Source organism: Mustelus asterias, chromosome 1, assembly GCF_964213995.1.
Source record: "Mustelus asterias chromosome 1, sMusAst1.hap1.1, whole genome shotgun sequence".
Taxonomy (NCBI): domain Eukaryota; kingdom Metazoa; phylum Chordata; class Chondrichthyes; order Carcharhiniformes; family Triakidae; genus Mustelus; species Mustelus asterias.
Window position 1 is genome coordinate 108,647,528 of NC_135801.1, and position 144,179 is coordinate 108,791,706.

General features: G+C 44.5%; 1 protein-coding gene across 1 annotated transcript; it reads left to right on the plus strand.

Annotated features, from left to right (window-relative positions):
- The first annotated feature begins 8,793 nt into the window (after positions 1 to 8,793).
- Positions 8,794 to 97,952, plus strand: grxcr1a (glutaredoxin and cysteine rich domain containing 1 a). Its single transcript, XM_078237769.1, has 4 exons — positions 8,794 to 9,177; positions 32,805 to 33,044; positions 66,618 to 66,683; positions 97,755 to 97,952. Exons 1-4 carry the CDS (start codon positions 8,794 to 8,796, stop codon positions 97,950 to 97,952), a joined length of 888 nt encoding a protein of 295 aa, XP_078093895.1.
- The last annotated feature ends 46,227 nt before the right edge of the window (positions 97,953 to 144,179 follow it).

Genomic DNA, 144,179 nt, shown 5'->3' on the forward strand with positions numbered 1-144,179 from the left:
GACACTGTGAAGCGGTGTGGACTCCGGATTCAACCTGTCAAACAGACAATTTCTATGGCATCGAGGTCCCGGTCTGCCACCGTGCTAGGGAGTTGCGTGGTAACTTTAATGGTGCAAGGCACAGTTTACGAGCGTTTCAAGCTCCTAGTGTTGCCGTACCTTTGCGCGCCAATACTTCTCGGACTTAACTTCATGGTCCACTTGAGGAGTGTAACCCTACAGTACGGTGGGCCACTCCCTTCACTTTCAGTGGGAGAACAGCAGCCTCCAAATTGCCCAATGCGCCCCGCCTGTAGCCTCGCGACGCTGAAGATCACCACACCCTCCCTGTTCCAGAATCTTGTGCCAGGCTGCAAGCCCATTGCGACTAAGAGTAGGCGTTACAGCGCTGAGGATCGGATCTTCATTCGATCTGAGGTTCAGCGGCTCCTCAAAGAAAGGATCATACAACCCAGCGCTAGTCCATGGAGGGCGCAGGTCGTGGTGGTCAAGAGCGGGAACAAACCCCGGATGGTCATTGACTATAGTCAGACCATTAATCAATACACGCAGCTGGATGCGTATCCCCTCCCGCGCATATCTGATATGGTCAATCAGATTGCGCAGTACCGGGTGTTCTCCACCATAGACCTCAAGTCTGCCTACCACCAACTTCCCATTCACCCAGAGGACCGACAATACACGGCTTTTGAGGCGGATGGTCGCTTGTATCACTTTCTCAGGGTTCCCTTTGGTGTCACCAATGGGGTCTCGGTCTTCCAGCGTGCTATGGACCGAATGGTGGACCAGAACGGGCTGCGGGCTACCTTCCCGTACCTGGATAATGTCACCATCTGCGGCCATGACCAGCAGGACCACGACACGAGTCTCCTGAATTTCCTACGCACTGCATCTCGCCTGAACCTGACCTACAACAGGGAGAAGTGTGTGTTCCGTACGCGCCGTTTAGCCACCCTAGGATACGTGGTGGAAAACGGGGTCATTGGCCCTGATCCAGACCGTATGCGCCCCCTTTCTGAACTTCCCTTGCCTGCTAGTGCAAAAGCACTGAGAAGATGCTTAGACTCCTTCTCTTATTATGCGCAGTGGGTTCCCAATTACGCGGACAAAGCCCGTCTGCTCATTAAGTCCACGGCTTTTCCCCTAACGCCAGAGGCCCGATTGGCCTTCGATAAATTAAAAGCCGACATCGCGAAAGCTACGATGCACGCTGTTGATGAGTCCATCCCCTTTCAGGTGGAGAGCGATGCTTCTGATTTCGCCCTGGCCGCCACACTTAACCAGGCGGGCAGGCCCGTTGCATTTTTTTCCCGCACCCTCCAAGGCCCGGAAATCCGGCATTCAGCGGGGGAAAAGGAGGCCCAGGCCATTGTGGAGGCCGTCAGGCACTGGTACCATTACTTGGCGGGAAAACGGTTCACCCTGATCACGGACCAGCGGTCCGTGGCGTTCATGTTTAATAACACGCAGAGGGGCAAGATCAAGAATGACAAGATCTTGCGGTGGAGAATTGAACTCTCCACCTATAACTATGTCATCATGTATCGTCCAGGGAAACGCAATGAGCCCTCGGATGCCCTGTCGCGTGGAACATGCGCCAGTATACAGGAGGACCGTTTGCAGGCTCTCCATAATGACCTATGCCATCCTGGGGTCACTCGGCTCTACCACTTTATAAAAGCCCGCAATCTGCCCTACTCGGTGGAGGACGTCAGGTCCATAACAAGAAGCTGTCGGGTATGCGCGGAATGCAAACCGCACTTTTACCGACCTGACCGGGCACATTTAGTCAAGGCCACTCGTCCCTTCGAGAGACTGAGTGTCGATTTTAAGGGCCCCCTTCCCTCAACAGATCGGAATGTGTACTTCCTCAACATCATTGACGAGTACTCTAGGTTCCCTTTTGTTGTTCCCTGCTCTGATACATCCGCTGCCACGGTTATCAAGGCATTCCGTGATCTCTTTACCCTGTTCGGGTACCCCGGCTACATTCACAGCGACAGGGGATCGTCATTCATGAGCGATGACTTGAGGCAATACCTGCTCTCATACGGGATTGCCTCTGGTAGGACCATGAGCTACAACCCTAGAGGTAACGGACAGGTGGAACGTGAGAATGCTACAGAAGGCTGTCTTACTGGCGTTGAAGTCAAAAAGCCTTCCAGTCTCCCGTTGGCAAGAGGTGCTCCCTGATGCGCTCCATTCTATTCGCTCACTCCTGTGTACGGCAACCAATGCTACTCCCCATGAGAGGATGTCTTCATTCCCTCGGAAGTCTTCCTCGGGGACCTCATTACCGTCTTGGTTGACGTACTCAGGACCCATCCTCCTGCGGCGACATGTAAGGGCCCGCAAGTCCGACCCGTTGGTCGAACAGGTCCATCTCCTCCACGCCAACCCTCAGTATGCCTATGTGGCATACCCTGACGGGCGAGAGGACACGGTCTCGATCCGAGACCTGGCGCCATCAGGGGACGTAGCAACCCCTGTCGCTCCCATACCCCCTGTTACAAACCCCTTAACTCTTGTTTCTCCCCCGGACACGGCGTGGGCAGCATCGGGACCATTGCTTAACCCTTTTACTCCCGTGTACAGCTTGCCTGAGTCCAGAGGATGGTCACCACTTCAGGGCGTGTCGGGACTCCATGGATTACCGTCACCTCAGGGTCAACCGGCCTGTGAGTCTGTGGAGGAACAGCTGGACATCGCCTTGGGGAGAACGCCACTGCAAGTGCCTACTCCGGTGTCATCGCCGGTATTGAGGAGGTCACAACGATGGTGCGGTCCCCCTGACCGTCTGAACTTATAGACTGATGACAAATTATTCTGTTTTTGTACCCCGCCGGCCTTTGTTCTCAAAGGAGGGGTGAATGTGGTGAACCATCGTTGGTTCCCACTGGATAGTACTGAGTCAGGGTCTGGCCAGTACTATAAGTATGTACATATGTTGCTGTTGGGTTAGGGATGGGTTGTGCTACTTGTTGCTGTTGGGGTTAGGGTGGGGTTGTTACACCTTTGTATTGTAGTGTTGTGGTACATCCCAGTCGGGCTCCGCCTCCTGGGAGAGGTATAAAGGTCCCTGCTCTGGCTGGGACCCCTCAGTCTGGGATCGTGTATATAATTGTTAGCTGCTTTATTACAGCAAATAAAAGCCTTTATTTCCTAAGCATCAAGCCTCGTGTATGATAACGCGCATCAGTTGCAGCTTCTCATCTTGCACTCACCAGGACAATTCACAAGAATACTAAATGTAACAGGAACAACAATTTATTCTTCATGAGAAGACAGTGCTGATTGGTTGATGAGAGGACTCTGATTTAGAGTTAGAAGGATGAGGGGGGATCTCATTGAAACAGAACACTGAAAAACCTGGATAGAGTGGATATGGGGAAGATGTTTCCATTAGTAGAAGAGTCTAGGATCCGAGGGCACAGCCTCAGAAAAAAGGGACGACTGTTTAAAACTGAGATGAGGAGGAATTTCTTCAGCCAGAGGGTGGTGAATATATGGAATTCATTACCACAGAAGGCTATGGAGGCCAGTTCATTGAGTGTATTTAAGACAGAGATAGATAGGTTCTTGATTGGTAAGGGGATCAGCCATGATTGAATGGCAGAGCAAACTCGATGGGCCGAATGGTCTAATTCTGCTCCTATATTTTATGGTCTTATGGTCTTATTTGTAGAGGGGTTGCCATGAAGAATGCACCAGTTATCTGATGACTGACAGTGAGCTGCCAAGCTTTGTTTAAATTCAAACCAGGCAGGTTGACTCTGTTTGATCCAAGCATTGCCCTAAAAAATGCACCATAGAATGACTGTCACCTATTTTGTTTGGTTGAAATAGGTACAATGTGTGTACATGTTCTTTTCATCTGCAAAGAACAGGGCTCTGTGTATTAGTACATGTACGTATGCCACACTGCAAGCCCGACTGATTAACTGAAATTGATTGTCAGCATAATTCTCAGCACACTCAGGATTATTCAACAAATGTTGTCCAATTGCAGAATCACATCTAATGTTGGACACTGTGGGTGTGATTTTCCTGAAAACCAGAGAATCAATGGACCTTTACATGGTTCCCCCCCAACCCCCCCACTCGCTAGAATTAAAGTGGCAGTGAGATGAGAGAATTCCGGCCTATGTTTTGGGATTTACAAGCACAGGCTGGTTGGGTATTGTTGGTACCTTACCTCTTGTGAATAGTCAACCAATCAACACTTGCTTCTGTGAAGTATAAATTGTTCTCTTTGCATGTGGTACTCTTGTAAATTGTCTTGATGAGTACAAGATGAAAATCTTTGACAACGTGTATCTTTAGCAATATCTTCTCTCTACAAAAGAAGATGCAGTAAACAAATACATTTCAGATGATGGAGTCTTCATGTGGCACACCTTTGCTGATGGTTAAAGAGGCAATCCTTGAGAGGCAGATTCTGCCACAAGTGCCACACATAAAGCTACCAGATATTGTTGTGGTTTGTTGTTTTCAGCATATGTCTCCGTTGCCAAGAACCTGGAGCCACTGGCCATCATGGTGGTGAATGCCAACCCACAGGAAGTGTTGCCATTTTCCTCTGTAATCAGCGAGTGACTCCCAGGTGTGATAATTGATGTCTCGAGCTTGCAAGTAGAGCTTTGGGCATCACATCGGTGGCCTGGCTCTGTTTACCTCACTATACAGTAAGTTCTTGTGTATGTGACCATCTTACATCCTGAGGACAAGCTCAAGTCAACAAACCCATCTCTGTTTGATCGGTGCTAACAAACCTGGAGCTTTGAGTTCGATGGGACTGCCACATTCACCATTTGTCCAGCTGGAAAATATGCATAATGCATCACAGATAGCAAAGACTGAGATTTTTAACCTTCTTTTCCCGATAGCTGAAAACCATCCAGATTTACAACAGCCATACAACAAGGCGCTGCGAACACAGGCATCATAAACCATCAGCTTGGCCCTGAAGATCAATGTGATGATGAAGGGAAGTAAATATTGCAGGATAGGACAAGATTTCGGATGAATTTGCAGATGAGGAGGCAATTAACAAAATCATGCTGAGCATCATATAGAAGCGTAAGACAAATGTATAAAAAAGATGGTAATTTTTATGGAAGATTTGGATTGGCAGGATTTGGTCAACCTGAAAAATGACCTCAGAGTTGTATTGCATTCCAGTCTCCAAGTGTGGACCTAAATATTGTTGTATGTACAATATGCTAATTAAAACTAATTTGAATGATAGAACTTGTTATCAAAAGTAAAAAATACTCTTCCAGCAGGGTGGATGCAAACAAGCAAGTTTGAATTATTTTTCTAATTTTGTGAAGCCAATATGAGTCGCATTGCTTCTCCCAATGCCACAGCGCTCCTGTACCAACTCTGGTCAGCCTGTGTTCCTGCTGCTCCCCCACCTGGAAATTACCTGAGGCCCGATGCCTTGAAGGCAGACAGTCTGAGCTTTTAATCATCAGTCAGTGAGCTGCCTGTAGGAGCAACACAGGTTCCAGCAGAATCAGCCATATTATTTAGATGATTATTTAGACTGATTTTGGGTCTCAGACTTAGTAGTTCAAATGCGGCATAGACCCAATCATTGTCCTCATGTCCAAAGATGTTGAGGGCTACTGAGTGGCAAATTGCAGTCATCTGATCCAATGCAACACCTGCTCGGCTCATTCCTGGGATGAAGGGCTTTTCTTAAGAAGAAAAGTTGATTGAGCACGTTGGGCCTATACCAATTGGAGTTTAGAAGAATGAGAGGTGATCTTATTGAAACATATAGGATCCTGAGGGGACTTGATAGGTTGGACACAGGGAGAAGGTTTCCTCTTGTGGGGAAACTCGAACACAGTTTAGGAATGAGAGGTCTCCCTGTCAAAACTGAGATGAGGAGAAACATTTTTCTCTCTTGCATCATCGGTGTGTGGAATTCTCTTTCCCAGAAAGCAATGGCGGCCGGGTCACTGAATTTATTCAAGGCTGAGTTCGACAGATTTTTGATAGACAAAGGAGTCAAAGAGTATGGGTGATAGACAGGAAAGTTGGGTTGAGACCACAGCCAGGTTAGCCATGATTTTATCAAATGACAGAGCAAGCTCGAAGGGCCAAATGGCCTCTTCCTGCTCCTTAGTCCTACATTCCTAAAACTGTACATCTTCGATGTGGAGCCAACCTCCAACATTGACAGCCCCCACCTCCTGTTCTCCTTCTCCTCATGATGTGGAGATGCCGGCTGATGCACCATTAATACACGCAAAGACTAGAGGTTGCGGAACAACAGGCTTTTATTAACAAGAACAGAAGCACTCCCAAACTGATGGCTAACTCGAACCGAGGCAAAGGGGCGGACAGCAGCCATCTTTATACCCCGAGGGGGCGGAGCCCTGGATTAAGGCAGCAGGGGCGTGCCCAGGCATATCCCATATACAGACAGTGTTACAGTGGTTCACCACACCGGCATTGGACTGGGGTAAACACAGTAAGAGTTTTAACAACACCAGGTTAAAGTCCAACAGGTTTGTTTGGTAGCAAATGCCATTAGCTTTCGGACCGCTGCTCCTTCGTCAGATGGAGTGGAAATCTGCTCTCAAACAGGGCACAGAGACACAAAATCAAGTTACAGAATACTGATTAGAATGCGAATCTCTACAGCCAACCAGGTCTTAAAGATACAGACAATGTGAGTGGAGGGAGCATTAAGCACAGGTTAAAGAGATGTGTATTGTCTCCAGACAGGACAGCCAGTGAAATTCTGCAAGTCCAGGAGGCAAGCTGTGGGGGTTACTGATAGTGTGACATAAACCCAACATCCCGGTTTAGGCCGTCCTCATGTGTGTGGAACTTGGCTATCAGTTTCTGCTCAGCGACTCTGCACTGTCGTGTGTCGTGAAGGCCGCCTTGGAGAACACTTACCCGAAGATCAGAGGCTGATTTGAGAGCAGATTTCCACTCCATCTGACGAAGGAGCAGCACTCCGAAAGCTAATGGCATTTGCTACCAAATAAACCTGTTGGACTTTAATCTGGTGTTGTTAAAACTCTTACTCCTTCTCCTCACCAGGGCTTACCTGTGGACAGAGCCACAGGAGGAATGTGGAGTGAGATCGATCATTAGGCAATGAGTGAGCTGCCTCTGGAAACAGATTATTTCAATTATTGGTTCAAGGGCCAATTTCAGGTTTCCAATTTATGTGTTTTGTTTTTACTTTTTTTGCAGAGACACTCAAATGTATTTCACTGCTTTACCTTTTCCTCTCGAAAATAGAAAGCTGAGGGTGACTGAATTGAGGTCTTTAAAATCATGAAAGATTTTAGTAAAGTGAATGCAGAGAGAATGGCTGGAACTTTCCAGCTGTTCATGCTGGCGGGATTTCCGGTCCGGCCGATAGCGCACCCTTGTCATAAGTTTCTCGGTGAGAGGTGCATTCAATGGGAAATCCCATTGACAACGGTGGATCCAGAAGGTCCAGTTGCCAGCCAATGGTGGGTCGCCTCCCGCTGCGGTGACGCATGCAGCGAGTGGATTGCGCAATAATTTCCTCTTTTGGGGAAGAGCATAGCTAGAGGCCATTGATATAGGGAAGCCAGCGATAAACCCAATAGGGAAGTCAGATGAAACTTCTTTACCCAAAGAGTAGTAAGAATGTGGAACGTGCTACCACAGAGAATGACTGAAGTGAATATTATAGATGCATTTAAGAGGAATCTACACAAGAAAAGATAGTTATGAGACTTTTAGATGAGAAACGATGGGAGGGGAGGTTTGCTCAAATGGAGTAAAAAACACCAGCATGAGCTGGCTAAGCCAAATGGTCTTTTCTGCACCATTTACTCCAGATAATCATAGAATTATAGAAACCCTACAGTGCAGAAGAAGGCCATTCAGCCCATCGAGCCTGCACTGACAACAATCCCACCCAGGCCCTATCCCCGTAACCCCACGTATTTATCCTATTAATCCCCCTGACACCAAGGGGCAATTTATCATGTCCAATCCACTTAGCCCGCACATCTTTGGACTGTGGGAAGAAACTGGAGCACCCAGAGGAAACCCATGCAGACATGGGGAGAATGTGCAAACTCCACACAGACAATGACCCGAGGCCAGAATTGAACCCAGGTCTCTGGCAGCAGTGCTAGCTATTGTGCCAACCCAAATCCTGCATGGGAGTCCTATATAATCCATTTCATTTGTACCAAAATGTTTCAAGATTCTTTTTCAAAAAATGTTCATATTTTTCTTACAAAAGCTGATGGGTTTTCCTTTGTTGCAATAAGTTGGATTTTTGGCATGTTCTATAAGGATTGTACATTCTTCTTCAGCAGTCATTCCTTTCTCCACTCCACTCAAGTGATGTTTAACACCAGTTGCTAAAATCTACCATATGGTTGTTCTATTTGATACTAAAGAGAGATTTAATATGAATTGGCCGAACATGTTCTATTGGAACTAAATATTTTTAATAGCTTCCTACATCTGGATGTTACACAGAGAGTACACAATAGTGATTAAATATTTAGTCATTTGTATCACCTTACCTACTGCTGGTATAAAAGGTGAATATGATGTAACCTTATGCATTATTGAAGTGAGACAATATGAGGATCAGTGCCGACTTACTGTCCTTCACACTCTTACGGTTTGATGGCACTGCTATATATATGAAACATCTCCCCGTATTATAGGGAAGTCTATATATACATTTTGGACTGACTGCAAGAGGATATTTTGCTGAAAAGACAATGTGAAGTCCACTCTTCAATGGAAAAAGCTAGACTCATCGGCATAATGAAGACAGACGGAGAGCGGCCGCAGAAAAAAGTGAGGTTTCGAGTATCTTCTGCAACCAGTGGGAGAGTGCTGAAAGAAGTGTACACCGATGGAGACCTGGTGGACTCCCAAGTGTCAGAATGTGCAAGCAATTCTGAGACTGAGCAGTGCAGTAGTTACAGTGAAGTGAATGGCCACAATGAACAGCATTTCGCCTTGGAAACTGATGGCAGTGAAAGTGAATGCGATGACATGTTTCTGTTAGCAAGCGCCACCAAAGACAGAGGGATCTTTAGAAAGAGAATTAATATCTTGAGTAAAAATGGTACAGTGAGAGGGGTCAAACACAAAGTCAGTGCTGGGCAAGCACTTTTCAGTAGCTTGTCAAACGGTGCTGTTCAGGTATGTCGTTAAAAATATAAAGAGTGTCCGAATACACTTTCCATCTCGTGTAATTGTAATTAACACTAGCTTCTGATTTTTCTTCAAATGCAATTAATCTGAGACCTTTTTGTAATTAAGTTAATTGGCTTCTTGTTTGTGGTGTGCTTTTCCTTGGAATGCTGTGTCTGGCATTGTCAGAAATCTGACTTTATTCGCAGTAGAGTGCAACAGTACTTTCACCACAGCTTCCATCCCTTTGTGTTTTTTGTTGCAGCAAACACATGATGCAACAATGTCAAAGGTCATCTGCTGCCAGAACAGGGTATTGACAATTTAGGAATTAAGGAAATGAATGTTGGCAACTGACGCACTTGTGGATTTCCACTTAATAAATTATGGAACGGTTGACATTTATATCCCTTCCTTTATAGGAAGAGTGTACCTTTTCAGTTGTAATAGGTTCTTTAGGTATGCTCTGAAAGAATACATAAAACTGAAATGGCAACTGGCCAGTTCTGTATCTGGTTATGAGTGATCACATTTGTAATATCTGATTCATGCGGATAGGTTTTAGTGAACTGTTGGATTAATATAAGTCATGTCAGTCTCAGATAAAATTTATTTTCCAATATTAAATTGAATTCTTCTTTCCCTTTTAAGGCTTCTTTCAATTGTAATTTTGTCCTCTGATTCTCCTGTCCCAAATTTGCAAGAGTAACTCACCAAAAACCACCTTATAAACATACATCAGATGACCTGTAATCATTTTCCAGTTTGTTTAGCTTCTGGAATCCTCTGTCAAAATTCAATCATCTATAACATGTTGTCTTTTTTAAATCCTTTCCATCTTCAATAACCTTGTTATATTAGCTTGGCATATTCCTTTCATTTCATTGTTTGGCATTTCAGTATAAGTATTGAATTCTTTTGTTTAAATAGCGTTAACATTGTTGTTGAAATAGCAGTAAGAAGTTTAACAACACCAGGTTAAAGTCCAACAGGTTTATTTGGTAACAAAAGCCACGAGCTTTCGGAGCCTTAAGCTCCTTCTTCAGGTGAGTGGGAATTCTGACCAGGGATGCCATAGCCATATGAAAGTTTTCAGTGTTTGTATCATTGCTGAATAAGTTACAGGCTTTGTAACTTGTAAGTATAACGTGGTGGTACTTGGGCATTGTAAAATGTTACACAGAATTAGATAGATTTCACAGCACAGAAACAGGCCACTTGATCAACTGATCCAGGCATGTGTTTATGCTCCCCACAAGCCTCATCCTCCCCTTCTTCACCTCATCCTCCCCTTCTTCACCTCATCCTCCCCTTCTTCACCTCATCCCATCAGCATATCCTTCTATTCTTTTCTCCTTCATGTATTTATCTAGTTTCTTCTTAAAAACATCTTTGCTATTCAGCTCAACCATTCTGTGTGGTAGGGAATTCCACATGCTCACCAATCATTTGCTTTTTAATTCTCTTCCACTAGAAATACATGTAAGTTTGTTTGCGCTTTTTATGGCTTTAGTAAGCTGCGTTGCTACTTTTTAATGATTTTGCAGCAGCCTTTTGATTGGAACCCATCCACCACCTTTAATATTCACTCCCTCACTAATGGTGTACAGTGGCAGCTGTGTGCATCTTCACTGCAGAAGCTCAGCATAAGAACCAGGGCTCCTAAAACAGTACCTTCCAAACTCACGATCTCTACCATCTAAAAAACGAGGGCAGCATATACCTGGGAACACCACCACCTGCAAGTTCCTCTCCAAATCACTCACCATCCTGATTTGAAAATATTTCACTGTTCCTTCACTGTCGCTAGGTCAAAATCTTGAAACTCCCTCCCGAACAGTATCTACACCATGCAGCCTGTAGCAGTTCAAGAAGTTGGCTCACCACCACCTTCTCAAGGGCAATTAGGGGTGGACAATAAATGTTGGACTAGCCAGTGATGTCCACATCCTATGAAAGAATAAATTTACAAAATTTTCTCCAAGTTTTCCTTCCAATCCCTCGCTGTCTTGAGCTGGAGGTATATGAACAAAGAATATTACAGCATAGGAACAGGCCTTTCGGCCCATCAAGTCTGTGCCAACACAAATGCCTCCCTAATCTAATATTTTCTTGCCTCTACGGAGTCCATATCGCTCTATTCCCAGCCTATTCGTGTATCTATCCAGATGCCTCTTGAACGTTGTTATAGAATCTGCTTCCACCACCTCCTCCAGCAGCACGTTCCAGGCATTCACCAGTCTCTGTGTGAAAATCTTGCCCCTTGCACCTCTTTTAAACTTTCCCCTTCTCACTTTCAACCTATGCCTCCGAGTAGTTGACCCTTCAACCCTGGGAAAAAGACTCTGACTAGCCACTCTATCCAAGCCTGTCATAATCTTGTAAACCTCTATCAGGTCCTCCCCTCATCCTCCAATGCGCCAATGAAAACAATCCAAGTTTGTTCAACCTTTCTTTATAGTCCATATCCTCCAAACCAGGTAACATCCTGGTAAATCTCTTCTGCACCCTTTCCAATGCATCAACATCCTTCCGGTAGTGTGGTGACCAGAAGTGTCCACAATACTCCAAATGCAGCCTAACCAAAGTCTCATACAGCTGCAACATGATTTTCCAATTCCTATACTCAATGCTCCGACAAATGAAGGCCAGCATGCTGTATACCTTCTTGACCACCTTGTCCACCTGAGTTGTCACCTTCATGGAACTGTGGATCTGCACACCCAGATCCCTCTGTATGCTAATATTTCTATAGGGCTCTACCATTTACTTTATACTTTCCTTTTGTAAATAGGCCTTCCAAATCGCATCACCTCACATTTGTCCAGGTTAAATTCTACCTGCCATCTTTCGGCCCAGGTCTCCAGCCTGTTTATATTCTGCTGTACCCTCAGGATTGTCAGAGGGTACAGCATCATATAAATCGGTCAGGGACCCAGGTTCAATTCCTGGCTTGGGTCACTGTCTATGTGGAGTTTGCACGCTCTCCCCGTGTCTGCGTGGGTTTCCTCTGGGTGCTCTGGTTTCCTCCCACAGTCCGAAAGATGTGCTGGTTCGGTGCATTGGCCATGCAAATTTCTCCCTCAGAGTACCCAAACAGATGCCGGAGTGTGGCGACTGTGGAATTTTCACAGTAACTTCATTGCAGTGTTAATGTAAGCCTACTTGTGACACTAATAAATAAACTTAAAAATGTTATCCTGGGACATTAGAGTGGCCAATCAACCTAACTTGCACCTCTTCGGACTGTGGGAGGAAACCGGAGCACCCAAAGGAAACCCATGCCAACATGGGGAGAATGTGCAAACTCCACACAGTCACCCGAAGCTGGAATTGAACCCAGGTCTCTGGTGCTGTGAGGCAGCTGTGCTAACCACTGTGCTACACCAGATATAATATATATTATGGACATATATTATGTATCCTCTACAGGGACAGGCACAAGTGACGCTGGATGAACTACAACTCATTCATGTTATGTCTTTTCATTCAGTATCATTGATGTTGGAGACATGGGTAATTAATTTTCACAACTGTATCTCATTTGCATAATTCACTAACTGGTGTTGAGCATGATTCATTTCCTCATCTACTTCGTCCCCACAACAGCCTTACGTCATGATCTGAAAATAAGACATACTGTAATAATTTGCCGCCTAAATTTCTAACTTCATGATTCATTGGCTGTGTAAAGCCAAAACCATTTTAAAAGTGACAGATAGAAAGAAATATTCAGAAATCTTGTTAATGATAAAGCTATGTGCCAGAAACATAATACTAATTTATATTCTTGTAGGTACTGAGACTGCTAAAAAATTGGGGAACTGAACATCTCTACATGTTCTATTTTATCATATTAGAATATAAGTCTACCCATTGAGATGCAAATTTTTAATGCAAGTGCTCAGTAATGGGGTTTTCAAGATGGAGAACGCACAACCTTAAAAGTCTCATAAGTGATTTCACAGAAAGACCACAGATGGGCTCTGGAAACTCACTAAGCGAAGGGTTTCTTTTTAATTCTTTCACAGAACATGGGCTTTGCTGTCTAGGCCAGTGTTTTTATTGCCCATCTCTAAATCCCCTTGAAAAGATGGTGGTGACTTCCTTCTTGATCCACTGCAGTCCATGCGTTGTAGATGTACTCACAGTGCTGTAAGTCCCAGGGATCCAAATGTCCTGGGCCTCCATTGTTGATTCTACCAACATTCGTGGAATTGGGGAGGACGTTTCTGTAGCAGTGATGGCTGCTACACCACTGAAGTACATCAAGTTTACTTGTCACAGTATGGAAGCTGGAAAGTACAGCCAAGAAATGCCACTTGCAGCAGCGCAGGGAGCAGGGCAATGGGGCATTGTATGGGGATCGAGGTCCCCCAGAAAAATAATCTTCTTGTGAAGGGTCACTGGAAGATATTATTTTTGCCAGCCTAAATGCAATTTCCTGTATCCCAATCCTGACCTGAATTCTAGCCCTTTTGGTTCACCCCTTTATTCCATAAAAGGCCTGACTTTTCAATTCCAGACAAAATTCAAGAATTCCCTAAAATTAGGTTACTTTAGAAACAGCAGCGTAGATGTACCTACATCACAGGGACTGCAGCAATTCAAGGCAGCAACTCATCACAATCTTCTTGAGGGCAATTAGGGATAGTAGGTAACAGTGCCGGCCTAGTAATCTAACACATACCATGCCGAAGCTCACAAGGTTGTCATGCAGTTTGCAAAACCTCCCATGCATTCGATATGGGAGGGGTTTCTTTTTGGGTGGGAAGAGTTAATGCCTTGTATTTTGAGCCGTGGGATGAGCCATCCCATTAGTGACTGGTCCACTCCATGGAGAACCAGGCTCAGGTGAGCTCTGCTCTCAAAGTTCCAATGCCCAGTAAAACAGCCTTGCTCCATGACTAATAAGCTGCATTCCAGCGAGAACACACCAAGGTCTGGAGCTCCCATACACTGGTTGCAGATTGCTACCTGCGCTATCAGAGGCAGGGATGAAGGGAGGGATGGAGGTGGTAGATGCCTCTCAGGGGTACAGGTGGTACCGATTCTCCATCTTCCTGGGTGAATGGTCATGCTTGTCAAGAGCTTATATGGTAAGTCTTCCAGTAATGCCAAGGCAATGGCTCTCTATAGAGTCTCAGGGGTAACGTAGACAAGCTGAATAGTGTCTGAGAGAGGATTCTTGAACATGTTTGGTCATTACTTCAGTCAATACATAAAGTCAGCATGTAGAGTCATGTATGAATGGAAGGGATATTCATCCGTGATCCTCCAGATGTCCCTCACCTAGAATGTGGGGAAGGGAGCAGGTGTTGGGATGCAATAATTTGATGGAAACCAGACACGGTGATTAACATTGGCTTTGACCCTCAGTGACAGTGGCTAATCTACAAACATTATGCTTACGAGATGGATCACCACAATTTGTTCACAGACCCATTGAGGCCTAGATGATGCAGCTCCAGGCAACCCCACCATTCTACTGGCTCTGGTCCGTATGAGGAGAAACCAGCACCGGTTGGTCCAGGGTCAAGAGGAGCAAAGGCCTAAGCAGTAAGAGGCCTCAAGGAGGTCAAGATACTGGCAACCAGGGGCCAATATGATGGTGAACATTGGCCCAAACTCACGTTTCTTTCAAACAGTACAGCTATCCAAGATGAGCGAAATACAATACTGGAGTTGCCTAAGGATGTTCCACAAGGACTTGGAGGCAATTCCATGCCGGAGGCAATGAAGGTCATTGCTGCCTTAGCCTTCTTTAACAGGGTTCCTTCCAGGGCTCCACTGGAGACTGTGCAACATCTCCCAGTCAGCGACATGCAACTAATTTGTCCAATTCTGCCTGGAGCCCAAAAGCCCAAAGCAGAGTCTTTGATTTTGCTGCAATTGCAAATTTCACACAAGCGCAGAGGGCTATTGCCTGCAAATATGTGGTATTAAGGGCTCCTTGGCATCAGCTAGTTACGCTTATCAATAGGAAAGATTTCCACTATATGAACATGCAAATGATATGCAATTACACCAGACAATCCTGTATGTTTGTGCTTGTTTCTCAGGGAGCTCTCATGATGCTTAGAAAATAGAACATAGAACATTACAGTGCAGTACAGGCCCTTCGGCCCCCGATGTTGCGCCGACCTGTGAAACCAATGTAAAGCCCATCTAACCTACACTATTCCAATATCATCCATATGTTTATCCAATGACCATTTAAATGCCCTTAATGTTGGCGAGTCCACTACTGTTGCAGGCAGGGCATTCCACGCCCTTACTACTCTCTGAGTAAAGAACCTACCTCTGACATCTGTCCTATATGTATCAGCCCTCAATTTAAAGCTATGTCCCCTCGTGCTAGCCATCACCATCCGAGGAAAAAGGCTCTCACTGTCCACCCTATCTTATCCTCTGATCATCTTGTATGCCTCTATTAAGTCACCTCTTAACCTCCTTCTCTCTAACGAAAACAGCCTCAAGTCCCTCAGCGTTTCCTCATAAGACCTTCCCACCATACCAGGCAACATCCTGGTAAATCTCCTCTGCACCCTTTCCAGTGCTTCCACATCCTTCCTATAATGCGGCGACCAGAACTGTACACAATACTCCAAATGCGGCCGCACCAGAGTTTTGTACAGTTGCAGCATGACCTCCTGGCTCCGAAACTCAATCCCTCTACTAATAAAAGCTAACACACCGTACGCCTTCTTAACAACCCTATCAACCTGGGTGCCAACTTTCAGGGATCTATGCACATGAACACCGAGATCTCTCTGCTCATCCACACTACCAAGTATCTTACCATTAGCCCACTACCCTGTATTCCTGTTACACCTTCCAAAGCGAATCACCTCACACTTTTCCTCATTAAACTCCATTTGCCACCTCTCAGCCCAGCTCTGCAGCTTATCTATGTCCCTCTGTAACCTGCAACATCCTTCCGCACTGTCCACAACTCCACCGACTTTAGTGTCATCGCAAATTTACTACCTCATCCTTCTACGCCCTCATCCGGGTCATTTATAAAAATGACAAACAGCAGTGGCCCCAAAACAGATCCTTGCGGTACACCATAGTAACTGAACTCCAGGATGAACATTTCCCATCAACCACCACCCTCTGTCTTCTTACAGCTAGCCAATTCCTGATCCAAACCGCTAAATCACCCTCAATCCCATGCCTCTGTACTTTCTGCAATAGCCTACCGTGGGGAACCTTATCAAACGCTTTACTGAAATCCATATACACCACATCAACTGCTTTACCCTCATCCACCTCTTTGGTCACCTTCTCAAAGAACTCAATAAGGTTTGTGAGGCACGACCTACCCTTCACAAAACCGTGTTGATTATCCCTAATCAAATTATTCCTTTCCAGTTGATTATAAATCCTATCTCTTATAATCCTTTCCAAAACTTTGCCCACAACAGAAGTAAGGCTCACTGGTCTATAATTACCAGGGTTGTCTCTACTCCCCTTCTTGAACAAGGGGACAACATTTGCTATCCTCTAGTCCTCTGGCATTATTCTTGTAGACAATGACGACATAAAGATCAGAGCCAAAGGCTCTGCAATCTCCTCCCTAGCCTCCCAGAGAATCCTAGGATAAATCCCATCCGGCCCAGGGGACTTATCTATTTTCACACTTTCCAGAATTGCTAACACCTCCTCCTTATGAACCTCAATCCCGTCTAGTCCAATAGCCTGTATCTCAGTATTCTCCTCAATAACATTGTCTCTTTCCTGTGTGAATACTGACGAAAAATATTCATTTTGCGCCTCTCCTATCTCTTCGGACTCCACGCACAACTTCCCACTACTGTCCTTGACTGGCCCTAATCTTACCCTAGTCATTCTTTTATTCCTGACATACCGATAGAAAGCTTTAGGGTTTTCCTTGATCCTACCTGCCAAAGACTCCTCATGTCCCCTCCTGGCTCTTCTTAGCTCTCTCTTTAGGTCCTTCCTGGCTAACTTGTAATTCACAAGCACCCTAACTGAGCCTTCATGTCTCATCTTTACATAAGTCTCCTTCTTCCTCTTCACAAGAGATTCAACTTCTTTAGTAAACCACGTAAACTTACATTCTGGAACACACTGAAATCCCACAAGTTTTGAAGGACCTCAGGGATTTCAGGCTGGGCTAGTTCCTTCGAGACAAGGAACACCCCCAGAGCACCTGGCTAGACACAAGTTCGCCATCAGTAGAGTGCAGCTAAGGAAAAATACAGTACCGCTAATGTCTCTACTAGGACCACCATTGAGCAGGCAATAGGCCTTAGAAAGATGAGGTTCAGATGTTTGGTGTGGATCTCCAATACTCACCACAGAGAAGATCCAAGGTCACTGCTGTCTGCTCTACCATGCACAACCTTGTGCAACAAATGGGGGATATCTTTCTGAGGGAGACATGGAGGACTGAGGTGTCTCCTCCAATGATGAGGATGGGGAAGAGTCTGATGATGAAGAGGGCTAGGATGTCACAGGGGCATATGCAGCAGCCCTTGTAAAGGTCTGACATAGCAGACACGTCCGGGGCAATCTGACACCTAAACAAATCCAGGCAGTGTAAGTTTGTGATTTGGTATACTGTACTCTGTTGACTGACAGACCACAGCTTCTTTTTTGTAACACACATTATACTTATCTCATGTACATTGATTTATGATGGCAGAATTCAACTGCACTAATTAACCTCTGCCCTGCTGGTGTCATGATCCTTTGCATGTGCCAAACTGTGCTGATATACAGACCCCTGTGCCAAATATATAAATATCAGAATCTGCAAAGCACTCCGTTCTGCCTTGACCTTGGGCACGTCGATGAAATGAGATTTTTCCCATGCCCTCACAAAGTCTGCTTGCAGGGCACATTGAAAGTAACGTGAAATCTTATCTGGGTGGGGATGTCCTCGTGTCACCCTTGCACTTTCTCCCAGTAGAGCAGATCTTGCAGAGAACTCCTTCAGGTGGAACCAGAAACATGGGTGCACGGGGAGAACAGCATGAGTGAACCATTTGGCTCCTCAAGATCGTTTCTCCGTGCAGTTTGATCAGGGAATTTCTTGATATTGGGTGTCAATCACTCACAATAACCCCATTTCCCATGACATGTTTATCATTCTGAAAAGTTTTGGGGTCACTTTGAAATCAACTCACTGAGAATGCCTCACGTGCATTATGGTTGTTGAGTAGCAACCACTCTGTACCTTCCAATTGCAGAGACTTATACAAATCTCAGTCTTTGATACCCTTACTATTAATGTAAGACTGTTCTCTGTCATTCTGGACACCCCAGCCAAGTTAGACATCTATCCTGCATGAACCTGCAGAGCCTTCTAAGAGCTTCACATGGATAGCCTCACAGTCCTCCACATGGTCCAGCACATAGGTCTTTCTACTCGCTCTTACCTGATGGGATAATACCCCGGTCCTTCAATAATGTCCAGGGCACTTTGGTTGCAATCCATTAATGCAAAGCTTATTCATGCCATTGATAAGGAGATGAGCAGGCCAAACAATTCTCCATATGCAGCCCCACAAAGGCTGCAGTCAACTGCACACACACCTCTTTAATCCTACACACAATCCCTATTGCAGTCAAGGCCAACTTGCTTGTTGCCTCCTTACAGTCTTCACCTGCATGTTAGCTCAAAATAACAAATTGAACAAAGACAGCCAGGAATGATAGGATGTGCATATTCCATCGTTTCCTAATGTCTGGGGAAGCCTCCCGTGTTCTAGAGCTTCACTCTTAACCCTTAAACTAGTCACATTATTCCTTGCCACTCATGTAGCCTGTTCAACTCCTCTTGAGGACTCTTTGCATCCTCCCTCATCTCACATCAGGGCACAGCAGCGCAAGATGCAATAACCTTGCTGAACATTCTGCATAAACGTCATTCTCAGAGCTCAGAACCTTGTGAGCTGCAATTAATAGATTATACGATGCATGCCCAGGCCACAGACTCACAAATGATGGCCAGTGCTTAAGCATTCCCCTGTTGGAATATTCAGTAATCACAATGTTGATAATGTAAGAGAAGTGACTCAATAAGTGGACGTTATTGGGGATTATTTTTCATGCCCTTAAATGCCGTTATAATTGTAGCAGCTAGCAGCAAGATGAGAATCTATGACACTTCCAAACAATGCATCTGAACATAGATTTACAAATGTCAAAAATATATACAATCGGTGTAATGAATAAAAGAAACGAATAGAACACCTGTGCCACCTGCTTTCAAAACGTATTTATTTTTATTTTCCTATGACTATGTTTAGGTGCAGCCCTGGCATCCGTGGCTGAGGTGGAGGAAACTGCTGACAGCTATGCCCTGTTGACTGGGATGACCTTGGTGGGTATGCTCAAGGGCTCCAGTCTGCTAAGGAGCTCCTGTACAGGTGCACCCTCCTCAGACTAACCTGCTGGAGTTGACTATCACCTGCAGAGAGGAGATTTGGGAGACAGGGCACCCTTGGAGTGTCCTGGGATGAAGTCTTCCAGGTGCCTTGCTGGTGCTCCTCCTCCCTGTGGCTGCTGATGGCAACTGCTTGACTCCTGGAGAAGGTGCCCCATCCCCCTCTTGCCTAGCTACTGCTGTACTTCACCTATAGCCAGAATGCTGGAGTACAGGTCCGAGCGTATATTCCCCTGCCTGTTGCTGTACTCCAACATGTCTCTTTGGGTCGAGCATGGGGCTCAGCAGGAGCCTGGTTTCCAGCAATCCTCTGAGAGTCAGAGACCTTGGCTGTCACTTTCTCCACCAGTTGTGGATCCCCTGTGTGTGATGTGCCCACCAGATTGTGATTCCAAGCCTTTTCTAGAATGTAGACCAACCGAGGTGAATGTTTCTGCACTGGGGGAGGCTTCTGAGGCATCATCCTCAGGCCTGGGTTTTGAAGCTGGCACTTTGTATGGTCTCCCTGCTTTGCCTCCTGCTGGTACCTAGAATGGAGAAGAGAAAGATTTAGTGGATGCCTAAGCTGGTTCTCTTATCTGTGTCTCACTATGTTGGCGCATCCAACAACCGCAGATGGAAGGTATCCTCACTGGCTTGCTGGGGGAGTCCTGCCACATTCAGCGCAAGCACGGTCCCTTTCCTCTCTGGCTATTTCTGTGCTCTCCTCTTTGAAGGTGCTTCGGCTTCGAATATCAGGAAGACTGATACTGGTATTGGCCCACTTGCTCTCATGGTGGGCAGTCTTGTCCCACAGGTAGACGGAAGGATTAATTGTCAATCCAGGAGCAGTTTTGGAACATGCAATGCCTATTCCAGCTCCTGAGCTATCTCCAGGAAGTGATTAACAGAATGCCCTCATGGAACATTGAGAGCACAGAGTGGCTGTCACACATTCAGTGCAATGACCCAGCTACTGTTGAGTCCAAGACAGGAGTCTGACATTCCTGTGCACTCACACAACAGGCCGGGATTTTTCTCCCCCTCCGTGGCGTGTTTCGTGGTGGCGGGAGGTGGTGCGTCGCTCGCTGGTGGTGAGATCTTATGGTCCCACTGTTGTCAATGGGGTTTCCCATTAAATGCATCCCACACTGCCAGGAGTGCTTCGTCGCCAGAACTGTAAGATCCCGTTGGTGTTAATGGCAGCAAGATTTTGGTGTCTTATGCTGCCTGATGCCCTCACGAGTACTACTTTGCAGTGCGTAAATGGTGTCACTTACTCTGGTGGTGTGCAGCAGATCATTGATTCTTTTTTCAATAGTGCTCAGATTTTTTCTTGTGGGCCTCACAGATGCCAATCATCACTGCAACCTTGGTCCAGGTCACCTTCCTCAGGTAAGAGGGCCTCCTGCTGCCATTCCTGGGAAACAGCACCTCCTGCCTTTCCTGGAGAGCTTGGAGGAGAACTTCAAGGAGGTTTTCCATATGGTTGCACCACATGTTGTCTGCTCTATGACATTCTTTTATCTGCAGTAGCTTTCTCTTTTTGGAACAACAGACAGACCGGTACTCCTGGCTTGCAGGGTGTGAATGGCTTTCCAGGTGTCCTTTAAATATGGTACTGGGACTTCCGACGCATAACAGGTGATTTCCAGCCACCCCCTCCTCCTCCACTGGAAATTCACCAAGCTTCGTGCGCATGCATATGCAATGAGCTGAATAGCGCAAAGTTACACGAGGCCAGCTGTCCTGCCCTCAAGCAGAAGTCACTCTCATTTCCACTCCCACTACTAAGACTCCAGAATGGAAGCTACCACCCCTTCTGCTTTTGCTGGGCCTCTGGCGGAAATCTTTGTCGCTTCTTTGGATACGGGTGAGGTCCCTGAGGATTGGAGGATAGCGAATGTGGTTCCGTTGTTTAAGAAGGGTAGCTGGGATAATCCAGGAAATTATAGGCCGGTGAGCTTGACGTCTGTGGTAGGGAAGTTGTTGGAGAGGATTCTTAGAGACAGGATGTATGTGCATTTAGAACGGAACAATCTCATTTGTGACAGACAGCATGGTTTTGTAAGAGGGAGGTCGTGCCTTACAAATTTGGTGGAGTTTTTTGAGGAAGTGACAAAAACGGTTGACGAAGGAAGGGCCGTGGATGTCGTCTATATGGATTTCAGTAAGGCATTTGACAAAGTCCCACATGGCAGGTTGGTTAAGAAGGTTAAGGCTCATGGGATACAAGGAGAAGTGGCTAGATGGGTGGAGAACTGGCTTGGCCATAGGAGACAGAGGGTAGTGGTCGAAGGGTCTTTTTCCGGCTGGAGGTCTGTGACCAGTGGTGTTCCGCAGGGCTCTGTACTGGGACCTCTGCTATTTGTGATATATATAAATGATTTGGAAGAAGGTGTAACTGGTGTAATCAGCAAGTTTGCGGATGACACGAAGATGGCTGGACTTGCAGATAGCGAAGAGCATTGTCGGGCAATACAGCAGGATATAGATAGGCTGGAAAATTGGGCGGAGAGGTGGCAGATGGAGTTTAATCCGGATAAATGCGAAGTGATGCATTTTGGAAGAAATAATGTAGGGAGGAGTTATACAATAAATGGCAGAGTCATCAGGAGTATAGAAACACAGAGGGACCTAGGTGTGCAAGTCCACAAATCCTTGAAGGTGGCAACACAGGTGGAGAAGGTAGTGAAGAAGGCATATGGTATGCTTGCCTTTATAGGACGGGGTATAGAGTATAAAAGCTGGAGTCTGATGATGCAGCTGTATAGAACGCTGGTTAGGCCACATTTGGAGTTCTGGTCGCCGCACTACCAGAAGGACGTGGAGGCGTTAGAGAGAGTGCAGAGAAGGTTTATCAGGATGTTGCCTGGTATGGAGGGTCTTAGCTATGAGGAGAGATTGGGTAAACTGGCCTTGTTCTCCCTGGAAAGACGGAGAATGAGGGGAGATCTAATAGAGGTATACAAGATTATGAAGGGTATAGATAGGGTGAACAGTGGGAAGCTTTTTCCCAGGTCGGAGGTGACGATCACGAGGGGTCACGGGCTCAAGGTGAGAGGGGCAAAGTATAACTCAGATATCAGAGGGACGTTTTTTACACAGAGGGTGGTGGGGGCCTGGAATGCGCTGCCAAGTAGGGTGGTGGAGGCAGGCACGCTGACATCGTTTAAGACTTACCTGGATAGTCACATGAGCAGCCTGGGAATGGAGGGATACAAAGGATTGGTCTAGTTGGACCATGGAGCGGCACAGGTTTGGAGGGCCGAAGGGCCTGTTTCCTGTGCTGTACTGTTCTTTGTTCTCTTCTTTGTTCTTTGGTTGCCTGGGCTTTTATCTTATTGCTCTTTGTGGGATTTTGTACACAAGATAGCTGCTGCATTTCCACACACAAACAATAGTTTCCAAAGCAATATAATATTAATTTATTTCCTTAAATGTACTTAAACTGCTAAGAACTTGTGGAATTATAATATCTACAATCTCCATCTTAAATTATTCAAACATTTGATTAAAAATCTTCTATCCATCAATTATGAAGCCTTGAGACATCCTAAGATGTGAAAGTGCTGCAGTTCTTTGTTTTAAATTTTCCTTTTGCAATCTGAAAGCTCTGCCCTGTTGTACTATTACCATATTGTATCTGAGGTTAGTAGTTTGGGTTTGCTTTCACTGTTTTTAAGAAACATCTCAGAGAAGCCTCCATATTGAGATTAAGCCCCAACATGTCAAACCATTCCTTGTTGCTCATTGCATCATCTTTTCTTTCTGGACTACCTCGCGGTGACTTCTTGCATTGTGAGGATGAACAGTTTGCTTTATGGGCAGATTATCAATGGAATGGAGATGACTTAAGAGACCACAGTGTGAGGGTGTCTGAATGACACAGGATTATCTCTTGTGGGTGGTTGGTAACTGATTAGTTCCAATTAAGTGGCTACTTAGGGGCAGATTGTTGATGCTGCCTCACCTGATGATGGCCGAGGCCAGGTGGATGGCTGGAGGTGGCTTCCTTGAGGCTGAATGAATGCCACCAAGGGAATCCCCCTCTATAATGATGGCCTGGAAGCTGTGGCCACATTTTATTTTTAAACAATCAAAAGCCTTCAGAGGATGCCTCTATCTTGAGGCGACCTCATCTTCTCCCACTTCCAGCAGCAACACCCATCTCTCCTAGTGGGGACTGATGACCACTCACAGTCTCAGAATTTTCCATTGGTCCTCCTGTCCTCCATCCTGAACTGAATTGAGCTCCTGAAGGCAGCCTGTAAGTTGAACAAAGAACAAAGAACAGCACAGGAACAGGCCCTTCGGCCCACCAACTCTGTGTTAACACAGATGCCTCTCTAATCTAATATTTTCTTGCCTCTACGTGGTCCATGTCCTTCTATTGCCTGCCTAAATTGGCTGACTCCGGGAAGTTTGTGCAAGTGGGCAGGCCTTGGATGCCTTTAAATTTGGGACCAGGAAATGACCCAGGCCCCTATTTAAAGTTTAAGGCGGTAAGATTGTGTGCTATCTGTGGGATGTTTAGAGGACAGTACAGCTTTAGCAAAGTCTGTAGATCTTGAATTTAACTGATTTGGCAATTTAACACATCATCTTATTTGCTTTGTTTATTGTTGTCTCACATGGTTCAGACCAAATGAATGATAAGTCAATTAACACCCCAAGCCTCTCTCAGCTTCTGTTCTCGCCATAAAAGAAACACATCTCCTTTTAACACTTCCAATATATAGTATCTCACATTTGTTCAAATTATCCATCATTCCCCACTGATCAGCTCAGATGCAAACCCTATGAGCTCTTCCAGTAAGACCACACTTGTTTTTTTTCCAGTTTACCATTCATTCTAACTTGTAGTCTTCTCTGAATCTGGTTATGCCATTTTATATAATGACTATGGAGCCCTGGAGTACCTCACTTAGCATCTCCCTTATTGACAGGGAACGCAATGTTAAACCTTTGGCAACATAATTCACTCCCACTTATGATTACACTGAATTATTTATTCCCATTATTAGTGGAATTAACCAGGCGACATGCTGTAAAATGAGCTAGTTATATATTTATGTCAGCTATCCAGCTAACAGTCTGAAGAACAGATGGAGGGTACAATGGTGGTTTTGTTTCTCTGATGGCTTCACCAGTTGATGGTAGAATAAGATGTGATTTGGTTGGTTAATCTAACCACTGAACTGAACTGTGTCTAAAGGCTCAAATCGGTGGAGTAACTGCGACATTTTCCATCTCACAAGAAACAGCAGTTCCAGCAGTATTTAACAGATTGAATTACTGTAACTTAAATCGTTTTAAATTGCTGAAAGTACTTGACAGATATTTGGTTGAATATCACAACAGTTTTGGGTGAAGATCGCTATTCTTGTTGTTTGTCATATCTCTTCAACCTTTAGGAATCTTTCTGGCAGTATTCTTTTTCTGAAAATGAGAATTCCATTCTGCTTGGGAGAAAAACAGAGTAACACAGGAAATAGAAGCAGGAAATGGCCATTTGGCCCCTTGAGCCTGCCTTGCCGTTCAATATCATGGCAAATCCTTTATTTCAATGCCATATTCCCGCTCTCTCATCATACCGCATGATACCTTTAGTGTCTAGAAATCTATTTATTTCATTCTTAAATATATTCAGTGATTTGGTCTCCACAACCTCCTGTGATAGATAATTCCACAGGTTCACCATCCTCTGAGTGAAGAAACTTCACCTTATCTCAGTCCTGAATGGCCCAACTTATATCCTGAAACTCCCAACCAGGGGAAACATCATCCCTGCATCTAGTCTGTCCAGCCCTGTCAGAATTTTTATCTTTCAATGAGATCCCTTCTTATTCTTCTAAACTTCAGTGAATACAGGATTAGTCAACCCAATCTCTCCTCATACAACAATCCTGTCATCCCAGGAATCAATCTGATGAACCATCACCCCACATTCCCATTGTAGCAAGTGTATCCTTTCTCAGGCAAGGAAACCAAAACTACACATATTACTCCAGGAGTGGTCTCACCAAGGCCCTGTACAGCTGCAGTAAGACATCCTTGCTTTTGCAATGAAGACCAGCATACCATCTATCTTCCTAATTGCTTGCTGTACCTGCCTACTTGCTTTCAGTGACTGGTGGTTCCTTTGTACATAAACATTTCCCAATCTAACACATTTAAATAATACTCTGCCATTCTATTTTTCCTACTGAAGTGAATAATTTCACATTTACCCATGTTAAATTGCACCTGGCATGTAGTTTCCCACTCAACTAGCCTAAATCACCTGGAAGCCTATCTACATCCTCCTCACCACTTACATTCCCATCTAGTTTTGTATCATCAACAAACTTGAAAATATTACATTTGGTTCCCTCATCCAAATCATTGAAGTATATTGTGAATAGCTGCGGCCCAAGCACTAACCCCTGTGGGACTCCACTAGTCACTGATTTTGATTTGATTTATTATTGTTTCATGTATTGGTATACAGTGAAAAGTATTGTTTCTTGCATGCTATATATACAGACAAGGCATATTGTTCATTAGGAAGGAAAGAAAAGGGTGCAGAATGTAGTGTCACAGTCATGGCTAGGGTGTAGAGAAAGAACAAATTAATATAAGGTAGATCCATTCAAAGGTCTGATGGCAGCAGGGAAGAAGCTGCTTTTGAGTCGGTTGGTACATGACCTCAGAATTTTGTATCTTTTTCCCGATGGAAGAAGGTGGAAGAGAATATGTCTGGGGTGTGTGGGGTTCTTGATGATGCTGGCAGCTTTTCCAAGACAGCGGGAAGTGTAGATAGAGTCAATGGATGTGAGGCTGGTTTACGTGATGGACTGGACTTCATTCACGATCCTTTGTAGTTTATTGCGATCTTGGACAGAGCAGGAGCCATACCAAGCTGTGATACAGCCAGAAAGAATGCTTTCTATGGTGCACCTGTAAAGGTTGGTGAGAGTCATAGCAGAGTTGCCAAATTTTCTTAGCCTCCTGAGATAGTAGAGGCATTGGTGGACTTTCTTAACTACGGTGCCGGCATAGAGGGACCAGGACAGGTTGTTGGTGATCTGGAAACCTTGAAACTTGAAGCTCTCGACCATTTCCACTTCATCCCCGTTGATGTAGACAGGGGAATGTCCTCTACTACGCTTCCTGAAGTCAATGACTATCTCCTTCATTTTATTGACATTGAGGGACAGATTATTGTCGTCACACTGCTTGCCATTCCAAAAAGACCCATTTATTCCTCCTCTCTGTTTCCTGTCAGTTAAGCAATTTGCAATCCATTCCAATGCATTTTCCCTAATCCCATGTGCATTAATTTTGCACATTAAGCTCTTATATGGGACTTTATCAGAGCAGCAGAAACAGGTGGAGGACTACAGGGACCGGCAGTTACATGGAAACGCATAAAGGGAGAATTCTCAGATAGCCTAATCTGAAAATGGAAGCATAGGAATTGCAAGCCTGTTTTTCTCTATTTGTAAAGAGGCTGTGTTGCTCCAGGTAGGCTGTTTGCAATCTATTATTGCCTCTTGGTGCTGTAGCTCCCTCATCTTTCCACCATCCCTTCAGTTGTATACAGGCTTGTCCTGAAAGAGACATGGGTTAATGTGTGCCTTCGAAGTTCTTGTGAAGGTATTTTAGGCAGATCAGCATCGAGAGCAGATGAAGCAAGTGTGCAGAAGAGAGAGAGAGGTTGTTGGGTAAACATGTTTCTGGTGTAGAGTGCGAAAGAAATGTACAAGTTAATACAAGTTCATACAAGATAAAAGCAGAATGCTGTTTGAACTGATTTTGAGGTCAATGGTAGATGTGTGAGTGTAAGCACAGGGAGGTGTAGTGACGTGTCTTATCATGGTTGGGGGACTGAGTTATGCAGTGTAGAGGAAAGGTTAGTGTTGTGGGGCTGGTTGGGGAGGTGGTGTTACAATATTGTTCAATACCAGGGAATTATAAAGAGGAGTTTTAATTGCCAATACTGGCAACATTGTTAAACCATTTGAGGCACTGTAACCAAATCCTGAGAATGTTGCTCTACCATTCATAGAACCGCCAATGCAGAAGGAGGCCATTCAGCCCATCAAATCTGCACCAACTCTCCGACAGAGCATCTTACCCAGGCCTTATTCCAGTAACCCCAAGTATTTCCCCTATTGATTCCCCTAACCTACACATCTTGGGACACTAAGGGACAATTTAGCATGGCCAATCCACCTAACCTGCACATCTTTGGACTATGGGAGGAAACCGGAACACGTGGAGGAAACCCACGCATACTCAGGGAGAACGTGCAAACTCCACAAAGTCACCCTAAGCTGGAATCAAACCCGGGTCCCTGGCACTGGGAGGCAGCAGTGCTAACCACTGCGCCACCGTGCCACCCTGCCATCTCCACTTTCTTGTCTGAGGAAACAGGACTTGCTCCTGACCTTGATCTCTTTAATAGGCACTTGCACTGCAGTATCAGAATATCAGGACAGTTTAGCCCGTGATATTATTTCTGCTGCACCACTATAATAAAAGCTCTCCTTTAAGAGGCAGTAGCTAGAATTGGGAGATTTTTTTAACAGTTAACATGTAAAGAACCAAGATACTATTCAGGACAAACTGCTAAATTGAATACATTTAAAATCTCAGGTCCAGATGAATTGCTCCCACCAATACACAAGTAAACTTAAGGAAACAGCATAGGCTACGTATATAAAAATTCTTTCAGGAAAGGAGTAATGCCAGAGGAGTAGTGAACAGCAAATATAATTCCTGCCTCTTCAAAGGAAGCTAAAACTAATCCAGGGAACCTGAGATCAATTAATTAAATATCAATGGCAGGAAATATATTTGAGTCTGCTAAAACATAAGATAACAAAACATTTATGGCAAAATGGTTTGAATATTTCCAAACTGTAGGTGACTTCATTGTCTTCTGACAGTAGAGCCAGATGCAAGATTGGCATGGGATGTTCATAGAACTTGCAGTTCATGTTGTTATTGTAGGTGCTTGGGGTAATTTCTGCAGCTGTGCCACCTCTGGCCTTCTTCTTGGTATGTGTGGCAAGTTTGGTGTAGATGGTCCCCGAAACATGATGAATCAAATATCAATGCTTATTTCCAAATGAGCTGGTGGGGTACAGTATTTTTTCAAGAAAGGTGGTTTGTAATGCAAGAGTTGGTAAGGCTCTTAGGGTTTCCTTGTATTGTTTTCACCGACCACCCTGATGTTGTTAGCCCTGAGGCAGTTCCCCAAAAAAGATCTGCTTGGGGATTCTGTTGTCATTCATGTAGTCAACATGGCCTACCCATCTTGGTTGAATTTTTTTGGAGGGTAGTCTTCAAGCTGTTGAGCCCAAATGTAAGATTTTGTTGTTTGTGATTTTGTCCAGCCATTGAATTCTCATGATGAATTTCAGGTGTCTTTGTTGGAAGTGTTTCTGAGCTTTGATATGATGGCATAGCAGACCCAGGATACAGCGCCCTACAACAGGTTGGTAACAACAATGGTCTGATAGAGTTTGATTTTAGTCTTCTGCTTAATACCATGCTGCCAGTCATGGAGTCAATCATAGGCAGAACTTACTTTTTGGATGCGTGCTCTGATATCCTCATTAATAATGCCTTCCCTAGAGAGCACATTATCAGGCAATGAGAATTTTTCACATCATTGCCACCAACAGTTATTCTGGAGCTTCATATTATGTACCTGGTGCTAGCTGAAACATAACCTCAGAGACCAAATATTTTGCCAGTACTTGTTCGTCATAGTCTGCATGTCTCTCTTTGGGCAGCTAGGGCACAGTCATCTACATACAAGAGCTCTCTGATTACTGCCTCTATTATTATGATGGAGGCATGCAATCTGGAGAGATTGAAGAGCTTCCCTGATTGGAACTTACTGTTGCTGCCTGCAGGGATGTCTCTGGGGGATTCCTTAAGCATTGCAGTTGGAGGAGACTGAAGAATTTAGGATCCATGACGCATCTTTGCTTTACAACTGATGGTTACTGCCAAAGGCATCAGACACTTCACCACAGGCCCAACAATTCCAACTTTGCCATTTTGCAAGTAGGCACAGGGTTTAGATAACTTGATTGGATATCCCAGTTTGAAGAGCAAGTGCCATAGACAATGGGTCAACTCTCACAGCCACTTCGGTAAGGTCTATGAACAGCTTAGATAGACCAACTTTATTGAATTTTTGAAGAAGCAGCAGAAAGTAGTCAATGGCAACGAGGTGGATGTGGTGCGTATGAAGTTTGACGAGACTCGAAACAAAGGCAGGAGTCAGGGTTAGCAGAATCAACTGTAGGATGGCCGCTAGCCATTACCTGCATGGGTCCCCTCATTTATATAATTGAAGAAACCTGTAGGAAATGAGCAAGAACGCAGTCTGCTCCTGGAGAATAGGCATGGTCTGCACAGCCTCAACCCAGTACTTTGTAAGTAGCATTTACAGCACAAAAGTGACCAAATGGGTGACCTCATTCCATAAATATGGAAAATGTGGGAAATGAGTAAATTCTGACAGAATAGAATCTGGAGTTAAAAATAGAGTAGTGTAGAGCTATACACCTCAAAATTAATTTCAACCCATTTTCAGGCTGCTAGCATCTCACTAATGTACCAGCCTCAATTAAGTCCTGTTTGACAATGGTGTGGGAGAATGAGAAGGGGCTGGGGAGGCTGAGTGACAATGACTCACAGAAATGCTACAGATCCAGAAGGAGCACTCCATGTGGAGGTAGGCTTTTTAAAAAAAGAAAATACATCGCTTAGTTGGAGATAATGGAAAGAAGTATAGCTGAAATTGTAAGACTCTGTAGAGGAAAGGAGAGATACGAAGTGAAGATATTGGATAGATTGTAAATGGTGAGAGTAAAATTAGGTAGAAAATTTGATCCTTGATTTCATACTTAGGAGAATTGAAGCAAGATGGAATGACTGGATCAGTACAAGACTTTGATTAGGCCGAACAATTCTGGACACCTCTTGTAGGAAGCATATTAGCCATGGAAAGGATACAGTGAAGATACACTAAAATTACACCGGAAATGTGATGACAAAAATGCTTAAAGAATTGAGTAACTTTTCACTGCAATATAGGATGTTAAGGGAATTCAGAATTGTGAAAGGTTTTTGATAGCTTGTTTCTATCTGTTGTTAAATCAGTAACAAACGTTTGGAATTATCACCAGAGAATTAAGGGAAAGGTTACCCAAATTTGTTCACGCATAGCATTATGAAGAAAAAGAGATGCTTCACTGTAAGCAGCTTTTGAAATGAAACAATAATGTAATGCAAGGAGGATATGGATGAGTATTTGAAAAATGAATTTGAAAAATGCACAGGGGAAGTTTAGGGAATGGGTTTACAGTGGACAGTTTCAGTGGAAAAGCTAACATTGACAAAATAATGGACCAAATGTTTACCTACTGTGTTGTAATTTCTGTAATAGTTCATTTTCTACATATCCATCAGTACCTATTTCAAGATACCACTGTAGTCAACCTGACATGGCTTCACTGAACATTTTCAGCTATAGCTCGTTTGATGGTACTCTCATCTCTGAGCCCCAAGGTTCAAGGTTCAAGTCTTACTCCAGTACTTGTGTGCAAAAATCAAGGTGACCCTCCATTGCAGTACAGAGGGAGTGCTGCATTGCTGGGGTGCTGTCTTTCAGATGAGATATTAAACTGAGGCCCTGTCTGCCCTCTCAGGTAGACAGAATAGATCCTGTGGCACTATTTTGACGAAGAGCAAAGGAGTTTTCCCTCATGTCCCGACCAATATTTATCCTTTGTCAACATCAGAATTTATCACAGGGTGGCACACTGGTTAGCATTGCTGCCTCACAGTGCCAGGCACTCAGGTTCAATTCCAGCCTCGGGTCACTGTCTGTGTGGAGTTTGCACATTCTCCTCGTGTCTGCGTGTGTTTCTTCCGGGTGCTCCGGTTTCCTCCCAAAGTCCGAAAGATGTGCTGGTTAGGTGGATTGGCCATGGTAAATTGCCCCTTAGTGTTACGCAGACTAGCAGAGCAAATATATGGGGTTACGGGGATAGGGGATGGATGGGACTGTGGTTGGTGCAGACTCGATGGGCCGAATGGCCTCCTTCTGCACTGTAGAGATTCTATGAGATTATTTGCTAATTATCACATTGCGCTTTGTGGGAGTTTGATATGTGCAAATTGGCTGTTGTGTTTCCCACATTACAGCAGTGAGTTCATTTCAGAAGTACTCCATTGTCAGCATGATCATGGAAAGTATTTTATAAATGCAAGTCTTTCTTTTCTATTTTAATATATCTATGAAGTGTGATATAGAATTAAAACCTAAAGTTAATCATAATGTACCCCTGTTAATATAAAGATATCAAAAAATATCTAAAGCATGCTTCTCGAAATATACATGAAAAGGAGATGGACGGCATTTGGAATAACTTTGCTGCATTTATCTTCCACTTAAATTCCAATTGAAGTGAAGAAGATAATTAAAGGAAAATTTGGATTGAGAAGCAACTAGGGAAGGATTAATCTCATGACAGATTGATCCATAGACCTTTAAATGTTGAGGAAAAGGTCACCTAATAAAAGCAAATAGAAATATCCCCATGGCTTAGGCACATTTCATGTGAACCTCAATATTTACTCAGAGCCAGTCAAGAAAATAAGTGCGAAGGATAGGATTTCCAGATAGGAAACTTTTGGAAGCCAGGATTTCCTGAACAGCCCGCTGATAGTAACCTGCTGAAGTCTTTGAAAATGTTTTCAGCAACTCACCCATCTAGAAGTCAGGCTGTTGGGTGGAAAAACAGCTGGCAAAGATGGGAGTCGGTGTGTGTTCACAGGCGAGGGAGTGGGTCCATCAGAGATCCAGGGTGAGTTATAGATGGGAGAGTTGGATTGGTGGTGTGTGTCAGAGATTGTGAGGCATATAAGGAGACTTGCTTTTTGGGCCTGGAAGTGACACTTGTGTTCCTTCTGATCCGTGTGCAATGCAGTTTATGGTGCTTATCTCCTGGGCCCAGCACCGCTCGCAGGCTTTTACCTATTGGGATTCCTGAGTGTTGGGAAACACAATGTTCAGGAGTTAAAAATAAAAATCATGTTAAATTAGAGCCTCCTTAAAAACTGTCCATTTTGCCTCCTAAACATGAAGTGGGCACAGTTAATTAGAGAGTTAACATAATAAGGAAAGGATAACACTGTGTTTGAGACCTCTCTTTATTTGTTGCAGCCACCACTAACACTAGAATTTGGAAGAATAGTAATCTACACAACTAGCCTTCGTGTTGTGAGGACAACTTTTGACCGCTGTGAGATAGTGAGGAAAATTTTCCAAAATCACAGAGTAAAATTGGAAGAGAAAAATATTGCTTTGAACAGTGATTATGGAAAGGAGCTAGAAGAGCGTTGCAAGAGAGCTAATGAATCTTCTTCCTTACCTGTGGTGTTCATCGATGGTCATTACCTGGGGGTAAGTTGAGAAGTTCTGGACAATTACCAAACTGTGTTTATCATTTTATTTCAGTTGATGTACGGGGAAACAGAAAATAAAACAAAACATTCTTCAACATTATAATGAATTCTGTTTTATCCTTAGTCCCTAATTTGTTTATTTGCCTACCCAAGTTACCAAGGTGAAGTTACACAATCAAAATTAAATGATGAGAGATCAGTAAATGGCCAAATGGATGTTTCAGAGGGAGTGATTCTGGAAAAAGTACTGATTTTTAATATTGTGTATTAACTTTACATTCTCAATATGGGCAGCTGTTCAGAGTGAGGCTTAACGTAAGGCCAAGTTTCTCCCCACGCCCAGTGTTACATTTGCAGTTCCAATAACCTGAAATTTTGGGACTTTGGAGTTTTGTAGAAGATTGATAAAATCATTCAGATGTGTGCCATTAAAGAGAATGGTTAGCATGAACAGAGGGTTAGTTATTGGGCAAGAAATGGTTGATGTATTTTGGTTGGATTGGACAAGGGATAGGATTGGTGTATTTTGGAATCAGTGCTAGGCTCATTTCATAAATATAAGTTTATGGGATGTATTTATGTGTGATTTGTTAATGTGTGTATTGAACCAATTTAAAATTAGCACCCAAAGGGAGGTTTGGTTGAACAAAGAATCCATGTCAGTATTCTTTACATTGAACTCCTGAAATTTATAACATGCTACCATGTAAGCAGAAAAAGATAAATATGATCAGACTGTGGCTCCAGCTAAGCCATTCAACAAACTTACTGATCATTAAATAGTTAAATAGAATCAGAACAAACAGGAAATAGCAAATTTTACTGATCTTCTTAGGGTCAAAAATAACAAAATGTGCTTTTTGTGAACTGAGGCTTTATATAAAATTGCTATTAGAAGGGTCTCTTCACCTATGTGGTTACACACTGGCATGGAGGTTCTGACTTGCCTGCATCTCCATTGCTTCGGGCTGACTGGTATCTTTGTGCAATACTGCGCAATCTACAGCTGAGGCCCTTGAGAGATATTTCAGAATGAAAAACATGAAAAACTGTATTTCTCATTGATCAGCAAGTCACAGGATCCTTGTATTTGAAATAAGTGATTTTACCCCTTGCTGGGAGCCGCATTGATTTCTTCTAATCATTCTGAATAGCCTGTGATTGCAGGGAATTAACATTTATCAAGAAGCTGTCAGGAGGCTGCTGAGCAGAATTGTGCTAAAACTCTGCAGTTAGAAGTCTTCAATCTGTGAAAACACCTTTTGTTCTGCAGGCTGATTTACAAATATTAATTCCTAAAACAAGGTGTACATTGCCCATCAGTAGACATATGTATTCTTTTCAGCCTGCAGAAACACCATGTATTACTGAATTTTAACCCTCTACAGGGTTAACTTTGACTTTGTGCATTACTTTAAAATGTGATAAGGAATCATCAATCCATTTCTATGTCTCTTGATTTTTCGTTTGACTTTCAAAAGGAAATTGGAAAACTCCCAAAGAGAAAACCATTTACGGATTTGGGGAATGGGCAGGGGAGTTAGCCAAATGGCCTCCTTTTGTACTGTAAACATTCAATGATTTTATGATTCTTTGAACTCAACCTAGCATCCAAATTAATAGGAGAGCAAGTCAGCCAGGGTGTGCTGAAATACACCATATGTATAGATATTGTGTGAAGTATTATGCAGAGAGAACTACTTTGTAAAACCTATGGTGAGGTTTGAATGCACAGGCACTGCAGCAGGTCCTGATCTATAGAATGACAGAGTGTCCAATACAAAAGCAGGCATTCAGCTCATGATACATGTGCTGGTGCAGATGCATCAACTAGAGCTCGTTCCTCAATCGCTTTTCTCTTCTTCCTTTCCAAATTGTCTTTGAATTTCCTTTTAAATTGTGTGAAGTTTGCTTGGAAATTGCAGCAATCACTCCACAATTTAAGGAATGGCAGAAGGGCAAAATCTACAAACGCACCAGTTAAATGAAAGCAAAATACCATGGATGCTGGAAATCTGAAATAAAACTGAAAATGCTGAAACGACGAAGCAGGTTTGGCAGCATCTGTAAAGAGCGGAACTGAGTTGATGGCCAGAATTTTCCAGCCCCTCACACCAGCGGGATCTTCCAGGCCCGTCGACATGAATGAATCTTTCGATGTCTTGCTGCTGCTTTGGGGGAACATGGGTCAGAGAGGGGCTAGAAAATTACAACCAACATTTTGAGTCTGGGCTCTGAAGAAGCATCATACAAACATTAACTCTGGTTCTCACTCCACAAATGCTACCAGACCTGTTAGTTTAATGTCAGGTGTGGGGCATTAATGGAATCTATCATCAGGGACAATGCGAATGAGAATTTGAACCATTAGCTGAACGCTGAAAGTTAGCATGGATTTATGGAGCAGAGGTGATGTCTAACCAATCTGGTTGAATTATTTGAGGTGATTACAAACATGTTGAACTGTTTATGGATGTAGTCTACATGGTTTTCCAAAAGGCATTTGAGAAGGTTCCATTTATGAGATTTTGAGTGAAAATGAAAGTTTGGAATTGGACATAACCTTCTGATATGGGTTGGTATTTGGTTAGGATAGAGGAGACAGAAAGTAAGGATAAAGGTTTTGTTCTCCAGCTGGTGGCATAGGACAAGTAACATTTTCCACAGGAACCTCGACTTTTTACATATATATATCTGAATCTTGGACGAAGGGGTACCAGATATGTTGCCAATTTTGTGATGATATTGACTCAGAGGGCATAGTACGTTTTGTAGATGGGAGCAGGAAGTTACAAAATAACATAAGCTGATTGAACCAATAAGTAAAAATATGATAGATGACGTGGGGAAATTTGAGGTCTTCCATTTTGGACCACATTTGGACCATTTGGATTAATACAGGACTGGATTTTATGACAATGGATTGGACAGCTGTTCCTCGTACTGCTGTAAAATAGCACATTCTGCCAGCCATCATCATGACACCTGTCTGCCACAATATGGAAGATGAGTGGGACCTGAGGTCACAAGGCCACCCACCTTCCAAACCGATCAATTAAATTGTCCTTAGGACTACCAATCAGCCAATACACCAGTATTGAATTTTGTGGCCTATGCAATTTTATGGGCTATGCACAGGCCAAGCAGGTGGGAGTGAATCGCGGCAAGTAAGTATGGCTGGCCTACAGGTGCTATTTTACAATTATGAGGTGTTTTGGGACTGGGCCTTGAAATTTAAATGAATGGGAGTCATATGACCTTTGTTGAAGTCAGCCTGACAACAGGTCTGGATGATGAGGCTGCTAAAGCTTAAAGGAAGGCTGGATTTAAAAAAAAATTATTTTGGGGAAAAAAAAGGTCCTTGGTATTCACACATGCAAACAACGGCAAAGAGATCTGTGATGCCAGTGGACAGATTGTGAGACTTCAAATCCCAGGGAAGGATTAAGAATTTCAAGTTGTAAAGGAGATGTGTAGATTAGAGGAATTAACAGGTAAAATATGTAGGGATATAGGGGTAGGGCCTGGGTGGGATTGTGGTCGGTGCAGACTCGATGGGCCGAATGGCCTCTTTCTGTACTGTAGGGTTTCTATGAAAAGGGTATACTCTGAACTGTCCTTTAGATTTTTGAATAGGATGGAGTTGGGGGTCCAGAAGACAGATATTCAGTGTTTCTACCTGAGTACAAGACTCATGTGACTTACCTGGTCATGGGGGAAGGGTACAGGATCAGACTACAGACTTTCCTAAAATATTACTGAATATCACAGACAAGTGTGTTAGACCACCAAGGCCTAGGAGAGACAGAACAACTAGAAAATGGAAGTCCATGTTTTGCCATGCAGGACTAGGATGGAAGCTGGAGTTCAGATTGAGAAATACAATTTGGGAGGAGTTCAAACAAAGCTGTAAAATTTGGCCTGCTTGCAGTGGAGGGAGTATCTCTAGTAAAACTCTCACTGTGAAAGACAATTCTGGATTCTCAGTTCCCAGGCTGCGAAAAGAAAGAACAGAAGTAAACCCTCGGGAGCTAAGACTCAATGGGAATTGTCACAATTCCTATATCCTCAGGCATTCCCAATGCATGGCTATTCTCCCCAGCACCAATGTTGGAGGGATGGATTCTTGGTGATAAGGGGAATTTGCTGAATAGATGGTCCTGATGGAAGGAATCTGTGAACAGAGGTTGAGGACTGATTCAATGAGAGCCATGTGTCCATCTGGGATGGTCTGAGCAAATTGAGATTTGGCTGCCGGGACTGAGCTGGTGGTTCACTGCAATATCGTGGGCGGCACGATAGCACAGTGGTTAGCACTGCTGCTTCACAGCTCCAGGGTCCCGGGTTCGATTCCCGGCTCGGGTCACTGTCTGTGTGGAGTTTGCACATTCTCCTCGAGTCTGCGTGGGTTTCCTCCGGGTGCTCCGGTTTCCTCCCACAGTCCAAAGATGTGCGGGTTAGGTTGATTGGCCAGGTTAAAAATTGCCCCTTAGAGTCCTGAGATGTGTAGGTTAGAGGGATTAGCGGGTACAATATGTGGGGGTAGGGCCTGGGTGGGATTGTGGTCGGTGCAGACTCGATGGGCCGAATGGCCTCCTTCTGCACTGTAGGGTTTCTATGATTTCTATGATTTAATAGGCACTGGCTTGGGTCTCACTGCTTGTTGTAGCTTGCTGTGCCCTTCACAACCTCCGGGGAGGACCTGACAGAGGAAGATCTTGGTGACTACCCACACCCTTTGAGGGCAAATCTGAAGAGGATCTGAAAGACGATCCAGAGGATCCAAACTGGCCAGCTGATGTACCCAGGGACAATAGGGACTTAGTGCCAGTGAGATTGTGGAAACACTTCACTGAAGGATTTGAAAGACTTTGATCAACAACATCTGAGCTCCATAATCTCCTGATCTCCGACCCCGTGAAAACATTGTAAGCTAACAGAGCCAAGGCCAATGTTGCATACTTAATTGCTGAGGAAACTTGTGCAGAAGTTAACTGACAAACATCACCAGGAATCCATGGGCTAGATGCCTATATACCACCAGCTAGACATGAAGACCCTCACAACAACGACATGTCTATTCTTGGTCAAAAGCACATAAAGATCACGAGCACAATCTCTCAAAGAGCAATATGAAGTAAAGGAACACCCTGATAATCCATGTGTGTTTATGGCGATATTTAAATTTTTGTTACAGTTGCTGTGCCATGTGGTGCTCCACCTTAGATGCCATCTGCACAGGAAGCAGGCTAGTCATTCTGATGCCCCTTCATCTGGGATGGCCTGAGTGCACGTTCTTTAGTCACCTGAGATCATGAGGACGCAGCATTGGAAGCGATTCCTACACATTGATAGGTGTCTCCTCTGTTACCATGGCAATTGAAGGGGTCGCTGGCAGAAAGCTGGAGGAATCTCACAGAGGCCTGGTCTGTAGTGACTGGAGGAGTGGCTGCTTCACTGAGTGTACTCATCGCACATTGTATTAAATAGTGGTCTGCTCTTCTGGATTTTTATCTGACTACAATAAGTATTTATCATAGTCTGGGTGTTCAAAGATTTCAGATTGCTGAACACAGGTTTGTTGCTACTTTTAATTCCATAGTGGTCAGTGTTGAGCATTAAATCTATTTTAGTGGGTTTTCAGTAAGGTTAAGGATCCATTTAATGTTGAAAATTGCTTTTGGTTTGTTCAATTTGCTTTCCATTAACTCAAATATTAAGGGGCAGTGTGAGATTGCAGCGACTGCTGAGTCCAGTTTGGAGTTTCAAGTCTCTGTAGCAGGGAAGGTTGTTATTTTCAGACTAACCCTAACACTATTCTTTACACATTTACACGCTCTTTTCTCAGTTTTATGCTCTCTTATTTGTCGAACATAGAACATAGAACAGTACAGCACAGAACAGGCCCTTCAGCCCACGATGTTGCGCCGAGCTTGATCTGAAACCAAGATCAAGCTATCCCACTCCCTATCATCCTGGTGTGCTCCATGTGCCTATCCAATAACCGCTTAAATGTTCCTAAAGTGTCTGACTCCACTATCACTGCAGGCAGTCCATTCCACACCCCAACCACTCTCTGAGTAAAGAACCTACTTCGGACATCCTTCCTATATCTCCCACCATGAACCGTATAGTTACGCCCCCTTGTAATAGCTCCATCCACCCGAGGAAATGGTCTTTGAACATTCACTCTATCTATCCCCTTCATCATTTTATAAACCTCTATTAAGTCTCCCCTTAGCCTCCTCCGCTCCAGAGAGAACAGCCCTAGCTCCCTCAACCTTTCCTCATAAGACCTACCCTCCAAACCAAGCAGCATCCTGGTAAATCTCCTTTGCACTCTTTCCAGCGCTTCCACATCCTTCTTATAGTGAGGTGAGCAGAACTGCACACAATATTCCAAATGTGGTCTCACCAAGGTCCTGTACAGTTGCAGCATAACCCCACGGCTCTTAAACTCCAACCCCCTGTTAATAAAAGCTAACACACTATAGGCCTTCTTCACAGCTCTATCTACTTGAGTGGCAACCTTCAGAGATCTGTGGATATGGACCCCAAGATCTCTCTGTTCCTCCACAGTCTTCAGAACCCTACCTTTGACCCTGTAATCCACATTTAAATTTGTCCTACCAAAATGAATCACCTCACATTTATCAGTGTTAAACTCCATCTGCCATTTTTCAGCCCAGCTTTGCATCCTATCTATGTCTCTTTGCAGCCTATAACAGCCCTCCACCTCATCCACTACTCCACCAATCTTGGTGTCATCAGCAAATTTACTGATCCACCCTTCAGCCCCCTCCTCTAAGTCAATAATAAAAATCACAAATAGCAGAGGACCAAGCACTGATCCCTGTGGCACTCCGCTAGCAACCTGCCTCCAGTCCAAAAATTTTCCATCCACCATCACCCTCTGTCTTCGATCAGATACAGTAAGAAGTCTCACAACACCAGGTTAAAGTCCAACAGGTTTATTTGTATTTGCTACCAAATAAACCTGTTGGACCTTAACCTGGTGTTGTGAGACTTCTTACTGTGTTCACCCCAGTCCAACGCCGGCATCTCCACATCATTTCGATCAGATAGCCAGTAATCCTATCCAATCGGCCAACTTTCCCTCTATCCCACACCTCCTTACTTTCATCATAAGCCGACCTTGGGGGACCTTATCAAACGCCTTACTAAAATCCATGTGTATGACATCAACTGCCCTACCTTCATCAACACACTTAGTTACCTCCTCAAAAAATTCTATCAAATTTGTGAGGCACGACTTGCCCTTCACAAATCCGTGCTGACTATCCCGGATTAATCTGCATCTTTCTAAATGGTTGTAAATCCCATCCCTAAGGACCTTTTCCATCCACTTACCAACAACCAAAGTAAGACTAACCGGCCTATAATTACCAGGGTCATTTCTATTCCCTTTCTTAAACAGAGGAACACCATTCGCCACTCTCCAGTCCTCTGGCACCATCCCCGTGGACAGTGAGGACCCAAAGATCAAAGCCAAAGGCTCTGCAATCTCATCCCTTGCCTCCCAAAGAATCCTAGGATATATTTCATCAGGCCCAGGGGACTTATCGACCTTCAGTTTATTCAAAGCTGCTAGTACATTCTGTAGTACATCCCTCCGAACATCTACTTCCTTCAGCCTATTAGCCTGTAACACCTTCTCTTCCTCAAAAACATGGCCCCTCTCCTTGGTGAACACTGAAGAAAAGTATTCATTCATCACCTCTCCTATCTCTACTGACTCCATACACAAGTTCCCACTACTGTCCTTGACTGGCCCTAACTTCACCCTGGTCATTCTTTTATTCCTCACATAAGACTAAAAGGCCTTGGGGTTTTCCTTGATCTGACCCGCCAAGGACTTCTCATGCTCCCTCCTAGCTCTCCTCAGCCCCTTTTTCAGCTCATTCCTTGCTAACTTGTAACCCTCAATCGAGCCATCTGAACCTTGTTTCCTCATCCCTACATAAGCTTCCCTCTTCCTTTTTACAAGCCATTCCACCTCCTTTGTGAACCATGGTTCCCTCACTCGGCCATTTCCTCCCTGCCTGACAGAGACACACCTATCAAGCACACACAGTATTTGTTCCTTGAAAAAGTTCCACTTTTCATTAGTGCCTTTCCCTGACAGTTTCTGTTCCCAACTTATGCCCCCTAATTCTTGCCTAATCGCATCATAATTACCTCTCCCCCAATTGTAAACCTTGCCCTGCCGTACGGCCCTATCCCTCTCCATTGCAATAACAAAAGACACCGAATTGTGGTCACTATCTCCAAAGTGCTCTCCCACAACCAAATCTAACACTTGGCCCGGTTCATTTCCCAGTACCAAATCCAATGTGGCCTCACCTCTTGTCGGCCTATCCACATATTGTGTCAGGAAACCCTCCTGCACACACTGCACAGAAACTGCCCCATCCGGACTATTCGACCTACAAAGGTTCCAATCAATATTTGGTAAGTTAAAGTCCCCCATGACAACTACTCTGTGACCCCCACCTATCCATAATCTGCTTAGCAATTTCTTCCTCCACATCTCTATTACTATTTGGGGGCCTATAGTAAACTCCTAATAACGTGACCGCTCCTTTCCTATTTCTAACTTCAGCCCATATTACCTCAGTATGCAGATCCCCCTCGAAGTGCCTTTCCGCAGCCGTTCAACTATTGTTGATTTACAATGCTACTCCTCCACCTCTTTTACTAGCTTCCCTACACTTACTGAAACATCTATACCCCGGAACGTACAACAACCATTCCTGTCCTTGTTCTACCCATGTCTCCGTAATGGCCACAACATCGTAGTCCCAATCCATGCCCCAAGTTCATCTACCTTGTTCCGGATGCTTCTTGCATTGAAGTAGACACACTTCAACCCACCTTCCTGTGTAGTGGTACCCACCCTTGACCTTGATACCTTCTCCAATACTTCACTACCTTCAACACTGACTTCCGGACTACAACTCCTTTTCCCACCCCCCTGACAAATTAGTTTAAACCCCCCTGAAGAGCCGTAGCAAATTTCCCTCCCAGGATATTGATGCCCCTCTGGTTCAGGTGCACCCCATCCTGTTTGTACAGGTGCCACCTTCCCCAGAATGTGTTCCAATTATCCACGTAGCTGAAACCCTCCCTCCTACACCATCCCTGCAATGACACATGTTTAACTGCACTCTCTCCCTGTTCCTCAACTCGCTATCACGTGGCACCGACAACGTACCAGAGATGACCACATGTTTTGTCTGCGTGATTTGGTAATCAGGGATCTTCTTCTTCAGGGCATATATTGGTTCTTTGTTGGAAACCTCCCAATGTTCATTTATAGTTTTACCTGATAACAGTTTGGAACAAGATCAAAACAATGTTGGTGGTGGAAATCTGAAGTGAAAACAGAAAAGGCTGGAAATACTGGAAGTTGTCTGTGGCGAGAGGGAAACAGAGGCTGAAAATTTCTGGCCTTTCCCACTAGTGGGATTTTCTGGTCCTTCCGTGGGTTCCCTGGGTGTGGAGTGTATGAACAATGGGAACACTGGACGACAGCAGCAGGATCGAAGGATCACGCTACCGGCAAGTGGCTGGCCACCTCTGCAAAAGTGCCATGGAACGCGTGTGGAAAATCCTGCCCAATGTTAATATTTTCAGCTAAAGACTTTTTGTCAAATGTCAGTCCTGACAACAGGTCATCGACCTGAAATGTTAATTTTTTAACATTTGCTGTTTGGAGTGTCTGTCTCATCCCATTAAACTACCAAAATCTAGAATCATAGTCAGTGTTAGATTTCTCCTTTTTAAACCTAATGTTGAAGTTGATTATATCAATATAAATTGGATAAGTATTCACCTACTGTTAGATTAACAAAGTCTTGCTCCTTACTCATTACTAAATCCAGAATTGCTGGTCTTACTGGGGCGCATGATGGCGCAGTGGTTAGCACTGCTGCCTCACAGCATCAGAGACCCGGGTTCAATTCTGGCCTCGGATCACTGCCTGTGTGGAATTTGCACATTCTCCCATGTTTGTGTGGGTTTCCTGTGGGTGCTCCGGTTTCCTCCCACAGTCCAAAGATGTGCGGGTTAGGTTGATTGGCAAAGAGGTAAATTGACCCTAGTGTCAGGGGATTAACAGGGTAAATATGTGGGGTTACGGGATTAGAGCCTGGGTGGATTGTGGTCGGTGCAGACTCGATGGGATGAATGGCCTCCTTCTGCACTGTAGGAATTCTATGATTAATGATTCTAGAATATAATGCTCTGGAAAATTATTGAGAAATTCAATGCATTTCTGACTTGAACCACTCTGCTCTTCCCCACCTATTGAACTTAGTCTCTTATTAAAACAACAGTGCATTTGCTACAAGCCACTCTAATCTTTGAATTAATGCATTTTATCTCTTCATTTTTGCTAACAGGAGCGAACAGGAGATGTATAGTCAACTCTACCTTAATACTCTTATTTCTTAATTCTAATCATTGCCTCTGCTGATAGATTTCCCTTACCTATTATCTCTTTTATTAACATTGCAAAATATTTTTGATCAATATGGCTACCTTTCCTCCTCTTGGAGTTCCCCTATCCTTTCCAATATTTTCCCCATCGTCAGCATCCTTCCATCTAAGTGAGGTGATGGATGCACAACAAATCTATAGCTGAGCTTCTGGGTGGGTAACTAGAACTGCATCATCAGCATAGAGAAGTTCTCTGATCAAGATTTGCTGTATCTTTGTCTTCGCTTACCATCTGAACAGATTGTAAACCGACTGGCCTAGTATGTAGATAAACTCCTTCCATATCTGCAGGAAAGGCACAGGTCAGGAGAATAGAAAAGAAAATGCTAAAAGTGAGGGCTCACTCACAGCCCTGTTTCACTCCATTCTTTATCCTGAAACTGTCAGCAGTGGAGCCAAAGTGTACTGCACTGTGCATGTTTTCATGGAAGGAACAGACAAGGCTGAGGACCCGCAATTTTATCCAACATCTTGTAGAGTCTTACGATAAAAGCAAAATACTGAGGATGCTGGAATCTGAAACAAAAACAGAAAATGCTGGAAAACCTCAGCAGGTCTGACAGCATCTGTGGAGAGAGAATAGAGCCAACAGCCCTGACTTGAAACATTGGCTGTATTCTCTCTCCACAGATGCTGCTGCCGAGATTTTCCAAAATTTTCTGTTCTTGTAGACTCCTGTTCTGCAGATGGTGTTGGGAGCTGTTGTGAGATCCATGAAGGAAAGACAGAGAGGTAAATTGTCAACATTTCTCTTGGTAGCTGGCATGTGGAGAAAGTCATATCCACTGTCAATCTACTAACACAGAGGCTGCACTGTGCTTCTGGATACATGTGTGCCGGCATTTTACGAACTCACTCGGGCAAGGCTTGTAAAATCCTGCCCGAGGCCAAAGGAGAATTCCGTTCTGTGAGCCTCGCTCGTCCCAATTCCAGGGCGGGGGAGGCAGTAAAATTCCGGCCCTGATCTTCAAGTTGTTTGAGTCTTATATGTGCATAAGTGGCAGGACAGGTAATGAAAGCATAGAGCACCCTAGACTTTATTAATAGGGACACTGAGTACAAGAGTGAGGAGGTTATGTTAATCTTGTATAAAATACTGGTTCAGGCCTCACTGAAGTGTTACATTCAGTTCTAGTTGCTGCACTGTAGGAAAGATGTGAAAGCATTGGAGGCAGTGCAGAAAAGATTCACCAGAATGGTTCCAGGGATGAGGAATTTCAGTTCAGATAGACTGGAGAAGTTAGGGAATGGTGTTCCTTGGAGAAGAGAAGGCTGAGAGGAGATTTAATAGAGATACTCACAATTATAAGGAGTCAGGACAGAAGGAGGAACTATTTTGATTTGATTTTGATTTGTTTATTATTATCACATGTATAGGGATACAGCGAAAAGTATTGTTTCTTGCGCGCTATACAGGCCAAAACATACCGTTCATAGAGTACATAGGGGAGAAGGAAAGGAGAGGGTACAGAATATGGTGTTGCAGTCACAGATAGGGTGTAGAGAAAGATCAGCTTAATATCATAGAGTCATAGAATCCCTACAGTACAGAAGGAGGCCATTCGGCCCATCAAGTCTGTGCCGACCACAATCCCACCCAGACCCTATTCCCATAACCCCACACATTTACCCTGCTAATCCCCCTGACATTAGGGTCAATTTATCATGGCCAATCAATCTAACCTGCAAATCTTTGGACTGTGGGAGGAAACTGGATCATCTGGAGGAAACCCATGCAGACACGGGGAGGAAGTGCAAACTCCACACAGACAGTGAACCAAGGCCGGAATTGAACCTGTGTCCCTGGCGCTGTGAGGAAGCAATGCTAACCACTGTGCCACCGTGCTGCCCTAAGGTAGAACATAGAACATAGAACATAGAACATTACAGCGCAGAACAGGCCCTTCGGCCCACGATGTTGCACCGACCAGTTAAAAAAAAACTGTGACCCTCCAACCTAAACCAATTTCTTTTCGTCCATGAACCTATCTACGGATCTCTTAAACGCCCCCAAACTAGGCGCATTTACTACTGATGCTGGCAGGGCATTCCAATCCCTCACCACCCTCTGGGTAAAGAACCTACCCCTGACATCGGTTCTATAACTACCCCCCCTCAATTTAAAGCCATGCCCCCTCGTGCTGGATTTCTCCATCAGAGGAAAAAGGCTATCACTATCCACCCTATCTAAACCTCTAATCATCTTATATGTTTCAATAAGATCCCCTCTTAGCCGCCGCCTTTCCAGCGAAAACAATCCCAAATCCCTCAGCCTCTCCTCATAGGATCTCCCCTCCATACCAGGCAACATCCTGGTAAACCTCCTCTGCACCCTCTCCAAAGCCTCCACATCCTTCCTGTAATGTGGGGACCAGAACTGCACACAGTACTCCAAGTGCGGCCGCACCAGAGTTGTGTACAGTTGCAACATAACGCTACGACTCCTAAATTCAATCCCCCTACCAATAAACGCCAAGACACCATATGCCTTCTTAACAACCTTATCTACTTGATTCCCAACTTTCAGGGATCTATGCACACATACACCTAGATCCCTCTGCTCCTCCACACTATTCAAAGTCCTCCCGTTAGCCCTATACTCAACACATCTGTTATTCCTACCAAAGTGAATTACCTCACACTTCTCCGCATTAAACTCCATCCGCCACCTCTCGGCCCAACTTTGCAACCTGTCTAAGTCTTCCTGCAAACTACGACACCCTTCCTCACTGTCTACCACACCACCGACTTTGGTGTCATCAGCAAATTTGCTAATCCACCCAACTATACCCTCATCCAGATCATTAATAAATATTACAAACAGCAGTGGCCCCAAAACAGATCCCTGAGGTACACCACTTGTAACCGCACTCCATGATGAATATTTACTATCAACCACCACCCTCTGTTTCCTATCCGCTAGCCAATTCCTGATCCAATTTCCTAGATCACCCCCAATCCCATACATCTGCATTTTCTGCAGAAGCCTACCATGGTGAACCTTATCAAACGCCTTACTAAAATCCATATATACCACGTCCACTGCCTTGCCCCCATCCACCTCCTTGGTCACTTTCTCAAAAAACTCAATAAGGTTAGTAAGGCACGACCTACCTGCCACAAAACCATGCTGACTATCACCTATCAATTCATTACTCTCCAAATAACTATAAATCCTATCCCTTATAATTTTTTCCAACATCTTGCCGACAACAGAAGTGAGACTCACCGGTCTATAATTCCCGGGGAAGTCTCTGTTCCCCTTCTTAAACAATGGGACAACATTCGCTAACCTCCAATCTTCTGGTACTATACCAGAGGCCAACGACGACCTGAAGATCAGAGCCAGAGGCTCTGCAATCACTTCTCTTGCCTCCCAGAGAATCCTTGGATAAATCCCATCCGGACCAGGGGATTTATCTATTTTCAGACCCTCCAGAATATCCTGCACATCCTCCTTATCAACTGTAATACTGTCTATTCTACTCCCTTGCAACCCAAGGTAGGTCCATTCAAACATCTGATGGCAGCAGGGAAGAAGCTGTTCTTGAGTTGGTTGGTACATGTTCTCAGACTTTTGTATCTTTCCCTAATGGAGGACAGTGGAAGAGAGTATACCCGGGTTGCGTGAGGTCCTTGAAAATGCTGGCTGCTTTTCTGAGGCAACGGGAAGTGTAGATGGAGTCAATGGATGGGAAGATGGTTTGCATGATGGACTGGGCTACATTCACAACCTTTTGTAGTTTTTTGCAGTTTTGGTCAGAGTAACAGCCGTACCAAGCTGTGATACATCTGGAAAGGATGTTTGCTATGGAGCATCTCTAAAAATTGGTGAGAGTTATAGCGAACATGCCGAACATCCTTAGCCGCCTGAGAAAGTAGAGGTGGGCTTTCTTAACTATAGCGTCAGAGTGAAGGGAGCAGGACCGGTTGTTGGTGATCTCGGTGAACTTGAATCTCTTGACCATCTCCACTTCATCACCATTGATGTAGACAGGGGCATGTTCTTTACTACTCTTCCTGAAGTCAATGACTATCTCCTTTGTTTTGTTGACATTGAGGGAGAGATTATTGTCGTTGCACCAGTTCACCAGATTCTCTGGGCCGATTTTACCATCAAGTTGCACCCTTTTTTGGGCGTGAAAATTTGGTAAAGCCGGGCATTAGGCGAGTAGCGCGATCCACACCGGTTCCCCCTTTACCAAAGCCCAAAAATGGTTGCGAATTGCATGCATTTAAATGCATTTAAATTGACTTAATGGGCTGCATGCCCAACTTTACCGGCACTTCCCCCTTTACCACTGCATTCACTCATCCAGATTTGGCGCAAAACAGACATGCTCCATGAAAGTCCAATTCGGGTGCTCCAGCTGGTGAGGAGGTAACTGCCGAGTATCTGATGGCTCTCTGCTTGGGATCGGTGGGGGGGGGAGGGGGGGTCTGCTGCCACTCTGCTTGAGATCAGTGGGGGGATGGGGGTCTGCTGCCATTCTGCCTATGATCAGTGAGGGGGAAGGGGGAGGGGCCTGTGATCAGTTTGGGTGGCGGAGGGGGGTAGGGGGATAAAGGGGTCAGTAATGTTGTGGGGGTGGGGCAAAGTCTATGGGGGCCGGCGGGGGGGGGAGGGGGGTATTATCCAGCCCAGTAGTGATGTGGCAGGGGAGCAGCATTCAATCACTTTTTTCTGCGCATGCGCAGTTGGAGGCACCAATCGGAGCTGCAGGACTTTGGCCGCATTAAGCCCCGCCCACAGGCTTAGAAACATAGAAACATAGAAAAACTACAGCACAAACAGGCCCTTTGGCCCCACAAGCTGTGCCGAACATATCCCTACCTTTTAGGCCTACCTATAACCCTCCATCCTATTAAGTCCCATGTACTCATCCAGGAGTCTCCTAAAAGACCCTATTGAGTTTGCCTCCACCACCACTGACGGCAGCCGATTCCACTCGCCCACCACCCTCTGTGTGAAAAACTTGCCCCTAACATCGCCCCTGTACCTACCCCAAAGCACCTTAAACCTGTGTCCTCTCGTAGCAGTCATTTCCACCCTGGGAAAAAGCCTCTGAGAGTCCACCCGACCTATGCCTCTCAACATCTTATATATCTCTATTAGGTCTCCTCTCATCCTACGTCTCTCCAAGGGGAAAAGACCGAGCTCCCTCAGCCTATCCTCATAAGGCATGCCACTCATTCCAGGCAACATCCTTGTAAATCTCCTCTGCATCCTTTCAATCTTTTCCACATCCTTCCTGCAATGAGGCGACCAGAACTGAGCACAGTACTCCAAGTGGGGTCTGACGAGGGTCTTATATAGCTGCATCATTATCCCTGGACTCCTAAACTCAATCCCTCGATTGATAAAGGCCAGCACACCATACGCCTTCTTAACCACCTCCTCCACCTGCGGGGCCGATTTTAAAGTCCTATGGACCCGACCCCAAGGTCCTTCTGATCCTCTACAGTACTAAGAGTCTTTCCCTTAATATTGACTCCTTCATCCCATTTGACTTGCCAAAATGGACTACTACGCATTTATCTGGGTTGAAGTCCATCTGCCACTTCTCCATCCAGTCTTGCATCCTATCTATGTCCCTCTGTAACTTCTGACATCCCTCCAGACTATCCACAACTCCATCAACCTTCGTGTCGTCGGCAAACTTACCAACCTATCCCTCCACTTCCTCATCCAGGTCATTTATGAAAATGACAAACAGCAAGGGTCCCAGAACAGATCCCTGGGGCACACCACTGGTGACCGACCTCCATTTAGAAAAATACCCATCTATACACACTCTCTGCCTCCTTTGGGCAAGCCAGTTCTGGATCCACAGGGCAGCAGCCCCTTGGATCCCATGCCCTCTCACTTTTTCTAGAAGCCTTGCATGGGCAACCTTATCGAACGCCTTGCTAAAATCCATATAAACCACATCTACCGCTTTCCCTTCGTCAATGTGTTTAGTCACATTTTCGAAGAACTCCACCAGGCTCGTAAGGCACGATCTGCCTTTGACAAAGCCATGCTGAATATTCTTGAGCATACTAAACCTCTCTAAATGCTCATAAATCCTGTCCCTCAGGATCTTCTCCATCAGCTTACCAACCACTGAGGTTAGTCTCACCGGTCAGTAATTTCCTGGGCTATCCCTATTCCCCTTCTTGAAAATAGGAACCACATCCGCAATCCTCCAATCCTCCGGCACCTCTCCGGTCTCCATTGACGACGCAAAGATCATCACCAGAGGCTCTGCAATTTCTTCCTTCGCCTCCCACAGTAACCTGGGGTACATCCCATCTGGACCCAGCGACTTATCTATCTTGATGCCATTCAAAGATTCCAGCACAACCTCTTTCTTAAAGTCCACATACTCAATCTTTTCAGTCCACCGCAAGCCCGCAGTACATCCACCCAGGTCCTTTTCCTCTGTGAAAACCGAGGCAAAATACTCATTAAGCACCTCTGTCATTTCTACTGGTTCCGTACAGACTTCCCCGCCTTCATCTTTTATAGGCCCTATTCCTTCACGTCTCATCCTTTTACTTTTCACATATTTATAGAACGCCTTACGGTTCTCCTTAATCCTACCTGCCAAGGCCTTCTCGTGACCCCTCCTGGCTCTCCTAATTTCCTTCTTTAGCCCCTTCCTACATGCCGTATACTCACCTAGATCCCTATTTTCACCAAGCTCTCTGAACCTTTTGTACGCTTTCCTTTTCTTCGCGACTAGGTCCCGCACAGCTTTCGTGCACCACGGTTTCTTTAACCTACCAATACCTCCGCTTCTGCAGTGCGATTCGGAATTGCTGATATTTTTTCAGTCCGAGTGCATATGGGGGCACCGGAGAACGGGTCTGAAGGTCGGATCTGAAACATTCCCAGTTTCAAGTCCACACAGCACTTAGAATGAAATTGGTAAAATATAGCCCGATGTCTCTTTCCTGTACTCCATCTCATCATTGTTTTTAAATCTGACCCACTATGGTGATTGTGGTGAACCATCGTTGGTTCACCACTGGGGGTTGTTACTATGTTACTGTTGGGCTAGGGTGTTGTTACTGTGGGGGTTGTACAATGTTGTTGGGTTAGGGTGTTTACCTGTTATAAGAGTTATCATGGCACATTCCAGTGGGGTCCCGCCTCCGGTGGCGAGGTATAAGATCCCCTGCTCCGGCAGGACCCCTTCAGTCTGAACTGGTGTATTCGTGTTAATAGTTCCATTGTTACTCTATTAAAGCCTTCAATACCGAAGCCTTGGTTCCATGTGCTTATTGTCGCGCATCAATTTAATAGAGTAAACAGAAAACTCACAGCTGTACAACAAGAAAAAAAAAACAGAGAGTATGGAACAGATTCTAAAACCGGATCGTCTGACACTGGACCCACGTGCGGTCGGTGCAGCTAACACATTCGACCATTGGTGGAAGTGCTTTGAGGACTACCTGGCAGCCTCGGTAGCTATCACTACAGACAGTGATAAACTCCAGGTCCTCCACGCAAGGGTAAGCGACACGATTTACCTAGCCATTCGTGCAGCTCCCACTTACCTGGGTGCCGTCGAGCTCCTAAAAAAAAGATACACTATGCCACCCAACGAGATACATGCTCGTTACCTCCTCGCTACACGACGTCGGCAGTCGGGCGAAACCATGGAGGACTATGCCAATGAGCTCCTGCAGCTTGCCAGGGGTTGCGATTGTAAGGACGTATCAGCCGAACAGTATATGTACGACCTCGCCCGAGACGCGTTCGTAGCAGGGGTAGGGTCCTCGTACATCAGGCTTAAATTGCTGGAAAAGGGGAAACTCAGCTTGACCCAAGCAATGGAGATGGCCGTGATGCTGGAAGCGGCGTCGAAGAGCTTGGCGCTGTACCCCGAGGACCACGTGCAGTCAACGTGGTTGGAGCAAGCTCAGCTCCCTCCTCGCCCCGCTAACCCGCGCTCCCAGATCGATTCGACGACGGCGGCAGCTCCAGGTGGCCAGCGATGCTATTTTTGTGGTGGGGCCAAGCATCCACGGCAACAGTGTCCGGCAAGAACGGCAATCTGCAGCCAGTGCGGTAAAAAAGGCCACTACGGCAAAGTCTGCAGGTCCAAGCCTAAAAACGGCAGTGCAGCTTGGTCTAAGTCTAAAAACGGCAGTGCAGCTTGTAACCCTCCAGAACGGAGACAACCTCCTTCGGCATCGCAGTACCCACGAGGTCCGACCACGTGCGAATCCAGGACGGCGCCATTGTGGCTGACGGAGGAGGAGGAAGACCACCAGGAGTCGCTGCGCTTGGCGCCCTCGCCCACGTGCGATTCATGGGGGCGGCCATCATGGTCCACGACGACTAGGAGCGACCAGCAGGGGTCCTCAGCATCCACATCGGCAGCATGCAGTGGCGCCCAGGGGCCAACGGTGGCGTCGATCTCCCTGGATCAGACCAGGCACTACAGACTCGAACATTCTATGATGGATGTAAAGGTTAGTGGCAGAACTGTGAATTGTCTGTTTGACAGTGGGAGCACCGAAAGTTTCATACACCCTGAAACTGCTAAAAGGTGTGGACTCCGGGTTCTCCCTGCCAAGCAGACAATTTCCATGGCATCACGGTCCCGGTCTGTACCGATCCAAGGACGATGTATGGTAACTCTTGAGGTACAGGGCACAATTTACGAGCAATACAGGCTCCTTGTGTTACCTCACCTTTGCGCGCCAATTCTCCTCGGACTAAACTTTATGGCCCACATGAAGAGTGTGATCCTACAGTACGGTGGGCCACTCCCTTCACTGGCAGTAGGGAATCAGCCGCAGCCTCCAAATTGCCCAAAGCGCCCCGCATGCAATCTATCCACCCTGAAAATTACTACACCATCCCTTTTTAAAAATCTGGTTCCTGGCTGCAAGCCCATCGCTACTAAAAGTAGGCGTTACAGCGCTGAGGACTGGATCTTTATTAGATCTGAGGTTCAGCGGCTCCTCAAGGAAGGGATCATACAGGCCAGTGCTAGTCCGTGGAGAGCGCAGGTCGTGGTAGTCAAAAGCGGGAACAAACCTCGGATGGTCATCGACTATAGTCAGACCATTAATCGTTATACGCAGCTGGATGCGTATCCTCTCCCACGCATTTCTGATATGGTCAATCAGATTGCGCAGTACCGAGTGTTTTCTACCATAGACCTTAAGTCCGCCTACCATCAACTCCCCATCCGCCCAGAGGACCAACAATATACGGCTTTTGAGGCGGATGGTCGTCTATACCAATTCCTCAGGGTTCCATTTGGTGTCACCAATGGGGTCTCGGTCTTCCAGCGTGCTATGGACCTAATGGTGGACCAGAACGGGTTGCGGGCTACCTTCCCATACCTGGATAACGTCACCATCTGCGGCCATGACCAGCAGGACCACGACACGAATCTCCAACACTTTCTGCGCACTGCATCTCGCCTGAATCTGACCTATAACAGGGAGAAGTGCGTATTCCGTACGCGTAAGTTAGCCATCCTCGGATACGTGGTGGAAAACGGGATCATTGGCCCTGATCCAGACCGTATGCGCCCACTCACTGAACTTCCCTTGCCCGCTAGCATGAAAGCACTGAGGAGATGCCTCGGGTTCTTTTCGTATTATGCACAGTGGGTCCCCAACTACGCGGACAAAGCTCGTCCGCTCATTAAGTCCACGACCTTCCCACTCACGCCGGAGACCCAATTGGCCTTCAAGGTTTTGAAAAGCGACATCTCGAAAGCCACGATGCACGCGGTGGATGAATCCATTCCTTTCCAGGTGGAGAGTGATGCATCTGACTTCGCCCTAGCCGCCACACTAAACCAGGCAGGCAGGCCCGTCGCGTTCTTCTCCCGCACCCTTCAAGGCCCCGAAATTCGGCACTCAGCGGTGGAGAAGGAGGCTCAGGCCATTGTGGAGGCAGTCAGACACTGACGCCATTACCTGGCAGGGAAGCGGTTCACCCTGATCACGGATCAACGATCCGTGGCGTTTATGTTCAGCAACACGCAGAGGGGCAAGATCAAGAACGATAAGATCTTGCGGTGGAGAATTGAGCTCTCCACCTATAATTACGATATTATGTATCGTCCAGGGAAGCTCAATGAGCCCTCGGATGCCCTCTCGCGCGGAACATGCGCCATCATGCAGGAGGACCGCTTGAAGGCTCTCCACAATGATCTGTGTCATCCTGGAGTCACCAGACTCTACCACTTCGTCAAAGCCCGCAACCTGCCCTACTCGGTGGAGGATGTCAGGTCAGTGACTAGAAGCTGTCGGATTTGCGCAGAATGCAAACCACACTTTTATCGACCAGGCCGGGCACAATTGGTCAAGGCCACTCGCCCTTTTGAGAGGCTGAGTGTGGATTTTAAGGGCCCCCTTCCCTCAACGGACCGGAATGTCTATTTCCTCAACATAATAGACGAGTATTCCCGGTTTCCGTTTGTTGTCCCCTGTGCGGACACGTCGACTGCCACCGTCATCAAGGCTTTCAGTGAACTTTTTACCCTGTTCGGGTACCCCTGCTACATTCATAGCGACAGGGGCTCGTCGTTCATGAGCAACGACTTGAGGCAATTCCTGCTCTCATTCGGGATTGCCTCTAGTAGAACCACGAGCTACAACCCTAGGGGTAACGGACAGGTGGAAAGGGAGAAGGCTACAGTCTGGAAGGCTGTCCTACTGGCACTGAAATCCAGGGGCCTTCCAGTCTCCCGTTGGCAGGAGGTCCTTCCAAATGCGCTCCATTCTATCCGCTCCCTCCTCTGTACGGCAACCAATGCTACTCCCCACGAGAGGATGTTCTCATTCCCTCGGAAGTCGTCCTCGGGAACCTCATTGCCAGCCTGGTTGACGTACCCAGGACCCGTCCTTCTGCGGCGACATGTGAGGGCTCGCAAGTCCGACCCCTTGGTCGAACCGGTCCAACTCCTCCACGCCAACCCTCAGTATGCCTATGTGGCATATCCTGACGGGCGAGAGGACACTGTCTCCATTAGAGACCTGGCGCCCGCAGGGGACGTAGCAACTCCTGTCGCTCCTATTCCCCCAGTCACGAATCCACTACTCCTCATTACTTCCCCAGACGTGGCGCGGTCAGCACCGGGACCAGTGCATAACACTTTTACTCCCATGTACAGCTTGCCTGAGACTCGGAGATCGGCGCCACCATCATCACCACCACCACCACCACCAAACGTTCCAGGATCCCCTGCACCATCGCCTCACCAGGGCCGGCCGGCCCGGGAGTCCTTGAGGGGACAGCCAGACGTTGCTTTGGAAAGAGCGCCACCACAAGCACCTGCTCCGGTTTTGCAACCGGTGTTGAGGAGATCGCAGCGTCGGTGCGGTCCTCCAGACCGTCTGGACTTGTGAATCCTGTGATTTGTCTGTTTATATGACCTGTTTTTCTTGCACCCCGCCACCTTTTGTTCTTAAAGGAGGGGTGAATGTGGTGAACCATCGTTGGTTCACCACTGGGGGTTGTTACTATGTTACTGTTGGGCTAGGGTGTTGTTACTGTGGGGGTTGTACAATGTTGTTGGGTTAGGGTGTTTACCTGTTATAAGAGTTATCATGGCACATTCCAGTGGGGTCCCGCCTCCGGTGGCGAGGTATAAGATCCCCTGCTCCGGCAGGACCCCTTCAGTCTGAACTGGTGTATTCGTGTTAGTAGTTCCATTGTTACTCTATTAAAGCCTTCAATACCGAAGCCTTGGTTCCATGTGCTTATTGTCGCGCATCAGTGATGTCATCAGCAAACTTGAAAATCGAGTTGAAGAAGAATTTGGCTACACAGTCATAGGTGTATAAAGAGTATAGTAGGAGGCTGAAGACACAGACTTACAGGGCACCGTTGTTGAGGATGATCATGGAGGAGATGTTGTTGCCTATTCTAACTGATTATGGTCTGTGGGTTAGGAAGTTTCGGATCCAGTCGGAGAAAGAGGAGCTGAGCCCTAGGCCACAGAGAGTGGAGCTGAGTTTTGTTGGGATAATGGTGTTGAAAGCTGAGCTGTAGTCAAGAAATGGGAGTTGGACATAAATGTCCTTGTTAAGCAGGTGTTCCAGAGTTGAGTGTAGGGCCAGGGAGATGGTGTCTGTTGTGGACCTGTTGCGGCGATAGGTGAACTGTAATGAATCCAGGCAATCTGGGAAACCAGAGTTGATGTGTGCCATGACTAACTTTTCGAAGTTCTTCATAATGATGGATGTTCCCATTGATGCAAGGATTGAGAATATAAGGACACAGATTTAAGGTAATTGGCAAAAGAAGCAATGGTGACATGAGGGAAAACTCTTTCATGCAGCGGGTGGTTAGGATCTGCAGTGCACTGCTTGAGAGTGTGATGGAGGCATGAGGGGAATTGGATTATTATCTGAAAAAGGAAGAATGTGCAAGACTACAAAAAAAAGGCAGAGGAGAGGAACTTGGTAAATTGTTGCTATGGAGAGCTGGCACAGACATAACAGGCTGAATGGCCTCTTTTTGTGCTGGAACAATTCTGTGATTCTAACAAAGGCCTTACTAGTGGTGCTGAGAAATGAGATGCCTCTGTAGTTGCTGTTTCTTCTATCACCTTTATTTTTGTATAATGTGATGATTTTTGTGCAACACATGTCTTGTGGAATGGATTCAATCTTCAACAGAGAACAAGGTGTGGCAGTAGATGGCACATTCCATACTTGTGCAGTTTGGCTGGAATTCTATCCTGGTCAGGTGCCTGTTTGCTAAGGAATCAATGGCCATTTCATCCATGACAATTAAGCTTTGAAAGAGTGTCAATCTGTCTGCCTCATGGAAGTACAGCTCATTGTAGTGTTCAATGAAACAGGGCATCTACTTGCTACTATAAGTGAGTGCTTCACCATCTGCTGATTTGACAGAGGCAACTTTGATCATTGTAGGACCGAGCACCCTCTTGATCACATCACAAATAACACATTTCATCATCACAGGCTGTTTGGATTTCTTGATATAAGTTGATCCAATGTTTATTTGTACAGTGGCTCCATCTTTTACACAACTGCCTTGGCTACTTTGTAGCCGTGCTGTGTTTTGACTGTTGGGTTGATATCGTGCATCAGGTCAACTTTACTTCATAGAGTCATAGAGTCATAGAGGTTTACAGCATGGAAACAAGCCCTTCGGCCTAACTTGTCCATGCCGCCCTTTATTTTTAAACCCCTAAGCTAATCCCAATTGCCCGCATTTGGTCCATATCCCTCTATACCCATCTTACCCATGTAACTATCTAAATGCTTTTTAAAAGATATAATTGTATCTGCCTCTACTACTACCTCTGGCAGCTTGTTCCAGACACTCACTGCCCTCTGTGTGAAACAATTGCCCCTCTGGACACTTTTGTATCTCTCCCCTCACACCTTAAACCTATGCCCTTAGTTTTAGACTCCCCTACCCTTGGGAAAAGATATTGACTATCTACCTTGTCTATTCCCCTCATTAGTTTATAGACCTCTATAAGGTCACCCCTCAGCCTCCTATGCTCCAGAGAAAAAAGTCCCAGTTGATTCAGCCTCTCCTTATAACTCAATCCATCAAGTCCCGGTAGCATCCTAGTAATCTTTTTCTGCACTCTTTCTAGTTTAATAATATCCTTTCTATAATAGGGTGATCAGAATTGCACACAGTATTCCAAGTTTGGCCTTACCAATGTCTCGTACAACTTCAACAAGACGTCCCAACTCCTGTATTCAATGTTCTGATTGATGAAACCAAGCATGCCAAATGCTTTCTTCACCATGCCATGTCATGTCATGTCATGCTTTAATGACAGATGTCATTTCTTTTGAGGTGGTCTCAAACCAGACTTTGTTGCGTGTTCTATCTTGACCAAATGTTGCCACTGCTGTGTCATCAATGATTGAATTCGATGACATCCAAGTTTTTGCGGTATCAGTAAAAATTTAGTAGATAACAATTCCTCAAACACCACTGCAAACTGCCAGCACCTGGCATTATTTCTTGTCATGTGGAGATGCCAGCATTGGACTGGGGTAAGCACAGAAAGAAGTCTCACAACACCAGGTTAAAGTCCAACAGGTTTATTTGGCAGCACAAGCCACAAGCTTTTGGACTGCTGCCCCTTCATCAGGGGAGTGGGAGTTCTGTTCACAAACAGGGCATATAAAGACACAAACTCAATTTACAAAATAATGGTTGGAATGCGAGTCTTTACAGGTAATCAAGTCTTAAAGGTACAGACAATGTGAGTGAAGAGAGGGTTAAGCACAGGTTAAAGAGATGTGTATTGTCTCCAGACAGGACAGTTAGTGGGATTTTGCAAGTCCAGGCAAGTTGTGGGGGTTACAGATAGTGTGACATGAACCCAAGATCCCGGTTGAGGCCGTCCTCGTGTGTGTGGAACTTGGCTATCAGTCTCTGCTCAGCGACTCTGCGCTGTTGTGTGCCGTGAAGACCGCCTTGGAAAAAGGTTACCCGAAGATCAGAGGCTGAATGCCTGTGCCGCTGAAGTGTTCCCCAACAGGAAGAGAACACTCTTGCCTGGTGATTGTTGAGCGGTGTTCATTCATCCGTTGTCGTAGCGTCTGCATGGTCTCCCCAATGTACCATGTCTCAGGACACCCTTTCCTACAGCGTCACATCCCACACCCCCATTTCTTGCCTTCAAACAACCGCACAACCTCAAACAGACCATTGTCCACAGCAAAATACCCAGCCTTCAGGAGAACAGTGACCACGACACCACACAACCCTGCCACAGCAACCTCTGCAAGACGTGCCGGATCATCGACACGGATGCCATCATCTCACGCGAGAACACCATCCACCAGGTACACGGTACATACACTTGCAACTCGGCCAACATTGTCTACCTGATACGCTGCAGGAAAGGATGTCCGATTCGCGCTGTGAGCGGGGCTTAGCGCTGGCGATCTGATCGGAGCTCTGAACTGCGTATGCGCAGTTCGAAAAAAATCTGACAGAGCGCCCCCGGACGCGAAAGAAAAAAAAAGCAGAAAGCGGTTCTCTGACACAGACCACCTGGGGGAGGGGGGGAGGGGTGGGAGAAGGAGGGGGGGTGTGACGTATCATCCTCTGGGGGGGGTGGGAGAAGGGGTGGGTGTGACATATCATCCTCTGGGGGGGTTGGGAGAAGGGGTGGGTGTGTCATATCATCCTCTGGGGGGGGGGGGGGGGTGGGAGAAGGGGGGGTGTGACGTATCATCCTCTGGGGGGGGGCGGGAGAAGGGGGGGGTGTGACGTATCATCCTCTGGAGGGGTTCCGCTGCCAGTCTGTGGCCGATCCCTCCTCCCCACCAGAGGAACGATTCCCTCCGCCGGAGTGGCCGCATACTTCAAACACTAAGACCGTCATCATTCACCTCAGCGTTCCGCTGGTCAACTGAGTGAACTTGAACAAGCAGTGGGAATTATCAATGTAAAGCTGCTTCAGCAGTGCAAAAAAGACACACCATCCTCGCTGGGGTACCAAGAGACAACTCAGATCCAAATGAATAACTCAAGATTATTTATCCTTCTATTTACTCCTTTGGGATGAACATGGCTCATATCACAAATCTACTTAATCTTTGGCATTTACCCGTTTCATTCTGCATCAGTGCCCTGAACAGATGGTGCAAAGAAAGTGTGGCACTGTTGCGTTCCGCTGAGGTGAATGATGACAGTCTTGGTGTTTGAAGTATGCAGCCACTCCGGCGGAGGGCATCGTTCCTCCGGTGGGGAGGAGGGATCGGCCGCAGACTGGCAGCGGAACCCCTCCCCCCCAGAGGATGATACGTCACCCCCCCCCCCCCCTTCTCCCCCCCCCCCCCCCCCCCCCCCCCCCAACAACCAGAGGATGACCTGGGTCAGAGAGCTGTTGCAGGCTCTGACCCTGCTCTTCGGAAGCTGCAGCGACGACTTCAGCCTTTTATTTTGCAGGTTGCTTACAGCGCGGATGCGGATCGGACCCGAAGGCGGTAAAGTGGGATTTGGCGGTAGAGTTGGGCGCGCGGTTCATTAAGTCGATTTAAATGCATGCAAATGCATTTAAATCGTCGGGCCGCCCGATTCGGGCGCGAGCCGGTCCCGTGCCCGAATCGGGTGTCGGTAAAGCTGCGATCTGCTTGGATTCGGGTGCAGATCGCGTTAAAGGCCCAATGCCCAACTTTACCGCGATTTCGTGCCCGAAAACGGGGGCGGAGTTTTGGTAAAATCGGGCCCACATTGTTGAATTGTTGAACGGACTTGAAACTGGGGATGTTTCAGATCCGACCTTTAGACCCGTTCTCAGGCGCCCCTATACGCACTCAACCTGAAAAAATATCAGCAATTCCACTTGATTACCTGTAAAGACTCGCATTCTAACCATTATTTTGTAAATTGAGTTTGTGTCTTTATATGCCCTATTTGTGAACAGAATTCCCACTCACCTGACGAAGGGGCAGTGCTCCGAAAGCTTGTGGCTTGTGCTACCAAATAAACCTGTTGGACTTCAACCTGGTGTTGTGAGATTTCTTTCTATTATTTCTTGTACCAGGGATGTTAATGGGTGACAGTATTTGGAGCTATGAAACTTTTAGGGTTGCACCTTCACTACTCCACTGCTGACAAGAGAGGAGTCATTGCCACGATTTGTGTTGTGGAAGGTATGAGTATGATGCTGGGTGGATTGCCCCTTCGATTGACAATGATCAGGTCATGTTGGTGACAATGGCCAGACCTGAAATTCCACTAGCTGTCATGGTGGTATCTGAAACCATGTTCCCAAGGCCTCCAGATTACAAGTCCAGTGTCATTATTGCAAAGCCACCACCATCTCCCCACTCTTGGATTGCGCCATGATACCTTGTGGTCATGTTGTCCCTGAAGGAGGTTAGTTAGAGGCACAGAGTCCATTCTGAGCAGAAACTCAAGAAACCATTGCCTGTTGTCATTGATCTTGCCCACCCCATGATGACCAAGGCACATTGACCACGAATCAGTGTCTGACCCAATACATGGATTAAAATCACCTCGGCTGAATTACGTGTAGGATTTGAAATGTGTTCTAGAACATCATGTAGAGAATTAGAGAATTGATCTTTATCTATGATTTTGGCATTTAGGGTTGTTGCATAAGTGCCGATGATGTTGACAAGTCCTCGAACAGATGCTAGATACAGAGAGATGAGACTTTCACTGGTTGCAACTGGTGACTCAATTGCCTGTCACCTACTGCATATTCAGAGTGGTTTTCTACATGTTTCCTCTCAATGGAAGGTGTAGTTAGCCTCAGGCATAGAGTCTGTTTTGGCTAATCTGTTCTTCTGCAGAACATGATGTGGAGATGCCGGCGTTGGACTGGGGTAAACACAGTAAGAAGTTTAACAACACCAGGTACATTGGGGAAACTATGCAGACGCTGCGACAACGGATGAATGAACACCGCTCGACAATCACCAGGCAAGACTGTTCTCTTCCTGTTGGGGAGCACTTCAGCGGTCACGGGCATTCGGCCTCTGATATTCGGGTAAGCGTTCTCCAAGGCGGCCTTCGCGACACACGACAGCGCAGAGTCGCGGAGCAGAAACTGATAGCCAGGTTCCGCACACACAAGGACGGCCTCAACCGGGATATTGGGTTTATGTCACACTATTTCACATAAATATTTCTGCTTTTTTCCTCCTGAGTCTTTATCATGCGATCCTAGAATCAGAATTTATGTCACACTATTTGTAACTCCCACAGTTGCGTGGACCTGCAGAGTTTCACTGGCTGTCTTGTCTGGAGACAATACACATCTTTTTAGCCTGTCTTGATGCTCTCTCCACTCCCATTGTTTTGTTTCTTAAAGACTGGATTAGTTGTAAGTATTCGCATTCCAACCATTATTCATGTAAATTGAGTCTGTGTCTTATAAGTTCTGTTTGTGAACAGAATTCCCACTCACCTGAAGAAGGGGCTCAGAGCCTCGAAAGCTTGTGTGGCTTTTGCTACCAAATAAACCTGTTGGACTTTAACCTGGTGTTGTTAAACTTCTTATTCTGCAGAACAGCAATGTTGACATCAAACTTGTGAAGTTCAGTCAATCAGGACCATCTTGCATTGCTCACTGTACAAGGCAGTCATTGTTCATGCAAAAGCACATAGTCCACACATTCCTGTTGCCAGATTGCTTTAGTGGAATGTTTAAGTAGTGAATGCACATCATGCCTGCAGGAAGTGATGTTATACAGCATGTGGCATAGCAGTAGGAGTTGTGTTGATTCCCCTGTAAGTTGTGCATGTAGAGCTGTCCTGTAACATATATATTATATATATATAATAGATATATACTATTGCGAGTCTTCAATTAAAAAAATATGTATTTGTTACCATTCATCAGTGTATGATTAGGTAAGTTTGTTTGCAGAACCCAGTAACACAGTTCCAGCTTCCAAGCTGGAATATTTCTCTTTTTTGCTCATTGGTAATTTGCTTTCTATTCGGTCATTAAATTGAAAAAAAACGTTATCCTCCCATACCAGAGAGAAAGACAGACATTGGCAGGTTAGTACTTTACTAGCTCAGGGTTGCCCAACTTGAGGGAACGGTGACTGGCCAATAGGATATATTGATCCATCCCACCATTGGAAGCAATCCAAGGCGGCCTTCACGACACACGACAGCGCAGAGTCGCTGTGCAGAGACTGATAGCCAAGTTCCGCACACATGAGGACGGCCACAACCGGGATCTTGGGTTCATGTCACACTATGTGTAACCCCCATGACTTGCCTGGGCTTGCAAAATCTCACTAACTGTCCTGTCTGGAGACAATACACATCTCTTTAACCTGTGCTTAACGCTCTCTCCACTCACATTGTCTGTACCTTTGAGACTTGATTACCTGTAAAGACTCGCATTCCAACCATTATTTTGTAAATTGAGTTTGTGTCTTTATATGCCCTGTTTGTGAATAGAACTCCCACTCCCCTGACGAAGGAGCAGTGCTCCGAAAGCTTGTGTGGCTTTTGCTACCAAATAAACCTTTAACCTTGTGTTGTGAGACTTCTTACTGTGTTTACCCCAGTCCAACTCCGGCATCTCCACATCATTCCTACTCTATATCAGTTGAGCTGAACTTATAACCATTTCCTCCTGTGAGCCTTTCCTCACTCGTGAGAGTTAGGATGAAGTGATGTTTACATTTAGTTTGTCACAGGGCCAGGGAGAGAAACTGTGGGCTCTGATTCTTCTCCGGTTTCTGTGCCCCTTATCCCTGCCCCCTTTAACCCTTACCCCAATTATGCACATTGAACATGTGTTCAATTGTGCAAGGCTCAGAGCTTGTTTCTCCAAAATGGGAGCACCAGTGTCAGTTCAGGTACTGAATGATGATCTGACTCTCTGCATAATTCTGGGAAAACATTTGTGTGCACCACTAACCCATTTTCCGATGGGGAAGCCAGCACACTTTGCATCAGAAGGGTGTACATGTGCCATAAAACTCCATTTTGGAATTTTAAAGGCCTCGTAGCAGCCAATAATCCATTTTTGTCCCCAGTCATCTGATCCTGTTTGTGAATCTTGCTGAATGCAAATTGGGTGTCAGAAATCCTTATAAACGCTGACTACAGAAGTACTTCAGTGGCTGAAAAACACTTCTCACTTCTGTGATGTTACAAAAGGAACTTTATAAATGCAAGGTTGTCTCTATTTAAAGCCTTTACAAAACACAGACATTAAAGTGAGATAATCTTCTAACAGGTTACATAAATGCAGCATCAACTTTAAACCCAATTACATCAACAAGAAACTCAGCTTAACAACTGTATTACTTCTGGCAAAATTAACCTGAAAATTAGCTGTACTTAGGACGTGACTTGGAAAAGAATGGCTCTGTATATCTGAGCATTTGCTCATAATTGTTTGGATTATATACCATGTATTCACCCTGCTAATCCCCCTAACCTATGTATCTTGAGACACTAAGGGGCAATTTAGCATGGCCAATCAACCTAACCCACACATCTTTGGACTGTGGGAGGAAACTGGATCACCCGGAAGAAACTCACGTAGACACGGGGAGATTGTGTAAACTCCACACAGACAGTGACCCAAGGTTGGAATTGAATCTGGGTCCTTGGCATTGTGAGGCAGCAGTGCTAACCACTGTGCCATCGTGCTGCCCCACAGTTCTACCCATTACTGTGAATCAGAGGCTTCGGTATCTTTGCAGTTTCAAAATTCTCCGTCCTTGCTTGGCGGGATGTGAACAACCGGAAAATTCTGGCCCTTGTCTTTTGTTCTTCATCCTCCTTCTTTTCTCTGCCTCTGTATTTGCTTAAAGCCTCTTCCATCTCAAACTTTTTCCAGTTCTGAAGAATGAAAGCTCATCAACCTGAAATCAACTTTGTTTCTCTCTCCACAGATGTCGCCTGATCAGCTGAGCATTTCCTACATTTTCTATAATTATTCAACAAGATTGCAAATTTTCTTATTTTTATTTAAATTATTACCTCAACATTCACTTTGACAACCTTTCTCTTCTAATATAATTTAATAATGTTTTGTTTTAATTTTGATGCCACTAGCAAACTTATTTCATATTCCTTTTCTTGCGAATCTTCCTGTATTCCTTGGCTGTTCTCTATACCTCACCTAGTCTCTGGACTATTCCTTGCATTTTTGTGCTCTTTCCTTTAGGTTTATGATTTTTCTCAATTGTTTTATTTGGTAAGCAGAGCTCTTTCACCTTAGAAATTTATCTTGGTCTTTCATTAAACCAAATTTCTTTTTAAACACCTCCCATTACTCATGCTTTGTTTTAGCCAATAGAAGTTTCAACCAATTTACTATTGTCAGTCTCTATCTTATTTGCTTAAAGTTAACCTTACCAAAATCTAGAAATAATTTAAAATAATATGCATAGTGACTTTACATGACGATATTAACCAATGTGGTAAAACAAAAGTTAAAGAATTTTAAACAACTGTTGTCTGATTGTATTCTGAACACTTATGATGCAAACAGGGCAGTGTTGGAGGAAAAGGAATAGAAAAAGGTACCATAAGACCAAAAGATATAGGAGTCTGCTCTGTCATTCAATCATGGCTGATAATTTCCTCAACCCCATTCTTCTGCCTTTTCCTCATAACCTTTGATCCTCTTACCAATCAAGAACCTATCTATCTCTGTCTTAAATATACTCAATGGCATGGCCTTCACAGCCTTCTACAACAATTTCCATTGATTCACCATCCTCTGGCTAAAGGAATTTCTCTCCATCTCAGTTCTAAAGAGTCGTCCCTTTATTCTGAGGCTGTGGGGGATATCAAGATTAACAAAAAAGTCTTGTAATTTTATTAGAAGAGAAAGGATAGTCAATGTTAACGTGGGCCTTTTAGAGATAGATTTGCTTAATCTTCCAAATGAAAAATTAACCACATCTTAAACAGGAGGTTAAGCTTGTGTTGTGCTTTGGAGTAGAGGACATGGAACTCGCTTTCTGATAACTCCGCTCACCCAGAACTGTACTCAGCATACATTGGGCTTTGGGAGAAAGTGTTGAGCAGCAGCCAGACAGTCTAATATTGGGAGGAAAATGCGGAAGAAAATAATTCAGGTCCATTTACATTGAAATTGCAAAAGCTGTTTACAGCACAGTTAGCAGCTAGCTATAATGAATCAAGGTAATAGGAAATAACAAACTGTGAAACTGATCAACTCGATTCTGTGATAGAGAAAGTGACGTGGGTGGGGGGGAAATGTGGACTTGGCCTGTGTAAATGGTACAATTTTATTTGTTTGAAAATGTCTTACAAAATTGTATATAAAGTAATTGACCAATTTAAGATTCTCAAACAAGTAAAGCGACTTTTTGCAATACTGATTACTACAGCTTGTAGAACTGATAAATAACGCTTAACTGTACAACGTAATTAAATAATTTAGCACAGAAATATTTTCATCACGTACATCTAAAAGTTACTGTATGTAAGCAGTTTATTGAGATACTACTACTTAACATACAGTATGACACTCCACATGTGCATAATGCCTGGACTAGTGTCCTGCAATGCACTAAACTGTCATCAGTGTAATGGAAACACCTGACAAACTGAAGAAGCCTGACAGCTTGATCTTGGTTTCAGATAAAGCTCGGCACAACATTGTGCTGTACTGTTCTATGTTCTATCCTGGCAAGATATCTGAAAAAAATATACTGCAGGAAATCAGAGGATTAAAATCTTCATTTTAATCCCTGACCTTTGCTGCAGAAGTTGAGCATAGGCAGAATAGCAATTAGAATGTAATATTGCCTCAAGATCCAGATTTAGAAAGTTAAAGTTTATTTATTATTAGTCACAAGTAAGGCTTAAATTAATGCTGCAATGAAGTTACTGTGAAATTCCCCTAGTCGCCACATTCTGGTGCCTGTTCGGGTCAATGCACCTAACCAGCACGTCTTTCAGAATGTGGGAGGAAACCAGAGCACCCGGAGGAAACACACTTAGACACGGGGAGAACGTGCAAGCTCCACACAGACAGTGACCCAAGCCAGGAATCAAACCCGGGTCCCTGGTGCTGTGAGGCAGCAGTTCTAACCACTGCGTCACCGTGCTGCCCGAAAGGGAACAAAATATTAGGTTCACAATCCGTGGACTGCTGCTAACCATTGTCAAATGAGGACTGCACCATGCTTGGCTATGATCCTCCCACAGTCAGATGTACAGACACCCTCCACCTTGACTTGTGTCAACGGAGTACAGCAGCGCTCCCAGCAAGTATGGAATGCTTTGTCTGTATAGTGCAAGAAGCACTACTTTTCACTGTATACTAATACATGTGACAATAATAAATCAAATAAAAAAATTACTGCCCTCCAGAGAAGGAGGGAAGAATTTGGAGGAGAAATGCACGCTAAGAATATGTTAATTGTCTTACCAATAATTCAAAGCACTAATTTTCTATAATTATTTGTGACATGATATATATTATGATAAAAGCTATATTTCAGTTTAATTTTAAAATAAATGTTCAATGTTCCTTAATTTGGGGATTTGATGTGAAGCTTCTCTTAGTGCTATTGTGCATTTATTTGCTAACAGGACGCAGAGAAAATATTGTCAATGAATGAATCAGGGGAGCTACAAGATCTCTTAACAAAGATTGAGGTAAATATACCTTTAAAACAAAAGTAGCATGCCTTAGGTTTAGAGAAAGTTCAGATTTGTTTAAGTTAGCATGTTGTTTCCTGCAGTAACAGCTCCAGTGAGCGGTTTGCCCCAAATAGTTTATTACTGATTTTCTGGATATTAATTCCCCCGAGTTCGGATGATCTTAAAACTTGTTCTAATATCGGTTCATCTTTTAGCATTTCTGACCAGATTTATGATACAGTACAGACATTACTATTGACTCCTTTCAGAACTGAGTGTTTACTATCTTTTTTGCTGTTGCAATAGATTTCTTCAGTTTTACTCATACTTCAAATCACCATGAAGTATATATTATTGATTTGCTTTTTCTTTAACTATTACAGAAATTAAAATATACTATATAAGCTATACTAAAATTAAATGTTTAAATTTATGTGTTGTTGTATTTAGGTATAAATAGTTACCCATTTTAGGAAGTATAGGTTTCAATATTTGCAGGGAGACCGGGGAGTGCAGTGAAGGATGAAAACAGCCAGGGAATGCAGTAATGCCAGGGATGCAGTAGCAGGTCGCAGTTGGGGACCCTTGTAGTGGGAAAGGGTCGGAGGCTAGAGATTGTAGCTACAGGATGGGAGTGAGAGGTCTTTAAGGGAGGTGGAAGGCAGATATCCAGGCAACATGGGAGAAGGCTGGGGAAAGGCTGCAATCATGTGAGGGAGAATGCTGGAGCTGGAGAAGGGAGAGAGGCCTTCATGGAGAGGGGGAAAGCTGGATATCAGGTCTTGGGGGAGCTCTGCACGTGTGATGGGGAGAATATTGATGCTTGGGTTATGGGAAAGGTTGATTGCCACCATTCAGGAAGGAGGGAGACGTTGTGATTGACAGATGGAAGGTCAAGGTTCCTTGAGGACAAAGGTGAAGAATCCCTGCTCCCCCTGCACAGGTAGAATTATAAAAGGTCTTACGGAGATGGCAGTCCCAACCTTCTTTTCACAGCTGAATTTCCTGAGCCCTCAGAAACCTTTGTGTTAAATTATGCTGGGAGAGATCAATTAAGATAAATTAATGAACTGTTCTGCTATTTCATAGCGGGACACAGTAATGATGCCCACTGTCAGGAAAATGGCAGCAGGTGTGCACATGAATTTGAGATACATTTTGTATTTAGCTTCACACTTTCTCTCACCTGTCATAGGGTGAGGGAAGGCACAAGTGTTAATATAAAGAACATAGAATTAGGATGCACATTTTACTGAGGTTTTACAAAATTATCAACATTAATGCTTTCATTATTACATAACACAGGGGTTGGAGGTAAAGGTTTCTCGAAGCCTCACTATCCATTGTGTTCGGAATGATCCAACTAGATTGGAAAAATATTGTGGTTCTTTTATTAGTAACAGCACAACATGTGTCACATGATACTGAGCCAAAGCAAACTTCTCAACACCCAGAAACCACTTAGACTGTTTCTCATTCAGTTTTCGTTTTGACAATCTCCTTAAACCTCAGGTAGACTTTGCTTTGAGTGCTTGAAATAGCAACCCATCAGTTTATCTTATCAATTTAAATTTCGGGAACAATTATTCCAGGCTTGATAGTTTTAACCGGTGCTATTACACCAGAGGCAAAGTGTTTGCAATGTTTAGAGGTAACCTTCACACCTCCTGTTGTTCTCAAGCACTTTGCCTTAAAGCATAACATATGAACTGAATCATTAAGTTCAAGTGTGTGAAAGGCAAGACATTTTGTCCAAATTTGATCTCTGCAGAAATGTTCTTGAATTTATACGATGCCTTGGTACCGTGCTGTGGTATCAGTGCTCATTGTGGCTCTGGAAACCGTTGTCACCTGTTTCAGAAAAATACAAAATTTCACTGTGGCTCAATGCATCCAAATAGTCATCATATCTGTAAATTTAGAAACTTAAAATTTAATTATGACCAATATACACAGAAATGTGCTTCATTCAAAAAAAAAGCTGTCAGCAGAAAGCGGGTTTCTCTGCTTGTTTGAAAGGAGGCAAAGATTATGTGCAATCACACACCGGTTCCAACCAATTCCTCAGCAAAGAGAGAGCTTCAATCAGAATGGATTAAAAAGTTTGAAGTTTATTTATTAGTGTCACAAGTAGGCTTACATTAACACTGCAATGAAGTTACTGTGAAAATCCACTAGTCGCCATACTCCGACGTCTGTTCGGGTACATTGAGGGAGAATTTAGCATGGCAAATGCACCTAACCAGCACGTCTTTCAGACTGTGGGAGGAAATCAGAGCCCCCGGAGGAAACCCACACTAACACGGGGAGAACATACAGACTCCACACAGACAGTGACCCTAGCCCGGAATTGAACCCGGGCCCCTGGTGCTGTGAGGTAGCAGTGCTAACCACTGTGCCACCAATGCACCCCCATGTCAGAAGGTCAGTACTGAGCAATGGTTGTCATTTAAATGTGTTGGCAAAGTGATTCAAAAGAGCACGTCTTATGTTAGAGGCTTCCACAAGCTATTCCAATAAAAACTTTGCTTCTTATTGAATTATTTTGACATATATTCTTCAACAATGCCCAGATTTCAAAGGGCACATTCTCAGAGAAGACAGTTTTTAGATTATAGTTAAATTGTTTTCAAGTACATTTTCGCCAAATTCAAATTCACACAAATTAACATCTGATAATAAAGCTTTACTTTCTGAAATTAGAGACTCCATCAGACCTTAAGATTTTCATTGTGCCCATCAATAAAATTCCCATTTTCATTATTTAACAGATTAGCTCATATTAACTATTTTAATTTAATTCTGACAAATATTCATTAACTAAACGCAAAATAGAACAGCATGTGCCCTTGAAGAGGGCAATAGAAAGAAAAGATACATTACATCACTTATCTTGTTCTTTTCTTCAGGTAAAATAAAAGCAAAATATTGCGGATGCTGGAACTCTGAAATAAAACCCAAAAATTCTGGAAAACCTCAGCAGGTCTGGCAGCATCTGTGGAGGGAGAAACAGAGTTAAGGTTTCAAGCCCAAAATGAAGAAGAATCATGTTGGTTTCAAAACATTAACTCTGTTTCTCTCTCTACTGTTCGGTTCAGAAGACAGGGAGGAATATATATTTATATCTGCAACAATTTGGCTACTTTATAAAATTATTATTTTATTTTTAACAATGGACAAAGGCTTTACTCTGAGTTGTCTGACTAACCTTTACTCATGCCAGAGGAATTTCTAGCCTACAGGAAACCAGCAGGGACCTAGTTATCTTTAAAGAGGCTTTAATGCCCCTGTACCTGCTGAAAATCATATCCAAAGAAATACATAGAACCATAGAACCATAGAAAATTACAGCTCAGAAACAGGCCTTTTGGCCCTTCTTGTCTGTGCCAAACCATTTTTTGCCTAGTCCCACTGACCTGCACTTGGACCATATCCCTCCACACCCCTCTCATCCATGAACCCGTCCAAGTTTTTCTTAAATGTTAAAAGTGACCCCGCATTTACCACTTTATCCGGCAGCTCATTCCACACTCCCACCACTCTCTGCGTGAAGAAGCCCCCCCTAATATTCCCTTTAAACTTTTCTCCTTTCACCCTTAACCCATGCCCTCTGGTTTTTTTCTCCCCTAGCCTCAGCGGAAAAAGCCTGCTTGCATTCACTCTATCTATACCCATCAAAATCTTATACACCTCTATCAAATCTCCCCTCAATCTTCTACGCTCCAGGGAATAAAGTCCCAACCTATTCAATCTCTCTCTGTAACTCAGCTTCTCAAGTCCCGGCAACATCCTTGTGAACCTTCTCTGCACTCTTTCAACCTTATTTACATCCTTCCTATAACTAGGTGACCAAAACTGTACACAACACTCCAAATTCGGCCTCACCAATGCCTTATATAACCATACCATAACACTCCAACTTTTATACTCGATACTCCGATTTATAAAGGCCAATGTACCAAAGGCACTCTTTACGACCCTATCCACCTGTGTCGTCACTTTTAGGGAATTCTGTACCTGTATTCCCAGATCCCTCTGTTCAACTGTACTCTTCAGAGTCCTACCATTTACCCTGTACGTTCTACTTTGGTTTGTCCTTCCAATAGTTATTTGGAGAGTAATGAATTGATAGGTGATAGTCAGCATGGTTTTGTGGCAGGTAGGTCGTGCCTTACTAACCTTATTGAGTTTTTTGAGAAAGTGACCAAGGAGGTGGATGGGGGCAAGGCAGTGGACGTGGTATATATGGATTTTAGTAAGGCGTTTGATAAGGTTCACCATGGTAGGCTTCTGCAGAAAATGCAGATGTATGGGATTGGGGGTGATCTAGGAAATTGGATCAGGAATTGGCTAGCGGATAGGAAACAGAGGGTGGTGGTTGATAGTAAATATTCATCATGGAGTGCGGTTACAAGTGGTGTACCTCAGGGATCTGTTTTGGGGCCACTGCTGTTTGTAATATTTATTAATGATCTGGATGAGGGTATAGTTGGGTGGATTAGCAAATTTGCTGATGACACCAAAGTCGGTGGTGTGGTAGACAGTGAGGAAGGGTGTCGTAGTTTGCAGGAAGACTTAGACAGGTTGCAAAGTTGGGCCGAGAGGTGGCGGATGGAGTTTAATGCGGAGAAGTGTGAGGTAATTCACTTTGGTAGGAATAACAGATGTGTTGAGTATAGGGCTAACGGGAGGACTTTGAATAGTGTGGAGGAGCAGAGGGATCTAGGTGTATGTGTGCATAGATCCCTGAAAGTTGGGAATCAAGTAGATAAGGTTGTTAAGAAGGCATATGGTGTCTTGGCGTTTATTGGTAGGGGGATTGAATTTAGGAGTCGTAGCGTTATGTTGCAACTGTACACAACTCTGGTGCGGCCGCACTTGGAGTACTGTGTGCAGTTCTGGTCCCCACATTACAGGAAGGATGTGGAGGCTTTGGAGAGGGTGCAGAGGAGGTTTACCAGGATGTTGCCTGGTATGGAGGGGAGATCCTATGAGGAGAGGCTGAGGGATTTGGGATTGTTTTCGCTGGAAAGGCGGCGGCTAAGAGGGGATCTTATTGAAACATATAAGATGATTAGAGGTTTAGATAGGGTGGATAGTGATAGCCTTTTTCCTCTGATGGAGAAATCCAGCACGAGGGGGCATGGCTTTAAATTGAGGGGGGGTAGTTATAGAACCGATGTCAGGGGTAGGTTCTTTACCCAGAGGGTGGTGAGGGATTGGAATGCCCTGCCAGCATCAGTAGTAAATGCGCCTAGTTTGGGGGCGTTTAAGAGATCCGTAGATAGGTTCATGGACGAAAAGAAATTGGTTTAGGTTGGAGGGTCACAGTTTTTTTTTTAACTGGTCGGTGCAACATCGTGGGCCGAAGGGCCTGTTCTGCGCTGTAATGTTCTATGTTCTATGTTCTATGTTCAATGTGCAATATCTCACATTTGTCTGCGTTAAATTCCATTTGCCATTTTTCAGCCCATTTTTCTAGTTGGTCCAAATCCCTCTGCAAGCTTTGAAAACCTTCCTCACTGTCCACTACACCTCCAATCTTTGTATCATCAGCAAACCTGCTGATCCAATTTACCACATTATCATCCAGATCATTGATATAGATGACAAACAACAATGGACCCAACACCGATCCCTGCGGCGCACCACTAGTCACAGGCCTCCACTCAGAGAAGCAATCCTCCACAACCACTCTCTGGCTTCTTCCATTGAGCCAGTGTCTAATCCAATTTACTACCTCCCCATGTATACCTAGCGACTGAACCTTCCTAATTAACCTCCCATGAGGGACCTTGTCAATGGCCTTGCTGAAATCCAGGTAGACAACATCCACCGCCTTCCTTCATCCACTTTCCTGGTAACCTCCTCGAAAAACTCTAATAGATTGGTCAAACATGACCTACCACGCACAAAGCCATGTTGACTCTCCCTAATAAGTCCCTGTCTATCCAAATATTTGTAGATCCTATCCCTTATCACACCTTCCAATAACTTGCCCACCACCGACGTCAAACTTACTGGCCTATAATTTCCCGGATTTCTTTTGGAACCTTTTTTAAACAACGGAACATCAACACCCTTTTGCATTTCTGAGGCAGAGCTATGATCAATGGAGATGGTATGTCTGCAAGGACAAAAGGGACCCTGACTTCTTTATTAAGCCTCTCAAGATTCCAGACCTGGAAAAATACATCCTTTTTCCAAAGCAAAACCCAGAAGATTAAGTGGGAGATATGTCACATGAGCTCTTTAAGCTGCTGGAACCTATAATATTGCCATGTGAAACTATGGCCAGGCAGTCTACTGTTTTACCATCTAACAGCAGCAGAAAGAGTTCTGTCCAGGTAAATTTCTTGGTCCTCATCGACACTGTGTACTGCTGGAAACATTGGAACTCCTCTATGGGTGTCTATAAAGCTAACTCATCTCTGCATGTCTTCTTCCATCGTGGAAGCCCTCGCTTCTGGAAAGACGGATCACCCTGCCACAGTTTCAGCCTGCTAACCTCTGAAGGGATACACCATTGGATGTTTGGCTCTGGACTCTGGCACAACATATTTTGACCATGGTCCTGTATTCTACCCCTTTCTTTCCCTTATCCCTCTCTTATTGTATGAGTACAAAATGGGGTAGACATTGCAAAACCCCTTCTCATGTTTTGTGTGCATGTGAGATAAACCAATCCTCTTATTATACCTTATCTCGAGTTTGTTGTGGCATTATTCACAGAGGATTGGATCACTTTGAGCTGAAGGGTTGAGGAAAATACGCCACCATTTATCAAGGGGAAAACCAAAAATCAGAAACACCTTCCTGTTTCTGGACAGATGGTGAGGGGGGAGCTCAGGGCTGTTTAAATTAATCCCCCATCTGTCCGTAACATTATAGATGCTGTCAGGCATGCTAAATCTATCCAGCATTTTCTGCTTTCCTTTCTTCAGATGCTTTCCCAAATGACTAATCAAACTGAAGTCGAATAAAGCTAAGGAAACTGTTAGCATTCACAGTTAAACAAAACTTTCAACCTTGCAGACTTTAAGGTGGAAAAGTGATAGATAGGTTGCTAATTAAATGGGCTGCTTTGTCCTAGATGCTGTCGAGCTTCTCGAGTGTTGGAGCTACACTCATGTAGGCAAATGAAGAGTATTCCATCACATTCCTGAATTCTGCCTTGTAGATAGTGGACCGGCTCTGGGGAGTCAGGAGGTGGGTAACTCACTGCAGAATTCCTGGTCTCTGGACTGCTATGTAGCCACTGTACTTAAATGACTTGTCCAGTTAATTTTCAAGATAATGGATGGGTTTCTCCCAAACAAATTCTAAGTGTTGAATTGGCATAAAAACTGGAGAAAATCTGGCTGGATTTTTTTCAGTGGGATTTTCAAAATGAATCTCCCACACTCTGTGCAGTGCAGAGAGGTAGTCATGATGTGGAGTGCAGAGAGCCCAAGTGTGAATCTCGCAAAAAAGCTGGGGGTGGGTCCTATTCCCGCTGGGGAGCCGGCAGCATAGCGCTAAGCGGGCCACTGTGCATGTGTCCATCTGCCAGCGCTGAGATCGATGCATGCGCAATGGCCCACACTGCGGCCTCCTGATCGCTGGTCAGCCCCGCGGCACTGCATCGCTGCCCTCCGCCTCCCTCCCCCTCCCCGATTGCTGACCTCCCCCTACCAGCAGCCCCAACCACTCCCCTGCACCCACCCACCTGCAGCCTCGACCCATCCCCCAGTCCTGACACCACCCCCCCCAAGCCACGACCTCCCAGCAGGCTGACCCCCCACCACCACCCCAATGGCCAGCCCCGATTGTTGGCTGCCCTCTGTCACTGATCCAAGTACAGAGTGGCAGCAGGATGCTCCCACCCCCATCGATTGCCCCCCACAGAGGCCCCGCCATTGGACCCTGCCTACTTGGCACTGCCCGATGCCCATGGCCTCCACGCATCCCCGACCACCTGATTTCTGGCGCGGAGCTGATGATGCTGGAAATGCGGTGGCCGGAGATGCGCAGAGGACATGGTGCCCAGCGGGAGCCCAGGAAATGGCCTCCACTTGAGCCACCCAGTCCGCTGCACTGGGCTGGGAGAATCAGCCCCCATTGATAATGGATAAATTTGAGAATGGTAATACTTTTAATTCTAAGTGTAAATTCTCTTTTGTTGGTGACAGATAATGGATCCTCACCATTCTGAACAGGACTGGGTTGTGTTCTGAGCAATAATAAGAATAAAAATTGAGAGTCTATCCAGCATTAATCTAGGCACTGAACTTGGACATGACAAGGGGCACACCTAGCTCAGTCAACTCTGAACAGTTATCCTCACCAACAAAATAAATAGCCTTATTTTCCCTAAAGTTGGTGTGGTGGTCACTCCTTCCACAAACAAATTAATCTGTGAGAGCTAGATTGGTGAGGACGAGGTCAAGTTATGTAATTTCCATGTGTTGGTTCTCTCACCACCTGCTGCAGGCCCAGTCGGGTAGGGTAGGGAAGCCGGTAAAAGAGGTGGAGGAGTAGCATTGTTAATCAAGGATAGTTTAACGGCTGCGGAAAGGCACTTCAAGGGGCATCTGCATACTGAGGTAATATGGGCTGAGGTTAGAAATAGGAAAGGAGCGGTCACGTTGTTAGGAGTTTACTATAGGCCCCCAAATAGTAATAGAGATGTGGAGGAAGAAATTGCTCAGCAGATTATGGATATGTGTGGGAGTCACAGGGTAGTTGTTATGGGGGACTTTAACTTTCCAAATATTGATTGGAACCTTTGTAGGTCAAATAGTTCGGATGGGGCAGTTTTTGTGCAGTGTGTGCAGGAGGGTTTCCTGACACAATATGTGGATAGACCGACAAGAGGTGGGACCGCATTGGATTTGGTACTGGGAAATGAACCGGGCCAAGTGTTAGATTTGGTTGTGGGAGAGCACTTTGGAGATAATGACCACAATTCGGTGTCTTTTGTTATTGCAATGGAGAGGGATAGGGCCGTACGGCAGGGCAAGGTTTACAATTGGGGGAGAGGTAATTATGATGCGATTAGGCAAGAATTAGGGGGCATAAGATGGGAACAGAAACTGTCAGGGAAAGGCACTAATGAAAAGTAGAACTTTTTCAAGGAACAAATACTGGGTGTCCTTGATAGGTATGTCCCTGTCAGGCAGGGAGGAAATGGCCGAGTGAGGGAACCATGGTTCACGAAAGAGGTGGAATGTCTTGTGAAAAGGAAGAGGGAAGCTTATGTAGGAATGAGGAAACAAGGTTCAGATGGCTCGATTGAGGGTTACAAGTTAGCAAGGAATGAGCTGAAAAAGGGGCTTAGGAGAGTTAGGAGGGGTCCTTGGCGGGTCGGATCAAGGAAAACCCCAAGGCTTTTTACTCTTATGTGAGGAATAAAAGAGTGACCAGGGTGAAGTTAGGGCCAGTCAAGGACAGTAGTGGGAACTTGTGTATGAAGTCAGTAGAGATCGGCGAGGTGATGAATGAATACTTTTCTTCAGTGTTCACCAAGGAGAGGGGCCATGTTTTTGAGGAAGAGAAGGTGTTACAGGCTAATAGGCTGGAGGAAATAGATGTTCGGAGGGAGGATGTACTGGCAGTTTTGAATAAACTGATGGTCGATAAGTCCCCTGGGCCAGATGCAATATATCCTAGGATTCTTTGGGAGGCAAGGGATGAGATTGCAGAGCCTTTGGCTTTGATCTTTGGGTCCTCACTGTCCACGGGGATGGTGCCAGAGGACTGGAGAGTGGCGAATGTTGTTCCTCTGTTTAAGAAAGGGAATAGAAATGACCCTGGTAATTATAGACCAGTTAGTCTTACTTCGGTGGTTGGTAAATTGATGGAAAAGGTCCTTAGGGATGGGATTTACGACCATTTAGAAAGATGCGGATTAATCCGGGATAGTCAGCACGGATTTGTGAAGGGCAAGTCGTGCCTCACAAAGTTGATTGAACTTTTTGAGGAGGTAACTAAGTGTGTTGATGAAGGTATGGCAGTTGATGTCATATACATGGATTTTAGTAAGGCGTTTGATAAGGTCCCCCATGGTCGGCTTATGATGAAAGTAAGGAGGTGTGGGATAGAGGGAAAGTTGGCCGATTGGATAGGTAACTGGCTATCTGATCGAAGACAGAGGGTGGTGGTGGATGGAAAATTTTTGGACTGGAGGCAGGTTGCTAGCGGAGTGCCACAGGGATCAGTGCTTGGTCCTCTGCTCTTTGTGATTTTTATTATTGACTTAGAGGAGGGGGCTGAAGGGTGGATCAGTAAATTTGCTGATGACACCAAGATTGGTGGAGTAGTGGATGAGGTGGAGGGCTGTTATAGGCTGCAAAGAGACATAGATAGGATGCAAAGCTGGGCTGAAAAATGGCAAATGGAGTTTAACCTTGATAAATGTGAAGTGATTCATTTTGGTAGGACTAATTTAAATGTGGATTACAGGGTCAAAGGTAGGGTTCTGAAGACAGTGGAGGAACAGAGAGATCTTGGGGTCCATATCCACAGATCTCTAAAGGTTGCCACTCAAGTGGATAGAGCTGTGAAGAAGGCCTATAGTGTGTTAGCTTTTATTAACAGGGGGTTGGAGTTTAAGAGCCGTGGGGTTATGCTGCAACTGTACAGGACCTTGGTGAGACCACATTTGGAATATTGTGTGCAGTTCTGGTCACCTCACTATAAGAAGGATGTGGAAGCGTTGGAAAGAGTGCAAAGGAGATTTACCAGGATGCTGCCTGGTTTGGAGGGTAGGTCTTATGAGGAAAGGTTGAGGGAGCTAGGGCTGTTCTCTCTGGAGCGGAGGAGGCTGAGGGGAGACTTAATAGAGGTTTATAAAATGATGAAGGGGATAGATAGAGTGAACGTTCAAAGACTACCGTGGGCGGCACGGTAGCACGTGGGCGGCATGGTAGCACAGTGGTTAGCACTGCTGCTTCACAGCTCCAGGGTCCTGGGTTCGATTCCCGGCTTCGGTCACTGTCTGTGTGGAGTTTGCACATTCTCCTCGTGTCTGCGTGGGTTTCCTCCGGGTGCTCCGGTTTTCTCCCACAGTCCAAAGATGTGCGGGTTAGGTTGATTGGCCAGGTTAAAAATTGCCCCTTTGAGTCCTGAGATGCGTCGGTTAGAGGGATTAGCAGGTAAATATGTGGGGATAGGTCCTGGGTGGGATTGTGGTCAGTGCAGACTCGATGGGCCGAATGGCTTCCTTCTGCACTGTAGGGTTTCTATGATTCTATGATTCTATGACTATTTCCTCGGGTGGATGGAGCTATTACAAGGGGGCATAACTATAGGGTTCATGGTGGGAGATATTGGAAGGATATCAGTGGTAGGTTCTTTACGCAGAGAGTGGTTGTGGTGTGGAATGGACTGCCTGCAGTGATAGTGGAGTCAGACACTTTAGGAACATTTAAATGGTTATTGGATAGGCACATGGAGCACACCAGGATGATAGGGAGTGGGATAGCTTGATCTTGGTTTCAGATAAAGCTCGGCACAACATCGTGGGCCGAAGGGCCTGTTCTGTGCTGTACTGTTCTATGTTCTGTGTTCTATATGTCCTTCAGAACTCAGTAAGAGTTTTAACAACACCAGGTTAAAGTTCAACAGGTTTATTTGGTTGCACATGCCATTAGCTTTCGGAGTGCTGCTCCTTCGTCAGATGGAGTGGAAATCTGCTCTCAAACAGGGCACAGAGACACAAAATCAAGTTACAGAATACTGGTTAGAATGCGAATCTCTCCAGCCAACCAGATCTTAAAGATACAGACAATGTGAGTGGAGGGAGCATTGGGCACAGGTTAAAGAGATGTGTATTGTCTCCAGACAGGACAGCCAGTTAGATTCTGCAAGTCCAGGAGGCAAGCTGTGGGGGTTACTGATAGTGTGACATAAACCCAACATCCCAGTTTAGGCCGTCCTCATGTGTGCGGAACTTGGCTATCAGTTTCTGCTCAGCGACTCTGTGCTGTCGTGTGTCGTGAAGGCCGCCTTGGAGAACGCTTACCCGAAGATCAAACCTGTTGGCCTTTAAGCTGGTGTTGTTAAAACTCTTACTGTGTTTACCCCAGTCCAACGCTGGCATCTCCACTTCAGAACTTAGCCAGCTGGGTCAGTAGTGGTTCTATCGAACCACTCTTAGTGATGGACATTGAATTTCGCCACCCAGAGCACATTCTGTGTCTTTTCCACCCTCTGTGCTCCTTTCAAGTGGTCTTCAACATGGAGGAGTATTGATATCATCATTGGAAGGGGAGCAGTGGATGGTAATCAGCAGGAAGTCTCCTTACCTGGGTTTGTACTGATACCATGAGACTTCATTGGGTCAGATGTCAACGTTGAGATCTCCCAGTAGAACTTCTTCCCAACTGTATGCCACTGTTCCATATGTGCGGCTGGTGTGACAGGGCATAGCCAGGGATGGTGATTGTGCTGTCTGGGACATTGGCGGTGAGGTATGATTCCCTGAGTATGACTATGTTAGGCTACGACTTGACTGGTCTGTGGGACAACTCTCCAAGCTTTGGCACAAGATGTCCCCATATATTAGTGAGGAGTGTATTCCTGGGTTGACAGAGCAGTTTGTGCCTTTGTTGCGTCCATGCCTGGTACCGAGGTTGATGCTGGGTAGCCCATTAAATTTTATTCTTATTATTCCTCACTAAACAGCCCAGTACTATTCATGGGCAGCATGGTGGCATAGTGGTATGGGCGGCACAGTGGTTTGCACTGCTGCCTCACAGCGCCAGGGACGTGGGTTCGATTCCTGGCTTGGATCACTGTCTGCGTGGAGTTTGCACGTTCTCCCCGTGTCTGCGTGGGTTTCCTCCGGGTGCTCCTGTTTCCTCCCCCATTGTGAAAGAAGTGCTGGTTAGATGCACTGACCCGAACAAGCACCAGAGTGTGGTGACGAGGAGAATTTCACTGTAACATCATTGCAGTGTTAATGTAAGCCTTATTTGTAACTAATAAATAAACTTCATAAACTTTCTTATGATGAGGCACTTTGAGTAAACTGATGTTTTGATCTGATGGGGTGGTATAGAGTGTTCTGTTACTCTATTATTAAACTGCTTCTATCATAGTATGAAATTGAATATGTAAACTGATAACTCTAAAATACTGAGCTGAAACATGCCTCAATTAGAAGAATTTTACATCCAAAGATACTGCGTTTGTCAGGTCATCAGTATTTAATCAAATGCTTGATGCAACTTGATTTTAAGAACCTGTAAACGAAGGTAGTCCGAGAGCCAGGTTTGGAAAGAAGACACACATTCTAACTGAAATTAAAGTAGTCTGTTTACTGATCATGGCATAGCTATATTTAGATTTTGCTAAGAAGCAGAAGGCACATTCAACAACTAGATCAGAGTCAGGAAGTCTGACTGTCAACTATGCTTACAAGAGTTTAAGATAAAATGGCATACAACAGACCTCCTGTATACAATGGTGGGGAGCAAATATCAAACTGTTTCACACAAAGTTAATAAAAAAGCTTCAATCTATAACATTCAGAAGGTGTAATAATGATGTCCTGCAAGGCCTTCTCTGGGCTGTGATCGACCACATTTGTTCTCTGTGTGTTTGATTTTGTGCAGTGAGAGGGAAGGTGTTGATAAATAAGAATGTGAAAACACAATCTAACACGACAGGGAAAGCATCCAATCTGTCTGATTAAAGCACATTGAGTTGTAGATGGAAGTGTTTCACTTGTGGAGTAATATTGCTGTTCATTGAACTCCATTTGACTCTGATCATTTTTTATATCACAGTCATACCCTGGATTAACATTGATCCATTCAAATCTTGGTTGTAAAAATATCACCAATGTAATGGTGAGAATTTTAATCCTTTTAAGCCACAATGTTTGCTATTCTTCGCTTCTGACCTCATTGGCAACCACATCGCTGCTCTGGTCACTACCTTGCAACAGCCCCAATCCTAAGCAGCTCACTGCCACACTCCCTCATTGCTCACTGCCTCACTGTGCACTGCCTCATTCCCTCACTGCCACACTCCCTCACTGCCACAGTCCCACACTCCCTCATTGCTCACTGTCTTGCTGTGCACTGCCTCATTCCCTCACTGCTACACTCCCTCACTGCCACATTCCTTCACTATAGACTGCCTTGCTCCCACCCACCTCGCTGCCGGGATCAAGGCAAGACTCACTGGGATCAGGAATAGAGTCAGGGATCAGGGGGGAGAGTCGCTGAGGATTAGGAATAAGAGGTTAAGCAGAGGCTCTGGCTTGGTGAATGTGAAAGATTCTATAGTGTTATTCTGAAGAAGTGCACAGGGGAGTTATCCCCAGTGTTCTGGATAATACCTATCTGACAATTAACATCACAAAGAATAGATTGTATGGTCATTTTCACATTGCTGTTTGTGCTGTGCACAAATTGGCTGCTGTATTCACCACATTGCAACTGTGACGGCATCTTCAAAGTGCTTCTGTAGCTGGAAAGTGCTCAAGGACAACCTGCGATTATGAAAGGTGTGATATTAAGTCTTTCTTTACTCTGCAGGATGCCCCATTAGTCTTTACCTGATTTCCCTTGAGCAAAAAACATCTGTGAACTCATCCTCTAGGGAGCTGGTAAACAGTAATCCTTTTCCCCCTCACAAAAGTGAAATACTGCAACCATTGGGGTGCCCTTAGTCACCTATCTGTCTCCAGCCTAACAGAGGACTCCATCCCTTGGAGTGATTACCCACTCTGAATCCCAATTGGTCCCCCAAGTCAGTTGACCCTTACTCTGCTGTGGCTGCCCTTAAAGGGACAAGCACTGTAAATCACCACATCCCTCCCCCTTTAACTCATTTATACAATAGTCAATAACTAAGTTACTCAGTCCTATATTTTAAGTAAACATTATATACATGAGTTGGACAATTATAAATTGAGTCTTTAGGGGTTCTCTGTTTCTTGTAGAGCTGCGTCATTCTGTAGTCCAAGATGCCTCCACAGAACCAACATTAACAGGAACTGTAACAACAGATACCTTTTCTGGTGCAGGTAGTTCATTACTATTTGCTTCTATGGAGACATCAATTATGTCTACAGGCCGATCAGGTACTTCAGTGCTTATGGGTTCAAAAACATTTCTTGATAGCAACACTGACTGCTGGAGCATTTCTCTATTCCTCAAGTGATCCACATGTTCATGAACAATCCGTCCCTCCGTGTCTACTTAGTACGACAGAGATCCGGTCTTAGAGGCAATAATTCCAAAGATTTAACTTGATCCACTACCAAAAGTTCATATTATGACACCGTGTCATTTTATGTACTTAATATGGTTTTTTTAATAATGCATGTGGGCATATATTATCAGAATACAACAAAGTCTTATGTCTTGACAGTGCCTTCACGATCTCGTTCTGTCATGTGTGAAGGACTGGTCGTGGTATTCTATTTCTGGTCCTTAGGTCATGCATTAAAGTTTCTTCTCTTTCCAGCATTTCAATTCAGCACCTTTTGATTGGCCATTTTATTCTATTGGTTGTTGTGCTTTTTCCATTTGCATGACTATTTCAGCAATCTTGTTCTGGCATGTAATCTCAGTTCCTTTCTCTGTCTGAATTGCTGATTCTGCTGTCAATTTCAATGTCTTTACCTCTTCAGTTAATGTCTCATTGCCTAGCTTCCCTTCTACAAGCACACATTCTCCTGATTCAATTCTTCACCGGATTTGTTCTGATTTTTTGGTTGCTGTTTCATGGCATTCAGCTTATTCTCCATTGTTTCCTTAAGTTCTCCTTCTTAACTTCTTCTTATATTTTTTTGCAACTTCTTTATGATCCAACTTTGCTGTCAGTCATTTCATCTTGTTGTTTTAATGTCGTCTCAAGAACTTGAATTCTTTTTGTTGATTCCTCTTTATGTTCAATGGTTCCTACTTTTTTTGAAGTCTTTAATTTCTGTGTTTCTTCCAAGGGGAATCCACCATGTTCTTATTGGATGTGTACATTTACAAATGGAACTTTCATTTCTACTTGTCATAATGTCTACCAAACCCTTTCTGACTTCACTGTTTTGTTGGGTCTGTCTCTGACAAAGTGTTCACCTATTTCCATTCTGCAATTCTTTCATTACCCTCCTTTTGGGGTCTTTCATTGCCCACTTTCTGGGGTCTACTATCATTTTCTCTCTGAGGCGTTTGTTGCCTCCTCTGAATTCTTCCATTGCATCTTCCTAGAGGTCTTCGTTGCTTCCACTGGGTCTTGTGTTGCCTGTTCCTTGAGGTCTTTGTTACCTTCTCTGAAGTTTTCCATTGCCTTTTCCTCGAGGTCTTTATTACCTCCTTTGTGGTCTTTCATTGCCCTCACTCTGGGATCTTTCGTTGCCCATTTTCTGGGGTCTACAATTACCTTCTCTCTGAGGTCCTTGTTGCCTTCTCTGAAGTCTTCCATTGCGTCTTCGTAGTGGTCTTCATTGCCTCCTCTGAGGTCTTAGGTTGCCTCTTCCTTGAGGTCTTCATTGCTAAGGGACCTTTTTTGAGAGTTGGCCTTTATCTGGGATCTTCTCCAATTTTCATGTCCATAGCTGTATGTTCCTTCTTGTGGTTGCCGCTTTAAGTGCATTGCTACTTTAAATGCATTGCCGCTTTAAGACACTTTTTTTCACTGAGCTGTCAGAAGCTGTCAGCTTTCTCTCTATTTTTCCCGTGTTTTTGAAGCTTTTTGAACCTGGGCTGCTGTTTTTTGAACTTTTAAAACTTCACTTTTACCGATGGAAAACTCTTTTCGTGATCTCTGGAGTGTTTTTCTGGACGTTTGGAGAGTTCTGTTTTTTTTGATGGGCCGGGTTTTTTTTTGTCAATTTCAGTGGAAAATCCAGTGTGGTCCGTTTAGGGTTTTTTTTAAAAGCTTGCTGACATTAAGTTGAGGATTTCTCTTATTTTGATTGAAGCTCTTCAGTGCAGCGATTGCTGCCACAGAACTCCAGCAGGCTTTCCTTTAACATTGGGAGCTTGTAGGTTTCACCCTCTTGATTTTCTTGTGTTTCTGGAGACCTTGCTGCAGTTCACTTTGGCCATTTAAAAAAAATTAAAGCACTGTGTTTTCTTTAAAAAAAAATTGTAGCAACTCTGTTTTTTTTAACTTAAGTTCTTAATTTAAAACTTAAAGCCACAACTCTTGTTTCATATGATTATTTTATCCCGATTTTGTTTTCCATATATTTTTAAACCTTTAACTCTGCCAACCAACGCAGGTTTCCTCTGCGTCTGTTCCTTAGAGTCTGGAAATATCTCAACATCTCAAAGGGTCTGTTCACCCAATGAGAGACTTGGGCTGGAATTCTCTCACACCATCAGGATTCTCCAGTCCCGCTGGCAGTGCACTCCCGCCTGCAGGTTTCCCACCATCATGGAGTGACATCAATGGGAATTCCCATTGACAGTGACGGGACCAGAGAATCTCACCACTAGCCAACAACCGTGCCACCTCCCACCAGTGGGAAATGCACGGCCGGGAGGCTGGAGAATCTCGCCCTTTTTTTCAGACTTTGATTAAAACAGAATATTCATAGGTGGCAGGCCAGATGCAGTGTCATGATAATTTTATCCTTGTCACCAGATATAACTATGTGTTTCATAGACAAGTGTTTATCCCTTTCTTACTTGGGCCCCTCAGAGTTTACACTCCATTGCAAACAATACATTTCCTTTAGATACGCAATAGTTACAAAGTCTAATTTTCTTGTCAGCATATTGAAATCATTCCCACAATTACTAAAACCATTAAGAACAAGTGTTGAAAACACATAATAGTATCAGAAATAAAGGTTTCTTTCTGGTACAGATCACTTAAAGCAGTGTTTGCTCTGTTTAAACATACATTCTAAGAACAAACTACTTTTAGCCATTTCTTCAAACAGAGCGACTGAATACGGACTCTTGGGCAACTTAATTCATAGAACAATTAAATGCCTGTTTCTCACAAACAACAGTTACAAAGCAACCCAATTGCCATGAATGTCCATTGTCTCAATAACAGAAATTCAAACTAAACCTTTTAAAGAGTGGGTAAGGAATAAAATCCATGCATGTTACATTCCCTAAAAATTAATAGAATTATCAAAATCTTGCAAGTCTGCAGAGTGCCAAGCCAAAATATCAGAAGCTGTTTCTCAAGCTTGGGCTGAGCGTCATTAGAACACTAGCAGCCAGTGAACAGAAAGGACAGAGTGGGAGCAAGGTGGAGAATTGAAATGACCAGCGACAGGAAGCTTGGAGCTATGCTTGCAGACTGAGTGGAGGTCATAGAGGTCTCCAGCACAGGAAAAGGCCATTTGACCCATTGAGTCTGTACTGGTCAAAGACAAACCACCCAACTATTTTAATCCCAATTTCCAGCACTTGGTCCATAACCTTGTGTTGAGTAGTCACCTGGTCTGAATTTGGCTTCTCCAACCTCCACGAGGCCACATTGTGAAAAGCGAACGTAATATATTAAATTGGATGAAATACAACTAAATCTCTGTTTTTCTTGGAAAGAGTGTTTGGGACCCTGGACAGTGAGAAGGGAGAAAGTGAAAGGACAGGTGTTACATCTTCCACACTTGCACAGATAGGTGCTGTAGCAAAAAGAGCAGGTATTAGGGTGGCTGAGGGGTAGATCTGGGAGTCGTGAGAAAATGGTCCCTCTGGTAAGCTGAAAGGGAAGGGCAGCGGAAGATGTGTTTGATGTTGGCGTTACACCGAAGCTGGTGGAAATGATGGATGTTTAACCGTTGAGTACAAGGGCTGGTAGAATGGAATGAGAGGATGAAGAGAACCTATAATAGTTCTGGGAGGGAAGGGACGTGGCGAGTGAGTTACAATTTCAGGTCGGCAGCCTTTCATCAGAGCTGGGAAAGTTCAGAGATGTAACAAGTCGTAAGTAAATACAGAGACAAGGAAATAGGGCAGGTAGGAAAAGGTCAAAGGGAAAGGTCTGTTATAGAGTGGAAGGCAAGAAAGATTATTGGATTTAGTGTATTTTGTAGCTACAACTGATGCACATCATGATTTACTTTAAAGCATCTAACATTGATACACTGTAATTTTCTGGAGAGTGTAGAACTAGGGGCTACAATCTCAGCATAAGGAGGCAACCACTTCAAACTGAGATGAGGAGAAATTTTTGCATTTATATGTCTCTGTCCCTGATGGTTGTGGATGCTCAGTCACTGAATATATAGATTTTTGGACTTTAAGGGAATTGAAGGATATGGGGATCATGAGGTCCAGGATCAGCCATGATTTTATTCAACAGTGGATCAGGCTTGAGGGGCTGTATGTCTGATGGCTACACCTTTCCTTTTGTTTGTGAGTTTTTACTGCTTACTTGGGGTTCTTAGTAGAAATGATGCAAACTGAAAATTCCAGGAGAACAAGGGCTAAATTTAATGGGGCTCTTGTCACCTATGACTGTTGACAGCGTAAGATGGTTTTGTGTTCTTTTGCTGCTGGCTTCATTTATTTGCTATATTGAACTGTCAATACAGAGCACAGAAATTACATTAACCTTAAACTTTACCAAACAGGGAGAAACTCCCTAAAACTTTCACAAAATTTGCTCTCTACAAAAAAATGTGCCTATTTTTATATTGGGTGCTGAGAGGATTAAGTTGTATTTTCTCAGCTTTGGCCTTCAGTTTAATATATTGCTCCTTAATATTGTTTCATTCGAATTGGTAAGACATTATAATCCAGATATGAGTGTTGGCACTAATAGTGCAGAAACACTTAATGCATTCCGGTGATATTCTGGTGTTTGATGATTTAGGCGAGAAGTTAGCACATTAAAAAAAAATATTGTTTCATGGGTTGTGGGCTTGCTGGCTAAGCCAGAATTTTTTACCCTTCCCTAATTGCCCTAGAGAAGCTGGTAGTGAGCTTCCTTCTTGAACTGCTGCAGTCCATATGGTACATCCACAGTGCTGTTCGGAAAGGAGTTCCGGAACATTGACCCAGCAACAGTGAAGGTGGTGGATGGGTTGCCAATCACATAGGCTGCTTTAGTCTGGATGGCATTAAGCTTCGTGAGTGTTGTTGGAGCTGCACTCATCCAGGCAAGTGGAGAGTATTCCATCATACTCATGATTTGTGCCCTGTAGATGGTGAACAGGCTTTGGGGAGGGAGGAGGTGAGTTACTTGCTTCATAATTATTAGCCTCTGACCTATTCTTGTAGCCACAGTATTTATATTACTAGTGCAGTTCTATTTCAGGTCAATTATGATCCCCAGGATATTGATAGTGGGGGATTCAGTGATGGTAATGCCATTGATGTCAAAGGGCAATGGTTAGATTCTCTCTTGTTGGAGATGGCCATTGCCTAGCATTTGTGTGGCATGAATGTTACTTGCCACATTTCAGCCCAAGCCTGGATATTGTCCAGGTTTTGCTGCATTTGGATGTGGACTGTTTCAGTATCTGAGGTATTGTAATACATTGTGCAATCATTAGCAAATATCCCCACTTCTGATCTTCTGATGGAAGGAAGATTATTGATGAAGCAACTGAAGATGGTTTGTCCTAGGACATTACTCTGAGGAACTCCTGCAGCGTGTCTTGGAACTGAGATGATTGGCTTCCAACAACCACAACCATCTTACTTTGTGTTAGGCATGAGTCCAACCTGCCAAGAGGTTTCCCCCGATATCCATTGACCCCAGGTTTGCTAGGGCTCATTGGTGCCACACTCAATCGTATGCTGCTTTGATGTCAAGGATCACTCTCACCTCACCTTATATTTAAGATAAAAGGATCAATCCCCTGTAAATTAGCTGTCAGATACGTTATATAGGAATATAGAATTTGTGAAATAGTTAGGTATCAATATCCATTTATTTCACCCTCTACCATATTGATAGTCACATTATATGTTGATAGAGACGTTGATGAATCATATCAATAAATCAATGTCAAGTTATCTGATACAGATATAAAAGCCACCTTTTCCCTCCCAAGCAAGATACATTTACCATATCTTGACCCAAATTACTCATACTTAGACACATTCGAGTGATATCGCAAACAGTCATTTCTAGATTTGGGGTATATAATTGTCAACTCAAAACCCTCAGCAACAATTGAATCAATAAATAACCAATAAATAACCCATCACCTTTGATGAGAAAAAAAATTCTCCTCATCTCTGTCTTAAATGAGCGACCCCTTATTTTTAAATAGTGACCCCTAATTCTAGACTCTCTAATAAGAGGAAGCATCAGTTCCACATCCACCATGTCATTACCCCTCAGGATCACATCTTACTCTTCTAAACTCTAAGGGATACAAACCCTAATCCCTCCAAGTTTTTCTTGTAAGACAATCCATCCATTCCTGGTATTAGTTTAATAAAGCTTTACGATAATGCCAGCATCCTAACTGATGCTGGTATCTCACTATATCTGGGCAAAGGCAAGTTATTTTTCTGTGAAATATCAGATCTTTATTTATACCACTTTCTTTTCTAAAAGTACTTTTATTATGTATAAAATGTATGCTCAGTTTTAAGGTTGGATATTTAGTTACTACAGGGAAACATTTTGTTGCAGAATTGGGTGGAGGGCTGTGAAATTAAAGACGTTAACATTTACCTGGCATTGGGTCTTTAGCTAGGCAGCTGCTGAGCTAAGGAATAAACCAGTTGGACTGACCAAAGGGGTGAGGGAATGAATAAGAATAAGTAAAAAGATACAGGATGGAAGGGAAGGTCTGATATCATTTTAAATGAAATAGAGTTAGAGAGAAGTGATCAGGGATAGATGGTGATCATTGAAACTTTATGTGGAGCTGTTTCCTAAGCGAGAAACTGAAAATGGGTAAATATAAGAAAGGATTATGATATTTATAAAATTAGCTTTAGCTGCCTGAATTTAATTATTTGTAGGAGTTTTCTATGTGTGAATTGGTTGCTGCATTTTCTACATTAAAATGGTAATTACATTTCAAAACCATTTCATTGGCTCGAAAGCACTTTGAGGCATCCAGTGGTCATGCAAAGTGCTATATAAATGTTATTTTTCTTCAGTAATTTTACAGTTAAAGTCATGATTCAGCAATGTCATTCCAAACCTTATCTTTCTGAAATTTGCTAATTCGCTCTTTGAATGGAAAAAAATTAAAATATGACCCCTGATGCGAAATGGATGGGCACCCCTCCCCTAGACAAATAAATAAATCTCTCCTGATAACATTGCTTTCCTTTGTCAAGCTCACACTGTCTTTTATAAGCAAAGACAGAAAATTCATGGGCACATGTCAATATTTGCAGAGATCCCAGGGATTTATTCAAGAATTTCAAGGATCCTTGTGAATGTGCCAATGTTTGCTGAAGATGTTTGACAATGAGTGCCTTAAATTGACATACATCTCGAGCATATTTACTTCTCATTCATAGTCATGACCTGGGCATCTAGTCAAGAACACGATTCTGTATCATATAGTCTACAAATAATATCATGAATATTCAAATGAATGCTAAAAGAATAGTTTGAACGATAGCTTGTGATTTCCTGTGGGAGTAATACAATGCTGAAGTAACCACGGTAAGTGAAACTGGCAGCAAATTAAGGATAGATTGCTTTATCCATAACATCATTAGGCACAATGCCACACTGTGATAGGATCAGAAATTCTGCACAGAATATCTGTTGCCAGGCAGCCGCTAACTGGCAGTTCCAGGAAATAAAACCCAGCCCTAGTTCTGGGCTGAGAGATGTCCAAACTTGTACACTATTTGCCTTTAATACACTTAGGAGCATCAGCCAATTCAATAAAATGCTCTTTCCTTTAAAAGCTAGGAACTGGGAAAGAATCGATTTTATTTTCTTTGCCAATGTTCTATCTGCAATTTGAAAAAAAGCAAAGCATTGTGGAGAGCAGGTTCTCACTGTTTGTCTGCACTGGGGACACAAATATTTTACGTACTCTTACCACATTGAACACAGTGATTTCAGCATTGCTGGAAGGTCGGAGATTTTACACATGGAAAATCATTAGGGTTGATGTAATATGAGACTGATAGCTGAACAATTTTTTCATCTGAGGGGCAGATTACACAATTTTATCTTTGAATTTTGCCCTCTGAATCATCTCTTCCTCAAAAAATTGGTAACTTAGCTAAAGATGGACTTGTTCCTCTCTATCTCCTTAACCTCCTTTCATCCTATTGCTCTCTGAGACCTCTGTGTTCTTTGTCTTCTGGTCTTTTGTGCATCCTTTGCCCCTTCACTGTCAGTTGTTTAAGCCTGAATATTTAGAGTTCCCTTCATCACTAAACCTCTCCATCTTTCCACCTCTTGCTTCACCTTTAAGATGCTCATTTTTAAAGGAGTTCCTTTTTGAACATGGGTTTGGTCACCTTTCCTAATCTCTCCTTTGTTGTCTCAGTATTAGATTTTTTGTCTGACTAAGCTCCTATAAAGTATCTTGGACCACATTACTATGTTGAAGGTGCAATGTATATTAAAGTTGTCATTGAAATCCTAATAGAGAAAATTGAAGGTGACTGCTGGAGAATTGGGACGGATGGGGCAAATTACCTTGCCTTCTATATTCTTTTACATTGTTATGCAAATTGCCTTTAGTTGCAACCAGCTGGACATTAGGACAGCAAATTTTAACTTGATGCCCCAAGAGTTTGTGGCGGGCTGAATATAAATGCAGCATATCACGTCAACATGAGTGAGTGTTTAATGCTCTCTGGCTGTGTGGTATTTAATTCTGTCACCAGGTCACTGGCATGCCCTTAGCTCATTATCTCTGACTGCCAGGCATACCGAGACTCTTATGGTTCCGAGACTCTGATGGCAGTCCCGAGACTGAGAATCTGGTGTTTTTTTCAGCCCAGCCATCACGCTTGTATCTGACTTCCAGGTTTCCCAGTCAATTAGTGCGAACGCATGATGGTGACTTGCATGAACTCAAAGCGACTCTACAAGGATGACAATTGATGGATTCTGATTGTGGGAAAACAGAAGAAAGAACTGTCAGAACGGAGTCCCATCATCTGAAGTTTGTGCCTCACTTCAGTGATACCTCCCTGCGTATGATGCTGGGGGATGTCAGGGCCTGTAGGTAATAACAGATGGAAGAAGCATGCCACTAAATGCAAGAAGGCATGGCTGGAGGCTGGTCAGGGGTTGAGCAGCAGAAGTAGGCTGCCAAGCTCCTGGATTCAGCATTAAATGTGGTTTGATGATCTAATTAGGGCAGGAAAGGTAAGTCCTGCTCAAGACCTGCTCAACTCCATCCTGCAGCTTGTTTCATGCCAAACTCCACACTCAGCCTACTTAAGCCTTATCCCTCACCACACTAACTTAATTGTACCCATTCCTGTCTGTCTGCATACTTCCACACATTCCTATCTGTGCACCCACAACTGGCATTCACCCTGCAATGCAACCTCATACCCCTTCCTCATATTTATCCACAACAAATCTTGTCCATCCATCTGTTTAACATGTTCCATTACTTTATTTATAGATTACTTCTTTTGCTTCTTGCAGGAGAAGACAGCAGAGGATACCAGGGAGAGTCAGAGAATCAGAAGCGACCCTCCAGCCATCTCCGAGCTAGCAAGTGCAGAGGAGTAGGTGCTGGAATTTAGTGGAGTCTCGGTATGCCTGGCAGTCAGAGATAATGAGCTGAGGGCACCCCAGTGACCTGGTGACAGAATTAAATACCACACAGCCACAGAGCATAAAATGATCACTCATGTTGACGTGATATCTGCAACCAGTGAGATGATGCACATAATGTTCACTTAAAACATTGACAGTTCTAATTTATTTCTTTAATCAAGCATCCTACAAACTCCACAGAGAAGGCTGTATATTGTGAGGGTGTGCTGTCATAGGGCCCATACAGACCATGATCATGTAGACCATGACCAAAAAAAATTTAGACAGTTACATGGGTAAGATGGGTAAGAACATAAGAACATAAGAACATAAGAAATAGGAGCAGGAGTAGGCCATCTAGCCCCTCGAGCCTGCCCCGCCATTCAATAAGATCATGGCTGATCTGACGTGGATCAGTACCACTTACCCGCCTGATCCCCATAACCCTTAATTCCCTTACCGATCAGGAATCCATCCATCCGCGCTTTAAACATATTCAGCGAGGTAGCCTCCACCACCTCAGTGGGCAGAGAATTCCAGAGATTCACCACCCTCTGGGAGAAGAAGTTCCTCCTCAACTCTGTCTTAAACCGACCCCCCTTTATTTTGAGGCTGTGTCCTCTAGTTTTAACTTCCTTACTAAGTGGAAAGAATCTCTCCGCCTCCACCCTATCCAGCCCCCGCATTATCTTATAAGTCTCCATAAGATCCCCCCTCATCCTTCTAAACTCCAACGAGTACAAACCCAATATCCTCAGCCTCTCCTCATAATCCAAACCCCTCATCTCCGGTATCAACCTAGTGAACCTTCTCTGCACTCCCTCCAATGCCAATATATCCTTCCTCATATAAGGGGACCAATACTGCACACAGTATTCCAGCTGCGGCCTCACCAATGCCCTGTACAGGTGCATCAAGACATCCCTGCTTTTATATTCTATCCCCCTCGCAATATAGGCCAACATCCCATTTGCCTTCTTGATCACCTGTTGTACCTGCAGACTGGGCTTTTGCGTCTCATGCACAAGGACCCCCAGGTCCCTTTGCACGGTAGCATGTTTTAATTTGTTTCCATTGAGATAGTAATCCCATTTGTTATTATTTCCTCCAAAGTGTATAACTTCGCATTTCTCAACGTTATACTCCATTTGCCATATCCTCGCCCACTCACTCAGCCTGTCCAAATCTCTCTGCAGATCTTCTCCGTCCTCCACACGATTCACTTTTCTACTTATCTTTGTGTCGTCTGCAAACTTCGTTACCCTACACTCCGTCCCCTCCTCCAGATCATCTATATAAATGGTAAACAGTTGCGGCCCGAGTACCGATCCCTGCGGCACGCCACTAGTTACCTTCCTCCAACCGGAAAAACACCCATTTATTCCGACTCTTTGCTTCCTGTCGGATAGCCAGTCCCCAATCCACTTTAACACACTACCCCCAACTCCGTGTGCCCTAATCTTCTTCAGCAGCCTTTTATGGGGCACCTTATCAAACGCCTTTTGGAAATCCAAAAACACCGCATCCACCGGTTCTCCTCCATCAACCGCCCTAGTCACATCTTCATAAAAATCCAACATGTTCGTCAAGCACGACTTTCCCCTCATGAATCCATGCTGCGTCTGATTGATCGAACCATTTCTATCCAGATGCCCTGCTATCTCCTCTTTAATAATGGATTCCAGCATTTTCCCTACTACAGACGTTAAGCTGACCGGCCTATAGTTACCCGACTTTTGTCTCCTTCCTTTTTTAAACAGCGGCGTAACATTAGCCGTTTTCCAATCAACCGGCACTACCCCAGAATGCAACGAGTTTTGATAAATAATCACTAACGCATCCACTATTACCTCTGACATTTCTTTCAATACCCTGGGATGCATTCCATCCGGACCCGGGGACTTGTCCACCTTCAGTCCCATTAGTCTACCCAGCACTGCCTCTCTGGTAACATTAATCGTATTAAGTATTTCTCCTGCTGCCAACCCTCTATCGTTAATATTTGGCAAACTATTTGTGTCCTCCACCGTGAAGACCGACACAAAAAACTTATTTAAAGACTCAGCCATATAGAGGGATATGGGCTAAACGCGGGCAATTGGGACTAGCTTCGTGGTTAAATAAAAAAGGGCGCATGGTCAAGTTGGGCCGAAGGGCCTGTTTCCATGCTGTAAACCTCTACGACTCTATAACCAGATACACGCACACTTTAGGTGGACCGGTCATGAAGGTATTTGGGTTTTCACCTGGTGACTCACACATCACAAGTTAATAAGAGCAGAGGGTGGAGTCGGGGACAGAAATGGAGAGTCCAAAATGGAAGGCACAGGATGCTTCAAGCTCTGCTTCACTGGACCTCGATGTTGAACTTCAGGGGCCTTCAATGAACAGGGCATTTCTGAAACATCTGGAAGGGATGTGGGATGTACTGGCAGCCTTTCCAGCTGCATTCTGCAGATGGATTGGAGTCTGTCTCGGGCACGATCGGCGTGACCTTGCAGGCTGCCAGGATGATGTCTTGATCAAAAGAAAGAATAGCTATCTGCATGGGGCATCAAACATTGCAATCTAATGAGTGCATGCTGCCCTTCATCAATGGGTTGCACAGTATGATTTCCATCTTAAATAAGGCTGATGAAACCCAATCCTAAACAGTTCAGTGCCTACGTATCAAAATGCTCTCTGGCTCATTGTGAGCAAGGACTTGCATGCGAGCCATGAGAGTAATGGTGGTAAATGGCGATGGAGAAGAGGGGATTCAGCTTAAAATGTTTCCACTTTTCACCCCCCCAAAACCCCTCTCCACCCAACTTTCCTTCTGTCTGTCTGCTTGTCTTGGTAGTTAATCTGCTCCTGCCATAAGAGCAATCTTTGTCCTCGCAGTTCCAAAGTACAGAAAATGTTCGCCAAGAACATCTGAACAATCAGAGCACAATTCCGAGCAGCCTGTCTGCTGAAGCAAAAGGGATTTCTCTATATTGATGTGTTGGAAAAGGAAGAGTAAAGATTTGTAGTTGCGAGAGGGCATGCGCATTGGGACCTGGATTTAATGGTTGTGGCAATGGGCCTGTCCTCTGGCTGAAGAGTCCAAGGCACTTTGTTACTTCCAGGGGCCCCGATAGAATCAGACAATTACCTGCTTGCTGTCAAGCGGGATGGATGTCCCACCTCCAAGAGCTGCAGGCCAGTCAGAGGCCAGCAGCACTACAGAACCAGTGGTGCCACCTGAAGCAGTGGCCACTGCCAGTCCTGCAGGAGGCCAGAGAGGAGGAATATTGCTCGAGGCCCCAGAACACAGGTAAGATGGGCGTGCTGACCAAGGCCAGTCAGGCATACCCTGGTGAGGGTGGTGTGGAACGGAGATCAGTTTAAAGAGCAGGGGTGTGACTCCCTGTGGGATTGACCCCTTCCACCAGTGGGGCACCCAATGGATACAGGATCCCAAGCAGGACAGGTTCCTTCCTGGCCGCCGGTAAGCCCATCTGGCAGCTTGCCCATGTGGCATGGAAGGCAGAATTCGAGCAGTGGCAATATGAGGCCTTTAAGTTGCCCTTAATTTGCCCTCAGCGCAGGAAAGCCACTTATGACCTTCCTCAGCTCAAAGTTAACTGGAGAGAGGAGTCATAAAGCAGATCTTCCCTCCCCATATACGGCCCTCCCAGCCTCCTCTCAGGGTGGGGAGGTTGGGGGGGGGGGGGGGGGGGGGGGGCGGTGGAGGGTGGGGTGGCATTAAATTCTGCCCAGGGTAGAATACACAATGTTAGATTGTTAGGTTTCTGTTTAATTTATGTACCACATAAATATTATCTATCTACACCACTTTTCCATCTTGCACATTTTGCTTGGAAAATGTTCTTTTCACTTATGATGATTGGTAAGGCAAGACTTAACTGAGCGCTGGAGGGATGTTTGGTTGGTTGCAGAACAACCTTTTGTTGGGGAAAGTGGGGAAGGGTGAAATTGGTTTAGTATTTTGTTGCCAGATGGGTTCACTGATGGAGCCTAACTGACCTTTGCCCTTATGCCAGGAAGCAATGTGAACCACTGCTGATGTACTGGCTACGTCACATTCCTCATCACCCTCCTCTGAAGAGGCTCTGTGTTCACTCCTTGCTCCTTCTGTAGACTCAGACCTTGCTGCTATGCAATGTTGTGCAGCGCACCAGGATCATTCTGCTAATTACAGCTGGTGTGTATTGAAGAGAGTGTCCAGATCTGTCGAAGCTTGTTCAGTGGGACATCTGGTTTTCATACGCCTTCCTTTGTAACACTCCTGGGCCTCACTGGTTGGTTTCTCCTGGGGTGTCAGCAGCAAAATTTTAATTGGGTTTCCCTTGTCTCTAACCAGTCAGTCAATGACACTTCTTCAAGGTGCCAAAAAGCTCATGAAGGCTGGATGGCGTTTTGCTTTGAGTTCAGAGTCTAGCTGGGGTTTCTTTAACATTTGCCTGTTACTTTAAGAATGCTATCACAGAGCATTATTCGTAAAAAATACATTATTTATTTACAAATCTATATACATATGAGGGATTACGTGAATAGGGCCTGGGTGGGATAGTGGTCGGTGCAGACTCGATGGGCCGAATGGCCCCCTTCTGCACTGTAGGGATTCTATGGATTCCATGATACATCTCAGTACTCGACACAAGGCTGAATTTCTACTTCCAACCAGTTCTTAGTCCCTTAATCATGTGGCATTGCATTATAGTTACATCAGTATCCAGTGCTCCTGCTATTAACCCTCTACTCTACAGAGTGGTGCAGGATGAAAGCATTCCAGCATGATCACCTTTCTATGGCTCCATACCACTGACGGAATGAAAGCCCTTGTGGTTCACAAGCACAACTAAATGATGAAGGGGTGCCTGGATTGTGTGCATGTGCAGTCGATGACACCCTGCAGTCCCCAGCCATGACCAGCATCTGCTCACTCTTATTGCAGTATTACTAATGGCAAAGTGAACATAATTGCCTGTTAAGTGTGGTCATGTAGTTTGCTTGGTATCTTCTTCCAGCAGGCTGCAAATGTCAGCCACAATCCGACATGAGATTCCTGAGACACTCGTGTTTAAACCTGCCCAGGAAGCTGATCCTCTGACTGTATACACTGAGTTATGTGTATGATATCCTGAGAGTTGCACCTCTCTGTTCATCCCTTCTTTCCCATGGAATGGCAAGCAGTGAAGGGAAGGCTGCTTGCTGCTGTTTCTGCGGCTGGTCATAAACCAAGGTTCAAGCTAATGCAGCATAAGCAGCACTCAAGCTGATCTGACAGATCACAGCCACCACAATGGAGATCAGACGCACAAACCTTCGAATTAATAAAAGTAACCTGTCATGTGGTGTAATTAAACTCTCAGAGCATGTAATGTGAGCAAAAGCCTTTCACACAACTGGGCAAGAAATCAGCTGGGAGGTTTTGGTATTCATGGGAATTTTTGCCTGACATTTCTTCAGCCCCCACAATTGCCACTGTGTTCATGCGTTGCTTTCAGCAGCGGATTTCAGAAAACCTGGGAAACCTACACTGAAATCCCCAAACTTATGTTAAAATCACACTTAATGAGTTACTAACATATTAAAATTATTTTAATAATCCGTCCTTGCTGAGCAGTTGCTCGGATTCAGTCTAACACAACAGCAGTATGTTGGAATTGACTTCACGGCATGCTGTGAATTTCATTGTTTAAATCCTCCACCCACTCCCAAGACTACTCGTGCAAAGCAAGTTAAAATTCCCCTGACTAATAAAGTGTTGTTCCTGTAGATCTATCATACAATTATATAACATTTCAGAGAGGCTGGTGTAAGGCTGTAATATGAATCTTTGTTCTTAATTTAGCACAGAGGTGGTACGGTGGCACAGTGGTTAGCACTGCTGCCACAGCACCAGGGGCCTGGGTTCGATTCCAGCCTTGGGTGACTGTGTGGAGTTTGCACATTCTCCCCATGTCTGCGTGGGTTCCCTTCAGGTGTTCTGGTTTTCTCCCACAGTCTGAAAGATGTGCTGATTAGGTGCATTGGCCATGCTAAATTATCCCTCAGTGTATCCGAACTGGCACCAGAGTGTGTTGACTAAGGCATTTTCACAGTAGCTTCATTGCAGTGTTAATGTCAGCCTACTTGTGACACTAATAAATAAACTTTAAAACTTTATCTCCATGCTGTGAATAAACATCCAAGATAATGCACTGAGCCAGCCATAACTCATCATTTTTCTGAGCATTCCTAATACAAGGGTGACTGTATCTAAATAATAGTCAAATTTACATACCATGTAAATGAACCCATCCTGTTTCAAATAACTTGGAATAATTTTGTTGAGATTGTGCAGAGTTGAATATGTACTCTAGCGATGATTTCTTTTCTTCTCTGTGCAAAGTTATATCACTATCCTTTATTATTCAGAAAAGTCTGAAAAGAAAGGGAATTATTGACTAATGTATTTTTCTTCTTTTTGTTTAGAAAGTCCAGCACCCACATGAGTGTTCAGCCTGTGGTGGATTTGCATTCGTTCCATGCTCAGTGTGCCATGGGAGCAAGATGTCAGTATTTCGAAACTGCTTCACTGATTCCTTTAAGTCCCTCAAATGTACTTCTTGCAACGAAAATGGATTACAGCACTGCAAACTCTGCAAAATGAACCCTGTACCATCAACATAAATAATACCATAGTATCATTTGTCGTAGCTCAACAATAAATGGATTCATAAAAAGTGTGTTATTCTGATCTTAATTCTAGTGCATTCACTAAATACATTGGTTATTAAAGCCTCAATTACCATACTGCTTTAGCTGAGAGGGCAAAATGAGTTGCCCATTCCTGAATTTACATTTTGTCTGATTTCAGGGTAAATAGGATCAAACTCCAGCTAATCTTGTTACATCCACATTCCACAAAGCATTTGAATGTTAAGAACAAACATTGCTATTTGTAGGTTCAATTGAATGATGCCAGCACAACAAGGGTGGCGTATATACAGCTAGAAACTATACAAAGATGTGAATTAGGAGTAGGAGTAGGCCACATGGCCCTTTCAGCCTGCTCTACTATTCAGGAAGATCATGGCTGACCTGCTTGCAACCTCAACCCCACATTCCTGCCTACACCGATAACCTTTCACCTCCTTGTTAATCAAAAATCTATTTTGCTCTGCCTTAAAAATATTCAAAAACTTTGCTTCCACTCCCTTTTGAGGAAGAGAGTTCCGGAGACTCATGACCCTCAGAGACAACGGGTGCGATTTTCCAAAGAAAAGACTAAGTGCCCAATGGGCGGGAAAATGGAAGGTTTTCTCGCCTGTTTTTGGGCAAGCTTAATTAAATGAATTTCTGGCATTCTGTGCAGCACAGAGGCCATCAGGGAATTCACGCCGGTGGGGACAGGGCCTAATCCTGCCCAAGAGGCCGACATCAGACTGCTGAGGGGGCCAGTGCACATACGCTGATCTCCCAGTATACTCCCAGTGGCCTCCCAATCGCTGACCCCGACAGCCCCCCCCCCCCCCCAACCCGGACATTGCTGCTCTCCCCCAATCGCTAGATGCTGGTCGCAATTCGTTTTTGGCCTCTTGCTGAGATTTCCTGACCCACTACGCTACTTGACCAACGAAGCGGGCCGGGGAAATCGTGCCCAATGTTTCTCCTCATCTCTATCTTAAATTAACAACCCCTTATTTTTAAAAGTGGCCCCTAGTTCTAGTTTCTCTGACAAGAGGAAACATTCTCTCCACAACCACCCAACTGTCAATATTCCTCAGGTTCTTAAGGTTGTAACTTGGCCAAGAAACTATTTATATTAGAAGTATGAACTTAGGCCTTGAAAAGAGATTGTGTTATTCATATAGGGCCAACACTAATATGAATAGGGTGCATAATACTTCCCAATCACATTTTAGAAGGCAAATTTTTACTTTTTATGAAGCCAATTAATTCTGCTTTAAACCTTCTGAATAAAAAAATGCAATGATTAATTATTCAATACATGTCTGTTCAAATATTACCAGGGAACGTAACATGGCTCCAAGTGAGCACCAGTGGTTTTGAATGAACAGGAAACACAGCATCCGAAAGAACCCAGGGTTTTTTATAATGTGGCACAGTTTTGTAAAAATGTAAAATTACTAATATTGATTCAAATTTGGAAAAGTAAAATAATTTAAAGGGAATATTCATATTTTATTTGTTAAGTATAACAAAAGAACATGAATGAGTCGAGGGGCTAATTTTAACCTAACCTGCTGGGTGGGAAACCCGCTAGAATCAGGCAGAGAGTAAAACTGGGTGGACTATAAAACTAGTGCTGTATCTAATCTGGGTATTTTCAAATTTGTGGTTTAGGTTAAAATTGCCCCAGTAGCCTTTACATTTCCAAAATACATTATTTATTTTGAAGAACCTGTGTCAGGTGTTTAAGTCTACATGAGCAGCTTACACATACAAGCCTCGGTGCTGAAGCAGATGCATGGGCCATGTATCACACCTTAGCTGCAGTATGAACATATGACCCTTCCCTTGGAGCTCTGTCTGGATGATGCAAGCTACTTACCTTGCTGGTACATAGCAGGTTATTGAACCTTTTTGGTACTGAATCCAGAAGTGTGGGTCCGCTGGACTCATCCCTTCCCCCACATCTTCTATGTGTGACATTCTATGAATAAATATGTAAGGTGAAAAGGCTCATGAGCCATTCAAATTACAATGCTCACATTTACTTTTGTGTGCTTACGTGCACTAACCATTTTCACCATATCATCACTGATTATTGTTGAGGTGTAATGGAGGTAATGGCTCTGCACAATTATGGCTGTGACTCCAAGATAACATGCTGTGCCCCGTGACCATCGACAGCCCTAGTGATTTCCTCCCTCTTAATCACAATGTTACACTGTGCAAATCTAAGGGACCTGATCAAGTGTCAACAGTTTGGGTACATCCTGATAGATGGATGGCAAGACGTAAAGTGGATGGGATAATGAGCTTAGCAATGTTCATCATTCATCCACCCATTGAGTATTGGCAGCAAACAACATGACAGCATAATATTTGTACCAGATATGGAAGATGTTGCCATCACCATGGCTGTGTCTTGAGAATCCACTCCATGCTTTCAATCGTTTAGTAGAATACAATTTGATTAGGCTGCAACTTTTCCATAGGGAAAGCCCACAATGAATCATCGTTCCATAGTCAGCTAAGAGTTAGACAACATTTACAGCTTGGATGCTTACCTGAAAAGGCAGTGACATCTCTTCTAAGCACGGGGATTTAACCATTAACAACCTACCTCTCAAATGGGCCTTTCTGAAGGCCTGCTTTTTATCTGTGTCTGAGTTACCTGTGACAGCCCCACCTATGTCCTCTAACTACTTCCAGGCTCACTCAGCCCGACTCACATTCTCGCCCGATGCACATTCTAGCTCACCCCCACCCCAGACCAAATAGCAGAATCTTCGGCAGCCATTTTTAAAGGTTAAATTTGTGGGACTTCCCATCTCTGTGCATCGGACCCAAGAGTGAAAATCTGGGCATACATCTCCTGGTCATTAAGGAAGCAAGGGAAAGCAAGATTCACTGTTCAACTTATCCTATAATGCCATCATGTGATGGTAAAGCTTTTGCCAATCAATTACTATAATTATACATTGGTAAATCTAATCTGTTTAACTTCTGAGAGAACACAGCTTATTAAGTGACCACAAAAGTACTCAGCAAGAAAAAAGACCATGTGTTTCTAATCCCTAAATAATTTAGCCAATTTAAGTATTGAGAAAGCTCAGCTTGCTGTTAATTATTTAGGTCTCCTGCTCAAGATTAGTCAGACTTGGCATTTTACTGGCATGCAGGAAAGCCCATCAAAATACAACAAATATTGGAAAGAAATAACACTTCAAGAGCTTACTTGTTGCAACTTGTTTTTACTGGTTTTCCATTTAAGGTTATTGAAGTCATTATTCACCTTAAAATAAAATTAACATGAATTGCAGGTCTGACTAAAACCTTGCCAGTTGCAGTTGGCATGACTTGCTCCATGTATTTAATAGAGATTTCACTTATTAATCAAAATGAGAAGTTGGAACATTAAGGTATTCTATGGCACAAAACGAGCTGCTGAAACCAAAGAAAATTCATGCCATTGAATGACACTAATAAAGGACCAATGGCACAAAGTGTAATGTTATATAAACGGCCTGGGATTGCAATCAATTTACCTGTAGAGCAAGGGACAATTAGATTTTTGTGAAACTTTTCCTTCAGAGATTAAATAAGAGAAGTTTGTAGATGAGCATTGGAGAAATGGAATTGATGGTAAAATTGTCATTCTTGGCTCAATGCGATCTTTTCATAGAATTTCATAGAAACCCTACAGTGTAGAAAGAGGCCATTCGGCCCATCGAGTCTACACCGACCACAATCCCACCCAGGCCCTACCCCCATATCCCTACATATTTACCCGCTAATCCCTCTAACCTATGCATCTCAAGACACTGAGGGGCAATTTTAGCACGGCCAATCAACCTAACCCGCACATCTTTGGACTGTGGGAGGAAACTGGAGCACCCGGAGGAAACCCACACAGACACGAGGAGAATGTGCAAACTCCACACAGACAGTGACCCAAGCTGGGAATCGAACCCAGGTCCCTGGAGCTGTGAAGCAGTAGTGCTAACCACTGTGCTACCGTGCCGCCCATAATCTTGTATTGTTAACTGTGAGAATGACGTTGAAGAGGTCATTTCAGGACCATATGTTCTGCTGGACTTGATAAAATAGTTTTTATAGTGAGATGGATGTCTGGATTTTCATCAAACTTCAGTGGTGGGGAAACTACTAGAAACATACATTTTGAGGATTTTCATCCTCAAAATGTATGGCGGGAGTTGGGATAATTCCCAGCTCAGTCCACCAGCTTTGCGAGAAATTGTCTACAAAAGTGGGATGGTGGGAGGTGGGGGCCTCCTCTGTTCCCTCCTCAAAACATTCCAGCAAGTGAGTTAAACACAGTTTCCACTTTCGAAATCTATGCTGGCTCTCCCTAATCAACCCACATTTTGCCATGTGACTACTAATTCTATCCCAAATAACTGTTTCCAGAAGTTTCCCCACCACTGAAGTTTGCCAGACTGGTGTTTTTGCAGGGTTTATCCTTGCAACCTTTTTTGAACATGGCGGCATATACTGACACTGGAAGCAGTTCAGAGATAGAGAATCTGGTGAACTGGTGTGGCGACAATAATCTCTCCCTCAATGTCAACAAAACGAAGGAGATTGTCTTCGACATCAGGAAGCATAGTGGAGAACATGCCCCTGTCTATATCAACGGGGACAAAGTAGAAAGGGTTGAGAGCTTCAAATGTTTAGGTGTCCAGATCACCAACAACCTGTTCTTGTCCCCCCATGCTGGCACTATAGTTAAGAAAGCCCACCAACGCCTCTACGTTCTCAGAAGACTAAGGAAATTTGGCATGTCAGCTATGACTCTTACCAACTTTTACAGATGTACCATAGAAAGCATTCTTTCTGGTTGTATGACTACTTGGTATAGGTCATGCTCTATCCAAGACCGCAAGAAACCACAAAAGGTCATGAATGTAGCCCAATCCATCATGCAAACCAGCCTCCCATCCACTGCCTCGGCAAAGCAGCCAGCATAACTAAGGACCCTATGCACCGCGGGCATTCTCTCTTCCACCTTCTTCCTTTGGGAAAAAGATACAAAAGTCCGAGGACACGTATCAACCGACTCAAGAACAGCTTCTTCCCTGCTGCTGTCAGACTTTTGAATGGACCTACCTTGCATTAAGTTGATCTTTCTCTACACCCTAGCTATGACTGTAACACTACATTCGCACTCTCTCGTTTCCTTCTCTATGAATGGTATGCTTTGTCTGTATAGCACGCATGAAACAATATTTTTCACTGTATGTTAATACATGCGACAATAATAAATCAAATCAAATCAAAATCAAATCAAAGAGAAGATTCACTAGGTTGATTCCTGGAATGTGTTAGGAGGAAAATTTGAGCAGGTTGGGTCTATACTCATTGGAGTTTAGAGGAATAAGATGTGCTTTAATTGAAACAAGACTGAGTTAGACAGGTTTTAATCGACAAGGGAGTCGAGGGTTATGGGAGGAAGGCACGGAAACTGGAGTTGAAGCCACAATCATAACAGCCATGGTTTTATTAAATGGCACAGCAGGTTCAAGGGGCTAAATGGCCCTCTTCACTTGCATGTTACAATGACAGAACCAGAAGGATGCACCATTTCTGCTCTTTGGTTTTTCCCATTTTTCTTGCAATGACAATTAAAACTTAACATGCCAGTGACACGCAGCACCGGTATTTTCCAGTTGCGCTCGCCCCATGTCCGGAAAATCCCGTCTGATTTCAATGGACCTTTGCATGGTCCATGTCCCGCCCGTTACGATTCCCTTGGCGGGCGGGACGGGAAAATTCCGCCTGTGGCCTCAACCAGGGTAGCAGGCACATGGGAGCACCACCATCTGCATGTTCCTCTCTGAGCCAACACCACCCTGACTTATATGGGATATGGGCTATGCTGGAATGTGTAAAAAATCTACTGGGGTATGGAATTGTTACTTAAATGACTGTGCAAATCAGTAAAAAACTTGTTATTTTTTTTAAATGAAGACATAATTCTTATAGAGTAGATAATGAAAACAGGGTAGTAAGAAAATTCCTCAATTTTGCTGAACATATAGTGTGTCCTCACTATATGGTCAGAAAGTGACAAAGATCTCTCTATGTGTGGTTGGTAGGTAAAATGGCTAGTCAGGTTTTAAAGGTTGCCATTATAGAGGGAGATGTGTTTTACTGGTCATCATGATGCATCTGTCTTGTTAAAAAAATTCTGTCAGATACATAATGAAAATGCCACAATTCTGTGGATCCATAAATATGGTGAGTATACATAACACTAAATTTATAACCAAAAGAGAAAATGCTGGAAAATTTCAGCAAGTCTGGCAGCTGACGTTTCGAGTCCAGATGACCCTTTGTCAAAGGTTTGTCAAAGATGCTGCCAGAGGACTCGAAACTATCGCCCTTTTCTCTCCTTACAGATGCTGCCAGACCTGCTGAGATTTTCCAGCATTTTCTCTTGGTTCCAGATTCCAGTATCTGCAGTAATTTGCTTTTATACTAAGTTTGTATTTCAGTGCAGTCTTTACAAAGGAATGTGTGCCCAGTCCATAGAGGTTATTTAATAGGGTATGATGGAATGAGAATTATTAAAACTGCCTGGTGGATTGCTGCAATGTGTTTCCAACCAAGGCTGCCAAGTTCCATATGAATCATATGCTCCTCACATGAGTAGTAAACAAAATAATGGCTCTTTTCTACAGAGAAATCTCATCAGTGTATCTCTTGATACCTGGCAGGGATGAGCTAAAATGAATTGGTTTTGTATTTTTATATTCATTACCGCATTCTGTTGAATCTGAAATACTTTCATCCAGAGAAAAGTCATCATATGGACTTTAGACTCTTGTGACCTGTGTTAAACCTACTCAGTCAGAAATTAAATACCATCACCATTATCAATGGGCTGAGTAAAATTTGAATTAAATCAACCTTATGGAGAAAATGCAATTCCAATTCAATATGTCTTATGGTAAAAATGTAAAGAATAGACAAAAAAATCAAATTTAATTGGATTTAAATATTTTACTAAGAACAAAGAAAAGTACAGCACAGGAAGAGGTCCTTCAGCCCTTCAAGCCTGTGCCGATCATGATGCCCTAACTAAACTAAAAAAAAAACCTTCTGCCCTTACTTGGTCGGTATCCTTCTATTCCCTCCCTATTCATGTACCCATCAAGATGCCTCTTAAATGTTGCTAATGTGCCTGCTTTCTGACTATCCACCATGTCTATGCCTCTCATAATTTTGTAGACATTTATCAGGTCTCCCCTCAGCCTCCATCTTTCCAGTGTAAACAATCCTAGTTTATACAACCTCTCCTCATAGCCAACACCCTCAAGACCAAGCAACATCCTGGTGAACCTTCTTTGCACTCTCTCCAAAGTTTCCACATCCTTTTGGTAGTGTGGTGCCCCGAACTGCACACAATGTTCCAAATGCGACATAACCAAGGTTTTATATAGCTGCAACATGATTTGCCAACTCTTGTACTCAATGCCCCGGCTGATGAAAGCTAGCATGCCATATGCTTTCTAATCACCTTGACTACCCATATTGCCACTTTTAGGGAACTGTGGGCCTGCACACCCAGATCCCTCTTTATGTTAATGTTCTTAAGGGTTCTGAAATTTAGGTATAATTCACACCTAAATTTGATCCTTCTCACATTTATCTGGAATAAACTCCATCTGCCATTTCTGCCCAAGTCTCCAATCAATCTATATCTTATTGTATCCTCTGACAATCCCCGGCACTATGAGCAACACCACCAATCTTTGTGTCATCTGCAAATTTACATATTAGACCGCCCACATTTTCCTCCAGATTATTTATGTATACTACAAACAACAGAGGTCCCAGCACTGATCCCTGCAGAACACCACTAGCTAGAGATCTCCATTCTGAAAAACACTCTTCCATCACTACTCTGTCTTCTACAACCAAGCCAATTCTGTTTCTATCTAGCCAACCCACCCCGAATCCCATGTGATTTTAGTTTTTGTACCAGTCTGCTACGTAGGACCTTGTCAAACGCCTTACTAAAGTCTATATAAACTAGATACACAGCCCTTCCCTCATCAATTATCTTTGTCACCTCTTCAAAAAATTCAATCGAGTTGGTGAGACATAACCTTCCCTATCCAAACCCATGCTGCCTGTCACTAACTAGTCCACTTTCTTCCAAATGTGCATATATCCTCTCCCTCAGCATCTTCTCCAAAATCTTCCGCACTACTGACGTCAGGCTCAAGTGGATTATCTCTACTTCCTTTCTTAAACAAGAGAACAACATTGGCTATTTTCCAGTCCTCTGGAACCTTGCTGTGGTCAAAGAGGATGTGAAGATACCTGTTAAGGTCCCAGTTATTTCTCCCCTTGCTTCCCGCTGTAACCTGGGATAGATCCCATCCGACGTCTACCTTAATGCAATTTAGGATACTCAATACTTCCTTTTTTGATATATTGACATTCTGTAGAGCATTCACACACCTATCCCTGACCTCAACATCCATAATGTCCTTCTCCTTGGTGAATACCGATACAAAGTACTCATTAAGGATCTCACCCACTTCTTGTGGCTACATGCACAACTTCCCTCCATTGTCCTTGAGTGGGCCTACTCTTTCTCTTGCTACCCTCTTCTCCTAATATATGCATATAAAGCCTTGGGATTCTCCTTGATCTTGTTTGCTAAAGACATTTCATGGCCCCTTTCAGCACTTCTAATTCCGCATTTAAGTTCCTCCTACTTTCACTATACTCTTTAAGGGCTTTGTCAGTTTTTAGATGCCTTGACCTTTCATATGCTTCCTTTTTCCTGTTCACTGGGCTTACAATTTCCCTTGTCATCCATGGTTCCCGAATCCTGCCATTTCTATCCTTCACTTTTGTGGAGACATGCCTGTCCTGCACTTCAGTCAACTGCCTTTAAAAGCCCTCCACATGCCAGATGTACATTTACCATCAAATAGCTGCTCCCAATCCATATTCCCCAGTTACTGCCTAATTTGAATGTAATTGGCCCTGATTCAATTAAGCACCCTCGCCTGAGGGCCTCATCCATCACTACCCAAAATCTTATAGAATTATGGTTGTTAAGCCCAAAACGTTCCCCCACTGAAACACCGATCACCTGGCTGGCCCATTCTCCAATATTAAGTCTTGTATGGCCCCCTCCCTGGTTGGATTGTCAACATATGTATCAAAAAGCCCTCCTGGATACATCTAACAAATTGTTTTCCATCCGAGCTCCTGCACTTATAAGAATTAAATAAGTTGACTAAGGTGAAATCTAGTTACAAGTAACCAGGTAGACAGTAAAATTTTACTAAAATTTAAGTAAATAACCAATGAATACAAATTAACTTAAAAATAAGGAAGAATGGTGTAGCAAAAAAAGGTGTTGACAGTAATTTACTATAAAAAGCAAAAGTTAAGATACAATGGGGGTGGTGTTTCCCTGTGCGGGTCTGTATCTGTGGGGGAGGGGGATCTTTTAAAATTTGTTTTAGAACATGCGGCCTTTATCTGTCACGAACCATGGTTGCTGGCGGGGCCGTGAAGGTGTGGGACCGCCTCCAGGATTTGTTTTGACCAAGTGTCAAAAAGCCTGGTGGGAAACGCTGGCAGTGGAGGCAGGGGACTATACATCTCAGCTTTGCCCTGAGTTGATAATTAGTCAAAACAATTCTAAAATGCCATCCAATTTTTCTACATTTTTAAAAAGAGAGCAATATTTTCTCTTGCCAATTTCCTGAGCCAGCGTTTTCCCCTCAGCTGAAGAAATGAATTAAAGAAGGATATGAATGGAAGCTCAATATTCTTATTTGTAGACTTTTCAGACATGATTGAGGATGGGATAAAGCAGGAGGAGTGTGTCACGTAGTGCTTAAAGGCACAATTACAGCTCTCATGATGGGTGATATGCGAGAAGGATCATTAAATTAAACATTTGGGTTGAACTGAAAAACAAAAAAGGGACATCACGTTGTTCGTCCTGTAAACCCCTATACAGTAACATGGAGATAGAGGAGCAAATAGGTAGCCAAATCCCTGGGAAGTTCATAGGGCAGCAATAGTAGGGGATTTCAACTACCCTAATACTAACTGCGTGGAATCTGTGTGAAAGATAGAGAGGGCATAGAATTCTTAAGATGCAGATAGGGGAACATATTTAGCTAACACATAAGCAAGCCAGGGGAAGATGGTGGTGGAGCGGTAATGTCATTGAACTAGTAATCCAAAGGCCCAGACTAATGCTCTGGGGACAGAGATTCAAATCCCACCATGGATTTATCATGAGGCCCTGAAACTATCACTGATTGTCATAAAAATTCATCTAGTTAGTAATGTCCTTTAGTGGAGGATATAGAAACATAGAAAACTACAGCACAAAACAGGCCCTTCGGCCTCACAAGTTGTGCTGAACATATCCCTACCTTGTAGGCCTACCTATAACCCTCCATCCTATTAAGTCCCATGTACTCATCCAGGAGTCTCTTAAAAGACCCTATTGAGTTTGCCTCCACCACCACTGACGGCAGCCGATTCCACTCGCCCACCACCCTCTGTGTGAAAAACTTCCCCCTAACATTTCCCCTGTTCCTACCCCCCAGCACCTTAAACCTGTGTCCTCTCGTAGCAGCCATTTCCACCCTGGGAAAAAGCCTCTGAGAGTCCACCCGATCTATGCCTCTCAACATCTTATATACCTCTATTAGGTCTCCTCTCATCCTACGTCTCTCCAAGGAGAAAAGACCAAGCTCCCTCAGCCTATCCTCATAAGGCATGCCACTCAATCCAGGCAACATCCTTGTAAATCTCCTCTGCACCCTTTCAATCTTTTCCACATCCTTCCTGTAATGAGGCGACCAGAACTGAGCACAGTACTCCAAGTGGGGTCTGACGAGGGTTTTATATAGCTGCATCATTATCCCCGGACTCCTAAACTCAATCCCTCGATTGATAAAGGCCAGCACACCATACGCCTTCTTAACCACCTCCTCCACCTACGGGGCCGATTTTAGAGTCCTATGGACCCGACCCCAAGGTCCTTCTGATCCTCTACAGTACTAAGAGTCTTTCCCTTTATATTGTACTCCTTCATCCCATTTGACCTGCCAAAATGGACCACTACGCATTTATCTGGGTTGAAGTCCATCCGCCACTTCTCCGCCCAGTCTTGCACCCTATCTATGTCCCTCTGTAACTTCTGACATCCCTCCAGACTATCCACAACCCCACCAACCTTCGTGTCATCGGCAAACTTACCAACCCATCCCTCCACTTCCTCATCCAGGTCATTTATGAAAATGACAAACAGCAAGGGTCCCAGAACAGATCCCTGGGGCACACCACTATTGGCTGACCTCCATTTAGAAAAAGACCTGCCATCCTTATTTGCTAGAGCTTGCATGTGACCCCAGATCCACAGTGATATGATTAACTCTTAACTTCCTCTGAAATATTTTGCTTATTTTTAATTAATACGTTGGCCTAGATTTTCATGCCTCTTTTGTATCGGAACAAAGGTGGAGAGGATTAAAAATGGAGAACCCGACTCAATTCTGAAATTCTTGCCCCACCATTTCCAGCATTCCTATTTTTGGTAGGGCTGTATAAGGGTGAGCCTGCACCCTACATTCCTGACCTGGCCAGCTCCATTAAAGGGATAAACTCTTCCCGGCCTCCTGCAATTTTTGTAGCGTTGGCCCAGCTTCTCCATGATTCATGGGCGGCACGATAGCACAGTGGTTAGCACTGCTGCTTCACAGCTCCAGGGACCTGTGTTCGATTCCCGGCTTGGCTCACTGTCTGTCTGGAGTTTGCACATTCTTCTTGTGTCTGCGGGGGTTTCCTCCGGGTGCTCTGGTTTCCTCCCACAGTCCAAAGATGTGTGGGTTAGGTTGATTGGCTATGCTAAAATTGCCCCTTAGTGTCTTGAGATGCGTAGGTTAGGGGGATTAGCGGGTAAATGTGTAGGGATGTGGGGGTAGGGCCTGGGTGGGATTGTGGTCGGTGCAGACTCGATGGGCCAGATGGCCTCTTTCTGCACTGTAGGGTTTCTATGATTCATGCTCACAGCCCCTCCGAGGAATTGTGAACCATAGTCTGGATTTAGAAGCCTTTTGAAAGGTGATGTCAAAGAACTTACACATGTCCTTCATGACTCCTATGCCCCCTCCAAGCCGATTCATGAAACTCATGCCCCCCCTCACCCCACATGGCCCCTCATATCTTCCATGCCAACTCATGGCACTTTCAAGACCACTTACACATTATCAATGAACCAAGGAACCCTATAGTAAGAATGGCATGTTTGGAACGACTTAAAAAGATAGCCGTTATAATTTTCTTCAAAACATTTGTTGCTGCTAGTGTCAAGTGTCAATCAACTATCTCTTTAAAGTATCAATAACATAAGCTATAAACACTTAAACCTCTTTACCTTGTGCAAATAAACACTGAATCACTCACAAAAAAGATTACTGTAAAATAGTTTATTATAACATTGTAAAACTGTCAATTGGGCAAAGTTTTCCTTCTCCTCAGTTGTGTCAACAAAGTAAATGTTTTTATGTCGAGCCTTATTATCCTGCAGAATTGTGATTTGTTTTCCATTGAGATTCATATTATGGACGAGTTCTGATTTTCAAGCCTGCTGTCAATGTTAGTGATAATATTTTAGCAGTACCACACCTCCTACAGGTGGAATGTAGGGTTTGAAAAATACTCAATAGAAGTAGTTACCATTGAAAATATTTGAATCCTGATATACCAACATAGACAGAGAACAGTACAGCACAGTACAGGCCCTTCGGCCCTCGATGTTGTGCTGAGCTTTGTCTGTAACCAAGATCAAGCTATCCCACTCCCTATCTTTCTGGTGTGCTCCATGTGCCTATCCAATAACCGCTTGAAAGTTCCTAAAGTGTCCGACTCCACTATCACAGCAGGCAGTCCATTCCACACCAGAACCACTCTCTGAGTAAAGAACCTACCTCGGACATCCCTCCTATATCTCCCACCATGAACCTTATAGTTATGCACCCTAGTAACAGCTACATCCACCCGAGGAAATAGTCTCTGAACGTCCACTCTATCTATCCCCCTCATCATCTTATAAACCTCTATTAAGTCGCCTCTCATCCTCCTCCGCTCTAAAGAGAAAAGCTCTAGCTCCCTCAACCTTTCCTCATAAGACGTACCCTCCAAACCAGGTAGCATCCTGGTAAATCTCCTCTGCACTCTCTCCAATGCTTCCACATCCTTCTTATAGTGAGGTGACCAGAACTGCACACAATATTCCAAATGTGGTCTCACCAAGGTCCTATACAGTTGCAGCATAACCCCATGGCTCTTAAACTCAAACCCCCTGTTAATAACTGCTAACACACTATAGGCCTTCTTCATGGCTCTATCCAATTGAGTGCCAACCTTCAGAGATCTGTGGATATGAACCCCAAGATCTCTCTGTTCCTCCACATTCCTCAGAACCCTGCCGTTGACCCTGTAATCCGCATTCAAATTTGTCCTACCAAAATGAATCATCTCGCACTTATCAGGGTTAAACTCCATCTGCCATTTTTCGGCCCAGCTCTGCATCCTATCAATGTCTCTTTGCAGCCTACAACAGCCCTCCACCTCACCCACTACTCCACCAATCTTGGTGTCATCAGCAAATTTACTGACCCACCCTTCAGCCCTCTCCTCCAAGTCATTGATAAAAATCACAAATAGCAGAGGACCCAGCACTGACCCCTGTGGTACACCGCTGGTAACTGGTCTCCAGTCTGAAAAATTTCCATCCATCACCACCCTCTGTCTTCTGTGAGATAGCCAGTTACTTATCCAATTGGCCAAATTTCCCTCTATCCCACACCTCCTTACTTTCTTCATGAGCCGACCATGGGGAACCTTATCAAACGCATTACTAAAATCCATGTATACGACATCAACTGCTCTACCTTCATCTACGCAATTAGTTACCTCCTCAAAGAATTCAATAAAATTTGTGAGGCAAGACTTACCCTTCACGAATCTGTGTTGACTATCCCGGATTAAGCTGCATCTTTCCAAATGGTCATAAATCCTATCCCTCAGGACCTTTTCCATTAACTTACCGACCACCGAAGTAAGACTAACCGGCCTATATTTACCAGGGTCATTCCTATTTCCTTTCTTGAACAGAGGAACAACATTCGCCACTCTCCAGTCCTCTGGCACTATCCCTGTGGACAGTGAGGACCCAAAGATCAAAGCCAAAGGCTCTGCAATCTCATCCCTTGCCTCCCAAAGAATCCTAGGATATATCCCATCTGGCCCAGGGGACTTATCGACCCTCAGGTTTTTCAAAATTGCTAATACATCTTCCCTTAGAACATCTACCTCCTCCAGCCTATCAGTCTGTATCACACTCTCATTCTCAAAAACATGGCCCCTGTCCTTGGTGAACACTGAAGAAAAGTATTCATTCATTGCCTCTCCTTTCTCTTCTGACTCCATACACAAGTTCCCACTACTTTCCTTGACCGGCCTGAACCTCATTCTGGTCATTCTTTTATTTCTCACATGAAAGTAAAAAGCCTTGGGGTTTTCCTTGATCGGACCCGCCAACGACTTCTCATGCCCCCTCCTAGCTCTCCTAAGCCCTTTTTTTAGCTCATTCCTTGCTATCTTGTAACCCTCAAGCGACCCAACTGAACCTTGTTTTCTCATCCTTACATACGCTTCCTTTTTCCTCTTGACAAGACATTCAACCTCGTTTGTGAAACATGGTTCCCTCACTCGGCCATTTCCTCCCTGCCTGACAGGGATATACCTATCAAGGACACGCAGGATTTGTTCCTTGAACAAGTTCCACTTTTCATTTGTGCCTTTCCCTGACAGTTTCAGTTTCCATCTTATGCTCTCTAATTCTTGCCGAATCGCATCATAATTACCCCTCCCCCAATTATAAACCTTGCCCTGCCGTACGGCCCTATCCCTCTCCATTGCAATAATGAAAGACGCCAAATTGTGGTCACTATCTCCAAAGTGCCCTCCCACAAACAAATCTAACACTTGGCCCGGTTCATTACCCAGTACCAAGTCCAGTGTGGCCCCACCTCTTGTCGGCCTATCCACATATTGTGTCAGGAAACCCTCCTGCACACACTGTACAAAAACTGCCCCATCGGAACTATTCAACCTATGAAGGTTCCAATCAATATTCGGAAAGTTAAAGTCACCCATGACAACTACCCTGTGACCGCCACACCAATCCATAATCTGCTTGGCAATTTCTTCCTCCACATCTCTATTACTATTTGGGAGCCTATAGAAAACTCCTAACAACGTGACCGCTCCTTTCCTATTTCTAACTTCAGCCCATATTACCTCAGTAGGCAGATCCTCTTCAAACTGCCTTTCTGCAGCTGTTAAACTATCCTTGATTAACAATGCTACTCCTCCACCTCTTTTACCACCTTCCCTACTCTTACTGAAACATCTATGCCCCGGAACTTCCAACAACCATTCCTGTCCCTGTTCTAACCATGTCTCCGTAATGGCCACAACATCGTACTCCCAAGTACCAATCCACGCTCCAAGTTCACCTACCTTATTCCGGATGCTCCTTGCATTGAAGTAGACACACTTCAACCCACCTTCCTGTCTACCGGTACACTCTTGCGACCTTGATATCCTCCTCAGTACCTCACTACACTCAACACTGGCTTGTGGACTACAGCTCATTTTCCCATCCCCCTGACAATTTAGTTTAAACCCCCCCCCCCCCCCCCCCCCCCGCCCCGAAGAGCCGTAGCAAATTTCCCTCCAAGGATATTGGTGCCCCTCTGGTTCTGGTGCAAACCATCCTGTTTGTACAGGTCCCACCTTCCCCAGAATGTGCTCCAATTATCCATGTAACTGAAACCCTCCCTCCTACACCATCCCTGCAGTCACGTGTTTATCTGCACTCTCTCCCTGTTCCTCAACTCGCTAGCACGTGGCTCCGGCAACAAACCAGAGATGACAACATGGTTTGTCCTGGCTCTCATCTTCCACCCTAGCTCCCTAAATTCCTGTTTTAAATCCCCGTCCCTTCTCTTACCTATGTCGTTGGTACCGATGTGTACCTCGACTTGTGACTGGTCCCCCTCTCCCGCTTAAGGATCCTGAAAATACGGTCCGAGACGTCACGGACCCTAGCACCCAGGAGGCAACATACCATCCGTGAGTCTCTTTCGCTGCCACAGAACCTCCTATCTGTCCCTCTAACTATCGAGTGCCCAATAACTATTGCTTTCCTGCTCTCCCCCCTTCCCTTCTGAGCCGCAGGGACGGACTCAGTGCTGGAGATCCGGTCACCGTGGCTTACCACTGCTAGGTCGTCCCCCTCAACAGTATCCAAAGCAGTATACTTGTTGCCGAGGGGAATGACCACAGGGGATCCCTGGACTGACTGCTTCTTCCCAGCCCCATATATTATTGAAATTGTTCTTTCAATGATATGTGGAAGAACTTACAGGTTCAGATTGTGAATAGGAGTTCTCCTGCAGGAGTTAAGGACAGGAAGGACATATTGTTTGGCACCAGCAGCCCAGAGACAACAGTTTAGACCTAGTGAATGGAGATGGAAGAGCTGTCAGTGACAATCTGGTCACCACAAAAATGCTGCCAGTCAGTGCAAGATCGAAATGGTAAAATTCACTTGCTTTACGGTTCCCAGGGAAGCCAAAAGAACAACAGGATCCTTTCTCTTACTGTGAGATACCTCTTTAAATCTCTCTCTCTTGTGTCATCAATCCCCACTTCTAACAATGCATGTGAGGAACTCATGACTCCCATCAGAAACATGATTAAAACCATCCAGTCAGTTGCTTCAGTTTCGTCTTTCCATCCTCTTTGCACCTAAGGTAACACTCTCCAGCTATCCTAGAAACACAAGATCAATTGTCTTCAGCCTTTGTCACACCCTTTCCATCCACATATTTCCTTCTCTGGACACAACCTCAGCTCACAACCTCAGCTATCTGTCTGTTCAACCATGATCTGAGTTTCTTATCTTGTATCTTCTCCATCACAAGAAATATCTTCCACCTCCATCACATCATCTGGCTTTCTCTGTACCTCAGCACATCTGCCCCCAAAACCTTCATTAATGCTTTTGTTGATTAGGATTTGCTAACTCCCATGTTCTCTCTCCCATTCCCCTTCCTTCTGCATTTCTGCTCCATTTGACAATGTATCCTATTCCAGACAAAGTCCAACACTGTTCTTCCTGAATTAGATCAGCAGCTGGGTTTTATTTGTCTTTCTATTTAATTCACTCCATGGCCCCTTCCCCTCTTCTCTTCCCCTTGCATTGTAATTTTAATTCCAGCAGGGCAGCATGGTGGCACAGCGGTTAGCACTGCTGCCTCATAGTGCCAGGGACCCGGGTTCGATTCCCAGCTTGGGTCACTGTCTGTGCGGAGTCTGCACGTTCTCCCTGTGCCTGCGGGGGATTCCTTTGGGTGCTCCAGTTTCCTCCCACAGTCTGAAAGGTGTGTTGGTTAAGTGCATTGGTCTTGCTAAATTCTCCCTCAATGTACCCGAACAGGTGCTGGAGTGTGGCGACTAGGGGATTTTCACAGCAACTTCATTGCAGTGTTAATGTAAGCCTACTTGTGACATTAATAAATAAACTTAAACTCTGGAATTCCTTTCACTTTGCCTCACTGCTGGTGACTGTGCTTTCAGTCACTAAGGTCTTGCTCTGGACTTCATATTAGCTTAAGCCCTTCCATTATATCTTCTTCTCCTTTAAGACCCTTCTTGATCATTGGTTATTCCTCCAAAACCCTCCTCCTTTGGCTCATTTTCTGCATCTACCTGTGAAATGCCTTCAGCTGTTATTTTATTTTTCTATATTAATATTTTTCAACAACATAATGTTCCTGTTTCCAGGCCTAGCAAGGTAAGCAGAGAAGGCCACACTTTCTAAGACTGATTCGGAATTAATTTAAGTAGGCAGAAAAATGGAAAAGCTTGCAATCCTCCCTGGTCAATTTTTCCTCGATATACTCTATACCCAAGTAACGTTTACACTCAAGTGTTAAAATTTTTTAAAAAGAGCCCTTTGATGACATTGCACCATTACTGCCTCTTTTAGAACTGCCCATCCATTTTAGTTCAGCCTCTTTCACCATCTATTGTAAATGACAGCAGAGAATTGGGCAAATGCTAAAAGGAGGCAGAGATTTGAGAAAACAAATCTGTTTTATTTCCCACTCCTGCTTGACTGACTACCTCCTGAAAATATAATTAGGTCATCAACATTTTTCAAACCATGAAACTTTTGCTAGTTTTCGAAATTGACATGTTAGTGGCAGAAATCGATTGTGCCAGGAAGGCGGCTGTCAACGTGTCAAGGAGAAATTGATGCTGTCCTGGTTTAGGAACATTAATATCATTAACTGATTCCCTCCTTCTTCCAATCCTGTTGATGCTTACTTTTTCTCACCAGTGCAATGAGCCACTCAAATTGCCTGGGTGTCTCCCGGAATTCATAGATTCATAGAAGCCCTACAGTGCAGAAGGAGGCCATTCGGCCCATCGAGTCTGCACCGACCACAATCCCACCCAGGCCCTACCCCCACATATTTACCCGCTAATCCCTCTAACCTACACATCTCAGGACTCGAAGGGGCAATTTTTAACCTGGCCAATCAACCTAACTCGCACATCTTTGGACTGTGAGAGGAAACCGGAGCACCCGGAGGAAACCCACGCAGACACGAGGAGAATGTGCAAACTCCACACAGACAGTGACCCGAGCCAGGAATCGAACCCGGGACCCTGGAGCTGTGAAGCAGCAGTGCTAACCACTGTGCTACCGTGCCGCTGATCTCGTGCACTGTTGCTGGAAACCCATAAACAAAGGGCTTTACAGTGCAAAGATGTGCAGGTCAGGTAGATTGGTCACGCTAAAGTGCCCCTTAGTGTCTGTGGATGTGTAGGTTAGGTGGATTAGCCATGGTAAATGTGGGGGGGGTTACGAGGATAGGGAGGGGGGTGGGCATGGGCAGGGTCTGAGTAAGATGCTCTTTTGGAAAGTCGGTGCACAATTGATGGGCTGAATGGCCTCCATCTGCATTGTAGGGAGTCTATGGAATCTTGCAGGCCAGTGACAAGCTTGAACTTCAGCCAAGGAACTTACAGCATTAATTAATTCAATTTATTGATTCCCTGCTCCAAACAAAAGTCTGCCCGGCTTCAATCTTAATAGGATCTGTGCCACAATAGTGGGGCTTTACAGTGGATGCAGTACTGTGTGCTGGATTATATCACATCCATCTTAGAGCAAACTAGTGTGGAACTGCAGAGGGGCGTCTTTTTTTGTCTTGGCTCGTGAATTTAATAAAGTGTTTTCCTTCATTAAACAGCCACTCTGTTAACAGAGAGTAAGCTGCCAGTTGAAAACAATCCACTGCTCAGACTATGGTGTAATGTCATAGGAAAATGATGCTATATTTCATAAAGGAGAATTTCAAATTGTAGACAAGTTTTACACTGACCCTTGGAAAGGAGAGGTAATGGCTTTCTTCAAGTGTCAGCTGGTGGGGAAATTGGCAGGAACTCAGGAAAACCCAATTGTTTTCCCGAGAGCAGTGACAAACCTCAGCCCTCTTCTGAAATAACTGCGACATTGTGAGAGGTCGGTGTTTGGTAGAAAACTTCCATCTTTGAAAATGCCGTGCCATCGAAATTTAAGTACAATTTTCCCACATCTTCCCACTTTGCGAAAGCAGGGTATTTTTCTTGCCACTTTATTTACATTTTATTATCCTCACGACTTCAGCTCCTGCTGGGTGAAGAGACTATAGGGTTTCTTTAGCCTTTCCAGCAGGCACCTGGCCAATTGGTACTGCAATTGCACTCACTGTGCACCTATCAAGTGGCTTGATGGCCACTTAACTGTTAAAGTAACAACCAAAAATGAAAATACTGCTCTGAGAAGCAGGAAATAAATTGAGCAGTAGAAGCAGAAAATGCAGGAAATACTCAGCAGGTCAGTACCAACTGCGGAGAAAAAAAACAGAGCTAGCCATTCAGGTCCGCTAGCTCTGACAAAAGGTATTGGAATCCCAAAACTAGATTAACAGATTAAAAACTTCCAGATTTTGTCAGACAATTCGCTATCTCAGTTGCCAGACTGAAATATTTATCTTTTGTGTCATGACTTGTGACATCAAACAAAAATGAAACTAACTTCCCAATTTTACTAATTGCATGCATTATCTACATGCACATGTTCCCTTCAAAGATTTAGAATGATTATGCAATAACATTTGCAAACTGTAGCCAGATAACAACGCCTGATCATCACATGCTCCATGTGATCAGACATCGCATGATTGGATGTCATTTGTTCAGAATTCCAAGAATGTAGCAAAACAAGATTGGCAACCATAGAGTCATAGAGGTTTACAGCATGGAAACAGGCCCTTCGGTCCAACTTGTCCACGCCGTCCTTTTTTTTTAAACCACAAGCTAGTCCCAATTGCCCCGCATTTGGCCCATATCCCTCTATACCCATCTTACCCATGTAACTGCCTAAACGCTTTTTAAAAGACAAAATTGTACCTGCCTCTACTACTACCTCTGGCAGCTTGTTCAAGACACTCACCACCCTCTGTGTGAAAAAATTGCCCCTCTGGACACTTTTGTATCTCTCCTGTCTCACCTTAAACCTACGCCCTCTAGTTTTAGACTCCCCTATCTTTGGGAAAAGATATTGACTATCTTGCTGATCTATGCCCCTCATTATTTTATAGACCTCTATAAGATCACCCCTCAGCCTCCTACGCTCCAGAGGAAAAAGTCCCAGTCTATTCAGCCTTCAAGTCCCGGTAGCATCCTAGTAAATCTTTTCTGCACTCTTTCTAGTTTATATAATAGGGTGACCAGAACTGTACACTGTATTCCAAGTGTGGCCTTCCCAATGTCTTGAACAACTTCAACAAGATGTCCCAACTCCTGTATTCAATGGTCTGACCAATGAAACCAAGCATGCCGAATGCCTTTTTCACCACTCTGTCCATCTGTGACTCCACTTGCAAGGAGCTATGAACATGTACCCCTAGATCTCTTTGTTCTGTAACTCTCCCCAATGCCCTACCATTAACTGAGTAAGTCTTGCCCTGGTTCAATCTACCAAAATGCATCACCTCGCATTTATCTAAATTAAACTCCATCTGCCATTTGTCAGCCCACTGGCCCGATTGATCAAGATCCCATTGCAATCGGGGATAACTTTCTTCACTGTCCACTATGCCACCAATCTTGGTATCATCTGCAAACTTACTAACCATGCCCCCTATATTCTCATCCAAATCATTAATATAAATGACAGTGGACCCAGCATCGATCCCTGAGGCACACCGCTGGTCACAGGTCTCCAGTTTGAAAAACAACCCTCCACGACCACCCTCTGGCTTCTGTCATCAAGCCAATTTTGTATCCATTTAGATACGTCACCCTGGATCCCGTGAGATTTAACCTTATGCAACAACCTACCATGCGGTACCTTGTCAAAGGCCTTGCTAAAGTCCATGTAGACAACACCAACTACACTGCCCTCATCTACCTTCTTGGTTACCCCTTCAAAAAAATTCAATCAAATTTGTGAGACATGATTTTCCACTCACAAAGCCATGCTGACTGTCCCTAATCAGTCCTTGCGTCTCTAAATGCCTGTAGATCCTATCTCTCAAAATACCTTCCAACAACTTATCCACCACAGATGTCAGGCTCACTGGCCTGTATCTTGGCCGTCAATAGGCTCAGTTTTCTTCTCGACTATCTGCCTGGAACTTCAAGTAACATCAAATCTCACCTTTGAGAGCTGCTGGCTGATGACTGAGGGAAATGACGGCATCACATGTGGGCCCCCATTCATCACCATGATGCCCAGTGGCTACAGCAGCTTGGCAACTGTCTCCAACAATGAAAACCACAACGCACACCACCTAATAATTCATAGAATCGTACAATCTCTACAGTTCAGAAGGAGGCCATTTGCCCATCAAGCCTGCACCAACAATAATCCCACCCGAGTTGTAACCCTGTAACCCCACGTATTTACCCTGCTAATCCCTCTAACACTAAGGGCAAATTTAACATGACCAATCAACCTAACCTGCACATCTTTGGACTGTGGGAGGAAACTGGAGCACCCAAAGGAAACCCACGCTGACACGAGCAGAATGTAAAAACTCCAGACAGACAGTGACTCGAGGCCAGAATTGAATGCTATGAATGCAGCAGTGCTAACCGCTGTGCCACCCATAAACATTTCATATATGGTCCTGTGACAGAACCTGCTCCTCATGAATTAATCTGTTTAGCCATCAGCAAAACTGCACCGCAAGAAGCTACTCCATCCCCAACAGATTTGATTTGCTGCATGTCTATCATCTTGGGTAAATGCAAGGGTGCCAATAATGGTGTCTGCCTGAAATTCTAATTGGCCACTACAACAAGAATATCCCACCAACCCACAGAGTATAAGCTTTATCATGAACAATGACAGGAACCTCATTTGCATACATTAGCATCTCATGTATTCTTATTTAAAGACCACCTCATTGGAATTAATTTCACCCTCCAAATTAAGTTCCCACCAGTGAAAATTTACAATGTTCAGTTTTCAAAATGTATTTTAATGGCGTGCAATTGGAGAGCTTCACCTCTCTGGACTTTGTGGTCTACAGGTATTGCTTTGTCCTTCTTGGGGACCCCGCACAACATCACTCATATGGAGCGCTGTTAGGCTGGACAAGAGACAAGGCTGGATAGGGGAGGCAGGCAATGGTTGGACTGAAGGGGTGTGTAGTATGGAAGGGTGGAGTGAAGGCTGGACAGGGGAGATATGTTTATGTGGCATGGGTGGGGAGAGTGTCCCAGGAAGGGCTGCTTAATGTCCAGGGAAGAAGGGGGATAGTGTCTTAGAAGGTGGGGTCCTTTGGGGAGCACTCAGGGTACTGGTGATGGGAGGGAATAGTCACTGTCTGAGAGAGGAGTGGGATGTGGTAGGGTGTTAGATCCAGGGTGAGAGTTTGGTAGGTGAAGGTCTGATTGGGGCGGCATGGTAGCACAGCGGTTAGCACTGCCGCTTCACAGCGCCAAGGACCCAAGTTTGATTCCCGGCTTGGGTCACTGTCTGTGTGGAGTTTGCACGTTCTACCCATGTCTGTGTGGGTTTCCTCTGGGTCTCCGGTTTCCTCCCACATTCTGAAAGCCGTGCTGGTTAGGTGCATTGACCCGAGCAGGCGCTGGACTGTGGCGACTAGGGGAATTTCACAGTAACTTAATTACAGTGTTAATGTAAGCCGAGTTGTGACTAATAAATGAACTTTACTTTTAGGTGGGTGGTCACAGAGGGGAACAAGACAGGTGGCACGGATAACAAAAGAGGACAGGGTCCGGGTGGGCATTGTGACGGCATTGGCTGTCGGCTCTGAGAGGACAAAGGGTGTGTGGAAGTGGATGGTGATATGGTCCGGGGGGCGGGGCACAGGGGGAGGTTCAAAGGCGACAGAGGGGAGAGGAATGGTGATATTGAGTGGGACTATGGTTGTGGGAGGATATTGGTGGGTGACAGGGGGGATGAGGGCTGAGATTGAAAGGTGACACGCACCATGTTTCCAAACTGGCCACGCAGTTGGTCAGTCAGTGAGACCCCTTGAAGCTGGAGGAGGGCGGAGTTCAAGATCCGCACAACTGGCTGTCTAAAGGGATACCCTAATAACAACGAGGTAACTGGGTGTCAAAGATGCTCAGTTGTGTTCTCTTCTCTATGGTGAAGGCTGCATTGCAGCAAGTTTGTTCCTGACTCATAGGTCTCAGAACATCGAGACCCCAGCAATGTGTGGAGCTGCCATTTGTTTTGTGCCATAAAAACAGACAGTAAGTGTTTTTATAAATATTTTAGAAAGAGAAGACTTAACAAAGTGAGCATTGGTCATCTAGAAAGTGTGTCTGGGGAATTGATAATAGAAAACAAGGAGGTGTCAGATGAACAGGCATTGTGTATCAGTTTGCACCATAGGGCAGGGTTTCCCAAACTTTCCCGGTCACTGAACTCTTTTAACCTCCCAAGTACTGATGGAGGACCCGAGAAACAGTCTCATTATGTTGAAGAGTTAAACAATAAAAAATGATGTTTTCACGCAATAGGTACCAACGTACAAAAACAGATATAGAAAAGTATTTTCCATTTCTTATGTTTACATGTTTATAGAATTAAAATGTTCTCTTGTTCAACAAAGTATTTAAGTCTTGTCTTCTTTTTACCATGTTTAATGGGAAGAGTTATGCTGCTCCTTTTGCTCACAAATTTGTTTAATATTTGACGTGCAGCTAGTGATCTGGATTCTCAAATCAGATACACACACAAACATGCTCCTTTCTCTCTTTCTCTCTCTCATACACACACTCTTGCCTCTCTCTCTCACACACACTAATTCTCAACCAACCTTCTCAACTAACACCGCCCCCCCCCGCGCACACACACACACATTCACACTCTGTCGCACACACACTCACTCACACCTCCAAATGATAGAATCATAGAAACCCTATAGTGCACAAGGAAGCCATTCGGCCCATCAAGTCTGCGCTGACAATTATCCCACCCAGGCCCTATCCCCCTGCATAGTTACCCTGCTAATCCCTTTAACCTATCACATCCTGGGATATGAAGAGCCTTATTTTACCATTTTAATTCTAAGTGCTGGGCGAACTTGAAACTGGGAGTGTTTCAGATCCAACTTTTAGACCCATCTGAGGCACTCCCATACGCACTCTGCCTGATAATGCCTCCCCATAGCTCCCACAGACATTGCCCACGCCCACAACATTACTGACCCTCTCCACTACACAAATCGATCGTGGGCCCCACCCCCCTTCCCCTCCACTGATCTCAGGCAGAGTGGCAGCGGACCTCCCCTTCCCCCCCACTGATCTCAGGCAAAGCATCCGACCGTTGGACGCTTGGCACTTATCTCCTCACTAACCGGAGTACCCGGGTCCAATTTTATCATCAAGTTGCGCCTGTTTATGGCGCAAAAACTTGATAAGGTCAGGCATGAAGCGAGTAGATCCACGCCTGCCTCCATGCTAGTTCCCCCTTTACAAAGGCCCGAAAATGGCCACGATTGGACCCGCACCTGAAACAGGCGCAGCAGCCATTTAAATGCATTTGTATGCATTTAAATTGACTTAATGGGCTGCACGCCCAACCTTACTGGCACTTCCCCCTTTACCACAGCGTTTGCCCATCCAGAATCGGCGCAAAACAGGCATGCTCTACAAAAGTCCGATTCAGGTGCTCCAGTTAGTGAGGAGATAAGTGCCGAGCGTCCGACGGCTCTCTGCTTGAGATCGGTGGTGGGGGGGGGGGGGGGGGGGGGGGGTCCGACGGCGTTCTGCCTGAGATCCGTGAGGGGGAAGGGGGGTCCATTCCCACTCTGCCTGAGATCAGTGAGGGGGAAGGGGGTTTGGGTCTGTGATCGGTCTGGGTGGTGGAGGGGGTGGGGGGGAGGAATAAGGTGGTCAGTAATGTTGTGGGGTTGGGGCAATGTCTTTGGGGGCCGGAGGAGCCATTATCCGGCCCAGGAGGGATGTGGCAGGGGAGCCCCATTCTGTCTTTTTTCTGCGTATATACAGTTGGAGGCACCGATCGGAGCTGCAGGATTTCAGACACGTTAAGCTCCGCCCACAGGCTTGTGCAGCACGATTCGGAATTGCTGGTATTTTTTCAGGCAGAGTGCGTATGGGGGCGCCTGAGAACAGGTCTAGAAGTCGGATCTGAAACACTCCCAGTTTCAAGTCCGCCCTGCACTTAGAATCAAAATGGTAAAATAGGGACACCTGAATCGACCTTTTGTGGAGCATGTCTGTTTTGTGCCAATTCTGGGTGGGCGAACATGGTGGTGAAGAGGGAAGTGTTGGTAAGATTGGGCCATTTTCGGGCCTTGTTAAAGGGGGAACCGGCGCGGATTGCGTCCAAGTAGCGGATTGTGACTTTACCAAATTTTCGCGCCCAAAAACGGGCGCAACTTGATGGTAGAATCAGGCCCTAAGGGTTAATTTACCAAGGAAAATCAACCAAACCTGCAGATCTTTGGACTGTGGGAGGAAACTGGAGCACCCGGAGGAAACCCATAGAGACACAGGGAGAATGTGCAAACTCCACACAGACAATGACCCAAGTCGGGAATTGAACCCGGGTCCCTGGAGCTGTAAGGCAGCAGTGCTAACCACTGTGCCACCGTGCCGCCCCAACTTTTCCCAACTTTTCGCCTAGCCACCGCTGCTGGCGAGAACGAAGAATTTGGTGCTCAGCTCCATTCACTGCAGCAGGACCGGAGAATCCCAGTAGCCGGTGAGGTCAGAGGTGATGATGTAAGGTTGTTGAAGTCTATTGAATCCAGAAGACTGCAGAGTGCTGAGTTGAAAGATGTTCCTTGAGGTTGTGTTGAGCTTCATTGGATTAATGTAACAGGTCATGGACAGAAAGGTCAGAGTGGGAGCAAGGTGGAAAATTAAAATGACCAGTGACAGGAAGCTCGGGGTTACCCTTGCTGACTGAATGGAGGTATTGCACAAAGTGGTTGCCCAGTCTGCTTTAACCTCCCAAATGTAGAGGAGATCACATTGTGAATGGTGAATACTATATATTAAACTGAAAGAAATGCAAGTAATTCACTGCTTTACTTGGAGGGAGTGTTTGGGACCTTGGATGGTGAGAAGGGGAGGAGGTGAAATGACAGCTGTTGCAGTTCCTTGCACGGAAAGGTGCCATAGGGAAGGGAGGGAATGTAAGGGATGACTGAGAGGTGGACCAGGACATCACAGAGGGAACAGTTCCTTCAGAATGCTGGAAGGGATGGGTGGGATAAGCGTGTTCAGTGGTTCCATCATGTTGGAGCTGCGAAAATGGTGGAGGATGATCTGTTGAATATGGATGTTGGTCGGGTGGAAGTTGAAGGCAGGGGGATACTATCATGGTTCTGGAAGGGAGTGGTGGTGAGAGCAGAAGTGCATGAAATGGATTGGACATGGGGGAAATCGTTATGAACCATATTGGGTTGGAATCCTCGTTTGAGGAACAAAGAAGATGTCAGAAGCACTGAGGTGGAAAGTTGCAGCATTGGAACAGATATGACAGAAACTGGGAGAATGGAATGGAATCTTTGGGGGATGTAGGGAGTGAGGAAGTGTAGTCGAGGTAACTGTGCGAGTTGCTGAGTTTGTGGTGAATATTAATTAATAACTTATCTCCTGAAATGGAGACAGAGAATTGGAGGAATGGAAAAGTCAGAGACGGACCATAATGATGCAAGGTCATGTTATTTTTCAATCTTTTTGTGATCAGCAAAATCCTCCAAACTTCTCCAACAACTCGCCACAGTGCATCCACCAACTTTGCTCAAGCATATTAAGTCAAATGTACCTCAGCTGCAACTCCCAATGGCTCTTTTAATAGCCTTTTGCTTCCTAAGACTTACTGGGCCATAATGTTTGAGCTCTGGGTCAGTGTATCTGCGGAGTTCTTTAAAGTTGCACTGGGCAACCCCCCCTCTCTCCCCACACCCTTCTCCCAGGACTTTCCCAGGGTGAAGTTTATACGACAATTGCCTGGGATTTTCACAGTAACGTCATTAGAGTGTTAATGTAAGCCTACTTGTGACACTAATAAATAAACCATAAACTAAAACTGGAAACTGCACCGCACTGAGAAGCATCCAAAAATGTGATTAAAATTGTAAACCTTGGATGGTTCTGTCTGTATTACATCATTAGTATCCAGAACAAGTTAGAAGAATTAAAACCACTTCTAGTTTCTCAGTAATTATTGTACAAACCTACACCAACCCCCCATGGGCCTCCTCCCGCACTCATAAACCCTCAGGGGACACCTCCCAGCCCCCAACTACTCCCACACTAGACTTTACAAACCCTTGACTACCACCCCACAGAATTCCCCCAATGTCCTGGCAGGACACCCAATACCCCCCCAATGGGGCCAGGGCACCCAATACCCCCCCAATGGGGCCCACCCACCCAGGACACCCACCCCCCCCCAATGGGGCTCACCCACCCCCCCCAATGGGGCTCACCCCCGTTAACCACCCCATTGGATACCCTCCAGAGGACTGCCCCCTCCATGGGGCTCCTCCCACCCATTAGGACTCCATTTTCCACCGAATAATTCCCCTCACACGACTCAGCCTCCACAGGTCTCCATCACCTCCATGGGATTCTGCTCCAAACCTCCAGGGAACTACTCCCACCTGAACCTCCCTCCAATAACTCCCCAACCTCTGCCTGCCAACTACCTGACCCTTCCCCTTCCAACTGTCCCACGGCCCCCTCCCCACTATCAGATCCTCTTCGACTATGTAAACACCTCCCTCGACTGCATGACCCCTCCGTCCTCCCCCCCTCGACTGTCCGACTCTTCCCTTCCCCAACAGGCGAATCCCCCCCCAGACAACTTGACCACCCTTTAAACCTACCCCATTCATGGCAGTTGGTGCTGTAAAAAGGGGGTGTGGTCTCCTTGCACCCAACTCTCAAGCCTGCGACAGAAGGCCCCGGAATCCTCTGTCTTATACAGTTCTCTCACAACCTGAGACGGAAGGTGGGGTGAGAAAGAATGGGAAAGATTTCAGGGTAAAAAAGTAGGAGTAGAATGGCAGGCAGACACTGATAGCTACTCTTTGGAAGCCTGGTCAACACTGTGTCAGGAATGAATAAGGAAGGTGCTCCCCTACACATTCACAAGGTGACTTTAGTATTTGTGTATTGTTTTAACCTCTTTGAGGCCTACGTCATCACAATCTCACCTTTTTTAATTCTTTGAGCGCACATGAGCATGTCTCTCCATGTGAACTCCAGTCACCTGACACTATGCAGCCTGTGTGAGACGCAGCCACCTGTTGTACATTTACGATGGAGGTAAGCCTGCGAAATACCATCTGCATGAGTTCAGGGAAACGGTTAAATTATACACAAGATGAACAAAAATTCCAGTATAACACTGTATCCACTAGGTGGAGTTTCTGTTCTTTGTTCGGCAGAGAGCTGTTTGAAATCATCCTTCACTTTAACACAGTAAATTCACTGAAGCAGTATGTCACATGATTGACAGGGCAAAAATATAATCCATTAGTAGTACCAAGAGAGGAAAAGTGCTTCTGATCTAATGCTTGTGATACTATTTACCTATCACTTTATATATTTTGTTTGCAATTTTGGTACTGACCTCTTCCCAGAACCTTGTATTTTTAGCTATTGGAATTGTAAAACTCCCAAGGTGGGTTAATAGATTTGCATTTTTAGCTTCATCTTCCCTATTCCCTCCTCAGATTGTTTCCCCTTATTCTCATTCACTTATAAGAAATACTGGCCTCAAAATAGCCTTGAGAAAATTTATGCCACTCGGTACTCTCACTAGTGAGATCATGTTGGATATTTCCACTATTGGCAACAGGCAGAAAAGTTCACTCAAAGTGCCTGGGAGGAGTGGATAGGGCAGGAGGGGAAGAGGTCATTTTAACTCCTCTTTGAGTGAGAACAGCGCAGGCGAGCATTTCAAATGGAATGTATCCATTTTATTCTCCATACTGTTGGTGTTTAATTTTAACCCTGGCGGAAGATTCCATGCCTCATGTATGAATGCTGATTGCTCTTTATGAAGTCAACAGGACCTGATTGGCACTTTAACTGGTGCCAGCCGAGAGGGAAAACCACCATAGCTTCGTTGCCAGGCTTAAACTGGTGGACGAAACAAAGTGAAAACAATGTTCTTTATAGAGCCAGGACGTGGGACTCTCTCACAAACCATCTCCCTGCAACTTACCTGCAACACACTAGATGGCCAAGAGGCTACTAATTCTCTTGTTAGCAGATACTTTGCATTGATGGGAAAAGCAGTGATATGATGTAAGATTTGTTAAGGTGGTAATACACATGCATTGGGTTATTAGAGAAGCAGACACATTAGACAGAATTTTAGTGGAACCGAGTTGCTCACAGCAGGAAGACCAGTCGTGTGTCAGGATCTGAATCAAAGAACAAAGAACAAAGAACAAAGAACAGTACAGCACAGGAAACAGGCCCTTCGGCCCTCCAAGCCTGTGCCGCTCCTTGGTCCAACTAGACCAATCGTTTGTATCCCTCCATTCCCAGGCTGCTCATGTGACTATCCAGGTAAGTCTTAAACGATGTCAGCGTGCCTGCCTCCACCACCCTACTTGGCAGCGCATTCCAGGCCCCCACCACCCTCTGTGTAAAAAACGTCCCTCTGATGTCGGAGTTATACTTCGCCCCTCTCAGCTTGAGCCCGTGACCCCTCGTGATCGTCACCTCCGACCTGGGAAAAAGCTTCCCACTGTTCACCCTATCTATACCCTTCATAATCTTGTATACCTCTATTAGATCTCCCCTCATTCTCCGTCTTTCCAAGGAGAACAACCCCAGTCTACCCAATCTCTCCTCATAGCTAAGACCCTCCATACCAGGCAACATCCTGGTAAACCTTCTCTGCACTCTCTCCAATGCCTCCACGTCCTTCTGGTAGTGCGGCGACCAGAACTGGACGCAGTACTCCAAATGTGGCCTAACCAGCGTTCTATACAGCTGCATCATCAGACTCCAGCTTTTATACTCTATACCCCGTCCTATAAAGGCAAGCATACCATATGCCTTCTTCACCACCTTCTCCACCTGTGTTGCCACCTTCAAGGATTTGTGGACTTGCACACCTAGGTCCCTCTGTGTTTCTATACTCCTGATGACTCTGCCATTTATTGTATAACTCCTCCCTACATTATTTCTTCCAAAATGCATCACTTCGCATTTATCCGGATTAAATTCCATCTGCCACCTCTCCGCCCAATTTTCCAGCCTATCTATATCCTGCTGTATTGCCCGACAATGCTCTTCGCTATCCGCAATTCCAGCCATCTTTGTGTCATCCGCAAACTTGCTGATTACACCAGTTACACCTTCTTCCAAATCATTTATATATATCACAAATAGCAGAGGTCCCAGTACAGAGCCCTGCGGAACACCACTGGCCACAGACCTCCAGCCGGAAAAAGACCCTTCGACCACTACCCTCTGTCTCCTATGGCCAAGCCAGTTCTCCACCCATCGAGCCACTTCTCCTTGTATCCCATGAGCCTTAACCTTCTTAACCAACCTGCCATGTGGGACTTTGTCAAATGCCTTACTGAAATCCATATAGACGACATCCACGGCCCTTCCTTCATCAACCGTTTTTGTCACTTCCTCAAAAAACTCCACCAAATTTGTAAGGCACGACCTCCCTCTTACAAAACCATGCTGTCTGTCACTAATGAGATTGTTCCGTTCTAAATGCACATACATCCTGTCTCTAAAAATCCTCTCCAACAGCTTCCCTACCACGGACGTCAAGCTCACCGGCCTATAATTTCCAGGGTTATCCCTGCTACCCTTCTTAAACAACGGGACCACATTCGCTATCCTCCAATCCTCAGGGACCTCACCCATGTCCAAAGAAGCGACAAAGATTTCCGTCAGAGGCCCAGCAATTTCACCTCTCGTCTCCCTGAGCAGTCGAGGATAGATGCCATCAGGCCCTGGGGCTTTGTCAGTTTTAATGTTCCCTAAAAAACCTAACACTTCCTCTCTTGTAATGGAGATTTTCTCTAACGGGTCAACACCTCCCTCCGAGACACTCCCGGTTAACACGCCCCTCTCCTTCGTGAATACCGATGCAAAGTATTCATTTAGGATCTCCCCTATTCCCTTGGGTTCTAAGCATAATTCCCCTCCTTTGTCCCTGAGAGGTCCGATTTTCTCCCTGACAACTCTTTTGTTCCTAACGTATGAATAGAATGCCTTAGGATTCTCCTTAATCCTGCCTGCCAAGAACATCTCGTGACCTCTTTTTGCCCTTCTAACTCCCCGTTTGAGATCTTTCCTACTCTCTCTGTATTCCTCCAGAGCTCCATCTGTTTTTAGTTGCCTGGACTTAACGTACGCCTCCCTTTTCATTTTAATCAGATCATCAATTTCCCTGGTTATCCACGGCTCTCGAATCCTACCTTTCCTATCTTTCCTTTTTACAGGCACATGCCTACCCTGCAGCCTTATCAATAGTTCCTTAAAAGACTCCCACATGCCAGACGCGGACTTACCCTCGAACATCCTCTCCCAATCAACATCCACCAATTCCTGCCTAATCCGGCTATAGTCAGCCTTCCCCCAATTTAGCACCCTGCCCGTAGGACAGCACTCATCCTTGTCCATTACTATCCTAAAGTTAACAGAGTTGTGGTCACTATTTGCCACATGTTCCCCTACCGAAACTTTGACGACCTGACCGGGCTCATTTCCCAGAACTAGGTCCGGTATAGCCCCCTCTCTAGTCGGGCTATCTACATACTGTTCCAAAGAACCTTCCAGTACGCATTTTACAAATTCCTCCCCGTCCGGTCCCCCAGCTCTAAGCACTTTCCAGTCTGTGCCAGGGAAATTAAAGTCCCCCACTACAACAACCCTATGTTTTCTGCACCTATCCAGAATCTCCTGACATATCGTTGTGGACTTTGCCGCAGGTTTTAATTCAGATGCATCCCACTTCTGAGTTCCAAATTCATTAATGAGTGTGGGTGTGATAACAATCCACACTTGTCAATAAAGGATTTCTATTTAAAGAGACCCAGGAAGGGACCGAACGGAGATTTATTCGTAAGATTGTATTCAAGAGGCGGCTAGATATAGCACTTGGGGTGAATGGGATCAAAGGTTATGGGGAGAAAGCAGGATTAGGATATTGAGTTGGATGAACAGCCATAATCGTGATGAATGGCAGAGCAGGCTCGAGCCAAATGGCCTCCTCCTGCTCCTATCTTCTACATTTCTATGTTTCCATTTCAGCAACCGGAAGAATGGATGTGCAATGTGAGAAGGCAGCACCTCCCCTCCCCCCAATCTGATTCTCCATAAAGTCATAGAGTCATAGAGGTTTACAGCATGGAAACATGCCCTTCGGCCCAACTTGTCCATGCCGCCCTTTTTTTTAAACCCCTTAGCTAGTCCCAATTGCCCGCATTTGGCCCATATCCCTCTATACCCATCTTGCCCATGTAACTGTCTAAACGCTTTGTAAAAGACAAAATTGTACCCGCCTCTACTACTGCCTCTGGCAGTTTGTTCCAGACACTCACCACCCTCTGTGTAAAGAAATTGCTCCTCTGGATCCTTTTGTATCTCTCCCCCTTACCTTAAACCTATGCCCTCTCGTTATAGACTCTTCTTTCTTTGGAAAAAGATGTTGACTATCCAGCTGATCTATACCCCTCATTATTTTATAGACCTCTATAAGATCACCCCTAAGCCTCCTACGCTCCAGAGAAAAAAGTCCCCGTCCATCCAGCCTCTGGTTATTACTCAAACCATTAAGTCCCGGTAGCATCCTAGTAAATCTTTCCTGCACTCTTTCTAGTTTAATAATATCCTTTCTATAATAGGGTGACCAGAACTGTACACGGTATTCCAAGTGTGGCCTTAGCAATGTCTTGTACAACTTCAACAAGACGTCCCAACTCCTGTATTCAATGTTCTGACCAATGTAACCAAGCATGCTGAATGCCTTCTTCACCACTCTGTTCATCTGTGACTCCACTTTTAAGAAGCTAAGAACCTGTATCCCTCGATCTCTTTGTTCTATAACTTTCCCCAATGCCCTACCATTAACTGAGTAAGTCCTGCCCTGGTTCGATCGACCAAAATGCATCACCTCGCATTTATAATGCTGTCCTGAGGTGATCCTGAAGGCTGAAAGAGTCTTCAGGTACGTGCCGTGTAATGACTCAGGAAGCTCAACTGGAAAGAAACATAGTTTATTTCAGAATGCAAAGTAAAGCCACTGGCATTGTGTACACACACTAGTCCCTGCCTGGGACTACCGTTCAGCAGGCCCAGTCCTGGGCCTGCCTTATAAAAGACTCAAGTAATGAGTTCCAGCTGGACAGTCCACTGCCTGTTACCAGGTGAACGCAAACTCAACGATCCCCACAGGGAGATCAATCAGCGATTCTCCATGGACTTTGTGGGGTTTTCATATGCTTTTCCCCATGGATAGGAGGAAGAGGTCAATTACACAATCCAAGCAGAGGTGGCAGCAGGAGTGTACTTCCTCAGGGTTGGATTCAGTGCTGCATGAAGGGTGAGAAAGTTGAGTGACATCCCACTTTCAGATGTCAAGCCCCACACTCCAATTTTCCCAGAATTCTCCTGCACAACACTCCTCAGACCGACACACTTTGCAGATCCATTCATTCTTCTCTGTCAAGGCTCCTTTCCATATCTCCATCTGAACAGCCAACTCTCACCCTTGTAATATAATAGATTAATAGCTATGGTAATGAGTTAGCGACGTGTATCACGATGTTATAATGACATCAGCAGTTATATACTTGAGACTCAAGAGCAGATGGGATAGTCTTTACTCAGGGGAGATGTATTTACCTATTAGCTCATCCTTTATATAGTGTAAATAGTTTTGAAGTAATTGACCTGAGTCAGACTAGAGTTACTCATGTGTACAGGGTAACAAAACGGTGGCAGCAGTGGTGACACCAGCCTATGAATGGTTTGGCGCCGTTGGCAGATTGCTCATAGCAAGAAACTGGAAGAAGACCTGTTAGTAGCAAAAGCCTGAAAACTTGCCTGGGCGAGAGACACACTGAGAATCAGTAGAGATGTCAGCACCAGTCGAGCAGTCACTGCCCCTTCTGCAGTTGATTGAAAACTTCAAGGGTCCACAGAAGGCAAATATTGGGAGTTGTGGAAAAAAAAATTCCCGAGGTACTGAGCAGCATCGGGTTTGCAAGCCAAGGAGTAGAAGCACCAGATTAGTTCATTCCTCTGCACCATTGGGCCAAACGTAGATGATAGCTACTTGAGAAGGGGTAGAAGAAACCCCCACAGACTTCAAAACTGTCCTAAGGGCGTATATGTATTTTAGTCCAAAAAAAGATTTTGTAATTGAGTGAGTGTGAGCCAACTGGAGATCCCAAAGACCAGGGGAATCCATATATGAATTTGCCAGTTGTTGCAGGTATAGTGCATTGAAAGGTGAACCTATTCACGCCGCACTGTCATTGGTTTCTTCCATGAACAGCTGTCAGATCTTTTATGGACAAAAGACAATCTAACTCTCGATCAAATGCTTCAAATTTCTAGCAGGCTGAACTTAGGGAGAAAAATTCTCCTGTAAGCTGTGACAAACCGAGGCTTTGGACCAGACAGTTAGGCCAAATGGTGGCAGTGTTGCCCACTCAGAAGCCTGTGAATATGAACTAAATGGCAGGAAACCCTACAGCAGCAGTTTAAGCTGCTTATGGGACAACATAAGCAGCACAGAAAGCAAGGATGGCAGCAATGACACACTGTTTGCAGTGTAGAAAGACAGGACACTTGAAGCAAGAAGAAAGCAACTGTGTATCTGTGATGCACAGAACATTTCAAAAAATGGGAATAAGAAAAGAAATGACATCACAGATTTCCTTGGAGAAGTAAATAATCATGAACAAGACTTTTAGTCTGTCACTTTGCAAGTTAAAAGCTTCAAAACTGACTTCAAACTTGACACTGAAGCTGGTATCACTATACGGTCTGATCATTTGGAATGGTTCAACACATTTCCCATCCATCTATCAAGCAGCATGGTGGCACAATGGTTAGCATCACAGTTCCAGAGACCCGCATTCAATTCTGGCCTTGGACAACTGTCTGTGTGGAGTTTGCATATTCTTCCCATGTCTGCCTGGGTTTCCTCCGGATGCTCCAGTTTTCTCCCACAGTCCAAAGATGTGCGGGTAAGGTGAATTGGCCATGCTAAATTGTCCCTTAATGTCCAAAGATGTGTAGGTTAGATGGATTAGCCATTAAACTACAAGGTTCAGGTGGTATGGATCTTAAGTACAAGAGCAGATAACAGCCACCCTTAACCACAAGGGGCAACAGATTAATGAGTCTTGTGTAATCAATTTTTATACCGAGCAGAAATGCATGTTACGATTGAGTGAAGAGGAACAAACTGGCTCCCCTTTATTCAGCCTCCTAGGTCGGTCACAATAAAGGTTTTTAAATTCCTTTTGCCCATAGATGCCTTTTGTAATCCAAATGTATTCACTTTTTAATAAGGAGCTAATCAAACCAGGTTTTCTTGAGTCAAAGAAAGAGCAAGTTTAATAGCTCCATGTACACCACACCAATAGCAGTACCCTTATCAACTTTCTTTTACCTCTTTCACACAGCTTGGGCAGCTGACTGTTTTGACCTGAGTGCTGGATTAATTTCAATTTAATTACCTCTTCACATATGGTGGTAACAGACCTGGCATCCCCCTGGATATTTCAGACAGGCTTCCAAATGCACACGGTTTAAAAGCAGAGTGAGCAGAATCATGTTGAGTATCTGATACACTGTCATTTCTTCATGATTTTATCTCCCATCTGGATCTATATTACTCCCACCCCCTAACACACACATTGCATCGTTTATAAGAGAGTATGCAGTTCAAATGTGAATGTTTAAATTATGACTACTATACATCATAACACATTTCTTGAATACTGCAGCTAAATCAACTTTAGAGCAATCTTATTATTTACTAATGTTCACTGGAGAGTGCTGCATCTTCATCCTGAGTGGAATCGACTGAATATCTCTCCTTGGCTCACTAGATGGAGCACTAGATCAAATGTACTATAATTACAGTAATGCAATGTACTGCTACCTCTCAGAGGCAAAAATGATTGTATGGCTGAAGTAAAATCTTGCCCCACTGATTAGAGCTCCTGTGGTCCTTACTGTGGCAGTCAGGATATTTTTAGTTCCAACTGTTGCACAAATCTGTTGCTCTGAATTTCCTTAATGTCAGTTATGTCACTGTTTCAAGGGAATGTTACGCTGCTAAGGGAGTTGCACACAAACTTCCTGGAGTAAGATAAATCACCTGCTTAAAGCAACATTCACATTACTGAACCTTCACACTACACAGTGAATCAGGAGACCTACAACTTCACTGACCCAGACCAATAGAATACCCATAGAAGTCTTCCTCTCACATCCTCACACCTCCTCATCTCTCACTTTATCATCTCCATCACAATTGCTATATACACCTTAATCTCACACACATCCCCAGATTGCCCTCACTGACTCTGCAATAAAATAAGAATTTTTGTTTTCAAATACACTGGGTTTTTTAAGTCTTTTAACTTTAAAAATTGCCATAGGTCAGAAAACAAATCATTCACCAGGTTTGGATTTCTTCACACAGGTAAAAATTCCTGATAAGGTCCTGAAGGACAAGACTTCGGTGTTTTCTGGCAGGCTGTGCAGAAGAAAGGCTGAGGTGTTGCCATTGCAGACAATCAACTGAGAAAGGATCGTTCCTTTGACGCCTCCGCTAGTGACGTGTGAGTACACAGCGTGGTTTGCATCACCAGTGTCTCCTCGGTTAGAACCCACAACCTCACATGCTTATTATTACGCCACCCTGAATACTAGGAAATAAACCTCTGCTACAGAAGTCTTTGACCCCTTGCTTACTCTATGTAGAGCACTGTCTGACACCTACACACTACACATCAGGCAGTCCCCTGGATAATATTGCACAGAACACAGCCTGGAGCATTTGGAAGGCCTGTCAGGAGAGAATTTCCTTCAATACCAGGGGGCTGTGTTTGCAGTTCCTCTTGAGTTGCAATGTAACTTGGAAATAGAGGGAGAGGGAGTGTGCTGCCGAGATTAATGGGACCAAGCTCAGGGTGACCTGCCCATTGTGATCTTTCTGCCTGAAATAGGCTTATATTTATTTACCCCCCCCCCTCCCCCTCCCCACCTTGTTGTGTGCTGCCTCAGAGTTGGTTAATTCAAGGACATTCATTTTTTTCTCACAATGATGGATTGGGATGATGTGCAATGTCGAAAAAAACAGGTGGTGCGTGACTGAATTTCTGAGTCATGTTGACACCAGCTCCTCATTCAGATAGCATACCCACTTTAGGACATGAGCTTCCACTGATTGCAGCAATAGTGGGGAAAAGTTGGGAGTGCACAGAATTAGGCTAGTTTTCAATCTCATGGACATTACTTGCTGCTGGAGTGAATACACCAATGTTTGTTCTAAATCATGATGTGGAGATGCTGGCGTTGGACTGGGGTAGGCACGGTAAGAAGTCTCACAACACCAACTAAAGTCCAACAGATTTATTTGGAATCATGAGCTTTAGGAGTGTTGCTCCTTCACCTGCCCTCCTTCACTCCAAAAGCTCGTGATTCCAAATAAACCTGTTGGGCTTTAACCTGGTGTTGTGAGACTTCTTACTGTGTCCTAAATTAGAATTGCAATTGCACATTTTGGCATTCAAATTTTTGCATGGCAAGTTGTTGAAAGTGCGAGCTGATAGGATAACAGTGAGTGAAAGCAGGCGCTTGGAACTGAAGTGATCAGAGCAGGGATCTGTGTGTGTCCCAAACCAATGAGACTGAAGGATTATGAAATAAACAGTGCAAGAGAAGGAAGTGTAAATTAGAGTAAATTCAGCATCAGATCAAGTACATGAAGAGAAATAAAGAAAGGGAAAGGAAGATTGGATCAAGATAGTGAGAAAAGAGGGATGTTACAGTAAAGATTTTATGCATATAACTAAATTTAATAAATTAAACAAGGTTATTACTTAGATTAAAAATCATAAGTAGACAATTGAAATCTCAGTAGTTAAATAAAACACAATAAAGGTGGCAAGGTAACTGATGTGTTGCAGCTGTAGAATGTGGGTTTGGTGGACTTCACCGTAATCCATGGCCTTCACATCTACAATAAATGTCAACAGTTTGGGAACTTCTGCTCATAGCTGATGAAATGAAGTCCAAGCTACAGGCTGCAGACATTTACCCTAGACATGTCATTCAAGGAGGCTCTTCTAAGGTTCAATACTTCAGATTTGATCCATGGTTGGGGACAGGAGGGTGTGATTCTAAGTGAGGTTGATATAGGGATCCACAAGACAATACAGGGGAGCTTCAGCCCTCGCACCTGTGCAACAGATATGCATTTATTGCGGTCTTTTGAGAATAGGGATTCCATGAAGGATAAGGACACTGAGCACAGCACTGTGGTGTAGGGCGTCATTTGGGATGAGTTAAAAGGAATGTATTTTTAGTAGGGGACTGGATAGATAGAGGGATAGATACTGTTCCTTGCAGCTAAGAGCTTGATGCCTAAAGGCTGTATGGCCTGCCTGGTGCCAGGGTTATGGACATCTGCTCTGGGTCGGAGAGGAGCTTGGATTGGGAGGGAAAGATCCAGTTTCATGGTCCACATGCAAACCAATGTTAGAATCATGGAAATCTTACAGTGCAGAAGGAGGCCATTTGGCCCATCAAGCCTGCACTGACAACAATCTTATCCAGGTGCTATCCCCATAGCCCCACATATTTACCCTACTAATCTCCCTGACACTAAGGAACAATTTGTCACGGCCAATCAACATAACCTGCATATCTTTGGAGTGTGGGAGGAAACCGGAGCATCTGGAGGAAACCCCATGCAGACATGGGGAGAACTTGCAAACTCCACGCAGACAGTAACCCAAGGGCAGAATAGGACCTGGTCCTTGGCGCTGTGAGGCAGCAGTGCTAACCACTGTGCTACCATGCCTTAGTTAGAACTAAGAAAGATGTTCTGCTGAGGGAAGTATGAACAGTTAGGGACTAATTAAAAAGCAAAACTACAAGTGGAATAATTTCTGATTACCACCTGAAGCACAAGCAAATTAGCATTGAGTTAATAGAGTTGAATGTATGGCTCAAAGATTGGTTGGAACAATAGGTTCTATTCACGGGACACTGGCACCAGTACTGGGTAAAGAGTGGGGTTGAAATCCCATAAGATTCGAAAAGCACGGTTCACTCTGGTGTCAACGCACTTTCCGATTTTCATTGGCCCTCGCCAATGTCATAATCAGGTTCATGTCCATAATGGGTGAGAACTGATTTTAATACATTTGAATACATTTGAATATGATTAAGTAGCTCCCTCACCAAATTATTCTCCCTCATGGCATACTTATTCCTCGTGTTCGCAACAGATTTTTAAAATCATAAACCTTTAGAGGAGATTTCCCCCCCCCCCCCCGCACCCCAGGGGTGCAACGGTAAGTATAGCCTCCAGGAGAGAGGGAGATGGCCAGGCAGTGCCCTGACACTGCATCCTGGCACTGCTCCTGACTCAGGTTGGCACTGCCAGGCAATCTGGCAGTGCCAACCTGTGTTGGGGCAGTGCCAGAGGGCAATGCCGGGGTGGGTCCTAGTAGGATTCCAGTTGGGGGGTCATTTATTTATGATGGGGGTGGGGGAGAGTGAGCACTGAGGGGGAATGGGGTTGCCAGCAATGATTGGGGTGGGGGGGGGGGGGAGGGCAGGGGGGTGGATGCTGCTGAAGACCATTGGGGTTGGGGGGGATGCTTGCAATAATCGTGGGGTGGGGAGAGAGTTCCTGATATTTCTATGGTGTTAGTGCTGGGGGGAGGGGGCGGGTGGGTGAGGGTGTTCTTTAAATAAGGTGCCCGATCTCTGTGCAGCTGGCCTTGCCAGCTCTAAGAGTCCCTGCCATGCCAGAGTGATGGGGTAAATCACGCCCACCCATTTTTTTCAAGTCTAAGAGACTCAAAATCTGGAGAGAAAACTGGTCCGTGGAGCTGGAGAGCTTTACACCAGTTTCTGGTCTGAGCCTGACACTTTGAAGAATGTTGGTAAGATTCTGCCCATTGAGTACATTTGGTCATTTTCTTTGAATAGTAAGTTGCAGAACCAACCAGGGAACAATCTGTTTTAGACATGGTAAAGTGAAATGAGACAGGATTAATTATTGATCTTATGGTAAAGAAAGAATGATCATAATGTGATAGAATTTCACATTCAATTTGGGGGTACAAATCTTGGTTCTGAAATTAATATCTTAAGTTTAAATAAAGGCAATTGCAAAGATGAGTGGAGATATTTAGGGAGATATTTCATAATCCTCTACAAAGATGCATTCCATTGAGAAAGAAAGGCTCTATGAGAAGGATGTACTATCCATGGCTAATAGAACACGTTAAGGATGGTATCAAGTTGATAGAAAAAGCATCCAATTTAGTGAAGATTTGTAGGTCAGAAAACTGGAAATATTTTGGAAACCAATGAAGGATAACCAATTAAAAGAAGAAATTAGAATATTAGAGTAAGCTAGCAAGAAGTATATAAATGGACAGCAATTGCTTCCATAAGTATATAAAAGGGAATATAATAGCTAAAGTAAATGTTGCTTCTTTAGAGGTTGAGTTGGGGGATTAATAATGATAAACAAGTAAAAGGTAGAGGCTTTGAACAAATATTTTATTTCTGTCTTCATGAGAGAAGACACTAAAGACGTTTCAAATAAAATAGAAAATCAGAGGGCAAAAAGAATGGAAGAACTTAAAACAACTATAGTCACTAGAAAAAAAGAATTAGGAAAACATAGGGACTAAAGGATGACATGCCCCCTGAACCTGATGACCTGCATCCTAGGGTCTTAAAAATAGTGACTGCAGGGATTCTGGAAAATCCTCAGCAGATTGGAAAACCACAACTGTAACACCTGCATTTAAGAAAGGAGGGAGATAGAAAGCAGGAAAGTCTAACCCAGTTAGCTTAACATCTGTCAGTGGAGAATTTAGGAATCCTTATTAAGAAATGAGTAGCAGGAGAGTTAGAAAATTGTGCTACAATCAAATAAAGTCAATATGGTTTGTGAAAGGGAAATCATATTTTCAAAACTTATTAGAGTTCATTGAAGATGTAACAAGTAGAGCAAGTAAAGGGGAATACATAGATGTAGTGTATTTGGATTTTTGAAAGACACAAGATAAGATATTACATGAATGCTTATTTGACAAAATAAGAGCCCATTCATGAAGCAGAAAAAGTCAACATGTGCGTATAACAAGTAATTAGGAAAGCAAATGGAATGCTGTCTTTATTGCAAGGGGAATGGGGCATAAAAGTACGCAAGTATTACAATAACTCTATGGGGCATTTTGAAACTACACCAAGGGTACTGAGTACTGCTTTGGTCTTCTTAATTATGGAGGAATATAGTTGTACTGGAGACAGTTCAGAGAAAGTTCACTAGGTTGATTCTTGAGATGAAGGGATTGTCTTATGACGAAAGGCTGAGCACGTTAGGCCTATACTCAGTGGAGTTTAGTAGAATGAGAAGTGATTTTATTGAAACAAAGGATTCTGAGGTGGCTTGACAAGGTAAATACTAAGAAGATGTTTCTCTTGATGTGGAAATCCAGAACTAGGAGTCACAGTTTCAGAATAAGGAGTCTCCCTTTTAAGACAGAGATGAGGAAGAATTTCTTCTCTCAAACAGTTATGATTCTTTGTCATTCTCTGTCCCTGAGAGATGTCATGATGTGGGGATGCTGGCGTTGGACTGGGGTAAACACAGTAAGAGTTTTAACAACACCAGGTTAAAGTCCAACAGGTTTATTTGGTAGCAAATGCTATTAGCTTTTGGAGCGCTGCTCCTTCGTCAGATGGAGTGGATGTCCACTCCATCTGACGAAGGAGCAGCGCTCTGAAAGCTAATGGCATTTGCTACCAAATAAGCCTGTTGGACTTTAACCTGAGAGATGTGTCATTGAATATATTCAAGGCTGAGACAGACTATAGGGAAGTCAGTACAAAACTAGAGCTGAGGTCAAGATCAGATCAGCCATGATCGTATTGAATAGTAGAGCAAGTGCAAAGGGCCGTATGGTCTACACTTGCTCCTATTTCTTATGTTGTTAGCAAAACTAAAACTTTGAATCTTACATTTCTAAAATCTCCAACAACAATTAATAGTTGAAGAAATAAAAACTGCTTGAATCTAATAGTTAATTTTCACTGCCAGAGCAGCTGACTGGCAGCAATTATTAACATTTGCCAGATCATTAAAAGGATAGTTTGATTGAAAGGGACTTTCTGTGATGATTTTAGTTCAAATCTACTAAGCAAACCCACCGATTTCATACCATTCAATGTATGTTAGAAGAGCGCAAGAAACTGTTTCTGCAATGCTAACAGTAAAGCTGGATATATTCGCAGCAACTTCTGAATTTCCACATTTAAGTGCCCATCTGCCCTTGGCCAAATCTGCAGATAAATATTGACGAGTGCTATTAGTGTCATCATTATTTTGACAGAAAATCATGGGCCATTAGAACTCCACTCAACCAAGTTGTGTGCAGTGCTGAACTGGAAATCAAGGTTTGGATATCCATTCCAATTTCTGCACTGTCACGCAATTAATACGTGCAGTAGTTAAAAGCAACATTTAATCAAGTCAGCAGTCAAATGACATTCCAATCTCTCACTAACAGAAATTTTAAATGGATAATGAAGTCAAACTCAAGCACATATATCATTTACTTTACTCAATCAGCTGCTCGATGATGAAGTTGCTCGTAGGAACAATGATAAATACGGAAAGCAAGTAACCCCACTAAATCTAATGTTAATGCAATTAGTGGGCCCAGGACTGAAGTGTTCTGGCCTGCTCGCCTTTCCCAACCTGCCAGAGTGTTTCACTCCAGCAGGGATTACACTAGCTCCCCACTTTCGGGGAATTAGCAGCCTGACCCCACTGGAGTGAAGGGGGGCAATCGGGGCCCCCCCCAGTGGGTCGGGCAGCGGGGTTATGGTGCCCACTGGGCATGGGCACTCTGGCAGTGCCAGCCTGTGCCCCCTAGCACTGCGCAAGGAGCAAAGTGCCCATGCCTGGGGGCATCAGGCATGGGGCAGGGCCAAGTTGGCAGGGCCTATGAGGGGGTGCTTTGGTGAGCTGGGACGATTGGGAGTGAATCTCACTAATGACATCGTGATGAATGCAAAAAAATGCAAATTGACGTTTCGCCCATTTTGGGCGGGCTCCCGATCGTGCCAATTTTTTTTTCGTAAAATGGGAATTGGCACGAAAATGGGCACCATTCCCGCTAGTCGCACCAAGCCCGATTTTACATTTTCCCGCTGCAAAACGGGCGCGATGAGATCGTAGAATTCTGCCCAATGTCTCACAAAGACAGTTCAATTAAAGGAAGAAAGAACAATAAGTTGAAAAGGTCCTATTAGGTGGAGTTAAAGTAAAAAGTAGAGAAAGTGCTCTGAGTGAAACAGACAGCAGCAAGAACCAGATTTAAAGTTGGCTGGGAAAGAAGCCAGACATCTGACATAAGACAAGTTTGGTAACATCTTAATAGCCTGTGAAACCCTCACATGGAGTCAGAGTTCCGGTGGGACCAGTTGATTCACGTGTGGAGTTGGTTAGCCAGCTCAGTTGGCTGGCTGGCTGGTTAGTGATGCAGATCCGGTTTGCTCCCACACTCCAAAGATGTGTAGGTTAGGTGGATTGGCCATGCTAAACGACACCTTAATTTCCCAAAGTTAGTGGTTTAGAGGGGTAAATGTGTGGAGCTCCAGGGATAGGGCAGGGGGTGGACCTTGGAAAGATGCTCTGTTGGAGAGTTGGTGCAGACTCAATGGACCGAATGACTTCCTTCTGCACTGTAGGGATTCTACTGTTTGTTACAATATTTGCTCTCATGTTAAGAAAGGCAATACTATAAGATTAACCAGTATTCCCAGGTGGCCTCTGGTCAAGTTAAAGGAGAGTATAAACAACACATTGAAATAAAAACAAAATACTGCAGTTGCTGGAAATCTGAAATAAAAACTGGAAGTGCTGGATAACGTCAGCAGGTCTGACAGCATCTGTGGAGAGAAACATATTTAACATTTTGGATCTAAATGATCCTTATCTGAAATGGGTGGCATGGTGGCACAATAGTTAGCATTTCTGCCTCAGAGCGCCAGGGACCCAGGTTTGAATCCCAGCTAGGGTCACTTTCTGTGTGGAGTCTGCACGTTCTCCCTGTGTCTGCATGGGTTTCCTCCAGGTGTTCTGGTTTCCTCCCAGTTTGAACAGTTAGGGGCTGGTGCTGGTTAGGTGGATTGGCCATATTAAATTCTCCCTCAGTGTGCCCGAACAGGCGCTGGAGTGTGGCGACTAGGAGATTTTCACAGCAACTTCATTGCAGTGTTAATGTAAGCCTACTTGTGACACCAATAAATAAACTTTAAACTTTAAAAAAAATGTTAATTCTGTTTCTCTCCACAAATGCTGCCAGACCTGCTGAGTTTATCCAACATTTTCCCATTTTAATTTTACATTGGTTGAAATACTTTAAAAGGGTTTATGGTGATGCAGTTACTTATCTTGCTTACAGCAACTTGCTTTTTCCTTTTTTGCCTTATATTTCTGTCAAATACAATGTTGAAACATTCAGAAATGTAACAAACTGTATCAGCAATTTCTAGCTCACCTATGATCACTGATATGTTCACAAAACAATTGTATTACAGTTTTGCCTCTATTCGGAAGCGCTATTTAGTGACATGACTAGTCATTGAGTAGTAACCCTGTTCGCTTTGGACCTGATTTATGAGAAGCTATGTATCATTGATAAATGGGAGCTGGTTATCAGCAATTTGCATGCAAAGAAACATGAAAAGCAGTGATGTAATCATGCCTCAGATATTAGCTGCTTTAATTTGAGATAAGGATACCAGGGACAATGTTCTTTCACAGATAAATTCAGGGAACTGCATTATATCAAATAACTGAATATAGTGTAAAACCAAGGCTTTCATCAGTGGTGTTAGGAGACCAATTTATTCCTCTTTGTCATGTCTTAAAATGAACTACAGTGAATTGTGGATGTTCATTAGTTGAATGCTGACCAGGCCATTGGGACATTGAGATTGAACTGCTGATCTGACACTTCCACCTACTTTTTCACAAACTGTAATCAAATGCCAGATTGGTTTGAAAGCCGTTTTGTTTTAGAACACTATCTTGCTAAAAATGATGTATTCAGCATCCTTCTTTCCAAGTAATTCAGCAGCTTGCCAGAGGGATTTTATATAACTTTTTGGAAATGAAAGCAAGATATTGAACAGAAATTGGTCTCCCTGGAGAACAAATGTAGTCATTAAAGTGGAACCACCTTCCATCTAAAATCCATTGTTAAACCCCAAACGTTGCTTCAG

Excerpts from the sequence above, each read along its gene's own strand:
- grxcr1a (XM_078237769.1), top strand. The coding sequence starts at position 8,794 with ATGAAGACAGACGGAGAGCGGCCGCAGAAAAAAGTGAGGTTTCGAGTA. Across the intron at positions 9,178-32,804 it reads TGTCAAACGGTGCTGTTCAG|CCACCACTAACACTAGAATT; the intron begins GTATGTCGTTAA and ends TATTTGTTGCAG. Across the intron at positions 33,045-66,617 it reads TCGATGGTCATTACCTGGGG|GACGCAGAGAAAATATTGTC; the intron begins GTAAGTTGAGAA and ends ATTTGCTAACAG.